This window comes from Asterias amurensis, chromosome 4 (genome assembly GCF_032118995.1).
Source record: "Asterias amurensis chromosome 4, ASM3211899v1".
Lineage (NCBI taxonomy): Eukaryota > Metazoa > Echinodermata > Asteroidea > Forcipulatida > Asteriidae > Asterias > Asterias amurensis.
Genome location: NC_092651.1, coordinates 1,627,807 through 1,771,311, shown reverse-complemented (window position 1 = coordinate 1,771,311; position 143,505 = coordinate 1,627,807). Strand labels below are relative to the sequence as shown.

Below are 143,505 nucleotides of genomic sequence, written 5' to 3'. Positions count from 1 at the left end.
ATGCAGTGACATCCATTGATAACTCAGGTACAAACCGCGTCTCTCTAGCATTTTTAGTTCTAGAATGATTCAAAAGCATAGCTGACAATTTTTATAAGTCCGGGCTTTTTTTTTCAATGAATATATTTTTTCCCATTTATCACCACGCGCCGTGTAAATCATGCACTAAATTCCCCGACATTTGGGGAGTGTGTCGGGACCACTCCCTGACTTCTAGCCTCGCTTTGAAAATCCCCATAGCACTAAGTTTGATACGAGAGGAAAGCCCTTGATCGTGTCTATCGAATGGTGCTAAACTTGTTTAGATTGAGTAAGTATTTGGGGTCGAGTAGACCAGTTGTAACTTGTGAATTTTTCTGTGCTCAAAAATCCCCTAGGGAGGCTTGTTGAAATAGCTTCGGAGCACAGCCGCCTACTTGTCTATTTCGTTATCAAGAAGTACGGAAACCGCCCTAAAACTTTAAAATTCGGATGCAGTGACATCCAAGGATGACTCAGGTACAAACCGCGTCTCTCTAGCATTTTTAGTTCTAGAATGATTCAAAAGCATAGCTGACAGTTTTTATAAGTCCGGGCTTTTTTTTTCGATGAATATATTTTTTCCCATTTATCACCACGCGCCGTGTAAATCATGCACTAAACTCCCCGACATTTGGGGTGTGTGTCGGGTCCCCCTCCCTGACTTCTAGCCTCGCTTTGAAAATCCCCACAATACTAAGTTTGATACGAGAGGAAAGCCCTTGATCATGTCTATCGAATGGTGCTAAACTTGTTTAGATTGAGTAAGTATTTGGGGTCGAATTGACCAGTTGTAACTTGTGATTTTTTCTGTGCACAAAAATCCCATAGGGAGGCTTGTTGAGTTAGCTTCGGAGCACAGCCGCCTACTTGTCTTTTTCGTTATCAAGAAGTATGGAAACTGCCCTAAAACTTTGAAATTCGTATGCAGTGACATCCAAGGATGACTCAGGTACAACCCGCGTCTCTCTAGCATTTTTAGTTCTAGAATGATTCAAAAGCATAGCTGACAATTTTTATAAGTCCGGGCTTTTTTTTCAATGAACATATTTTTTCCCATTTATCACCACGCGCCGTGTAAATCATGCACTAAATTCCCCGACATTTGGTGTGTGTGTCGGGTCCACTCCCTGACTTCTAGCCTCGCTTTGATAATCCCCACAGCACTAAGTTTGATACGAGAGGAAAGCCCTTGATCGTGTCTATTAAATGGTGCTAAACGTGTTTAGATTGAATAAGTATTTGGGGTTGAGTTGACCAGTTGTAACTTGTGATTTTTCTGTGCACAAAAATCCCGTATGGAGGCTTGTTGAGTTAGCTTCGGAGCACAGCCGCCAACTTGTCATTTTCGTTATCAAGAAGTATGGAAACCGCCCTAAAACTTTAAAATTCGGATGCAGTGACATCCAAGGATAACTCAGGTACAAACCGCGTCTCTCTAGCATTTTTAGTTCTAGAATGATTCAAAAGCATAGCTGACAGTTTTTATAAGTCCGGGCTTTTTTTTCAATGAATATATTTTTTCCCATTTATCACCACGCGCCGTGTAAATCATGCACTAAATTCCCCGACATTTGGGGTGTGTGTCGGGTCCACTCCCTGACTTCTAGCCTCGCTTTGAAAATCCCCACAGCACTAAGTTTGATACGAGAGGAAAGCCCTTGATCGTGTCTATCGAATGGTGCTAAACGTGTTTAGATTGAATAAGTATTTGGGGTTGAGTTGACCAGTTGTAACTTGTGATTTTTCTGTGCACAAAAATCCCGTATGGAGGCTTGTTGAGTTAGCTTCGGAGCACAGCCGCCTACTTGTCATTTTCGTTATCAAGAAGTATGGAAACCGCCCTAAAACTTTAAAATTCGGATGCAGTGACATCCAAGGATGACTCAGGTACAAACCGCGTCTCTCTAGCATTTTTAGTTCTAGAATGATTCAAAAGCATAGCTGACAGTTTTTATAAGTCCGGGCTTTTTTTTCAATGAACATATTTTTTCCCATTTATCACCACGCGCCGTGTAAATCATGCACTAAATTCCCCGACATTTGGGGTGTGTGTCGGGACCACTCCCTGACTTCTAGCCTCGCTTTGAAAATCCCCACAGCACTAAGTTTGATACGAGAGGAAAGCCCTTGATCGTGTCTATCGAATGGTGCTCAACTTGTTTAGATTGAGTAAGTATTTGGGGTCGAGTTGACCAGTTGTAACTTGTGATTTTTTCTGTGCACAAAAATCCCATAGGGAGGCTTGTTAAGTTAGCTTCGGAGCACAGCCGCCTACTTGTCATTTTCGTTATCAAGAAGTACGGAAACCGCCCTAAAATTTTGAAATGCGGATGCAGTGACATCCAAGGATGACTCAGGTACAAACCGCGTCTCTCTAGCATTTTTAGTTCTAGAATGATTCAAAAGCATAGCTGACAGTTTTTATAAGTCCGGGCTTTTTTTTCGATGAATATATTTTTTCCCATTTATCACCACGCGCCGTGTAAATCATGCACTAAATTCCCCGACATTTGGGGTGTGTGTCGGGTCCACTCCCTGACTTCTAGCCTCGCTTTGAAAATCCCCACAGCACTAAGTTTGATACGAGAGGAAAGCCCTTGATCGTGTCTATCGAATGGTGCTAAATTTGTTTAGATTGAGTAAGTATTTGGGGTCGAGTTGACCAGTTGTAACTTGTGATTTTTTCTGTGCACAAAAAACCAATAGGGAGGCTTGTTGAGTTAACTTCGGAGCACAGCCGCCTACTTGTCATTTTCGTTATCAAGAAGTATGGAAACCGCCCTAAAACTTTGAAATTCGTATGCAGTGACATCCAAGAATGACTCAGGTACAAACCGCGTCTCTCTAGCATTTTTAGTTCTAGAATGATTCAAAAGCATAGCTGACAGTTTTTATAAGTCCGGGCTTTTTTTTTTCAATGAATATATTTTTTCCCATTTATCACCACGCGCCGTGTAAATCATGCACTAAATTCCCCGACATTTGGGGTGTGTGTCGCGTCCCCCTCCCTGACTTCTAGCCTCGCTTTGAAAATCCCCACAGCACTAAGTTTGATACGAGAGGAAAGCCCTTGATCGTGTCTATCGAATGGTGCTCAACTTGTTTAGATTGAGTAAGTATTTGGGGTCGAGTTGACCAGTTGTAACTTGTGATTTTTTCTGTGCACAAAAATCCCATAGGGAGGCTTGTTGAGTTAACTTCGGAACACACCCGCCTACTTGTCATTTTCGTTATCAAGAAGTATGGAAACCGCCCTAAAACTTTGAATTTCGGATTCAGTGACATCCAAGGATGACTCAGGTACACACCGCGTCTCTCTAGCAGTTTTAGTTCTAGAATGATTCAAAACCTTAGCTGACAGTTTTTATAAGTCCGGGCTTTTTTTTTTCAATGAATATATTTTTTCCCATTTATCACCACGCGCCGTGTAAATCATGCACTAAATTCCCCGACATTTGGTGTGTGTGTCGGGTCCACTCCCTGACTTCTAGCCTCGCTTTGATAATCCCCACAGCACTAAGTTTGATACGAGAGGAAAGCCCTTGATCGTGTCTATTAAATGGTGCTAAACGTGTTTAGATTGAATAAGTATTTGGGGTTGAGTTGACCAGTTGTAACTTGTGATTTTTCTGTGCACAAAAATCCCGTATGGAGGCTTGTTGAGTTAGCTTCGGAGCACAGCCGCCAACTTGTCATTTTCGTTATCAAGAAGTATGGAAACTGCCCTAAAACTTTAAAATTCGGATGCAGTGACATCCAAGGATAACTCAGGTACAAACCGCGTCTCTCTAGCATTTTTAGTTCTAGAATGATTCAAAAGCATAGCTGACAGTTTTTATAAGTCCGGGCTTTTTTTTCAATGAATATATTTTTTCCCATTTATCACCACGCGCCGTGTAAATCATGCACTAAATTCCCCGACATTTGGGGTGTGTGTCGGGTCCACTCCCTGACTTCTAGCCTCGCTTTGAAAATCCCCACAGCACTAAGTTTGATACGAGAGGAAAGCCCTTGATCGTGTCTATCGAATGGTGCTAAACGTGTTTAGATTAAGTAAGTATTTGGGGTTGAGTTGACCAGTTGTAACTTGTGATTTTTCTGTGCACAAAAATCCCGTATGGAGGCTTGTTGAGTTAGCTTCGGAGCACAGCCGCCTACTTGTCATTTTCGTTATCAAGAAGTATGGAAACCGCCCTAAAACTTTAAAATTCGGATGCAGTGACATCCAAGGATGACTCAGGTACAAACCGCGTCTCTCTAGCATTTTTAGTTCTAGAATGATTCAAAAGCATAGCTGACAGTTTTTATAAGTCCGGGCTTTTTTTTCAATGAACATATTTTTTCCCATTTATCACCACGCGCCGTGTAAATCATGCACTAAATTCCCCGACATTTGGGGTGTGTGTCGGGACCACTCCCTGACTTCTAGCCTCGCTTTGAAAATCCCCACAGCACTAAGTTTGATACGAGAGGAAAGCCCTTGATCGTGTCTATCGAATGGTGCTCAACTTGTTTAGATTGAGTAAGTATTTGGGGTCGAGTTGACCAGTTGTAACTTGTGATTTTTTCTGTGCACAAAAATCCCATAGGGACGCTTGTTAAGTTAGCTTCGGAGCACAGCCGCCTACTTGTCATTTTCGTTATCAAGAAGTACGGAAACCGCCCTAAAATTTTGAAATTCGGATGCAGTGACATCCAAGGATGACTCAGGTACAAACCGCGTCTCTCTAGCATTTTTAGTTCTAGAATGATTCAAAAGCATAGCTGACAGTTTTTATAAGTCCGGGCTTTTTTTTCGATGAATATATTTTTTCCCATTTATCACCACGCGCCGTGTAAATCATGCACTAAATTCCCCGACATTTGGGGTGTGTGTCGGGACCACTCCCTGACTTCTAGCCTCGCTTTGAAAATCCCCACAGCACTAAGTTTGATACGAGAGGAAAGCCCTTGATCGTGTCTATCGAATGGTGCTCAACTTGTTTAGATTGAGTAAGTATTTGGGGTCGAGTTGACCAGTTGTAACTTGTGATTTTTTCTGTGCACAAAAATCCCATAGGGAGGCTTGTTAAGTTAGCTTCGGAGCACAGCCGCCTACTTGTCATTTTCGTTATCAAGAAGTACGGAAACCGCCCTAAAATTTTGAAATGCGGATGCAGTGACATCCAAGGATGACTCAGGTACAAACCGCGTCTCTCTAGCATTTTTAGTTCTAGAATGATTCAAAAGCATAGCTGACAGTTTTTATAAGTCCGGGCTTTTTTTTCGATGAATATATTTTTTCCCATTTATCACCACGCGCCGTGTAAATCATGCACTAAATTCCCCGACATTTGGGGTGTGTGTCGGGTCCACTCCCTGACTTCTAGCCTCGCTTTGAAAATCCCCACAGCACTAAGTTTGATACGAGAGGAAAGCCCTTGATCGTGTCTATCGAATGGTGCTAAATTTGTTTAGATTGAGTAAGTATTTGGGGTCGAGTTGACCAGTTGTAACTTGTGATTTTTTCTGTGCACAAAAAACCAATAGGGAGGCTTGTTGAGTTAACTTCGGAGCACAGCCGCCTACTTGTCATTTTCGTTATCAAGAAGTATGGAAACCGCCCTAAAACTTTGAAATTCGTATGCAGTGACATCCAAGAATGACTCAGGTACAAACCGCGTCTCTCTAGCATTTTTAGTTCTAGAATGATTCAAAAGCATAGCTGACAGTTTTTATAAGTCCGGGCTTTTTTTTTTCAATGAATATATTTTTTCCCATTTATCACCACGCGCCGTGTAAATCATGCACTAAATTCCCCGACATTTGGGGTGTGTGTCGCGTCCCCCTCCCTGACTTCTAGCCTCGCTTTGAAAATCCCCACAGCACTAAGTTTGATACGAGAGGAAAGCCCTTGATCGTGTCTATCGAATGGTGCTAAATTTGTTTAGATTGAGTAAGTATTTGGGGTCGAGTTGACCAGTTGTAACTTGTGATTTTTTCTGTGCACAAAAATCCCATAGGGAGGCTTGTTGAGTTAACTTCGGAACACACCCGCCTACTTGTCATTTTCGTTATCAAGAAGTATGGAAACCGCCCTAAAACTTTGAATTTCGGATTCAGTGACATCCAAGGATGACTCAGGTACACACCGCGTCTCTCTAGCAGTTTTAGTTCTAGAATGATTCAAAACCTTAGCTGACAGTTTTTATAAGTCCGGGCTTTTTTTTTTCAATGAATATATTTTTTCCCATTTATCACCACGCGCCGTGTAAATCATGCACTAAATTCCCCGACATTTGGGGTGTGTGTCGGGTCCACTCCCTGACTTCTAGCCTCGCTTTGAAAATCCCCACAGCACTAAGTTTGATACGAGAGGAAAGCCCTTGATCGTGTCTATCGAATGGTGCTAAATTTGTTTAGATTGAGTAAGTATTTGGGGTCGAGTTGACCAGTTGTAACTTGTGATTTTTTCTGTGCACAAAAAACCAATAGGGAGGCTTGTTGAGTTAACTTCGGAGCACAGCCGCCTACTTGTCATTTTCGTTATCAAGAAGTATGGAAACCGCCCTAAAACTTTGAAATTCGTATGCAGTGACATCCAAGAATGACTCAGGTACAAACCGCGTCTCTCTAGCATTTTTAGTTCTAGAATGATTCAAAAGCATAGCTGACAGTTTTTATAAGTCCGGGCTTTTTTTTTTCAATGAATATATTTTTTCCCATTTATCACCACGCGCCTTGTAAATCATGCACTAAATTCCCCGACATTTGGGGTGTGTGTCGGGTCCACTCCCTGACTTCTAGCCTCGCTTTGAAAATCCCCACAGCACTAAGTTTGATACGAGAGGAAAGCCCTTGATCGTGTCTATCGAATGGTGCTAAATTTGTTTAGATTGAGTAAGTATTTGGGGTCGAGTTGACCAGTTGTAACTTGTGATTTTTTCTGTGCACAAAAAACCAATAGGGAGGCTTGTTGAGTTAACTTCGGAGCACAGCCGCCTACTTGTCATTTTCGTTATCAAGAAGTATGGAAACCGCCCTAAAACTTTGAAATTCGTATGCAGTGACATCCAAGAATGACTCAGGTACAAATCGCGTCTCTCTAGCATTTTTAGTTCTAGAATGATTCAAAAGCATAGCTGACAGTTTTTATAAGTCCGGGCTTTTTTTTTTCAATGAATATATTTTTTCCCATTTATCACCACGCGCCGTGTAAATCATGCACTAAATTCCCCGACATTTGGGGTGTGTGTCGCGTCCCCCTCCCTGACTTCTAGCCTCGCTTTGAAAATCCCCACAGCACTAAGTTTGATACGAGAGGAAAGCCCTTGATCGTGTCTATCGAATGGTGCTAAATTTGTTTAGATTGAGTAAGTATTTGGGGTCGAGTTGACCAGTTGTAACTTGTGATTTTTTCTGTGCACAAAAATCCCATAGGGAGGCTTGTTGAGTTAACTTCGGAGCACACCCGCCTACTTGTCATTTTCGTTATCAAGAAGTATGGAAACCGCCCTAAAACTTTGAATTTCGGATTCAGTGACATCCAAGGATGACTCAGGTACACACCGCGTCTCTCTAGCAGTTTTAGTTCTAGAATGATTCAAAACCTTAGCTGACAGTTTTTATAAGTCCGGGCTTTTTTTTTTCAATGAATATATTTTTTCCCATTTATCACCACGCGCCGTGTAAATCATGCACTAAATTCCCCGACATTTGGGGTGTGTGTCGCGTCCCCCTCCCTGACTTCTAGCCTCGCTTTGAAAATCCCCACAGCACTAAGTTTGATACGAGAGGAAAGCCCTTGATCGTGTCTATCGAATGGTGCTAAATTTGTTTAGATTGAGTAAGTATTGTGGGTTGAGTTGACCAGTCGTAACTTGTGATTTTTCTGTGCACAAAAAATCCCGTAGGGAGGCTTGTTGAGTTAGCTTCGGAGCACAGCCGCCAACTTGTCATTTTCGTTATCAAGAAGTATGGAAACCGCCCTAAAACTTTGAAATTCGGATGCAGTGACAACCAAGGATGACTCAGGTACAAACCGCGTCTCTCTAGCATTTTTAGTTCTAGAATGATTCAAAAGCATAGCTGACAATTTTTATAAGTCCGGAATTTTTTTTTTTAATGAATATATTTTTTCCCATTTATCACCACGCGCCGTGTAAATCATGCACTAAATTCCCCGACATTTGGGGTGTGTGTCGGGACCACTCCCTGACTTCTAGCCTCGCTTTGAAAAACCCCACAGCACTAAGTTTGATACGAGAGGAAAGCCCTTGATCATGTCTATCGAATGGTGCTAAATTTGTTTAGATTGAGTAAGTATTTGGGGTCGAGTTGACCAGTTGTAACTTGTGATTTTTTCTGTGCACAAAAATCCCATAGGGAGGCTTGTTGAGTTAACTTCGGAGCACACCCGCCTACTTGTCATTTTCGTTATCAAGAAGTATGGAAACCGCCCTAAAACTTTGAATTTCGGATTCAGTGACATCCAAGGATGACTCAGGTACACACCGCGTCTCTCTAGCAGTTTTAGTTCTAGAATGATTCAAAACCTTAGCTGACAGTTTTTATAAGTCCGGGCTTTTTTTTTTCAATGAATATATTTTTTCCCATTTATCACCACGCGCCGTGTAAATCATGCACTAAATTCCCCGACATTTGGGGTGTGTGTCGGGACCACTCCCTGACTTCTAGCCTCGCTTTGAAAAACCCCACAGCACTAAGTTTGATACGAGAGGAAAGCCCTTGATCATGTCTATCGAATGGTGCTAAATTTGTTTAGATTGAGTAAGTATTTGGGGTCGAGTTGACCAGTTGTAACTTGTGATTTTTTCTGTGCACAAAAATCCCATAGGGAGGCTTGTTGAGTTAACTTCGGAGCACACCCGCCTACTTGTCATTTTCGTTATCAAGAAGTATGGAAACCGCCCTAAAACTTTGAATTTCGGATTCAGTGACATCCAAGGATGACTCAGGTACACACCGCGTCTCTCTAGCAGTTTTAGTTCTAGAATGATTCAAAACCTTAGCTGACAGTTTTTATAAGTCCGGGCTTTTTTTTTTCAATGAATATATTTTTTCCCATTTATCACCACGCGCCGTGTAAATCATGCACTAAATTCCCCGACATTTGGGGTGTGTGTCGCGTCCCCCTCCCTGACTTCTAGCCTCGCTTTGAAAATCCCCACAGCACTAAGTTTGATACGAGAGGAAAGCCCTTGATCGTGTCTATCGAATGGTGCTAAATTTGTTTAGATTGAGTAAGTATTGTGGGTTGAGTTGACCAGTCGTAACTTGTGATTTTTCTGTGCACAAAAAATCCCGTAGGGAGGCTTGTTGAGTTAGCTTCGGAGCACAGCCGCCAACTTGTCATTTTCGTTATCAAGAAGTATGGAAACCGCCCTAAAACTTTGAAATTCGGATGCAGTGACAACCAAGGATGACTCAGGTACAAACCGCGTCTCTCTAGCATTTTTAGTTCTAGAATGATTCAAAAGCATAGCTGACAATTTTTATAAGTCCGGAATTTTTTTTTTTAATGAATATATTTTTTCCCATTTATCACCACGCGCCGTGTAAATCATGCACTAAATTCCCCGACATTTGGGGTGTGTGTCGGGACCACTCCCTGACTTCTAGCCTCGCTTTGAAAAACCCCACAGCACTAAGTTTGATACGAGAGGAAAGCCCTTGATCATGTCTATCGAATGGTGCTAAACTTGTTTAGATTGAGTAAGTATTTGGGATCGAGTTGACCAGTTGTAACTTGTGATTTTTTCTGTGCACAAAAATCCCATAGGGAGGCTTGTTGAGTTAGCTTTGGAGCACAGCCGCCTACTTGTAATTTTCGTTATCAAGAAGTACGGAAACCGCCCTAAAACTTTGAAATTCAGATGCAGTGACACCCAAGAATATCTCAGGTACAAACCGCGTCTCTCTAGCATTTTTAGTTCTAGAATGATTCAAAAGCATAGCTGACAGTTTTTATAAGTCCGGAATTCTTTTTTTCAATGAATATATTTTTTCCCATTTATCACCACGCGCCGTGTAAATCATGCACTAAATTCCCCGACATTTGGGGTGTGTGTCGGGTCCACTCCCTGACTTCTAGCCTCGCTTTGAAAATCCCCACAGCACTAAGTTTGATACGAGAGGAAAGCCCTTGATCGTGTCTATCGAATGGTGCTAAACTTGTTTAGATTGAGTAAGTATTTGGGGTCGAGTTGACCAGTTGTAACTTGTGATTTTTTCTGTGCACAAAAATCCCATAGGGAGGCTTGTTGAGTTAACTTCGGAGCACACCCGCCTACTTGTTATTTCCGTTATCAAGAAGTATGGAAACCGCCCTAAAACTTTGAATTTCGGATTCAGTGACATCCAAGAATGACTCAAGTACACACCGCGTCTCTCTAGCAGTTTTAGTTCTAGAATGATTCAAAACCTTAGCTGACAGTTTTTATAAGTCCGGGTTTTTTTTTTTCAATGAATATATTTTTTCCCATTTATCACCACGCGCCGTGTAAATCATGCACTAAATTCCCCGACATTTGGGGTGTGTGTCGGGTCCACTCCCTGACTTCTAGCCTCGCTTTGAAAATCCCCACAGCACTAAGTTTGATACGAGAGGAAAGCCCTTGATCGTGTCTATCGAATGGTGCTAAATTTGTTTAGATTGAGTAAGTATTTGGGGTCGAGTTGACCAGTTGTAACTTGTGATTTTTTCTGTGCACAAAAAACCAATAGGGAGGCTTGTTGAGTTAACTTCGGAGCACAGCCGCCTACTTGTCATTTTCGTTATCAAGGAGTATGGAAACCGCCCTAAAACTTTGAATTTCGGATTCAGTGACATCCAAGAATGACTCAGGTACAAACCGCGTCTCTCTAGCAGTTTTAGTTCTAGAATGATTCAAAACCTTAGCTGACAGTTTTTATAAGTCCGGGCTTTTTTTTTTCAATGAATATATTTTTTCCCATTTATCACCACGCGCCGTGTAAATCATGCACTAAATTCCCCGACATTTGGGGTGTGTGTCGGGTCCACTCCCTGACTTCTAGCCTCGCTTTGAAAATCCCCACAGCACTAAGTTTGATACGAGAGGAAAGCCCTTGATCGTGTCTATCGAATGGTGCTAAATTTGTTTAGATTGAGTAAGTATTTGGGGTCGAGTTGACCAGTTGTAACTTGTGATTTTTTCTGTGCACAAAAAACCAATAGGGAGGCTTGTTGAGTTAACTTCGGAGCACAGCCGCCTACTTGTCATTTTCGTTATCAAGAAGTACGGAAACCGCCATAAAACTTTGAAATTCGTATGCAGTGACATCCAAGAATGACTCAGTTACAAACCGCGTCTCTCTAGCATTTTTAGTTCTAGAATGATTCAAAAGCATAGCTGACAGTTTTTATAAGTCCGGGCTTTTTTTTTTCAATGAATATATTTTTTCCCATTTATCACCACGCGCCGTGTAAATCATGCACTAAATTCCCCGACATTTGAGGTGTGTGTCGGGTCCACTCCCTGACTTCTAGCCTCGCTTTGAAAATCCCCACAGCACTAAGTTTGATACGAGAGGAAAGCCCTTGATCGTGTCTATCGAATGGTGCTAAATTTGTTTAGACTGAGTAAGTATTTGGGGTCGAGTTGACCAGTTGTAACTTGTGATTTTTTCTGTGCACAAAAAACCAATAGGGAGGCTTGTTGAGTTAACTTCGGAGCACAGCCGCCTACTTGTCATTTTCGTTATCAAGAAGTATGGAAACCGCCCTAAAACTTTGAAATTCGTATGCAGTGACATCCAAGAATGACTCAGGTACAAACCGCGTCTCTCTAGCATTTTTAGTTCTAGAATGATTCAAAAGCATAGCTGACAGTATTTATAAGTCCGGGCTTTTTTTTTTCAATGAATATATTTTTTCCCATTTATCACCACGCGCCGTGTAAATCATGCACTAAATTCCCCGACATTTGGGGTGTGTGTCGCGTCCCCCTCCCTGACTTCTAGCCTCGCTTTGAAAATCCCCACAGCACTAAGTTTGATACGAGAGGAAAGCCCTTGATCGTGTCTATTGAATGGTGCTAAATTTGTTTAGATTGAGTAAGTATTTGGGGTCGAGTTGACCAGTTGTAACTTGTGATTTTTTCTGTGCACAAAAATCCCATAGGGAGGCTTGATGAGTTAACTTCGGAGCACAGCCGCCTACTTGTCATTTTCGTTATCAAGAAGTATGGAAACCGCCCTAAAACTTTGAAATTCGTATGCAGTGACATCCAAGAATGACTCAGGTACAAACCGCGTCTCTCTAGCATTTTTAGTTCTAGAATGATTCAAAAGCATAGCTGACAGTTTTTATAAGTCCGGGCTTTTTTTTTTCAATGAATATATTTTTTCCCATTTATCACCACGCGCCGTGTAAATCATGCACTAAATTCCCCGACATTTGGGGTGTGTGTCGCGTCCCCCTCCCTGACTTCTAGCCTCGCTTTGAAAATCCCCACAGCACTAAGTTTGATACGAGAGGAAAGCCCTTGATCGTGTCTATCGAATGGTGCTAAATTTGTTTAGATTGAGTAAGTATTTGGGGTCGAGTTGACCAGTTGTAACTTGTGATTTTTTCTGTGCACAAAAATCCCATAGGGAGGCTTGTTGAGTTAACTTCGGAGCACACCCGCCTACTTGTCATTTTCGTTATCAAGAAGTATGGAAACCGCCCTAAAACTTTGAATTTCGGATTCAGTGACATCCAAGGATGACTCAGGTACACACCGCGTCTCTCTAGCAGTTTTAGTTCTAGAATGATTCAAAACCTTAGCTGACAGTTTTTATAAGTCCGGGCTTTTTTTTTTCAATGAATATATTTTTTCCCATTTATCACCACGCGCCGTGTAAATCATGCACTAAATTCCCCGACATTTGGGGTGTGTGTCGCGTCCCCCTCCCTGACTTCTAGCCTCGCTTTGAAAATCCCCACAGCACTAAGTTTGATACGAGAGGAAAGCCCTTGATCGTGTCTATCGAATGGTGCTAAATTTGTTTAGATTGAGTAAGTATTTGGGGTCGAGTTGACCAGTTGTAACTTGTGATTTTTTCTGTGCACAAAAAACCAATAGGGAGGCTTGTTGAGTTAACTTCGGAGCACAGCCGCCTACTTGTCATTTTCGTTATCAAGAAGTATGGAAACCGCCCTAAAACTTTGAAATTCGTATGCAGTGACATCCAAGAATGACTCAGGTACAAACCGCGTCTCTCTAGCATTTTTAGTTCTAGAATGATTCAAAAGCATAGCTGACAGTTTTTATAAGTCCGGGCTTTTTTTTTTCAATGAATATATTTTTTCCCATTTATCACCACGCGCCGTGTAAATCATGCACTAAATTCCCCGACATTTGGGGTGTGTGTCGCGTCCCCCTCCCTGACTTCTAGCCTCGCTTTGAAAATCCCCACAGCACTAAGTTTGATACGAGAGGAAAGCCCTTGATCGTGTCTATCGAATGGTGCTAAATTTGTTTAGATTGAGTAAGTATTTGGGGTCGAGTTGACCAGTTGTAACTTGTGATTTTTTCTGTGCACAAAAATCCCATAGGGAGGCTTGTTGAGTTAACTTCGGAGCACACCCGCCTACTTGTCATTTTCGTTATCAAGAAGTATGGAAACCGCCCTAAAACTTTGAATTTCGGATTCAGTGACATCCAAGGATGACTCAGGTACACACCGCGTCTCTCTAGCAGTTTTAGTTCTAGAATGATTCAAAACCTTAGCTGACAGTTTTTATAAGTCCGGGCTTTTTTTTTTCAATGAATATATTTTTTCCCATTTATCACCACGCGCCGTGTAAATCATGCACTAAATTCCCCGACATTTGGGGTGTGTGTCGGGTCCACTCCCTGACTTCTAGCCTCGCTTTGAAAATCCCCACAGCACTAAGTTTGATACGAGAGGAAAGCCCTTGATCGTGTCTATCGAATGGTGCTAAATTTGTTTAGATTGAGTAAGTATTTGGGGTCGAGTTGACCAGTTGTAACTTGTGATTTTTTCTGTGCACAAAAAACCAATAGGGAGGCTTGTTGAGTTAACTTCGGAGCACAGCCGCCTACTTGTCATTTTCGTTATCAAGAAGTACGGAAACCGCCATAAAACTTTGAAATTCGTATGCAATGACATCCAAGAATGACTCAGTTACAAACCGCGTCTCTCTAGCATTTTTAGTTCTAGAATGATTCAAAAGCATAGCTGACAGTTTTTATAAGTCCGGGCTTTTTTTTTTCAATGAATATATTTTTTCCCATTTATCACCACGCGCCGTGTAAATCATGCACTAAATTCCCCGACATTTGAGGTGTGTGTCGGGTCCACTCCCTGACTTCTAGCCTCGCTTTGAAAATCCCCACAGCACTAAGTTTGATACGAGAGGAAAGCCCTTGATCGTGTCTATCGAATGGTGCTAAATTTGTTTAGACTGAGTAAGTATTTGGGGTCGAGTTGACCAGTTGTAACTTGTGATTTTTTCTGTGCACAAAAAACCAATAGGGAGGCTTGTTGAGTTAACTTCGGAGCACAGCCGCCTACTTGTCATTTTCGTTATCAAGAAGTATGGAAACCGCCCTAAAACTTTGAAATTCGTATGCAGTGACATCCAAGAATGACTCAGGTACAAACCGCGTCTCTCTAGCATTTTTAGTTCTAGAATGATTCAAAAGCATAGCTGACAGTTTTTATAAGTCCGGGCTTTTTTTTTTCAATGAATATATTTTTTCCCATTTATCACCACGCGCCGTGTAAATCATGCACTAAATTCCCCGACATTTGGGGTGTGTGTCGCGTCCCCCTCCCTGACTTCTAGCCTCGCTTTGAAAATCCCCACAGCACTAAGTTTGATACGAGAGGAAAGCCCTTGATCGTGTCTATCGAATGGTGCTAAATTTGTTTAGATTGAGTAAGTATTTGGGGTCGAGTTGACCAGTTGTAACTTGTGATTTTTTCTGTGCACAAAAATCCCATAGGGAGGCTTGTTGAGTTAACTTCGGAGCACACCCGCCTACTTGTCATTTTCGTTATCAAGAAGTATGGAAACCGCCCTAAAACTTTGAATTTCGGATTCAGTGACATCCAAGGATGACTCAGGTACACACCGCGTCTCTCTAGCAGTTTTAGTTCTAGAATGATTCAAAACCTTAGCTGACAGTTTTTATAAGTCCGGGCTTTTTTTTTTCAATGAATATATTTTTTCCCATTTATCACCACGCGCCGTGTAAATCATGCACTAAATTCCCCGACATTTGGGGTGTGTGTCGGGTCCACTCCCTGACTTCTAGCCTCGCTTTGAAAATCCCCACAGCACTAAGTTTGATACGAGAGGAAAGCCCTTGATCGTGTCTATCGAATGGTGCTAAATTTGTTTAGATTGAGTAAGTATTTGGGGTCGAGTTGACCAGTTGTAACTTGTGATTTTTTCTGTGCACAAAAAACCAATAGGGAGGCTTGTTGAGTTAACTTCGGAGCACAGCCGCCTACTTGTCATTTTCGTTATCAAGAAGTACGGAAACCGCCATAAAACTTTGAAATTCGTATGCAATGACATCCAAGAATGACTCAGTTACAAACCGCGTCTCTCTAGCATTTTTAGTTCTAGAATGATTCAAAAGCATAGCTGACAGTTTTTATAAGTCCGGGCTTTTTTTTTTCAATGAATATATTTTTTCCCATTTATCACCACGCGCCGTGTAAATCATGCACTAAATTCCCCGACATTTGAGGTGTGTGTCGGGTCCACTCCCTGACTTCTAGCCTCGCTTTGAAAATCCCCACAGCACTAAGTTTGATACGAGAGGAAAGCCCTTGATCGTGTCTATCGAATGGTGCTAAATTTGTTTAGACTGAGTAAGTATTTGGGGTCGAGTTGACCAGTTGTAACTTGTGATTTTTTCTGTGCACAAAAAACCAATAGGGAGGCTTGTTGAGTTAACTTCGGAGCACAGCCGCCTACTTGTCATTTTCGTTATCAAGAAGTATGGAAACCGCCCTAAAACTTTGAAATTCGTATGCAGTGACATCCAAGAATGACTCAGGTACAAACCGCGTCTCTCTAGCATTTTTAGTTCTAGAATGATTCAAAAGCATAGCTGACAGTTTTTATAAGTCCGGGCTTTTTTTTTTCAATGAATATATTTTTTCCCATTTATCACCACGCGCCGTGTAAATCATGCACTAAATTCCCCGACATTTGGGGTGTGTGTCGCGTCCCCCTCCCTGACTTCTAGCCTCGCTTTGAAAATCCCCACAGCACTAAGTTTGATACGAGAGGAAAGCCCTTGATCGTGTCTATCGAATGGTGCTAAATTTGTTTAGATTGAGTAAGTATTTGGGGTCGAGTTGACCAGTTGTAACTTGTGATTTTTTCTGTGCACAAAAATCCCATAGGGAGGCTTGTTGAGTTAACTTCGGAGCACACCCGCCTACTTGTCATTTTCGTTATCAAGAAGTATGGAAACCGCCCTAAAACTTTGAATTTCGGATTCAGTGACATCCAAGGATGACTCAGGTACACACCGCGTCTCTCTAGCAGTTTTAGTTCTAGAATGATTCAAAACCTTAGCTGACAGTTTTTATAAGTCCGGGCTTTTTTTTTTCAATGAATATATTTTTTCCCATTTATCACCACGCGCCGTGTAAATCATGCACTAAATTCCCCGACATTTGGGGTGTGTGTCGGGTCCACTCCCTGACTTCTAGCCTCGCTTTGAAAATCCCCACAGCACTAAGTTTGATACGAGAGGAAAGCCCTTGATCGTGTCTATCGAATGGTGCTAAATTTGTTTAGATTGAGTAAGTATTTGGGGTCGAGTTGACCAGTTGTAACTTGTGATTTTTTCTGTGCACAAAAATCCCATAGGGAGGCTTGTTGAGTTAACTTCGGAGCACACCCGCCTACTTGTCATTTTCGTTATCAAGAAGTATGGAAACCGCCCTAAAACTTTGAATTTCGGATTCAGTGACATCCAAGGATGACTCAGGTACACACCGCGTCTCTCTAGCAGTTTTAGTTCTAGAATGATTCAAAACCTTAGCTGACAGTTTTTATAAGTCCGGGCTTTTTTTTTTCAATGAATATATTTTTTCCCATTTATCACCACGCGCCGTGTAAATCATGCACTAAATTCCCCGACATTTGAGGTGTGTGTCGGGTCCACTCCCTGACTTCTAGCCTCGCTTTGAAAATCCCCACAGCACTAAGTTTGATACGAGAGGAAAGCCCTTGATCGTGTCTATCGAATGGTGCTAAATTTGTTTAGACTGAGTAAGTATTTGGGGTCGAGTTGACCAGTTGTAACTTGTGATTTTTTCTGTGCACAAAAAACCAATAGGGAGGCTTGTTGAGTTAACTTCGGAGCACAGCCGCCTACTTGTCATTTTCGTTATCAAGAAGTATGGAAACCGCCCTAAAACTTTGAAATTCGTATGCAGTGACATCCAAGAATGACTCAGGTACAAACCGCGTCTCTCTAGCATTTTTAGTTCTAGAATGATTCAAAAGCATAGCTGACAGTTTTTATAAGTCCGGGCTTTTTTTTTTCAATGAATATATTTTTTCCCATTTATCACCACGCGCCGTGTAAATCATGCACTAAATTCCCCGACATTTGGGGTGTGTGTCGCGTCCCCCTCCCTGACTTCTAGCCTCGCTTTGAAAATCCCCACAGCACTAAGTTTGATACGAGAGGAAAGCCCTTGATCGTGTCTATCGAATGGTGCTAAATTTGTTTAGATTGAGTAAGTATTTGGGGTCGAGTTGACCAGTTGTAACTTGTGATTTTTTCTGTGCACAAAAATCCCATAGGGAGGCTTGTTGAGTTAACTTCGGAGCACACCCGCCTACTTGTCATTTTCGTTATCAAGAAGTATGGAAACCGCCCTAAAACTTTGAATTTCGGATTCAGTGACATCCAAGGATGACTCAGGTACACACCGCGTCTCTCTAGCAGTTTTAGTTCTAGAATGATTCAAAACCTTAGCTGACAGTTTTTATAAGTCCGGGCTTTTTTTTTTCAATGAATATATTTTTTCCCATTTATCACCACGCGCCGTGTAAATCATGCACTAAATTCCCCGACATTTGGGGTGTGTGTCGGGTCCACTCCCTGACTTCTAGCCTCGCTTTGAAAATCCCCACAGCACTAAGTTTGATACGAGAGGAAAGCCCTTGATCGTGTCTATCGAATGGTGCTAAATTTGTTTAGATTGAGTAAGTATTTGGGGTCGAGTTGACCAGTTGTAACTTGTGATTTTTTCTGTGCACAAAAATCCCATAGGGAGGCTTGTTGAGTTAACTTCGGAGCACACCCGCCTACTTGTCATTTTCGTTATCAAGAAGTATGGAAACCGCCCTAAAACTTTGAATTTCGGATTCAGTGACATCCAAGGATGACTCAGGTACACACCGCGTCTCTCTAGCAGTTTTAGTTCTAGAATGATTCAAAACCTTAGCTGACAGTTTTTATAAGTCCGGGCTTTTTTTTTTCAATGAATATATTTTTTCCCATTTATCACCACGCGCCGTGTAAATCATGCACTAAATTCCCCGACATTTGGGGTGTGTGTCGGGTCCACTCCCTGACTTCTAGCCTCGCTTTGAAAATCCCCACAGCACTAAGTTTGATACGAGAGGAAAGCCCTTGATCGTGTCTATCGAATGGTGCTAAATTTGTTTAGATTGAGTAAGTATTTGGGGTCGAGTTGACCAGTTGTAACCTGTGATTTTTTCTGTGCACAAAAATCCCATAGGGAGGCTTGTTGAGTTAACTTCGGAGCACAGCCGCCTACTTGTCATTTTCGTTAACAAGAAGTATGGAAACCGCCCTAAAACTTTACAATTCGGATGCAGTGACATCCAAGGATGACTCAGGTACAAACCGCGTCTCTCTAGCATTTTTAGTTCTAGAATGATTCAAAACCTTAGCTGACCGTTTTATAAGTCCGGGTTTTTTTTTTCAATGAATATATTTTTTCCCATTTATCACCACGCGCCGTGTAAATCATGCAATAACTTCCCCGACATTTTGGGTGTGTGTCGGGTCCACTCCCTGACTTCTAGCCTCGCTTTGAAAATCCTCACAGCACTAAGTTTGATACGAGAGGAAAGCCCTTGATCGTGTCTATCGAATGGTGCTAAACTTGTTTAAATTGAGTAAGTATTTGGGGTTGAGTTGACCAGTTGTAACTTGTGATTTTTTCTGTGCACAAAAATCCCATAGGGAGGCTTGTTGAGTTAGCTTCGGAGCACAGCCGCCTACTTGTCTTTTTCGTTATCAAGAAGTATGGAAACCGCCCTAAAACTTTGAAATTCGGATGCAGTGACATCCAAGGATGACTCAGGTACAAACCGCGTCTCTCTAGCATTTTTAGTTCTAGATTGATTCAAAAGCATAGCTGACAGTTTTTATAAGTCCGGGCTTTTTTTTTCAATGAATATATTTTTTCCCATTTATCACCACGCGCCGTGTAAATCATGCACTAATTTCCCCGACCTTTGGGGTGTGTGTCGGGTCCACTCCCTGACTTCTAGCCTCGCTTTGAAAATCCCCACAGCACTAAGTTTGATACGAGAGGAAAGCCCTTGATCGTGTCTATCGAATGGTGCTAAACTTGTTTAGATTGAGTAAGTATTTGGGGTCGAATTGACCAGTTGTAACTTGTGATTTTTTCTGTGCACAAAAATCCCATAGGGAGGCTTGTTGAGTTAGCTTCGGAGCACAGCCGCCTACTTGTCATTTTCGTTATCGAGAAGTATGGAAACCGCCCTAAAACTTTGAAATTCGGATGCAGTGACATGAAAGGATGACTCAGGTACAAACCGCGTCTCACTAGCAATTTTAGTTCCAGAATGATTCAAGAGCATAGCTACAGTATTTATAAATCCGGGCTTTTTTTGTAATGAATATATTTTTTTTCCCATTTATCACCACGCGCCGTGTAAATTATGTCACATACACGGTACAACTTGGAGACGGTGGAGACCTTTAGATGAGCTTTCCCATTTATTTGCACTCAGTGTTAAACATTACGCAGGTGAAACTATAACTAACAAATACATAAATAGCTAATAAATGACAAGAAAATGCAAATTACTAAGACAATTAAGGGAAGGGAGACAAAGGCGAGCCATATCAGTCTAACAAAAACAACTTTAAACGCAGAACGAGATACAGCATAAACCAAGCAATAACCGAGGGCTGATAAAAAGTGAAACTTGAAATATAAGACACTACAAAGAGGAATCCGGTGTTAAATTACAATGGTGATAGAACCAATACATTTAATAAACTTACATCATTGCCGGGAGAAACTCAGAAACTAGGTCCGACCACATGGTAAATGTTCTGCGGTATTCTGGGGCGTTCACCGGTATTCTGGTATAAACATTACATAAACCGACAATAAATATACAGGCAACAATGGGGGCATTCTGGGGTTATATGACTGATACAAACGTTGCATAAATCAACAATAAATACACATGAAACAACGGGGGACTTAGGGACCTTGTCAAAACTCATCCAGGACAGCCAACGGGCGGGCACCCGCCCAGGACCAGGTGTATGTCCCATGTACAATTCCTTGTAGTGATTCCTTTATCAGACGGGCTATAGGATGAGCTCGCAGTGACTGGCCTAGTCTTGGTGCAAGACGTTTCTCGTTTCCTTTTCACACACACCGCGGCCAATTCACCGACAGCGCGCGCAACGACTTACCTGACTTATAGTCCACTCACCGCCGGAGAAACGTCTTGGTCCGTGTACAGATCGCTCGGGAAATTCCGAGCACATTCCAATCATGCCATGCTGCTCTAGGCCTGCATAACTCTGACGTAGCAGTATCAGCACAATTTCCCACAGTCTGGTATCTGTAGTCTTCGGTGCAACGCAACCAGAAACAGCCAGGCTTCCTCGTATGTTGGTGTGTAGGGCTTTTAAATTTACGTTCGTCTTTTAATTTTTGTAAACATGATTGCTGCTGAACGATGTGCGAATTTTAGTTTGCCCTAAAATTTGTTTTTAGGAGAGATTTTGTGAATTTTTGTAAGTGCAATTAATTAAGGTGAATGGAATCTTAAAATGTTATGAACGAGGATGTTTATTAGCAACAGAGCTAACAAAATTAGATCGATGTACACGAACATGGGATTTTCTGGCATTTTTAGTCTTAGTCCAAATGGTAACTTTATAGGTACAACTAATTATAGGGTCACAGTGCCTGAAAGTACTTTTTATGCAGAAAAGAATAAACACTACACCCGAAACTTCCGTATCATACTCAAACAGCTTGATCAAAATCAACCGGTGGTCGACCACCATTATATCTAAGCCTACGAGTAATTTGACACGTCTTCGCGCGAAGATAAGAAGCCCAGCCACAACACCACGTTGGCATTAGGTTGTGTACCGTGTGCATGTGTACAAGAAGGTACATGTACATGTCAGACATATCCTTTGCCAACACAATTGGCCACAATTAGACGTGACGTGAAATGAACAACAATTGTCGCCCGAAACTGTGCCTTATAGTAAAGTGCAGATAGCCATTTCTTTATTTTCGAAATAATGTGCAAATATACCCATACAAGTTACAAGTTCTCTCATCCGCAAATAAAACACTCAACTCCTCGAGTATTGCCGATGCGGTCAGCAATATTGTTATAGTATTTTTTCATTGACGGACAATTTCTTCCCTCTAACAATCGATCGCAACTGCTGATCTTTAATTAATAATAACATCAAAATCAGTGATCGCCTAGCTTTGCATGCACAACAAAACGCACACGGTGAATATTCCCGGGTTCCCGCCGTAGCATGATAGAGCGAGGCTTTCACTCGACACGTCGGGTGCATGCAAGTTACCAGGCTGGCCCGCTTGTCTGTTTCCAGTTGTGCGCGTGCGTAGTATTTTGTTGACCCACACGTTGAATATGTATGTGAGGTCACATAACTCAAACATGTACACGGACCAAGACGTTTCTCTGGCGGTGAGTGGACTTATAAGTCAGGTGAGTCGTTGCACGCGGTGTCGGCTAATTGGCCGCGGTGTGCGTGATATAAGAAAACGAGAAACGTCTTGCACCAAGACTATGACTGGCCTTCACCAGGGATCATTTGTTTACAAACCGCAGAGTGTTTAGATTGCTATCTACTGTATTTACGACAGACATATCTTAAGCTCTCTGTGCATTTCAATTTGTAACTTTTTAACAGGATGGGCTTCAACGTTTTAATTTCAGTCTGTGGACAAAATTGCAATTGTCTGTATTGTCTATGTTGTTCTTCTGCGTCAATAAAAGCTTATTTAATTATCTAGTGGGACAACCCCTTTAAAAATCGTTAGATTAAAATCTAATTATTTGAGAAATCCATGTTATTAAACAGCACCTTTACAATGATGTACCCCTTTCGATGTATCGTGATCGAATAGAAATTATCCTGAAAGTAATTTAGACAATAAATAACCTTAGAAACATCACCCCACGATCCAGTAAGTTTAGAGTGTTATGGTCCATTTTTGAAGGGTACAAATCTTTGAAGGGAATTTCCTGTTTATGAACGGGTGGCCATGATTATCATCCATGTTTTTTTTTCAAGATGGTGGATAATTTCACCAATATTGCAAAAAGTTTTCTTTTGATATTTATATTTATAATTAGTTTAATTTTCATAAACCTATACAATTTAGGAATGGAGAACAAAACGCTGTTAACGGTTTACATGAGCTACGCTAGTATAATCTTTCCTACAGTGACCTCCAAACAGTCAGTCCAGACTTGCCCCAAACCGCAAACCCCAGGTTTGTTTATCTAGTGTTTAATGAGCCAGTGAAACCGCAGAGCGCTCAGTGGGGTGCCTTGGGCACTGTGTATCGGTTGGGAATACACATTTCGTCGTGTGGAACCTTGTTCCATATGAACTCCCATCCTGTGGCCCGTCCGATAAAAATGTAACATCGGACGAGCCTCGTCCTGTGGTCTGTCCAGGATGAGTTTTGACGAGACCCCTTATGAGAAATAATTCCAAGCAATATAATAAATACAGGCTGAAGCAGCAAGAAAACGAATTACACGTCAAATTAACTCCAGAGACTATATTTAGCCGTAAAAAGGGGGACCGATTTAGTTGGCTCAAACGGCGATAAATAACTATTAGGAAAATGAGAAAACGGCAACTTGCTAAATATGCCGAAACAGGAAAATGCTTACATAAGGGAAGTTTGACTGCAAAGGTTAAAAATAAAGATATTTATACATAAGGGAAATAAATGCTAGAAATAACAGTTGTAAACAGAATAAGGTTACTTACGGGAGATGGCTACGGAAAATTACATGTCTGAGAAGAACTAAAATAAACTCGAACAGAACACAACGGAATCAGGAACAGAATTGACTTGTAAATACAGGCACCCAGGTATATGTATACAAAAATAGGGGCTGCCACACCTTAAACGAAATTCCTTAAACGAAATTCCTTGGCTGCCCGCAGGCGAATAGCCGTGGCCACTGAACTTTGACTTTATGCAAACAAGGACAAACTGATAATCGTAAGAGAAATGTATAAATTACAAACAACAATATAAACACATCACCGGTGGATTAAATCATGCATTAAATTCCCCGACATTTCGGGCGTGTGTCGGGTCCACTCCTTGCCCTCTAGCCTCACTTTGAAATCCCCATAACACTCAATTTGATACGAGAGGAAAGGCCTCCCTTGATCATGTCTATCCAATGGTGCTAAACTGGAACAAAGGTAATTTAGTTTTGCTTAACCGTGACAACCGACGCCATGTATTGTGAATATACAGTATAATGGCTCACCGCATAGACTAGTAGGTGTAGGCCTGACAATGTGATGTGAGAATCAGGAAAAGATATGTATACATGTAGTGAATAAGTTTCAGCAATCTTTAAAGTTGTTGCTTACGGTCACTACGTGAACACGGTCCCTCACAGCAATAGCGTGACGTCACATGAGTAGTTTAATGTCCGGTTATTTCCCTTACAGCCACAAATTGGATATGGTTCATTCCACGGGGAAAAATACTGTATTTAAGACTGTAGAAACTATATTTTAAGCTCTCAGATTTTCTTTAAATGTTACTTTCCTTTTTAATAAGATGTTCACAAGTAAGTACTTGAGTTAACACATGAATTACCAATCCAATTTAATTTCTTCTTTTTTTAAACATGCGAATTTTTCACAGCGCAAAAGTCAAGTTTATAGTTTGAATTCGTAGATTCAGTGGGCAAAAGTTTTATCGACCAACATTTTAGATCGGATAAAACAAAAAGCTTATGTTACAAGCGTTAATTTCTTTATTAAAAGACCCTAGACTGCCAACGTGCCTTTTATGAAGGCTCTACTGGCAATGGTTAACATAGATGGGCAGTATCGACTGGTTGACAGGGACATTATGTGATATCTTTCTACAACTGGCAAAGCACACCATTGTTATTAACAATGAACCAAAGCATAGTGGACAGACCATCTAACACACAGGTCGACCTGTTGAAGGATAGGACGCGGTTTTTGAACAATGAGGATTAAGTTTTGCTGAACCATGACGACCGAAGCCATGTATTGTGATTATATAACGGCCCACCGCATAGACTAGTAGGTGTAGGCCTGACAATGTGATGTGAGAATCAGGAAAAGATATGTATACATGTAGTGAATAAGTTTCAGCAATCTTTAAAGTTGTTGCGTACGGTCCCTACGTGAACACGGTCCCTCACAGCAATAGCGTGACGTCACATGGATAGTTTAATGTCCGGTTGTTTCCCTTACAGCCACAAATTGGATATGGTTCATTCCACGGGGAAAAATACTGTACTAAAGACTGTAAAAACTATATTTTAAGCTCTGAGATTTTCTTTAAATGTTACCTTCCTTTTTAATAAGATGTTCATTAGTAAGTACTTGAGTTAACACGGAAATTATCAATCCAATTTAATTTCTTCTTTTTTTAAACATACGAATTTTTCACAGCGCAAAAGTCAAGTTGATAGTTTGAATTCGTAGACTCAGTGTGCACAAGTTTTATCGACCAACATTTTATATCGGATAAAACAAAAAACTTATGTTACAAGCGTTAATTTCTTTATTAAAAGACCCTAGACTGCCAACGTGCCTTTTATGAAGGCTCTACTGGCAATGGTTAACATAGATGGGCAGTATCGACTGGTTGACAGGGACATTATGTGGTATCTTTCTACAACTGGCAAAGCACACCATTGTTATTAACAATGAACCAAAGCATAGTGGACAGACCATCTAACATACATGTCGACCTGTTGAAGGATAGGACGCGGTTTTTGAACAATGAGGATTAAGTTTTGCTTAACCATGACGACCGAAGCCGTGTATTGTGATTATATAACGGCCCACCGCATAGACTAGTAGGTGTAGGCCTGACAATGTGATGTGAGAATCAGGAAAAGATATGTATTCATGTAGTGAATAAGTTTCAGCAATCTTTAAAGTTGTTGCGTACGGTCCCTACGTGAACACGGCCCCTCACAGCAATAGCGTGACGTCACATGGATAATTTAATGTCCGGTTATTTCTCTTACAGCCACAAGTTGGATATGGTTCATTTCACGGGGAAAAATACTGTACTAAAGAATGTAACACCTATTTTTTAAGCTCTGAGGTTTTCTTTTAATGTGACTTTTCTTTTTAATAAGATGTTCATAAGTAAGCACTTGAGTTAACACATGAATTAACAATCCAATTTAAATTCCTTTCTTTTTAAACATGCGAATTTTTCAAAGCGCAAAAGTGAAGTTTATAGTTTGAATTCGTATATAGAGTCAGTGGGCAAAAACAATTTCAACCAACATTTTATATCGGATAAAACAAAAAACTTATGTTACAAGAGTTCATTTCTTTATTAAAAGACCCTAGACTGCCAACGTGCCTTTTATATGAAGGCTCTACTGGCAATGGTTAACATAGATGGGCAGTATCGACTGGTTGACCGGGACATGTTGTGGTATCTTTCCACAACTGGCAAAGCACACCATTGTTATTAACAAAGAACCAAAGCATAGTGGACAGACCATCTAACATACAGGTCGACCTGTTGAAGGATAGGACGCGGTTTTTGAACAATGAGGATTAAGTTTTGCTTAACCATGACGACCGAAGCCATGTATTGTGATTATATAATGGCCCACCGCATAGACTATTAGGTGTAGGCCTGACAATGTGATGTGAGAATCAGGAAAAGATATGTATACATGTAGTGAATAAGTTTCAGCAATCTTTAAAGTTGTTGCGTACGATCCCTACGTGAACACGGTCCCTCGCAGCAATAGCGTGACGTCACATGGATAGTTTAATGTCCGGTTATTTCCCTTACAGCCACAAATTGGATATGGTTCATTCCACCGGGAAAAATACTGTACTAAAGACTGTAAAAACTATATTTTAAGCTCTGAGATTTTCTTTAAATGTTACCTTCCTTTTTAATAAGATGTTCATAAGTAAGTACTTGAGTTAACACGGAAATTATCAATCCAATTTAATTTCTTCTTTTTTTAAACATGCGAATTTTTCAAAGCGCAAAACTGAAGTTTATAGTTTGGATTCGTATATAGAGTCAGTGGGCAAAAAAAAATTCAACCAACATTTTATATCGGATAAAACAAAAAACTTATGTTACAAGAGTTCATTTCTTTATTAAAAGACCCTAGACTGCCAACGTGCCTTTTATATGAAGGCTCTACTGGCAATGGTTAACATAGATGGGCAGTATCGACTGGTTGACCGGGACATGTTGTGGTATCTTTCCACAACTGGCAAAGCACACCATTGTTATTAACAAAGAACCAAAGCATAGTGGACAGACCATCTAACATACAGGTCGACCTGTTGAAGGATAGGACGCGGTTTTTGAACAATGAGGATTAAGTTTTGCTTAACCATGACGACCGAAGCCATGTATTGTGATTATATAATGGCCCACCGCATAGACTATTAGGTGTAGGCCTGACAATGTGATGTGAGAATCAGGAAAAGATATGTATACATGTAGTAAATAAGTTTCAGCAATCTTTAAAGTTGTTGCGTACGATCCCTACGTGAACACGGTCCCTCGCAGCAATAGCGTGACGTCACATGGATAGTTTAATGTCCGGTTATTTCCCTTACAGCCACAAATTGGATATGGTTCATTCCACGGGGAAAAATACTGTACTAAAGACTGTAAAAACTATATTTTAAGCTCTGAGATTTTCTTTAAATGTTACCTTCCTTTTTAATAAGATGTTCATAAGTAAGTACTTGAGTTAACACGGAAATTATCAATCCAATTTAATTTCTTCTTTTTTTAAACATGCGAATTTTTCAAAGCGCAAAACTGAAGTTTATAGTTTGGATTCGTATATAGAGTCAGTGGGCAAAAAAAAATTCAACCAACATTTTATATCGGATAAAACAAAAAACTTATGTTACAAGAGTTCATTTCTTTATTAAAAGACCCTAGACTGCCAACGTGCCTTTTATATGAAGGCTCTACTGGCAATGGTTAACATAGATGGGCAGTATCGACTGGGTGACCGGGACATGTTGTGGTATCTTTCCACAACTGGCAAAGCACACCATTGTTATTAACAATGAACCAAAGCATAGTGGACAGACCATCTAACATACAGGTCGACCTGTTGAAGGATAGGACGCGGTTTTTGAACAATGAGGATTAAGTTTTGCTTAACCATGACGACCGAAGCCATGTATTGTGATTATATAATGACCCACCGCATAGACTAGTAGGTGTAGGCCTGACAATGTGATGTGAGAATCAGGAAAAGATATGTATACAGGTAGTGAATAAGTTTCAACAATCTTTAAAGTTGTTGCGTACGGTCCCTACGTGAACACGGTCCCTCGCAGCAATAGCGTGACGTCACATGGATAGTTTAATGTCCGGTTATTTCCCTTACAGCCACAAATTGGATATGATTCATTCCACGGGGGAAAACACTGTACTAAAGACTGTAAAAACTATATTTTAAGCTCTGAGATTTTCTTTAAATGTTACCTTCCTTTTTAATAAGATGTTCATAAGTAAGTACTTGAGTTAACACGGAAATTATCAATCCAATTTAATTTCTTCTTTTTTTAAACATGCGAATTTTTCACAGCGCAAAAGTCAAGTTTATAGTTTGAATTCGTAGACTCAGTGGGCAAAAGTTTTATCGACCAACATTTTATATCGGATAAAACAAAAAACTTATGTTACAAGCGTTAATTTCCTTATTAAAAGACCCTAGACTGCCAACGTGCCTTTTATGAAGGCTCTACTGGCAATGGTTAACGTAGATTGGCAGTATCGACTAGTTGACCGGGACAATATGTGGTATCTTTCTACAACTGGCAAAGCACACCATTGTTATTAACAATGCACCAAAGCATAGTGGGCAGACCATCTAACACACAGGTCGACCTGTTAAAGGATAGGATACGGTTTTTGAACAATGAGGATTAAGTTCTGCTTAACCATGACAACCGAAGCCGTGTGTTGTGATTATATAATGACCCACCGCATAGACTAGTAGGTGTAGGCCTGACAATGTGATGTGAGAATCAGGAAAAGATATGTGTACATGTAGTGAATAAGTTTCAGCAATCTTTAAAGTTGTTGCGTACGGTCCCTCACAGCAATAGCGTGACGTCACATGGATAGTTTAACGTCCGGTTATTTCCCTTACACCCACAAGTTGGATATGGTTCATTTCACGGGGAAAAATACTGTACTAAAGAATGTAAAACCTATTTTTTTAGTACAGAGGTTTTCTTTTAATGTTACCTTCCTTTTTAATAAGATGTTCATAAGTAAGTACTTGAGTTAACACATGAGTTAACAATCCAATTTAATTTCTTTTCTTTTTAAACATGCGAATTTTTCAAAGCGCAAAAGTGAAGTTTATAGTTTGAATTCGTATATAGAGTCATTTCAACCAACATTTTATATCGGATAAAACAAAAAACATATGTTACAAGCGTTAATTTCTTTATTAAAAGACCCTAGACTGCCAACGTGCCTTTTATGAAGGCTCTACTGGCAATGGTTAACATAGATGGGCAGTATCGACTGGTTGACAGGGACATTATGTGGTATCTTTCTACAACTGGCAAAGCACACCATTGTTTAAACAATGAACCAAAGCATACTGGACAGACCATCTAACACACAGGTCGACTTATTGAAGGATAGGACACGGTTTTTGAACAATGAGGATTAAGTTTTGCTTAACCATGACAACCGAAGCCGTGTCTTGTGATTATATAACGGCCCACTGCATAGACTAGTAGGTGTAGGCCTGACAATGTGATGTGAGAATCAGGAAAAGATATGTATACATGTAGTGAATAAGTTTCAGCAATCTTTAAAGTTGTTGCGTACGGTCCCTACGTAAACACGGTCCCTCACAGCAATAGCGTGACGTCACATGGATAGTTTAATGTCCGGTTGTTTCCCTTACAGCCACAAATTGGATATGGTTCATTCCACGGGGAAAAGTACTGTACTAAAGACTGTAGAAACTATATTTTAAGCTCTGAGATTTTCTTTAAATGTTACTTTCCTTTTTAATAAGATGTTCATAAGTAAGCACTTGAGTTAACACATGAGTTAACAATCCAATTTAATTTCTTTTCTTTTTAAACATGCGAATTTTTCAAAGCGCAAAATTGAAGTTTATAGTTTGAATTCGTATATAGAGTCAGTGGGCAAAAAAAAATTCAACCAACATTTTATATCGGATAAAACAAAAAACATATGTTACAAGCGTTAATTTCTTGATTAAAAGACCCTAGACTGCCAACGTGCCTTTTATGAAGGCTCTACTGGCAATGGTTAACATAGATGGGCAGTATCGACTGGTTGACAGGGACATTATGTGGTATCTTTCTACAACTGGCAAAGCACACCATTGTTATTAACAATGCACCAAAGCATAGTGGACAGACCATCTAACACACAGGTCGACTTGTTAAAGGATAGGATACGGTTTTGAACAATGAGGATAAGTTTTGCTTAACCATGACAACCGAAGCCGTGTGTTGTGATTATATAACGGCCGACCGCATAGACTAGTAGGTGTAGGCCTGACAATGTGATGTGAGAATCAGGAAAAGATATGTATACATGTAGTGAATAAGTTTCAGCAATCTTTAAAGTTGTTGCGTACGGTCCCTCACAGCAATAGCGTGACGTCACATGGATAGTTTAACGTCCGGTTATTTCCCTTACAGCCACAAGTTGGATATGGTTCATTTCACGGGGAAAAATACTGTACTAAAGAATGTAACACCTACTTTTTAAGCTCTGAGGTTTTCTTTTAATGTGACTTTCCTTTTTAATAAGATGTTCATAAGTAAGCACTTGAGTTAACATATGAATTAACAATCCAATTTAATTTCTTTTCTTTTTAAACATGCGAATTTTTCAAAGCGCAAAACTGAAGTTTATAGTTTGGATTCGTATATAGAGTCAGTGGGCAAAAAAAAATTCAACCAACATTTTATATCGGATAAAACAAAAAACTTATGTTACAAGAGTTCATTTCTTTATTAAAAGACCCTAGACTGCCAACGTGCCTTTTATATGAAGGCTCTACTGGCAATGGTTAACATAGATGGGCAGTATCGACTGGTTGACCGGGACATGTTGTGGTATCTTTCCACAACTGGCAATGAACCAAAGCATAGTGGACAGACCATCTAACATACAGGTCGACCTGTTGAAGGATAGGACGCGGTTTTTGAACAATGAGGATTAAGTTTTGCTTAACCATGACGACCGAAGCCATGTATTGTGATTATATAATGACCCACCGCATAGACTAGTAGGTGTAGGCCTGACAATGTGATGTGAGAATCAGGAAAAGATATGTATACAGGTAGTGAATAAGTTTCAGCAATCTTTAAAGTTGTTGCGTACGGTCCCTAAGTGAACACGGTCCCTCGCAGCAATAGCGTGACGTCTCATGGATAGTTTAATGTCCGGTTATTTCCCTTACAGCCACAAATTGGATATGGTTCATTCCACGGGGGAAAATACTGTACTAAAGACTGTAAAAACTATATTTTAAGCTCTGAGATTTTCTTTAAATGTAACCTTCTTTTTTAATAAGATGTTCATAAGTAAGTACTTGAGTTAACACGGAAATTATCAATCCAATTTAATTTCTTCTCTTTTTAAACATGCGAATTTTTCACAGCGCAAAAGTCAAGTTTATAGTTTGAATTCGTAGACTCAGTGGGCAAAAGTTTTATCGACCAACATTTTATATCGGATAAAACAAAAAACTTATGTTACAAGCGTTAATTTCCTTATTAAAAGACCCTAGACTGCCAACGTGCCTTTTATGAAGGCTCTACTGGCAATGGTTAACGTAGATGGGCAGTATCGACTAGTTGACCGGGACAATATGTGGTATCTTTCTACAACTGGCAAAGCACACCATTGTTATTAACAATGCACCAAAGCATAGTGGGCAGACCATCTAACACACAGGTCGACTTGTTAAAGGATAGGATACGGTTTTTGAACAATGAGGATTAAGTTTTGCTTAACCATGACAACCGAAGCCGTGTGTTGTGATTATATAATGACCCACCGCATAGACTAGTAGGTGTAGGCCTGACAATGTGATGTGAGAATCAGGAAAAGATATGTGTACATGTAGTGAATAAGTTTCAGCAATCTTTAAAGTTGTTGCGTACAGTCCCTCACAGCAATAGCGTGACGTCACATGGATAGTTTAACGTCCGGTTATTTCCCTTACAGCCACAAGTTGGATATGGTTCATTTCACGGGGAAAAATACTGTACTAAAGAATGTAAAACCTAATTTTTTAGCTCTGAGGTTTTCTTTTAATGTTACCTTCCTTTTTAATAAGATGTTCATAAGTAAGTACTTGAGTTAACACATGAGTTAACAATCCAATTTAATTTCTTTTCTTTTTAAACATGCGAATTTTTCAAAGCGCAAAAGTGAAGTTTATAGTTTGAATTCGTATATAGAGTCAGTGGGCAAAAAAAATTTCAACCAACATTTTATATCGGATAAAACAAAAAACACATGTTACAAGCGTTAATTTCTTTATTAAAAGACCCTAGACTGCCAACATGCCTTTTATGAAGGCTCTACTGGCAATGGTTAACATAGATGGGCAGTATCGACTGGTTGACAGGGACATGTTGTGGTATCTTTCCACAACTGGCAAAGCACACCATTGTTATTAACAAAGAACCAAAGCATAGTGGACAGACCATCTAACATACAGGTCGACCTGTTGAAGGATAGGACGCGGTTTTTGAACAATGAGGATTAAGTTTTGCTTAACCATAACAACGGAAGCCGTGTCTTGTGATTATATAACGGCCCACTGCATAGACTAGTAGGTGTAGGCCTGACAATGTGATGTGAGAATCAGGAAAAGATATGTATACATGTAGTGAATAAGTTTCAGCAATCTTTAAAGTTGTTGCGTACGGTCCCTACGTAAACACGGTCCCTCACAGCAATAGCGTGACGTCACATGGATAGTTTAATGTCCGGTTGTTTCCCTTACAGCCACAAATTGGATATGGTTCATTCCACGGGGAAAAGTACTGTACTAAAGACTGTAGAAATTATATTTTAAGCTCTGAGATTTTCTTTAAATGTTACTTTCCTTTTTAATAAGATGTTCATAAGTAAGTACTTGAGATAACACGGAAATTATCAATCCAATTTAATTTCTTCATTTTTTAAACATGCGAATTTTTCATAGCGCAAAAGTGAAGTTTAAAGTTTGAATTCGTATATAGAGTCAGTGGGCAAAAAAAAAATTCAACCAACATTTTATATCGGATAAAACAAAAAACTTATGTTACAAGAGTTAATTTCTTTATTAAAAGACCCTAGACTGCCAACGTGCCTTTTATATGAAGGCTCTACTGGCAATGGTTAACATAGATGGGCAGTATCGACTGGTTGACCGGGACCTGTTGTGGTATCTTTCCACAACTGGCAAAGCACACCATTGTTATTAATAATGAACCAAAGCATAGTGGACAGACCATCTAACATACAGGTCGACCTGTTGAAGGATAGGACGCGGTTTTTGAACAATGAGGATTAAGTTTTGCTTAACCGTGACAACCGAAGCCATGTATTGTGATTATATAATGGCCAACCGCTTAGACTAGTAGGTGTAGGCCTGACAATGTGATGTGAGAATCAGGAAATATATATACATGTAGTGACTAAGTTTTAGCAATCTTTGAAGTTGTTGCTTACGGTCCCTACGTGAACACGGTCCCTCAGTCACAGCAATAGCGTGAGGTCACATGAATAGTTTAATGTCCGGTTATTTCCCCTACAACCACAAGTTGGATATTGTTCATTCCACGTGTAAAGTAATTTAAAAAGTAACTATATTTAAAGCTTTTGGGGTAACATTTCGATGTGGCATCCCAATGGCTAGAGACAGAACCAGTTTAAGAAGTCTCGTTGCAGTCTTCAATTATGCGCCTACAGTATTGTCCCTAATAGCATAATAAGCTGAGACAATGGCGTCAGGCTAGAGTTGTTTCTATGCCTCGGTTTTGATGCTGGTCCCAAGTTCATAGTGTTGCTTACCCGCATAATTTTATGAAAACACCATAGAAATAGTTATATTTTTCTATAGACCTTATCGCAAATACGTGGGCGCGCACGTAAAGCTTGAAATTAGGTGCATTGTGGTCTCGCTGGTATCCAAATTTGATCCATATATATCCCACAATGCACCTCATTCTACAGTCTGCGCTTACGCATTGGCATTTGCAATGCGCAAGCGCAGACTGTTGAATGAGGTGCATTGTGGGATAGATATGAATCAAATTTTGCTACCAGCTAGACCACAATGCACCTAATTCCAACATTTACGCGCGCGCCCCATACCCAGTATTTGCGAAAACACATTTATACGCCCTCATGCGGTCAAAAAAGTACAACGCGACTTAGACAAGTTTAAGTCCTCTATCTCTACTACTAAAGTTCGTTACCCTGAACAACCAAGATGGCGACTTAAACATCTTCCGTGTCTATAGACTTTTTGTGGCGCTTCATCCTGCTGAATGACTTTAAGACTGAGGTGTTTTCTTATCCATAGTTACTCATACGCAATCTCGAAGATTTGTTTTGTTAACCGAATTCGTCAATTCAAGTTACAACAACTTAAACAAGGTCACGGTGGCGGTCAGGGAGGAGGGTAGGTCAATAAATGGTCGTAAAATTAACTACAAAAATTGTTTTTAGTAGGCCTACCATGGGCCTACGAACTATAAAAATAAAAAATAAAGGTAAATTGTAATAACTGGAACGTAAACGATCTAATTTTGTAGTGTACCTAAAATTCTTATGTAAAATTGTAGTGTACCTCGCCTTATCTCCACCCGTGTATCCGCGCGTTTCGCCGTGGCATGACATGTGTTTAAAATAAATCCGTAATAATTCTCGCTAATTCGTACTGTTTTCTCAAAAAGTAAAGCATTTCATTGAATAACATTTCAAGGGAAGTCTTTCACCACTACCTGCTGTAAACCCTGTAAGTTATTTGTAAATCTGTGAACTTGTGGGTTTTTTTCTGTACCGAAAGGTTCCAATGCAATGGCTTTAATCCAAAAATAAAATTGTCATTTTCAGTTCACTTACAATATGGAAAAGTTTCCGTATGGCGCCACCACTTTTTCATTCGAAATGAAATAATATAGTATCTAATTTACCTCAATGAGATATCCCTTTTTGTAAAAATGAGTGACAAAGTTAACCTACAATATTTTCCTCATATTGGCACACCATAGAATCCCAATTACTTTAGTAACCACCTCACGTGATCCATCTAGTGAGTTGAACAGAATGAAACTCAATCTTGCAGATAGTAATTTTGTTTTGAACTTTGGAGATTGGATAATGTTTCTTTGACCCAATTGAATGTTGGCATAATAATAATGTTTTAGTGATTTGTACCAAAAATCAATCATTTTATAATTGTTTGAGCATAACCAACATAAAGAAAATGTATTCTCAGCATGATTAAGCCTGATAAAAATACAGACCGTGAGTAAACTGCATAGCTTCTGCAACCGGTGCAGCTTGCACAATCTCGCGGTAAACGGGAATCAAAGTTGGGGTTTGAAAACATATAAGGGTCGATAACGTATGACGCTAGGATATAGCCTTATAGTTTCTAGAAGTAGGGTCTAGTATCATTTTGGGCCTCGTCGGATAAGAGATTACTAATCTCTGATCTTTTGAAAAATAATAGGTTGTGAATAGTTTAGGAGCGTTTACCATCAATAACGTCGGTTTCCCCACTATTCATCATAATGCTTGCAATTTGCATTGCCTTTTTGTTGAGTTAACAAATTGCCAAAGTTGTGTTGCAGCGCATGTTCTTTACTTCCCTCAACATGTTCACCACTTTCATTTTTGTTCACAGGTAATACAAAATGCAAGATGATTAAACCCTTTTATGTGCCTCAGCTCTCATTGAATTTCAATAACAACATATTATATTTAAATCTCCCCTCGTAACTTCAAATTCCAGAGTGGTGGCTTAGTTATTTACGAGAAGAATAGAATGCAACTCAGTCCATAGAAATAATCCCTGCAGTAGAATGGTACCTCGAAAGACAATATGGCGGTTAATAGCGTTGGTTACTAATTTGGGGTGAAAAATCTTTCTTATTACAGTTAAAAAAAAATAAAATAAACAATTTGAAAGTGATTTGGATGCATGACACTTCTACATTTAACGGTTGAGTTATGTGTGCGCTTTAATGAATGAACGGCGAGCATCGTTAACGAGCAGAGCACTGCCTGGTTGGGCTTGTAATTGGGATGGGTTGAGGGCCTGGGGTGGTTGAAATGAGAGGATCTACAAAACACAAGCTTGCAATATAAACGAACAAACGTTACTTCCCAAAGGCATAAGAAACATGGTTTAAATTCACTCATTAGTTTTTAGTAACACTACCGCAATAGTGTGCTGTTTTAGTTTAAATAAAATATACGATAATATATCTGTTTCATGTCATCTCCAACTCCTAGGTAACCTACATCATACATGTACATGTGTAAGCTGGAAGTAGATGCAATGACTGAGTTAAGCCCAAGAGGTGGCATTGATGCCAAGAATGACAACTGCAACCATCCAACTTTGGATTATTCATTCAAGGGAATGCTATTAGTGGAAGGTGAAGCAACTTGTTGAAATTGTTACAATCTAGAGTATCTTGTCTTGAACTTTCTGTTAATGGCTCCCTTAAAAACAATTGGAAATGCTTTCCTTTTTGTGGCAGCTGATATATACCTAGCACATGTACTGGGTATCTTTGATAAGCAGTCGTTTCGTTTAATGGTTTTGGTGAACGTGACATATTCTGCAGTCATGAGATGGTAATCAGCTAATTATTTAATATAATTCACACTTTATTTCCTAACAAGTGGGGGTGTTGTTATAAACAAATCAAATTGAGAATCAATACACATGTACCTGTATTACCATAAAGAGGACTCTTAATTTCGGGGATAAAACCAAAGTTATAAAAGTGGGACTCGATCCTTGCACCTCCTTTTCTGAAGAAATCAGCCCAATGTAATTATATCATACACCCTTAGACAATCAGGATTGCAAAGTATTGTAAACTGTATCAAATTTTGGCTACTGGAGTTCACATTTAAAGAGGGCACTAGTATTGTATGACGTAATAGTGTTTTAGGAAAAAGAGTTTAGGATCTTCACCAAAAGAAAAATCTACACGTAATTCACAGCATTTCTCATGCCTTTATTTTTTAATTATGGGAGTCTTGTACTTGAATAATTATTGAGAAAACTTTGTATGTTTTTTTTTTTTTGCAGATGTACTGGATGAAGATCCGAGAGTGAAAATCAACAAAAATGACAAGAATTCTGAAGGGAAGGTCAACACCCAAACAGTTAAGCTTAATAACAATCAGATGTCGGAGATGACAGGCCTTGACACCACCCTGATCAAGATCGTTGAATTCCCAGAAGATTTGACCTGGATTGACCTCTCCTTTAACGACTTCTCTAAAATTGATCCAGTAAGTAGCTCTCACAAACTGCTAATACGGAAATCAAAAATTTGCCTATCAAGATTTCTTACCAAGCTTAACAAGTTTGTTCATGATAGCACTTTTGTGTCCAATCTGCACCCCACCAACAATCAAGCACCCTACCAACAGTCAAGCACCCTTGGCTTTATGTCCTCACTTTAGGATCCTGCCGAGTTTACCAAAGTAAACACAAACGTAATCATGGCATGGAAACTGATCAGAGAATGAGTTATGAAGGTTTGTACTTTGCAGGCCTAATACTTCATGGAGGTAATGGAAGCAATTGCCTACATGCTCCTAGTATTGGTGCCCCTCGAAATGTTACGGTAGAAATTTAACTTGCCACCATACATGCCATTTTATAAGGAGAAACTGCATTGCCCTTTCAACAGCGAAGTATAAGGCCAGTCTATTAAGACAATAGTGGCTTCTTGTAGCGCTAATACCCGTAATTCAGTTACGCTTAAGGCGCTTGTGTGATAAAATAGGCATCCTTTGCTTTTCAGTGCAACCAATACAACAATGACTTGTAATGAGCACATATCCACCGTTCAAGGTGCAATCAAACCAAAAACAAAACAAAAGAAAAACAGACACAACCAAATAAGTCAAATTAGTCCTTGAATTCATGTGACATAAGATAAGTTTTGAGAAGAGATTTGAATTTTGTTGGGTACTAGACAAGATCAAAGAGCAAGTGGTCGAGATTTCCAGATACCTGGAGGCGCAGCATAAGAAAAAGACCAACTGTAGACACGATAGAATCCATATTCTCAAAGCAAAAAACAGCTTGGGAAAATTGAGTTAAACCTAATTTTTAATTGTGTACGTGTCCAGGGGCCCCAGAGAGAAAAGTAAATTGAAAACTGATGAGGCTAAATAAAACAGACATATCCTTTCTCCTACTTTTCAGATACTTCTGAAATACACCAAGCTGAAAGTGTTGTATCTCCATGGCAACAACATCACCAACATCAGTGAGATGGAGAAGCTTGCTGGCCTACCCAATCTGATCGCTCTGACCCTTCATGGGAATCCCATTGAGGATCAGAAGGGTTACAGACAAAGCATCGTAGCTAAACTTCCACAACTGAAGAAGATTGACTTCAGCTGTGTCACTAAGTCCGATCGCCAGAATGCCGTTACATGGGAACGGACTTATGGGAAACGAAAGACACCGAAGAAAAAGGAAGAGTCATAAACTGTTTGGAGTTTAGGGGTGAATGGGTTCAAATAGGAGGAAGTGTATCATTTAGGATTTTTTTGCCAAGATTTCTTTGAGAACATTCACACAGTCACCCTCAGTTATATCAAATTTTAACATTGATATGGAAACATTAAAAACGAATGGTTTTGGTTTATTGTGAATAAGTTTATTAAAAAATTGCAATAGTCAACAAGTGGCATCATTTTGCTGTGCGATTAGTTGAATAGCAAATAACACTAGTCGTCCTTACTCACATTTCAACCACAGCATGCATCAAATTTCTTAAAGGCAAACTGAGTTTTTGTTTCAACTTTGGTTATGAGTTTGTAAAATGTTGGATTCCTTTCAACAATTATTTCTCACTGAATGTAGAACTTGTAGACTTGATGTTAATATGTTCAAAACTATCAGTAATTTCCGTCCATTTTTGTTGTTAGTCATTAGATCAATTTTTGTACACAGATTTTTAAACGGGGAAATGTATATTTTCATTTTGATTATAATTATTAAACATGTATGTAAATGTATGATCTGATGAACTTATTTTATGGGGTGGAAAATTAAATGTATACAAACAAATTGTATTTTTGTAATTTGTATTAAGTGAGATTGATAGTGCTAGTGGTAATATAAACATAACTGTATCGCTGTAATTTGCCATGTTAATGTCTGAACACTTTACTCTCTTTACTAATTTTGCAAAATGAAACCAACAGGAGGATCACTGTTGCATTCCAATTCAGAATCCATTCCGTATTAAAAAAAAAAAAAAAAAAAACATAATGTAACCCGGTTTCCAACCTTAAAAATGCCACTGCTATTAATTTTGATCGTGGGAGTACAACAACTTTTGTTGACAGTTAAAGAGTGTGTTGTATTGCTTATTTTTCATGTCAGCCAGGCAAGAGAATAAGATCACACTATAACAAAATGTTATCCGACATCAAGATCAAAGCAGAGAAATATGTTCTGATAGATTGGTGTCATTACTAGATTTGTGAACAAATCGTTAAGGTTGTGAAAGCGTAATACGTTGAGTAGCTACATGTAGCTCTCATAGTGGTTGAAAACTGCTCGCGCATGCGGCTCTTGTATACCCGACTGCCCTCCGTTACATGAGAACAGAGTCGCAACAGCAGTAGTCTTGTGGGGAGCAGCAGTCTCGGGAGAACACTGACGGTATTGCCAGAATTGCAAAGTCGGAATGATACAACTGTGACAAACATTTAACTAAACAAGTACCAGTGTTGCTTCCACAAGTGAAATAAGTTTAACTTAACAATTTTGCCATAACAAATGTGTAGCAGTACTTCAATTAAACGTGTCTAATTTGATGTTATTTTGTGTATTGGTAAAACTGATGACTAAAACAAATGTCAAACGACCTCTTTCTTGGACGAGTGTTATATCAGCCTTCTTCCGTCATCAATAGACTTTTACATTCAACTTAACGTAGCAAGCAAGTGCAGCATGAAGGATAAAAACTGCAACGATTAGTTTTTCAATTAAGAAACTGATATTGTTTTATTACATAAAGTAGTAATACATAAAGCTTTACAAATGATAAATGCAATCCAGCCAAAACGGCATTACATTTACAAAATCAAGTCTGGGTCCAATGGCATGCCCATGCTTATCCTGGAATTCTGCACGTACGTCCTATAGAAATCACACACTTTACAGGGCATAGTAAAAACACAGAATTCTGCAAAGCAGTGCCATGAAATTGGGCCCTACATGTACAGCCAATTTCACAAAGTTGTACGACATGGCGCAATAACTCACTACTTTGGTGAAATCGGCTGCTGATCAAAATGGTCCTTTCAAAAAGACTTTTTCTTGGATTGTACAAAGATTGGAAGAAAGAAAACCCAAACCAAACATCATAAAACCCCTCCCAAACAATAACAACAAAGCAATTGAACTGAATAATACCTTTTTTTGCGACATCTTAACCGTCACTTTTTGCTTATCTTGATTGGTGAAATTATGGGCGCCCTTCACAGAAGAAAAATATCAAAGATGCTATAAAATTACCCATATATCACCCTTAATGTCAGTGGACACTATTGGTAATTGTCAACAACTAACCTTCACAGTTGGTGTATCTCAACATAATATACGCATAAAATAACAAACCCGTGATAATTTGAGCTCAATCAGTCATCGAAGGTGCGAGATAATAATGAAAGAAAAATAACTTTTGTCACACGAAGTTGTGTGTGTTTAGATGGTTGATATCGAGACCTCAAGTTCTAAATCTGATGTCTCAAAATCAAATTCGTGAAAACTACTTCTTTCTCGAAAACTATGGCACTTCAGAGGGAGCCATTTCTCGCAATGTTTTATACCATCAACCTTTCCCCATTAGTCGTCACCAAGAAAGGTTTTATGCCAATTATTATTTTGAATAATTACCAATAGTGTCCACTGCTTTTAAATCAATTGTACTACCCATAACAAAAAGTACATCATTTGTCATTTAAAAAAAAACTGTTTCAAATGATTTATTCAAAAGGGCAGTATTAGAATTACAACCATCGTTTGAGACCACAGGGATGGTATTACATGGTACAAAATAAAAGGGTTGACACCGACATGTAGGTATGCTTTTTAACCACATGATATCATGTTGCTGGCTGGCAAAGTTTGTCTCTCATTAAAAAGTAAAATTGACAGTGTTCAGGCAAAGAAATGTACCATACCTGAATTCCCACAACAGCAAAAAATGAATATTGACGGTGTCACTTTTTTTTACATAAAGAGTTACTTTGTACAGTACTGGGCATTTCAGGGTTAGCAAACTTAGGGGTAGTTCATAGGCATGTATTCTGTAATGCCACAAGGGTGCTAAGCATCTAACTTTTGAGCGAACTGTGTAAGTGAAGAATGCCTAGTAATGCCTAGGAAATGTAGTTATGTGGAGCACGCACAAAATTCCCTGCTTAACCCGCGCAATACCCTTGACGCAATCTCGGAATTCCATGCTTCCCTATAAGCACCCATTCTTTGCTTACAGTAAGCGTAACTACACCCTTATGGATCAGTGAATGCTTTGGGAGTTTAACTTCATGTAATTGCAAAAAAAACAGGTCAGACTGTAAACCCCTCAGTAAGGGACAACTCCTGGTTTCATGACACACAGGTAATGACTCATACTACACTGACAGATGCCACATCATCTGCCTTTATTTCACAAGACAATGTGTCCATGTGATTAGTTAACAGCCCCAGAGCAAACTGCAAAAAATAACAACCATAAGGGTTGACAGATTTGCAGCTAACCATACCAGAACACACTGTGGCCAAAGCCTTTCTCTGAACAATAGTTGTACATGGTTCTTTTACGTTCATTGCCCAGGACCTACGACATAACGCCCCATCCCAAGGACGAAGTATATATAGTAAAGTCTTTTGCACAAAGACACAAAGTGCCATGACCAGTGACCTGTCAACACTAGAACTTGAGCCAGGTGCAATAGACCACTTAGCATCGACACTCCACAAATCCTGCCCACTAGTCTTAAGATCTAGGCATAGGTTGGATCTATGGCCTGGCTGGACATGGGTATTTAAATTATTTATCTTTTTTGGGAGTTAGAAAACAAATCATTTCCACCATCAATGATACGTTTGTTCCATCGAACAACAAGAGCGTATTGACTGTACATCATACCAATTGATACAATAAGTCTTACATACGTAATGTATTTTTTTTTGTTCAAAATTGTATGTACAAATTACATTTGTATTACGGCATCTGTCAGACCATTGGAAACTGCACAACCAGATCCTCTCTGTGTTTTACTTTGACGCCACTGACTGCCTTGGAGGCATTTTCAGAAGCAACTGTGATCTGAAAAAATTTATAAGAGAAGGAAAAAGAATAAGAACACTAATAAAGATGATGTTGAATATGCATCAAGGATAAAGAATATTCATTTTGGTTTTACCCATATACATCAGTGTGTGTAAGCACCAATAACTTGGTACTTTCCACGAGTTCTGTGAAAAAATCACAGGCATAAAGTAATAATAAAGTGGAAACTTTATAGAAAGATATGGAAGTAACAATTGTACTGTAAAAATCAAGGCATTGAAGTTGGAGGGAAGAACAGCTTCTCTCAGTAAAATCCACAACTAATTACTATGGAAAGACAGTAATTTACTAAATGCTCAAATGATCTTTGCAAAGGGCCCAGCAGCTGATTTCACGAAACACTAGGATGAATCCTATCTCGAGTTAGGCCGAGTAGTCTGAAGGTTTGCATGCTACAGTGCAGGGCTGGGACTCATCCTAAGTCTTAAGATTAATCCTAAATTAGGAAGAGTTTGGTGAAATCGACGGATGAAACAAAAGTAGGGAGCAACAAAAGCAGGGAGCACCCACCACCCTTGCCTTATGAAACGGCAGCCATTTATAATAATACAAGAATGTGATAAAACAAATCTTTCCCAAATATGACTTGGGTTCCAAACATCTACTGAACATCTACTGTACATGCCAACATATTTGTCTCTATTGTATCCAGTGTTACATTCGGGTTACATGGATCTCTTGTTTCAACTCAAAATGCTGTGCATAATAAACAACATGTTTACGTATGCACTGCTTGCACACAGCTGGTGGAGCCACGTGCATAAAAGGTCCATCAGATCTTTCATTTTGGAATGTAATCTTCAAGTGCAGTACCTTTGGTACTTTAAACATTTGACCCTCATTTAAACCATTGATGATAATGGTTTGGTTCAAAAGCATGATGCAATGATACATTCCCATACAGTATTTGTACAAACGGTAATCCATTCATAACTATTATTATTGCCATTATTATTGAGTATTATATTACTCAGGTAATTATCAAACTACAAACAGTAGAAATACATAAAACATACAAACTCTAGCTTCTGGAAAAAGAACATCAAATTGAAGCTTTTAAATACGCAGCATGAGATTAGACAATGTTTCCAGCATGCAAAGTTTCATCTCCAACTTTGACTTTATAAGAAGTTTGTTTGCACATTTAATAATATAACTCAAACAGTTTTTAATCATAGTAGTTTTGTAGTGCACATCTATTTAAAACTATAGTAGATATATACAGTAAGTGTATGTATGAATACGGCAAATTGAGAATTATATGTTTACTGCTTGCAGGTTGATCTTGTTTGCATTATCAAAGGTCATCTGATGTCAATACCAGAATACAGTGCATGACTCAGACAATTGCACACCACATAACTATTTCATTATTAAAGTGTACATAAGACGACCAGCTCTTCTCAAAAGAAATTGTACAAAGTTTCAAACATTCAAAAATTTGTACAAGTTTCAAACATTCTGTTTTATACAATGACTTTCTGTCATTGGACATGCAACTTTGTAATAGACCATTTCATGATAAAATATCCCCAAACATGCCTTGGAGTGCTTCTGAAGCTAGTTATTTGATTGGCTACCAAATTCAACCAAAGATTTAACATGTTTAATGCAATATTTTTTGTTTTTATTTTTTATTTTTTTATGCAAGTCGCCTGACACACAAGGCCTGAAGGCCACTTCAAGGTGTGGGCTACAATTATTTTTTCCAGAGGCCGTTGCCACCTACTCCTAGGGCTGAAACAGGGTTAACCCCTTTACAGTCCATCATGTCCATACGGATGTAGGCTTGGGTATCATCAATTCGAAGCCTGGCCGGTAGAGCACTACCTCCCCAATTTTATGTAGCAAGTGTCACGCAATATGTAACAGGCAGTGGCTGTATGTCATCATGCAATTGTCACAAACTGCACGTTCACCAACTAAACCACCTACAACAGTTTCCTGAATAATAACATCTCTGCAAAATGTTTAGCTACAAAATCCATTATCTTTAAAAAACAATTCCAGAGATATTTGTTTGCAGGAATGGGATCCTACTTCATGGCTGAAGTCACTCATACTGGTTGAGTTCAACCAAAGAAGCTTAAATTCTGGTTTATAACTGAGTATATTTTACCCGACTCCAGTTTTTCTACCGTGCCGTGTAATGTGCACTTCATCAATATGCACATTTACCGAGTGCTGTGCATTATTTTTCTACATTATTTCAAAAGAGGAAGTGGTCAACCTCATACAGTGCAGCATTTTCCTGTTTTCTCTGGCACCATTATATACCTACGTGTAATACCCAGAAACCCATCAGCATCAAATAACATGTTTGTTTGATTCAGTTGAACTGAGGACAACACTAGTATTTTACACGGGATCATACATTTCACTATAATTAAAGAGTCCAACATTTTGTGTTCCGAGATGGTTTTGGACTTTATTAAAGTGAATCACATTACAAATTTTGGTTTTAGACAGGAGAACTTTACATTACATTTACATTGGCTCGGCTCATAACAAGATTCACGTCTGAAAGCTCCAGAGTTGTTCCGAACTACTGAAACAGTTGATCTTTCGACTTCTAGCCCGCCAGTCGCTCCTAACTATTTCAGATGTGAACTTTCATGACATTTCAAAAAGATGTATTATGTTTATAACTACACTTACCAAATTAATATCTGCAAGTGAGACTGGCTCATCAGCCAACACTGTGTATGGCACAGAGACACCATGTGGCAAGACCAGTAAACTAGAGGAGGACTTCTTAGTCCCAGTAACAACTACGGCTACTCGTGAGCTGTCAAAGATATAAATAAATAATAAATAATTTGGGGGGATAATCACCCTTACTTGCAGTTACGCGGCTACAACGTGTTCGAGAAGCAGGCATGCAAGGGCACAATTGGCAGCCAACCACATCAACTCATTATGACCATGGAGCACAGCGGAGATGGAAAGTGTTTGATTTTTCCCAAGGGAGGAAAACCGGTTGGTCTGGAAAACCCTCGTGGCACAGCAGAGAACCAACGCACAACTCAACTCACATATGGCCCTGGCTGGGAATCGAACCAGGGTCACCTTGGTGAGAGGCGAGCGCTTCACACACAATCCAACCATGCCAACCATGCAACAACAAAATCTTAATATTTTTCAACAATAGCAAAAAATTAAAAATTCTGCCGTCATATAAAAATGGTCAAAAGCAAGAGCCACCACAGGTAAAACAAACAATATTGAAGGGCAACAACAAACAAATTTCCGATGCACGATTCACAACATTTCAAATAAATTTTACCAATCAGTGAGTTATTGCTGACAAAAAGGTATGCAATTAGGTCTAAAGAGGGTGATTGGAACAGGCTGTTGTATCTAATAAAATACTCTATGCGTGACATACACATGTAAATGGTATCTGTGGGCAGAGATGGTTTTGTGATTGATTTAGCTCAGTAGCGCATTTAGTTGCACAAGGCTGTATACTCCCCAGGGAGCTGAGATGGTTCAAGGAATGATTTAAGGCCCAGTGACCAGGGGTAAAAATGTAAAGCGCTTTGGGACACCCTTCAGGCGCAAAAAGTGCTATTATACACTAACTGTTATTATTAAACAGACTTTAAAAAAAGAGAAACGGGCTAAGCACACACAACTTCCTGTTTTCTGAGGCACTAAAATGTTAGCAAAAATAACCTGGAGGAAACCTGTATGCCTTGAAACAAGGCGCTTGTGTGCAGCTTACAAAATAATACCAGCATTCTAAATCTCCAGATACACTGCACGTTGCATGGCCATTGTACGTACAATAAACGAGAAAATTTCAATACATGTACGTAATTACATATCTGAGTACTTATAAATTGAATTGGCAGGAGCCAAGTTAAAAACAAATACAGGAAACATTGAAAAAAGAAATGATGGAATTACCTGTATGTCCTGGCTCTGTCTAAGTATTCATGTTGCTCCATTGTATGTGAGTCGATTGCTGATACATCAATCACATCACTAAACAAATTAAAGATCGATCATCAAATTAATTTCATTCGTATCATTCCAAGGACACAAATATAATCTTGAAATTGTCAGCCATTGACAAACTATCATCTTAGAAAAAGACTGTAGAAAACAACTTCACATACATGTGCTACATTAGGAAGGATGTAAAAAATATAGTGCATGTAACATTAAAATATAAATTTTGTATTGGCAAAACGGAAAAATTCAACACGCAACACAAGTGATTAACATTTGTAATCATACACACACATGCTTGTCATTTGATTAACTTCATCATTTTTCATGCCATGTTTTGTATACTGTCGAGTCACTCGCTTATTTTAAACAGCAGTCCTACAGTAATTATGGAATACTTCACAGCGCATTTTCCAAAATAATCGTTCTTTTTGTCCAAACAAGACATGGTCGTATCAAACAAGGTTGGTGTTCACATGGAGTCATCAATTTTGTTTAGTTTTGTATTGAAGAATTTGACAACTGTGGGTTTGACAACTTTCCGTGACTATTTTCAAGTTTATTGTGCAAACAACTTCAAATGACATTTGAAGATCTATGTGTGGTTTATATAAAACAAATATTCAAAGCATTTGGTTTGTGCATTGTCGCAGAACTTTTCCATTTCAGAAAAGTTAGAAAAACACAATGAAGATTATGTGCTAAACATAGTTATCAAATAGACCGATCCAATAAGCTCCGCCCCATTGCGTAATTGACCAATCAATGCCCATGGTGCAACCAAAAGTCTGACGAATAAAGTCTGACATCAGTGTGGGTATGCTTGGGGGCCAGCGGCAGAGTAGTGCAGAATGGCATTGGAGAGGTTCACGTGTTCTTGCTCACACGCGCGCCGTGGGTGGAGCCTAATGGATTGGTCTATTGGGGTCCTTGGCTTTCAACTACGTTTTCATGGTACAATAATGACATTCCAAAAAATAAATGCAAAATACTACTGAGAATTACTTACTTTGCTGCCTTGTGCAGTATCCTGTTTAGCTCTGATTGTTCATCACCTATCTTTAGGGCATTAGGGCTCTGACTGCCATACTCACTGAAAATAATAAAAATGAGCCAAATGCAATAAAAAAATAACCGCAGTCTCTTGTTGACCTTGATACCCAAGCATCTATTATCTGCCAAAATATAGTGCTCTGGTAATTCAAAACCTGAATGTAGACAAAATTGGTACAGTCTGCATATTCCAATAGAAAGCAATTGTTATTTGGGACTGTCATGACTGTAGAACAAAGTCATACAACTTCCTGGTGTTTTCAGGATCCAATTTAAAGGCTCTGCTTACTTTAAGCAAAGAATCAGGGCTTACGGAGCCAGTGATTTCTGCGCTTACGTCATGTTAGCTACATGTAGGAATTTCTGCTTGTGCATAGTCCAAGTTACTAGGCGTTCTCGGCTAAAACAGCTAGAGCAGAAATCGATGAATGATGATCACAAGCGCAGAATTTGGTAGTAAGCAGAGCTTTGAAATTGGGCCCTGGTCACAACTGTAGGCATTTGCATGTCTCCAAACTGTCCTAAATTCTACTACATGGGAGAAGCTATCTTGATAACACTTAGCCTAGCATACAGAACTTAGTAAAAAGTGTTTCTATTTCTGGTATAATACAGAATTATCCAACTTGCGCGATGTCATAATAAGCTTCCCTTCTCATCATTGTATACAATGCCTTAGTACCTGTTTATTGGTCGACTAGAAGGATGTCGACCAGGATCTGCTAAGAGCCCACTTCTTTCATCCGCACTTTCATCCTGTACAAAGAAACAGTATGATAACAATAACAACAGCTTGTTCTTGTAATAGCGCATTTCACAATAACGTCTCAATGCGCTTTACATCAGTGCCCCATTCATTCGACCAACAACACAACATTCCTTTAATCTTTCACAGCTGCCATGGCGCTCCAGTGGCTTTTCATACACAATATCAATCTCTACCCTTGCAGGTACCCATTTATACAACTTGGCGAAGAGAAGCAATTACACAGTAAAGCATCTTGCTTAAAGGAAACACGTGTCATGACCAGGACACGAACACACATTTGGATGACTAAATCGCCAGAACTTGAATTTGATGCTCTTAACTACTCAGTCATGGCACCCTACAATACAATGTATAATGGAATATTGAAATTCTAAGTGAACATGACAGACACTAACCTGCAAGTGCTTATCCTCATCTCGTCCAAAGCAACAACCCATTGTTTTTACATGTGGTGTAACTTGCTCATCTAGACATGTATGGAGGTACGTATGTATAGTAGTAGACAATTCTGCCTGAATGTTCCTATACATATACTGTACCTAATAACAGAATTTAGAAGGAAAGCCATTAATTAAGTTATGTCAGTATGACAATGTATGCAATGGAGGTTAACATTTTTACCGTTGAATTTGCAAATGACAATCATTACCCTCCCTGATCTACCCCACGTTCATAATGTATTAACTGAGGTGCACTGGCACTGCATGCGTTAAATCAGAAATTATCAATAAATGATTGATACAGTCATATTTGATACATTTACAGTCAATCATGTCAATAACTGCAGCCATATTCCCTTTTTAAAAACAGTTTTGACCTTCAATGTTTGTACTACAAACCAATTAAAATGTAGAGCTGCAGTAAATCGTCAGCTAACCAATGCCAAAGGCAATGCTCATTGGACAGTCAAAGATTTGCTTGAAAGGGCAAGTCGGTTTTTTTCTTTTAAAAGAAGGATACTGAGAATTTCACTTTCTAAGAGAACATTTCAATGGGCACCAAGACAATGACGTGACGACCAGGGGCATCATTGAAGTATCGTTCTACAGCCCTGAGAAGGTCAGTGCCTCTACAAAATATTCCGCCACAAAGTGGCAATACTCATTTTGGCTGCTCTAAGTTTAAAAGTATGTCTAGCACCCATGGCACAGTCGCAAGGCCTAAAACACCTTTCAATGAAAGGTATTAAAAAAGTATATTAAAGTTAAAGAGGTTGGTAAACCAGTAGTTGCAATAATCTTAACCCTCCATCCTCCTGACGACGATTATCAGCAGGTCTACAATAAGCAATCAAAGTAAGGAAAGAAGATGCTGTATTCTATTCTACTCCTTGAAAAAAATTACCTCAAATTGTTCGTCAATATGACCACAAAAAAATGCTATGGGTTATACAAGCTTTTTTTGTTGCCAACTCGATATTGGCCACACAAGTGGGGCTATAATATCAGGGGTATGTTTGTTAGAAGTTGAGGTCAGACTAGGCATATTTATTTTCTAAAGTTTTGACAATGAAACACAAAAACAACCAGAAACTTATTGACGTGTGTAATGTTTAACTTTCAGGCTTTTAAAAATAAAGTAAAAGCTTTAAACATAAATCATTAAATTAAATGATACAAAAAATTAAAAGGTACAATAATGAGAAGGGGAGGTTTCTTTTCTAGTTTCATGACGTGAAAATAAAACATTCCTCCTAAATAATTATCAAACAAGCAAGGTTTTTTATAGAGGCTGACAGTTACTGAACTAGTTGGGAAAAGTTTCCGTATGGCGCCACCACTTTTTCATTCGATACAAAATGATATACTCGGTCGCACTAAATACCGACAACTCACGACCCCTCACGACAACCCGCGACAACAATTTTTAAACGCACTTTAGTAGAACATTAGAACACAAGTCAAACTGTTGAAAAAATTGTATTTTTAATTGTAAAAAAAGTGTTTTTTACCCCGATTTTAGAAAGGAACGGAAATATTCACCATGTTGTCTTTCGACGTATGTGTACCTGGACGATTCTATTTAACCACAGGGGTAATTTCTAAGGGAGAGTTATTTTTTTCTTTTTAGGATTAGCTGCTGGGTTTTTTTTCTCGTAAGTAACTAAGCCGCCACTCTGGAATTTGAAGTATACATGGGGAGATGTAAATTTTAAAATGATTTTTCCAACTCCATATGAGAGGCACATCAAAATAAAAATGGTAAATAATCATCTTGCATATTGTATCACCCCTGCGGTGTAATGGAATCGTCCAGGTATGTCGAAAGACAACATGGCAGATACTTTCGTTCTGTACTAAATTCGGGGAATAAAAGCACTTTTTTTACAATTTAAAATACAATTTTGTCAACAGTCATGACAGTTTGAACGTGATTTAGATGCATATGACTCTTGTGCATACGTTTCACGGTTGCAAAAAATAACAAAAATAAATAATTTAATAAAAAGTGTGAATGATCATTGGCTTTCAAATCTGATTTTTATTTATTTTTTTCCATTTTGTTTCTCTTAAAAATTTATAATAAAGCGTATAAATAAACAGTGACAATTGAATCAACAAGCTGATTAATATTAATAATAATATTGATCGGAGGGTTAAAAAAAAATCTCAAAAAATATTAGAAAAGTATATAAGGCACATGTAGGCTTCTTTAAGCCTCTGTATTTTTTTTTCCAGAATGCTCAGCAAAATATTCAGTCACATGATTTGATCATCATGAATTGTGAATTGAAATAGTGTTTGATGAAACTTTTTGGGTGGGCAAATATTTTTATATGGCCTCCACATTATGACATATTTTTGTACCTTGTAGAAATTATGCCTAAAATACCAAACTTTTTGCATTTACAATTGCAAATATCCAGTGGAGCCTTACGTGTTTCTAAGTTTTTGTCAAGGGAGAGGAGACTCTTTGCTTAGCAAATAAAACCACACAATATTTATCTAGGGACTGTTTCATCGCGCACAGAGAGGTAAAAGATTTGCCACGATTTTTGGGACACCTCAAAAACGGGACCTCCTACGACTTGTAATTTATCCAATTTACCTCAAAACAAAGGCTGTCCCTTTTTGTAAAAATGAGTGAAAAAGTGGTGGTGACATATGGAAAGTTATCCTCTAGTGGTATTATTGTCACATTCAACAGACATGACAAACGAAGTCAATTTTTTTAGAACTGTAACGTAAGTGTAACCCTACTTTACATTTATAGGTCTTGCTACATCCTTCCTTCCTTTGCAAAATATCATTGCAAATGAGTGGAATGAGTATGTATGGCCACTGCTGGCACTGTCGACTATAGCACAGTTAAGAACGCGAACTATGATGTGTGTGGGCTGTACAAATCAATGTAAAACACTACTAAAAAAAACATTAAATAAAGATTAAATTAAATATAAAATCGAAAATAAAACAAGTGTCAATGGCAATTAATTATTTACATTTTGACCATTTTATAAAAAAAATTAAAAGCTTGTTAATTTTTATACATTACCTTCCTTTAAGTTTAAAACATGAACAGTTCCCAGTTACGAAACAAAGTGTCTGGCAAGAAATAACATCGTAGATTTGTAGCAGATTATTGTTGGTAATTATATGTTTTTCACCCAGGAATACGACACTGTATTGGCGAAATGTGGAGTTAGTTGACGAGCAGACGAGAGGTCAAGTTGATAAACTCCCTATTCCTAGCATGCACGTGACCATTGACTGGCTCATTTTACACTAATGAGGGCGCTATTACAACTTAACGGTGAACAAAGTTAAAGGAGCACTCTCTGTGGATCTTTCTCCTCAAATGGTAGAAAGTGACACGCCTTCTAGTTTAAGATGATCTCTTTTAGCAGATATTATCAAAATAGTAGTTAAAAGCAAATTTTACATTGATATAAATGTTGTATTTGTATATTTTATTGTTAGGTTCGAGCATGGAGGTAGAAATAGACGAGTCAGAGTGTCTGATTTTGTTTGATTGATAGACAACTAGTCTTCACCCCAAAAATGAAGCAGTCTTGTTTGCAGTATTTATGTCCAGCATTACTTAAAATACAACTATTGTATGGTTCCCCACGAGACAACTGAAAAAACTGACAGCATAAACCATGCATTCGCATTGCCCATTGCGGTGTATACTTCATAAACAAAACACACAATTATACAAACTCAGAGTTGTACATGTACATGTGGTTTCATATTTTTCTCTCTTTATTCCATAACTGTGCGACTTATAAAATAAGTTGAAAAAGCAAATGCACAAAGTCAGTTGAATAATAATTGTCTTAAGAGACAAGTAAACAAAACCGTCATCGTAAATGTAAGTTTTGTCACTGAACTTCATGTTCAACTATATACATATTTTTTACAATATTAAAATGTCTTCACCAAGTGAAAGAAGTAGAACCAGTGAGAAGGTTTCCAAACAAACTGACATTAGAACTATTAATAAATACCCACACCTAAATTACAAATGGAAGCCTTCCTTCACCGGGGATGTGGTTCTTTTTGGGGTTTATTCCCATCCTCTTGTTTCAAATCAAATACCAAACAACAAACTCGTCAAATTTGATTTAGGTACTGTAGTCGTATTTCTAAGAAAATAACAAAACTGTTTTTATTTTGTCTGCTAACATTATTAAACAAATTAGTTGCAGTACCTGTTGCTAATTACAGGATTTGAATCGGCCCCCTGTCATCGGCCACACTCGGTGGTCTAGTGGTTAGACTGCTGCTCTACCAAGGCAAAGGTCATGGGTTCGAATTCTAACCAAGGTAGTATGCCTGTGGATCCTTTCCGCAAGTATACAGTATATATCAATTGTCGGCATAGGGCATGTAAGAAAGAAAAAAAGCTTACTTTGATTTGGCAAACTTCTATAAAAGTCAAGTACTGGGATGAATTTACGCAGGGACTGAATTGTTTTAGACAGAAACATTTCACAAGGCATACAAAAATTTATTGGTAATGATATCAGGTTTTTAGAAAAAAAGTATATCCTTAAAAAGGGAAAGTGCACATTTGGTAACTACTCAAAACAAATATTAACTTAAAAACTGATTTGGTAGCGAGCATTGGAGAGCTGATGATAGTATTAACCATTGACTGTGGAAAATGGCTCCCTCTGAAGTAACGTAGTTTTTGAGAAAGAGGTAATTTCTCACTAAAATATTATAAGACTTCTAGCTAGAAGTCTTTTATTCCTATCTGAAAGCACACAAATTCGTCGAACAAGGGTGTTTTTTCTTTCATCATTTTCTCGCAACTTCGATGACCAATTGAGCCCAAATTTAAACCAAGTGAGACCACTGGTCTTTGACAATTACCAAACGAGTACAGTGCTTTTAAGAGAATTGTCAATTTGTTTGTTTGAACGCTACAATGTAGTATATCATCATTCCTATGAGTAAAAAATATTTCTGAGTGCAGTAGTGAGAACATGTCATGAGTTTGAAACAAAGTGAAGCCGAGTCAAATAATAATAATAATAAAAATAATGCATTTATAATTCGCCATCTATCTAGTGTACAAGACCCTATTCCGAGGCGCAGAACAAAAAACAATACATACAACAAAAAATGCAAATGGTGTATGTAAAATCCAAGTAGAACTTTGTCATTTGATTGGAGGAAAGATGTTTCTGGCATCCAATCACAGTGAGAGCATTTTGGCGAGTGTTTTTTGTGTGGTCGGGGCATTTGGTCTAGCGCGCAAGAAAGTAACTAAAAAAGGATGGGACGAAATTTAATGATGAATACCAAAATGAAAAGCACACGACGTCTGCCATGTAGTGGATTAAATACCTCATGACAATCATCAAATCAAAAGACAAGGATCAGCTTTATAGAAAGTGCATCGTTACATACACAGTAAAGCTATTGGCATGATTGGTAACACATGTCATGATAAAGACTTTTACAGAATGCGGATTAAGACGATCTACCAACTCGCATGCCCATAACTGGTCCACTTAAATGACTGTAAAAAACTTTCTGAATGGTCCTTCTCTTCCTTGCCATGGTTACTAGCAGTGATTCAAGCACAACTATTGTCAGCTTTGATAAGCAATGAAGGATTAATAAATACATGTACATCCGATGGTTCATGTTCAAACTGGCAATCAGACGCCCTCTGTAAGCCACTACATCAGACGGCAGCATTTCTTATGGAATAAGGTAATCGCTTTAGCTGGTCTTCGATATTTCACTGCCCTCCTGGTGACAATTAAAACATCGCTCAATCCAAACCTAAAGACCCAGCTGTTCACTTCCTGGCAATTAAAAACAGAAATAATTGTTAATATTTTTGTAATAATGCCGTGGTTTGCGTTTTATCCGAGAACACAGACTCCTTATTTGTCAAAATATATATAGTTACACTACTCGGGTCGAACTGGGCTTGAGAAGTTGTAACCACAGGTTTTTGCAAAGTTAGAAAATCGTTTGTGCCACCCAGGCCAATCCTGGGCAGCATGAACAGCCTAATTGTGATGTAGGCCGATAGCGTTGAGGTCTTAACCTGGATGATATTATGTACATGTAGGTGCAGCTGAGGCTGCCACCCTGTCGCAAGGGTTTAGATGGTTGGTTTTGTGGGTATAAAAAGGCAGCAAGAGGCACCTAATGTAAGGTCTTTTCAGAGCGCGGTAGGTGCTAGGCATGTGCTACCATACAAGTCTGTGTTGGACAGCCATACTGGAAAGTGAACACCAAGGCAATAACGCATGATAGAGTAGTTCTGAGAATGTCTTGTAAAAATGTAATGATCATACTAAAACACATTTTGAATTTTCCACACACAAAACACATAGGTAAAATGTAAATCAGCTTGCCTTTAGGACAACACTGAACTCTAAACAATATGTATTCTTCGACAACAAACAAGACGATTGTACAAACTTCTTACTTTTTTGCACCACCAAATCCTGAGAATCCCATCATGGCTGCCATATCAGGATCAACACCTGAATCCAAATCATCATCGTCTGCCTTTCGTTTTCTATCTTGCCTCTGCTCTCTTTTGTAGGCCTTCTGTTTGGCTTCCTGGTAAATCAAACCATAATCAAACAAATTATTAGAATGAAGGTAATAATAATTGTAGCTTCTTATACAGCACACATGTCCCTCACTCACTGATGCTCCTGGCTCTGTAACAGTATTTCCTGCAATGAGACATAATCCTTTGATAGCACCATGTTATATTTTACAAGGTGCTGTGGTGCAATTTGCTTCCGTTCAGACCAGGAACACCAGGGCGAACCCCTTTCTCTTCGATAAGTGAACTGGGATCTTTTACATGCGTTACATAACACATGGGACCAACGGCTTACGTCCTATCCGAAGGATGAAGCAAGGGTGCAGTGTCTTGCTTAAGAACACAAGTGTCATGGCTGGGGATTCGAACCCCGACTCTGATCAGAAACACCAGAGTTTGAATTCGGTGCTCTTAACCGCTCGACCATGACACTTCCAAAATCAAGGAACTCATAACCTGTCAAAACTGAGGCATAATGCAACAATTGTACGTGACTCTTCTGGGGTTAAAAAAACAAAACAATTCTTGTGCAAATTTAATCATGTATGAAGAAAGAAAAAAAAGACCCCCCCCCCTCTACAAGTTTAAGAATGTTTCCTACCTCTTCTCTGAGTTCTTGCATTCTTGATTCAAAGTCGTAATCTTTCTTTTTCTCTTCACGCTTCCTCTTGTTCAGCTCAAAACGCTTTTTGACTTGGTCCAAGGTAGAGCGTTCAACTTTCATGGACATGCCAAGATTCCGTTGATCTGCAAACCAAAATGGAGGCAAGATTGGTTGATTTTGTATCGCATATAAAAAACAGTGTTCTTACGCATTGGGGATTCTCTTTGGTTATGTTTCCATTTACAAAAAAGGACGTGACTATTCGTCTAGCCTCAGTTTTATTACACTAATTTGAATGGGAGGGAAAGAAAGCAGTTGGAATGTCTTTTGTATTGTTGAATTTTAAAGAAGCTGTATTTGGTAGTGTTGTTGACTTTGGTCGGTGACTTGGACTCGAGTATGACTCGAGTCACCAATTTTGTTGACTTGCGACTTGACTTGATTTGGACAAAAAATTACATGTCACTTGACTTGACTTGACTTAGGCAAAAATCACTTGAGAGCTAAGAATTGACTTAAACTAATTCACGACATTGCAAATCTTAAAATGTTTCCATGAAAAATCAAATCAGTTCCGCCTGTGACAATATTTATAAACAAGCGCAGCCCCAGTGCAAAATAGGCACGAGATTGATTCCACCGGCTGGCCAAACTTTGGTCCATGTCTGGTGTTCACCTCCATAGGCAGATGTATTTCCAAGTACTTTACGGTTGGTAATCAGACTACTGTCACTAATTTTTCACAAACACACATTGACAATGTTTTTACTTTTTCACAACTTTACTGATGGTAGTGATGCCTCCCGTTGCAAGAAATTACTCTCATCTGTAATCTGCATACGCAAACAACAACTGCCGATTGTATCAACAAATCATAGTTTTTCGAAAGAAAAATATAAAAAAATGAAACAAAGATAGTCTACGAAAAGATTTGATTTAACTTAAGTTTGTCTGAAATATTTATGATTAATGAGTGTGAACATATTTTGGGACATTATGCAACTTGGTACTTACGTTTCTTGCCGTTGATGTGATCAAGGAAGTTGATGGAGTCTTTAACAACGCAGTCACACACATTGCAGTAGTACCCGCCCATCTGTGATGAGGGTGTCGTCTTAGTGATGACCTGTGACTTGCCGAGGCGGGACTCCAGGTCAACTTTGTACTCTCTTTGCTTGAGAAGTTCTCGTCTAACTGGTGGCTCATTTCGTTTTCTCTCTGTTAAAGGGAAGGTATACATTTGGTAATCCCTCTCTTAAATTTAAAGGCAATAAAAACTTTTTAAGAGAAGCCTATAGCAGCTTGTGCCCCTGAGCAAGACACATGCTTCTCACCACCCAGGGGTATATTCTGCATTCATGATCAACCTGGTACTTTGAAATTAGTTATTTGGGGGCAATTAAATTAAAATGATCACAAGTATCTTTGAAAAAGGGTTCCAAGCTTTTTTGGGTTTTGCAGAGTAAGAAAGAATGGCAAATGATTGAACAAATTTCTCCCCGCAGTTTATCACATAACAAATAAATTAAGAAAGTTTTTAGTAGAATGTTTGGCATTGTGAAGGAATGTATCTGAATGTTGAACTCACCATTTTCAGTACTGTCATCATCCTCCTTATCCAACCGCTCCTTAGCGATCTTCTCAAATTCATCCCTGTCCCACTTCCTCCTGTGGTCATCAGGTCTCTAAAAATACATAAAATAATAAATGAACAAGTTTCATATGAATTACACATTTTCGATTCAACTTAAGAACAAAGAAACAAACTAGGCTGCCTCGTTTGCCGTCAGCTGGCCACAGTTTGCTGACAGTTTTTGAGACATGCGAATCTTTGTGCATGACGGCCATCTTTGCGTGTCTCCCCCCATCCTCCCCCCCACCCAGCATAGCACGCAAATCTTCATGCAGGCTAGCCATCTTTGCGTTTGTCCCCCAGTGCCTATAGACCTTAATCGCAATTTCCGCCTGACTTATTGGGACTTTGCTGAATTGCAGAAAAGCACTGTGGGAAGGTCCTACAATTTTTTTAAAGGATTTCCTCTTCTTCTTTTTTATCGATTGAAAAAAATACCCCAATGAAAAGCACTCTGACAGTGGCAATATAGATGTTCATAAAATCAAATTGCGGTCGGGTCTCTGTTGCATTCTCTGCATGCACACGGAGGCCCTGTAAGCGAGAAAAGTAAGTTCCACACTTGCTAAAAAGTCTTCCAATCGATTGAAAATGGAATTGCTTAAAACATTATTTGAGTCATATGTAAAATGTATTTTGTATTTAGTTTTACTTCATGATTTCATGGGCACATGACACGCTCGGTACTTTACAATTTGCTTTACAAGTTTCTTTGTTAGATGTGTGTCCGTGACCTTCAATTTATAAAAACTACAACTGTAATTTCTTGCATTTGCCTACCCCCCCCCCCAAAAAAAATAATAATAATAATAATAAAAGTAATAATGATGTTAACAATTAATAATAACAAATAATCAAGTCCTACCCCCCCCCCCTCCCCATTTACTCAGCCCTTCTCACTAAAACCAAAGTTGCAGAATAACACTTTTCATATAAATTATACTTGCACCGTTTTTCTTGAAAAATTGCTAACACGTTGGTGCAGGTTGTCGGAACATAGGGGTGTCGGAACATAGGGGTGTTTTGGTTGTCGCAATAAATGGGTGTCGGAACATAGGGGTGTCGGAATATAGGGGTGTCGGAACATAGGGGTGTCGGAACATAGGGGTGTCGGATTATAGGTTGAGTTGTCGGAACATAGGGGTGTCGGAACATAGGGGTGTCGGAACATAGGGGTGTCGGAACATAGGGATGTCGGAATATAGAGCAGTCACCCTGCCAAGTGTGCATGTGTCCCTTGGCCTTCACCCCACCAAACCCTTGAGGAGACTCGCGACGTGTGCCAATTCAGTATAGTACGACTGTGCTAATGTCCCCGCATAGCTCAGCTGCTGCACACACGTACACCACCATGACCGCCACTGGTGTGACCCGAACACCGTGGCCATCCATCAACTTGTCGTGGCCATCTTTCGGCTTATCTGACATAAGTTTAATAGACAACCCACCGTCCGAGTTGTCCAACCGGTTGAGTTGTCTGATCAAAATTCAACATGAACGTGATCTTGACATGAACTATTTATTATTATTAACTTGAAATGAACTTGTCTTATGGTTGAATGCAACTTTTTAGGCCATCGAGTTGTTTGACCCGCGATGGACGAGTTTGTCTAAATGAGTGACATCCTTTTGTACACAAAAACATTGATTACTACGTCCAAACTTTTGGTTGATCCTGCTGAGTAAACCAACGTAAACGTTAAAGACACTTTGACACTATTGGTAATTGTCAAAGACCAGTCTTCTCACTTGATGTATCTCAACATGCATTAAATAACAAACCTGTGAAAATTTGAGCTCAATTGGTCGTCGTAGTTGCAAGATAATAATGAAAGAAAAAACACACTCTTGTCACACGAAGTTTAGAATAGATGGTTGGGATAACTTTCTGTATGGCGCCACCGCTTTTTCACTAATTTTTACAAAAGGGGATATCTCATTGAGGTAAATTAGATATTATATTATTTCATATCGATTGAAAAAGTGGTGGCGCCATACGGAAACTTTTCCAATTACTTCTTTCTAGAAAATTATGTATGTCACATCTAGACCCAGTGACTGGGGCGCTAGATTCCTTTTTTCAAAATTTTGACATTATTCGAAAAAAGGAATCTAGCGCCCCAGTCACTCACATTGTCACATCAGACTCCAGACAGAGACAGAGAGGGAGCTATTTCTCACAATGTTTTATACCATCAACCTCTCCCATTACTCGTCACGTCACCAAGTAAGGTTTTATGCTAATAATTATTTTGAGTAATTACCAATAAAAGCAATAGTGTCCACTGCCTTCTACATGTACCTCGGGCCAGACCATGCTTTAACCATATAGATACTAGCTCTATGCTTTACCGTACAATAATACAACAATACAAATAAATGCACTAAAAATCGCACTCACTTCACTCAATCAAATCTTGCTCATAAATAGTTGATAATGTTTATATTCATTGTAAAACTTATCCCCATGTTCCTGGCTGTTTGTCTTCCATTAGTAAAACTGTTACATATCTGAAAATACTCACGTTTGCGGAGCTGTTTGAAGCCATTTCATCAGCCAAAATGTCATACGCGTTGGACGATTTTCCTTATTATTCGCAGTTGGGAACTTGTCAGTATGCTAATGCAGGAGACCCGATTGAGGATAATATAGCGCCGCGTGGTATAGAGCACCGCCAGCTAGCTAACGGCGATGTACGATCTATGGTCCCGATTACGAACTGTTTACACTACGGTGTATTAAAGAGAACACCCTGAAGTTACAATATTATGTATCCAGAAACATTCGAGATGAACTAAGGGCACATCATTAAAATACTTTTGTTTTTATTTTGTATGAATGTCAAATATTAAACAGCTTGTCAATATCCAACCCCAACATATAGATCAAAGTCAAATAGCTTAGTTTATGATAGTTTGTATGACATTTATAAGCCTGCATACATTCACCCTTGCTATTGACTTGTAGGGTGAAAATCAATTATTTATAAGAACAATGATTCCGGGTCCAAACTTAGGGCTAACGTTAGGGCAATGAAAAAAAAGAACTTTTCAACACAATGACACTAAAAAAAAGACACACTTGAGATGTAAAGTATCATGATTTTCTTTTTTATTTACCCCTTGAGAATTCTTAATAAAATAATACTTTTAAACAACAGGCACAGCTGAAAGGTTTGTAAAAGCTTAAAATTTTGTCTTAATGTTTCACTTTGAAAAATAAACTGATTTATAACCAGGGTTTTATTAGCCAAGTGTCCTGTGCATTTGATACCATGCAATTTAAGCTGTACTGCTATTTAAAAGTTGCAGAGACAGTGACGTAGTCAAGAGATACACAAGCTAAAATCTGACTTTCCAAACCTTATTTTGGCCACAGCTGAATTTCCACAAAGATCATTTCAAGGTTTTTCTAGCCTGCAACCAGTAGAATTTCTCCATAAATAGGGCCGATTTAATCAACCCACCCAACAGTCAAAATATACAGTCAACTCTGCTTATAAACAAAACATAGTAAAGAGGTTTAATACCAATTCCAAAATTTCATAGACTTCTTTGTGTTTCTTTATTTTGAATTAATTGAATTGAACCTTGTTACAACAAGAGTAACTGTACTGGATCGAGACACTACTGTTGGGGTAAACCAATGACGCATTTCACGTAGGAAAATTTGTGATTATCAATAATTTAATTTTTAAAATGTTCCAATCAGTTTGATACTGTTGCAAAATTCTTAATAATGCAAATTGTACTAGGGGTAGCACACTTTTTACGGGCGACATGTATTATTTGCAGAAATTAATTTAGGGGCCTACGTGAAGTCTGATACCACCGATTAATTGACTAGATTTTCTGCTGGCTACAAAGTGACAACTGTCAGTACTTGTATATATTATTTCCATTATCTCTATTGGTATGGTGATAAATGCTGTTTTGTTTAATGAACAAAAAGCAGTAGTGTCTGGATAAATATGAAGCTTGCTATAAAACTATGCAATCAGCAGCTGATCCCACATGCCAGGAGTTATCTTCAGTTTGTAACGCCTTCATATGTGGTGGGCTTTCCAGTCTTTTTGATTATCGCCAACAGTTCATCGGAGCTCATGGCAGACTCAACGATAACCTTCTGTGTCTCCAGGCTGACATCAAACTTTGCTACTTTGTCTGTCAAATATAAAACCACATTGAGCTGTTATAACAAAAAAGTAACAAACTAAAGGTTACTTCTTCCTGAGGCCAAATTTCATGAAGCTGTTTTTACTTCCTAACAATTGCTCAGCACAGAAAAGAAACTGCTAAGCAGATACAGTTTCCAGCCCACACTAAAACACCATGTGAGTTTTGAGCTAGCCCCTGCTAATTCAAAACTCTGTAATCAACAGTATTGTAGGATACCATTGTAGGATGCCTGCCACACAACTTCCCTGAATAACAAATGATTCTTTAAGTCCCACATAAGAAATGTTGTGTCATAGAGCAGTTCCAACAAGTCTACTTCGTTCTGTAAATGCATTCATCCCAAGTTGTGGAATCGATTGTATGGGGGGATACATTTATTTCAAAACTAAAGGGCCAATGAATGCAGACATTACTACATTTATTAGTAAAAATGTGAAACGGATGTGGATTCTCTATCATTTTATAAAAAAGCTAACTATGAAAATCAAAATCAAATTTGGCTCTTAGCGGACCAGGTGTGGCTAAAATTTGTAATTCGAATTGAATATGCTGTATTTTTTAATGCTTGAGGGCGCTCTCAATAGTATTTTTATCACTTCCGGGGGTATACCCAATTCAACCTGCACAGTTTTAATAGGCATTCTGTCATTTTTGTTGCGCCGCAGTTTGAAGTTGCTTTAGAGGAGGATTATAATGGCTCCTTTAAAGCTCTTATTGTCCGTGATGGTTAAGATGTCTGTGGTGGTAATGTGTTCTAGTCTTTAATAACTGTTTTGGGTATGACTGAATATACCCCCAGAAGTGACTGAGTGCCCCCTTCATGCTGTCAAAATTATGGTGCATTGGCATCAAACCATAATTATGAGCACCACAGGTAACTATTGTTAAATCAGTATGGATCGTTACCTCCTTGCTTGGTGAGAACTCGAGTCACAGCCCCGGAGCAGCCCTCACAAGTCATTTCCACTTGGAAAACATGTTTCTGTTGAGATATTATGAGATAATTAATAATAATAGGTCATTGTCTGCACAGTCAGATCATTGTTACTGTATGATTGTTTTTGTACGTAGCATCCAAAAAGTTGCTTAAATAATTGCTTCCAATTCCGCTCTCCCGATCGCGCTGCGCTATAGACTGTGCAAGTCTCGCGCGCACCGGAGCGAGAAAACACGACAACTGAAGAACTTTATTTTTTTGTGAATCAAATCTTTGCTTTAATTTATTCTTAATGCCGAATCTGAACAACAAAAATACCCATTAGAGCTTGTTTAAATAAGTTTTAGCTTTTTAAACAAATACACAATTATCGGTTAAAGTCTATGTATTAAGCTTGGGCGGTTCCAGAAATTTGGGGCTCGGTTCCGGTTCCGAAAAAAAGCTCGGTTCTGAGACATACCCGGTTCCAATTCAATATAAAACACACACACACAATTGAGCCGATCTATTTTACCTGAAAATAACCAAGTTAATCAGACATCGGTTCCGAGCTCACACACACACAATTGGAGCCGATCTATTTTTAAAGAAAACACCAGAATACCCACCCCAATGATCAGACATCGTGCCACCGAGCACCTATTTTCCCTGCATTTAAACAAGTCTTTGATTTAGCCGGCAGTACGATCATTGTGTAGCAGTATGTCCGTAGTGTAGTACATCCGTAGTGCAGTACATCCGTAGTGCATGCAGTGTGTCGTCTCTGTACATACAAGTGTACTATGCCTGTACATGCCTGTACATACATACATACATACATACATACAGCACTGTGTGTTTTGTGCATGGGGCAAGCTTTTATGAATTATGGATATATCGGCAGCCAATCACAACGTGCTGTCTATACATGAACATGTATATGCATGACATGTACATGCATACATGTGGTGGTTGTAGAAGATGCCTATGTGTGTGCACTGTGTATGCAGCCACATGTGATAGTTGATACTCATGTCGGCTTGAAGCCTTTGCACACTGTATCTGCGGTCACCGCTTTCAACATCAAGCCTGAATTTCTAGAGCCGGTTCGTCGCAGGATCGGCTCCACAGAGCCTTTTATAATTGGGACTCGGTCTTTTAAAATCGGAACCGACAAAAGCGGGTACCCGGTTCCACAGAAGAGTGGAACCGCAAGTCCGGTTTTCAATTTGGAACCGGGTAGAACCGGGTAACCGAAGGGACCGCCCAAGCTTACTATGTATGGACACAAGTAAAACTCTGGGACAAGGATGTTTGTTTGATTTTAAATGTTTTGAAACCCCTTTTGTAAATCTACGCCCGAATGTGAAACTACTAAAAGCTGGTCTATACGCGGACGCACGATGGTCGCAAGGGCGTTAGATAAACGCGTGACGCATTTTAAAGAGGGAGCCGACGCCCAAGCGACCAATGAAAAGGCTTTCCACCCCGCGCGGCCAAAACAAGCGTCTGCGTAAGTTTCTTGATCGGAGATGGGCACAAATTCTTAATTTTTTACAACTAACCTGACCTGAGGTCAAGTTTAAATATTGGTTTTTCTTCGTTATTATGTTGACTTTATTTTTACTTTTATATATGTTGTTAATTAGTATTACATTTTTAAGTTAAAATTTAACAACATATGTCATTTTTATGGTCATAAACTACACTAGATTAAAGTAATGGACGAAACAAAATCTCCCCAACGTAAAACTCCATAAGGTTGGGACCACAATGGTCCCGGAAGTTCAAATCTGCGCGAGACTTGCACAGTCTATTGAAATATCTATTGGTCGCGGCTACTATGCACACATTTTTGTGCACACAAAAAACAAATTAAATTGTGCAAAGCATATAAATCAGGATGTTGCTTTACTCGAAATGATATCAAAATACTGACCTGTGTCGCCATGTTAAAGTAACGTATCTAATGAAGCTTCTTGCAAATCAAGTATGATGTATTTTAGAGATGAAAATTTCACAGTTTCTTTACAGTAAATACACACCATTCGCGTCCAGCAAAACAATAAAAGTCCCGTTGGATGACGTGTGCGTGGGTCACGTTGTCACACACGTGACACACCACCTGGTACAGGTCAGGTGGTCGCAGTGACAACAGTAAACAGTGAAATGTGGGCGGTGCACCTACTTCAACAAGACCATTGTAGTTGCACACGCATAAAATAACAAGCCTGTGAAAATTTGGGCTCAATCGGTCATCAAAGTTGCGAGAAAATGATGAAAGAAAAAACACCCTTGTTGGACGAATTTGTGTGCTTTCAGTCTGATGCTCGTTACCAAGTTTTTGAGATAATATTTGTTTTGAGTAATTACCAAACGTGTGCTAATAACCGAACTTTTTCAAACAAAGAAATTAAAACCAGAACAAAATTTACATAACTTTCAAAGTCAGATAGGAATAAAAGACTTCTACCTAGAAGTCTTTTATTATTTCAGTGAGAATTTACCTCTTTCTCAAAAACTACGTTACTCCAGAGGGAGTCGGTTTCCCACAATGTTTTATACATCAACAGCTCTCCAATGCTCGTTACCAAGTTTTTGAGATAATATTTGTTTTGAGTAATTACCAAACGTGTGCTAATAACCGAACTTTTTCAAACAAAGAAATTAAAACCAGAACAAAATTTACATAACTTTCAAAGAAAAATCAGTTTATTTCATCCAGGTAGGTAGCATTTCAAAATTTCAGTTAATTAAATTACAAAGTTCTTATGAAAATTTCACAATTCTATTATCATCCTGATTTCGTTTATAGAGTTAATCATTTTAATATTAAAATATATATTCTGAAATTAAATCAATCAATATATTACATTTTAAATACTAAAAATTGTAATTTAAATAACAATTAGGTAAGCATATAATTATAATATAATTCAAATTCTGGCAATATGCGCATTTATATATAATTAGAAAAAATTACAAGAACACCTTTTTCTAATTCAGCATTAAGTATACACAAATATAAAATAAAATTTATGCAATATAAATTTGGAGCTTTAACAACGAGTACTTGATGTGTGTTGCCCTTCACTATGATTTCAAAACGGAATGTAAATCTGTATCTTGGTTGGGTTGGTGGTATTAACAGTTGCCCTTTTCCAGATCATCTTTTTAAAATTATTAGACAGTCACATTTTTCCAGAGTGAATTTATAGATCTAAGTTATTTCTAGGTAAACCCAGTGGGCCACACTTGCTCTAAGCTATGACACCATTTTATTTATGCCCATTGATAAGTCCTGTACTAGTGGTTTTCACCGGCTGGGTCACATTTTGTTTGAGTATGTGTGAACATCATTAGTCAAAGATACCTTAGATGCAAAGAGGAAATGAGCACTGGTGTATTTGCATCACAGTAAAAGGAATAAAAGACTGGCGTAGGACAGCTGTGGATTGATGTACATGAATGTCAAAATTAGCAGCCATAATTGTGGAGTTTTAATTGTTTATTATCATACTATAAAAAGTACAAAATTAAAGACTTAAAAAAAAAAAATTGATTATTTTTTTTGCAGCGTAGCCATCGATTTTTCCTGTAAAATACTCTTAACCCTTATTTCATTTTTTGATAAGAAACAAGTTTATAATTTGCAGAGTTATACAAGGTTGGTCATGGAATGATATCGCTTAACAAAAAGTGTACTTAATTGTTGGTTCATACAATGATAAGATAAAAAGGCCACTGCAGTTTCATTGGAATAGATTGTTGTTACCATGGGAAGCAGGGTTGGGGGCAGTCCCTAATATAAGTCTCCATGTAACCTGTGTTGACTTGCATCATAGCGGTGTATGTTGTCAACTATTGTGTACAAAGAAAGAAAAAAAGAAAAATTAACACTATAACTTAACAAAGACTTATTTTCAACATTGGAATACTATGTTTGTTAGACAAGCTCCTCACATTTCTAGGTTCCACCCAAACTCCCCCCTCCTCCTCAGGGTTATTCTTTAACAGTGGTCTGCTGGCCAAATGCCAGTTGAAATACCCAAGGGCCAGTCACAAATATGGTCCAGCTAGCTTTCAGTGTTGAAAGGCATCCCTATTTTTTATGAAATACAGACTGAATTGGCAGACTAGTAAAGTTATATGCTTACTGGTCCTGCTGGGCTAGTCCATTTATTAACAAACTTAAGGGCAAACCCTGCATTTATAATTGAAACTCACCAAATTGAGAACTGGCTTTGTTGACAAAACATTGTACACAGAACTATAACCCAAAGCCTGAAAAAGAAGAGATACAATCATTAGTACAAACAGCATGGTTAAAACCAACCACCAATTACAGGACTCGTCTTCCAGTGTTGATTTAGGTTAAGAGTAGCATTCCTACCTTTTGAGTTGTGTTGGTCATACATTTGGTTGCTGGTGTTCTTCTATCATCAAAGAATGGTGGTTTCTCAATAGGATCATAGTTGGTCTGAACCAAGAACCACTTCCCATTCTTTGGATCCAATCTGGATGCAGCAAGATAAAAAAAGAAGCTCTGGTTATCAATTTCTTTTCTGAAACTCGGAAAGATATGAATTCAAGTGATAGTCAAGGGATTATGTGAAACATGACTATGTGTAAATTTGTTGCTGGTACAATCAAATTTCAGCCTTAAATACAAGCATTTGTGTTTGAACTGATTCAAACATAATAACATTTCCCACAGGTGTTTTCATTACATAATCTTTAAGACTTGAGGAATACAATAAAAGGCTCACATTCTGCTGTATAAGGACGGGTTCAATGAGTATTGGGTTCTTGGCCAGGGTCATATGAGCGAAGTGTAGGAAAAACCCAGATTAAGCAAAGACTGAGCAGGATACCAGTCACAGATGGAGCAGTTTTTGTGCTTGAATAGCTCTTTGAAAATGGGCCCACAGCATTAACACATAATGCCAGCATTAAAATACTTACTCTTCAACGTAAGCTTTCTCCTTGCGGTCAAGGACAATGATAGCGCCCTCTCCTGTCTTATTGCCTCCAATTATGACGTAGCCTGGGGACAAAAGCTTGGCATTGACAACCCTGTTCTTTGTACTGTTGTAACTGAAAGTGAAATTGAGAACATTTCATGACATTAACCATCTTCAAATCAACAGTATCTCTCTCCTAGGCAAATTATCACCAAAAGCCCAACCAAAGGACGACATAAAATACTGAAGTACCATGGAAGCAATACTTGTGGCGTGTCGTGGCCGAGCAAGTAGGAGCACTGAACTCAAGCTCTGGGGTTTCTGTTCAGCAGAGTGTGGTTTGGAGTCCCGGTTAGGACTCACGTGTCTTTAAGCCAGACACTTTATAAGTGCTTCGTTTTTAAGATGGGATGTAAAGCCGATGGAATCGTGTGTGGTGTAATGCACCTAAAAGAACCCAGTACTCTTATCGTAAAGAGAACGAGTTTGCCCCTGTGTTCCTGGTTTGATTGGCAGCACATTCTGCTACAGCACCTTAAACCCTAACATCGTCCTATGTAAAGGAATAGGTCTCATACTTCAAGCTATACAGTACCTAACAGCTTAGAAAATACTGAATGTTAAAGTTTTCCCGAGCAACTGAGGGCTACATGTACGTGTACTAGAAGCCACTATTACAATGCCACTATTACACTCTTCCATAAAAAAAAAAATGAACATGTTTTTGTGCAAAACTAGCTATACTCATCGTGGAACCACTTACTCTATTGCTCCTACGAGTGTATCGCGGAGGAAGAATCCCATCCATTGCTCTGACCTTTGACCCAGAAACCATTCTAGAACACCCAAGAAGCCTCCATTAATATTGAAACGCTCATTCATAGTCAGTGTCAGAATACCCTGGTAGATGAAGCCAAAAAAGACTATGTGTTTAAATGCATATTTAGGAAGATTTCAATCTCTACATCTTGTGAACAGGGAAAACACAATTCTGACAAATAAATTTCCTTCGGAGAGGGAATTTGTTCTGAAACAAAATTTGATGTTTGATACTTCTCAAACCTTGTTTGTTTGTTTGTTTATTTTTTTTAGATGATCTTCCCGTCGAGGGAAGTCTGCGAAAATCCCACAAGGGGATAAGAACACCTAGATGGCAACAGCCAATCTCTCTCATACGAACATTAGTTTAACATCTATGATTATGAGTAGCACAAATCAATCATTTCTGAGTCAGTTAATACATGTAGTTGACAATACTTATTACCGTCATAGTGAAATCAGCAGATAGCTTGGGGATTTGAACCAACAGCGTTTTTATTGCAAGTCCTGCTGCACTGTTGTGACATTCTCCCCAGTAGAAAAATATGTCACAAAGATGGTGAATACAGTGGGTAAATTTCAAGATCTGTGGTACACGCCGCAGATTGCATGAAGTATGGAAATAAATATAATTTTGAATTAAATTGAAAAATTATGTTTCATCAAAGGTTTCTCTACCTCTAACATTATTTTACTTACAGGTTTAATTCCTGTCAGAACACCGATGTAGCCGGCAAAGTGTACAGCTTTAGCGACAGTTTTCCCCTTTCTTTGGTAGTCAACATTCACAATTAATGGTCTCAGCTTCTCTGTCAGGGCCCACTTCTCAGTCTTGATGTCCCATCTAAAACAGTTGAAATTACAAAGGCACAAGGGAAATCATTTGAACAATTCAGTACAAACAAGTGTTGAATGGTTCTAAGGTTTGCGGTAGCACCATGTGTGAATCTCTTTTGAGTAGTGTGGCTCTGGAACACAATATCCTTCAACACATTTAAAGGCAGTGGACACTATTGGTAATTGTCAAAGACTAGCCTTCACAGTTACTGTATCTCAATATATGCATAAAATAACAAACCTGTGAAAATTTGAGCTCAATCGGTCATTGAAGTTGCGAGATAATAATGAAAGAAGAAAACACCCTTGTCACACGAAGTTGTGTGCGTTTAGATGGTTGATTTCGAGACCTCAAAATTCGTGGAAAATTACTTCTCTCTCGAAAAGTATGGCACTTCAGAGGGAGCCGTTTCTCACATTGTTATATACCATCAACCTCTCCCCATCACTCGTCACCAAGAAAGGTTTTATGCTAATAATTATTTTGAGTAATTACCAATAGTGTCCACTGCCTTTAAGACACTTCTAAAAGCCCACTTGCTTCAGAAGTCTACCATCAATGACGTATTCACCCTTCTGTGCCTCAGCGCCTTTTGAACAAACCTTTGATTTTAGGGCTTTATAAATTCTGTATGATTGATTGATTGCAAAAAGTGCACACTTCTAACCAGCTGTATTTACTTACCCAAGAAACAATCCAAAATCAAGATTACGTGAATGGAAAAGTGTTCCTGAAATGTAAGAAAATGGTTTAAAGATTTAAGTTTCTTGACTCTTCATTCAGTTTACCAGCACATTGAGATACCTGTTATGCTGCATGGTCCAACAAGCTAAAGTATAGGTTCTAGTCAGAGCCTTAAGCTCTTGGGGGGTGAACAGATAACAGTTTCATCCAGCAATTAAGCATAGCAATAACTAAACTAAGCTTGTAAATTTGGTTTGTACTGAATGTACAGGTGGTGTGTTTGTACGTGAACCTCGCCATGCAGTGCCTCAAATCACATTAACACTGTGATTGCGTTAGTTCAAATCCCCCTCTTGCCAAATTGTCTTTGTTCAAGTCATTTAAAATTACACTTGTGGAATGATGTTTTGTTTTTTTGCTAATAAGCAAAAAGTGAAATATTTCCCTTACCATTTGGGCTTTCAGCAACAATTGATGTGCACACTGTAAACACTTCATAGAAAATATTGTATAAAACAATATGACCTGTGGTATAAAATCCATAATGCAAAAAAAAGAAAATAAGGTCACTTGTGTTGAATTACATCTGCATAGAAAGTCAAGCCATTTTGCTATTTTACTAAAACATTGTGTGGAAAATGAGGATAGTCTACACTGCTGATAAAATGTTTTATTGTTGATTTTGAGTGCACCAAGACCATGTCCAGAAATGATTTTAACCTCAAATTTAATAACCACAAACAAAACCGGCTATTATTTTTTTCTTTTTTAAGTAGCTGTAGTTGCCAATTCAGATACGGCATTTTTGAATACTGTACCTAGAGGAAGTCCTGATGAAACAGCTATCCCAACAAGCTCCCCCTGGTAAGGCTGGGGAAAGGTGAAGACAAGAGGACCCTGAAAGAAAACACATTCATCATATCAAATGGTAGAATTTTTGTAACCAATACACAAAAAGAGTGCTGATGAGATCTGTCCTGCCAATATACCATCTATAAATCAGGCCAAATTCATTAGCTTTTGGACATTGCTGTGGGCTTACAATGAAAAGTATTATGACACTTTAAAAGGTCAAGATGGAAACAATGTTTTGGAAGGAGTGCTTTGGGCTATGAAAAGCATTTGAATATGCCTCAAAATTGTGTTTTAGCAGAAAATATTGCTTAGCAAATTTCGTTGCTTAGCAAAAAATGTTATTGACAATAACTTCATAATTTATATACAATGAGTGGGGTACCAGTTTAGCATTGTAAACTTGGTGGAATGTCGGCTGGTAAAATGTTTCTGCTCAGCAAGATTTGTGTGTGCTTAGCAAGTTTTTGTACCTGCAGGGTTTACAAAATTGGGCCATATATGCTAGATCCTAAGCCATTAAATGTTTGTTTGCTTACCAAGATGTCATCCACTATGCTAATCAGCTTGGTGTCATTCTTGATAAAGTAACCAATCAGATCAAGGACATCAGTGATCATTGCCTTCAACTAAACCAATCAAAACATATAATATGCTTAAACCACAATCACTTCAGAATGGTGCTGGTGGTCTATGATTTGAGTATCATAGGGGAAAACTATTTGATTGTCATTGATTTCTACAAATGTTAGTTTACTGTTTAAGTGTTAGTTTCTAAACCCCTTTGGATGTTGGTCGATCCTGCTGTGTTGGAACCATACAACAACAAATTGCTTAACAAATTTGCTGACAATAACTTTATAATTTATATACATGCCTGGCCACATGGGTCTTTTCGAAGCCATGTTAAAAATGGCATCAACAATCAGCAGATTAGCATGTACATGTTTATTAGTATGCTATGCTATATGAAATGCATTTTCAAAAGGGTTTTTAAAAAAAGGAAATCAACAATCAACTATTTTTGGTCTTATCAGTATAAGATTGAATATTTACTCAAGATTTACTTCAGAAGGTTGTTACTATTTTGTGGCCGACTTTAAGATCCATTGTGTAACCTGCGGAAATGTTTGATGTGGTATTGTTCTTCAGTTCCAGAGTTTTTTCTCTTCATTTCATTATTTATTTGTTGAAAAGAATCAATCCAACTACATGTATGGAATTTTTTAATCAGTCATATTGTTAAAACAATGATTTCCCCACATAATTTGGCAGTATATACGTATAATATACTAGCGAGTTTCCCATGCACTAATGGCACGGGTAAGCCCACTTCTTTTAGTCAGTTGTGGCTCTCTTTCAACATCAGTTATTAAGACCATGATAAAAGAGAGCTATAACAGCCCAACAAGGTAGGGGTGGGTCACAAGAACTTACAAATATACTTGTAATTGAGAGTCTTTACCTCTGCACTTTTGTTCTTCATAAGAGGTTTCCATCGTTCTTCAGGATCTAGATCAAGGTTCAAGACGAACGTTGGGACAGTTGTTTCAGAGTCGGTGCTCGGTGGAGGATATTTCACATCTGTCCGGCAGGCTTTATCGGTGAACTTCGTTTTAAAAACAAAAAGGAATATAAATGAAATGACTAGCTGTCACGTTTTTGTACAAGAGTTGCAATAATTGTAACCCTCTGATAGGCCATATGTGGTGTTACTAGCTCAGTAGCTGCTTCTGGCATTATACCGATCCATTAGGCTTCGCCCACAACACACGTGTGTGCAAGAACACGTGAGCCTCTCCAATGCCTTTCTGCACAACTCTGCTTCGTGCACCAAGCATACGCGCACGCATGTTGGACTCGATTTGTGGACCTTCGCTGCGTTGTGATTTGTAAATACGCAATGGGACGAGACTTACTAACTTATTGCCTACCCATGGCAACACTTTAAGATAGTCAAACTAAGGGCTCCAGAGGAAGACAAACGAGGATTGTTTTGTTTTTTCAATGCAAGTTTTTTTTAGTAAATGTCCAGGGCAATTTTAGATTTATTAGCAGTGAGTATGACTATGAGCATGATAATGTACTACAGCCAGTACCAGTACACCAGGGCTCAAGTTAGCCCTGGTAGGACGTCAGTCAGTGCCACCCTGCAACGGAGTAGTCCAACCTGGGCTAGGCTCAGGTTTAACAATGTTTAAAAGAAAAACACACACGACCTGAGACAGCAGGGCTTCCAATTAATAAACAGCAAAGTTTGTGGTAACACCATGACCACACCATGTGATGCTGGAATACCCGGAAAAATTTTACGACCTCGCCACCAACTTCCGGCCTGTTTTTTTTTTTTTTGCACCCGAGGATGTATATATGCGGTAACCCTTCTTCTCAGGTAAGAAAAAAATTCAGTGGTTTTGGAGTTAGGTAACGGCGGATAAGTTGGTGGCGACGACCGGAAGATTATCCGAATACCCTACCAAGTCATATTCAAAACTTTCGAAACACACCACCAACACACGAGTCCAGACATTCAAGAATAAATTAAAAAACACATCTATTCTAACAGTAAACACTAGACTAGTCACTAGTGTAGTAGTGCAACAGTACCAATGCAATCAATAGGCAATTCAATAACAGAGTTTGGTGTTTGTTTCCTCCTTTAGAAAGTTGTTTAAACTTTAATCAAGTACTCTTTACTCACCGGATACGCATCTTGGCAAAGCCCGGGAACCATGAAAATTGTCAGCATGGCTGCTAGAAGGAGTAATAGCCTCATCGTGAAGAATATTTAAAGAAATGTTAGACTTAAATCGTTATATTTAATATCTAAACCAGGGTCTCTGTTTATAGGCAACACCAAAATTTCTGACGCACTAATCTGTAACAACTTACACGCGTGGTTCCTATACTCTCGTACGTTAAAGTATAGTCCTCCACAGGTGGTGAAGCACCAGACTGCTCTTTATCGAATCACGTGACTGCGAACTCTGCTCCAATGTTGTGATGGGGGCGGGGCGGGGTAGGGAGGGGAAATACATCATCATGATTTGAATAACAACAATAACATAAAATAAACTAGGAGGGGTGAAGGGTTGAGATTGCCCAGAATAATTATTCATTTGAATACTGAAAATAAGATAGAGTCGATGTCCACTTCCAAATACACAGGAATCTGAAATTTTTACCGTACTTTTGTTCTGTCCCTCTTTCTTTGAGATTTGTATATACTTTTTGTGAGTAGCGTAAACAAACATATTTGGGAGATCAACAAAGTTAGTAAGTCTTATATCATGTCTTATTTGAATTCACATAGTAGTTGTTCTGCGTATACCGCCGCTGCGTTCAGCTAAATATTGTTTGTTTTAGAATTTATACCTCCACTTTGACCCGCCGACTGTTTACGCTACTGTGCTTAAAGGAACACGTTGCCTTGGATCGGACGAGTTTGTCTATGAAAAGCGTTTGAAACCATTTGTCATGAAATGCATATGGTTAGAAAGATCTTTTGAATGTAGAATATAATGATCCACACAAGTATCAGTCGAAATTGAACGCTTTTCATCTTACGTCGCGAACTAACACGGTCGGCCATTTATGGGAGTCAAATTTTTGACCCCCATAAATGGCCGACCATGTTTGTCGACGAAGTAAAACGAAAACCACGCAATTTCGAGGCATATCTGTGTAGATCATTGTATTCTATTTTAACATCTTTCTAACCATACCGATTTTATAACAAACGGTTCATAGCGCTTTACAAAGACCAACTCGACCGACCCCAGGCAACGTGTTCCTTTAATTGCTAATCAATTGCCGATCAAGGTTCACTTGGTTCAATAGTCCCATTCGTTAACTTGCACGATTTCTGGCTTCACCTGTTTTGAAACATTCTGACAAAGGTCACTCCTCGAAAAAGAAGCCATGAAAAGTTTTAGTTTGAAATGCCTATGTGTATCATCACTTCTTTTGACAAATATCCAATTTGTCATAATGAGTCAGTCACATACAGAGGCTACCAATAATATCCCACACTGGGACGGAGCACCTGCCTCACTTGCTGATTACCCTCTGCGTCAAAACCACACCATTATAGATCCTTGGAGGTACTTGGACCGTCTGGGTTTATACAAGATCCTCCTGAATGTCACCTCCTCTGATGCTACTCTTGGCAGAGCTAACAACACGGCCAATATTCTATGGGGTCTGCCCATGCAGCTTGGATGGCAATTCAGTACCGGTCGACTACAGGACTTCACAAATGAAACAGCATGTGGAAAGAATCAGACAGAAGTAGTCAGAGACAACGAATGGAACTGCATCTCTCCATGGAGCTGGTGGGGCAGCATGAACTATTTTTTGTCCGTGGTGCCGTTTCTAGGAGCACTGGAGGCAGGTTTGTTCCCACACTGGCCTCATGGTTTCACCTTCTTGGCATCGCTGTCCCAACCTGAGGACTATTGCACGAGTGTCTTAGAATGCAGACAACGGTATCCAGTTACGATGACGAACTGGGAAGACTTCTTTTTAAATCTGTACGATCCTAACATCACTGAGCCTCAATACTTAATAAGGGATTGTGATGACAAGACGTCAAACCTAAGCCCAAGAGAGCAAATCATCATCACCAAAATGTGGGTTGCACATACCAGGTCCGTCGAAACAGGCCTGGCGCTGTTTGATGGAACAAGGCTGATGTTTATGTCTAAACCTGAGCAGAGCTTTGACCTTGGTTGGGCACACCTCATTGGTTACATTGCCGCTGCTAATTTTGTGACCGATTTGAATACGACGGCCATTTTGCAGATGAGGTACCTACCAAAGCGCCTTCTGCACTCGGGGGACACTCCTCCTTTGATTCCAGACTTGACATGGGATGAAAACATGGTGATATATATCCTCCGTATGGCATATAACATTGATCAAAAAACAGGTACGAGTAATAATCTGAACCTTAATAGACTTGGTACAGTATTGTCCTGATACGAGAGACGACATTAACCATGCACCATGTTCAAATATATAATTTGATGATGTTGAAATAGGTTGCTCAAAGTTGATTTATTTTATTGTTTGACGGCGGAATTAATTTGTCTACAACAGACTCGAGCTCATAAACGCACATAAAAGACTTCCACAATTTGTACACCAACCTTATTAATATTGACAGCTAATCCTGCATTGAGTGTTTGCTTCCCGTATGATGTATCTCAACAAGTTTCTATAAAGCTGTCCAAAGTTTTAACATGGTATAATTTCGGGAGCAATGGGTTTTCTGTGAGAGAGTCAAAAGGTAACTATCATTAATTATCTTGTGTTTAATTATTTCCCAAGGTGACAGCCTGATACATGAGTGGCAGCGCTTGATGTGCTCACCAGAAAGCCGAGCTAAAGGACGTGCTATGATTCCAAATCTGCTAAACCCTTTCACGACTGCTTTGAACGTGATAGATCTCTTATGGATGTCCTTCACTGTATGTTAAACCAATACATAATAATAATAATAATAATAATAATAATAATAATAATAATAATAATAATAATAATAATAATAATAATAATAATAATAATAATAATAATAATAATAATAATAATAATAATAATAATAATAATAATAATAATAATAATAATAATAAAAATATATTTATAAAGCGCCAAATTGCCAAATAAGGCCTCAAAGCGCTAGATACAAAAGTAAAAAACAATTTAAAAAATACAACATTACAATACAGAGGGTTTCTGAAGAAAACGGTTTAAAAAGATTGCATTTGCTTGACCTACATTCGACCTCATGGCCACATACAAAAGATAATTTCTAGGAAACGGTAAAAATGATCAAGATTGTTTAAGCACCCCCCCCCCTCAAAAAAAGAAAACAACTATGAAAGTGTTTTCATCATTTTTATTTATTTATAACTAAAAGCTTGGCTATGGCCCTATTCGAAACCACGGCTTCGGCTTCAGGCTCCGCTTCTCGTCTGAAGCCCTGAGCGCGTACGCAAAACACGCAAAATTTTCGAAACAACCGCGGGACCAGCTAGCCAGAGCCGAATCCAATGCCGAGGTTTCGAAAAGGACCTTTTTAGACTTCCACCAGTCATTGCATATCTTGCTGACGCAAGATGAGAGGTACGTCTTCCCTAGTTGTGTTATTAGGGATATTACGCTTCTGCATGAGCTCCTTGACGAGTCTACGTTTGTATGCTCGCCACTTCTTGTCCAACAGAAAGTTAGCAAACGTCTCATCGTATGATGGATAAAGCTGAGAGACCATGGATTGCATTTGCTCTAAAGATATCCCCCTGTCGTGTCGCATAAAGGACACTCTAGACACTAGGATGCACTCTACTTTGCCAGTGGAAATGATGTGGGTACCATGGAGGTCCTCCCCTAGAAAACAAAAATAGAAAGTAAAAATAACTAGAAAGTGCGATAAGAGTCGTAAATTAAATGTATGCTTAACTTAACAGTGAAAAGGGTTACACTTGGCAGTAGATACCCCCCCCCTTAGTAGACCCCCGCCCCTTTACGATGAGTTGTGAATTTCGTCATAGCACTCTCTTTTGACACAACTTCCAAACACACTGTGATTGGGGACGAAATCCCTATGACACAGGCACCTATTGTACCCAAGCGAAAAGGTTTTCCTGCTGCCGCATATGGGCTATTTAGATTTACATGAAATTTTTCCATAAAAGTAATGTTTACAAAACCAAAGACTTGATTTTGGGTATACTGTCATCATGACAATAATTGACTCACCAACTCCAAAGAATTTTCCCCTTCCAATGTTAGCGACATGTAGGAGCTTACGGACAACACGTTGGTATCTCTCCGGTTTAAATGACTCCGGAACGTTGTGATTAGCATCCAATGGAGGCAAAGAGAGTTTGGTGTGCCCAAAGGGTAGACAACTCTGTAGCAGCGTGAACTCACGTACAACCTTGCAGACACCAGACTTAATGAAGTAGATGTCATCCGGTGATTGGGTGAGGTTGCTAATTATAGGCTGGTGATAAATAACAAGTTTGTCTTAATTTGTTAGATGTTGATGGTGTTTCTGATGTCCTATAACTGAGTGCAAAGTTGTTTGGGGTCGACATGCAAGTGGATCCGGCCGTCATTTTCACCAAACTCTTCCTAACTTGGGATTAATCTTATAGGACTTTAGAACGAGTTAAGTTCCGTCCAAAGACGCTACAGGACGCATTGAACCCATCATAAAATTAGGAGCGTGCTCTCCCGAGATAGGATTAATCCTATAGCGTTTCGTGAAATCGGCTGGTTCAGGCTGGTTCAGTCGGATGTGCCAGTTTAAAGTGTCTTTGTTTTTTCCAGAGATTTCAGTTTTTTGCGTTATCCTTTAATTGCAAACAATTTAAAACTTAATTGCAGATAAATAAACATTTGTTTGATATATTAATTAAGTTAGTTATTCATTTTGGTTTTTACCCATGGCAGTTAGTTGTAATAATTTCGAATGCAGTTAATTTTGTTTACTGTGTTTGGCAGGAATTCTTCTAGCTTTGCTCTGTCGTTAGTAGCGCTTAGTTCTTCCTCACTCCAATGTCCGAACGCTGCCAATGACCTGAGAGCACTCATGCGGGTATCCCACTCCTGCTGGTAACTCCGTCTAAGAACCAAGTCAAAGTCTGGCTTGTCAAGACGTAGAAATTCTGTATCACCTGTTGGGAAAACAAACTGTCGGATTCAATGTGCATTTATTGCGTACGTAACTATTTGACCCACAATTTTGGGTCGTTTGAATAATCATGTAAACAGGAGTTGGAATTATATTCATTATTTTGGAGTCATGCGAATACATTAACCTGACCAATAAGAATGTCTGGCATAGGGTGTGACTTTTTGTATGAGTGTGTAATGAAGTGTGAATGTGTGTGGAAGACAAGGCAATGTGTCTTATCCCACTCACTTGCTGCTGCCTGTACTGTATGTTCATCGATCGCCACTGTGGCTTTCTCTCTCTCTCTGCAAGTCAGGCTTGAATGGTTTTCAGTTAGAGCAATTGGCTCTTAAGATATCCCCTGAAGGATTTTGACCAACTTAGAAACAGCAGCATAAGATGAAGTGAAACTTGGGTGCATTGAGGCTACCCCATTATGTGACTTTGGACCGGTGATTGGAGGCAAAGACGAGCCACTGAACTGCAATCCCGTAAGTGAACTTAAAGGAACACGTTGCCTTGGATATGTCGAGTAGATCTTTGAAAAGCGTTTGTAATCGTTTGTTATAGAATCCATATGATTATAAAGATATTTTAAAAGTAGAATACAATGATCCACACAACAAGTATCACTCAAAACTGCGTGGTTTTCCTTTTACCTCGTCGACCAACACGGTCGGCCATTTATGGGAGTCAAATTTTTGACTCCCATAAATGGCCGACCGTGTTAGGTCGCAAAGTAAAATGAAAACCACGCAATTTCGAAGCAAATGTGTGTGGATGATTGTATTCTACTTTTTAAACATCTTTCTAACCATATGCATTTCATAACAAACGGTTACAAACGCTTTTCAAAGACCAACTCGACCGATCCAAGGCAACGTGTTCCTTTAATATTCTATAAGCTTCAAGCCACACATTAGAGGACATGAATTATACATTAATAAGATACATGTATTAATTATCCAGTTTGGATCCGATCAAAAGCAAGTTGATGAAATGTCTAAGCATTCTTGAGCTAGAACCCAATGTAAAGTTCTCACAAGTTTATAGTCGGATGTAATGTCTTAAATACAGTGGACACTCTTGGTAATTGTCAAAGACTAGTAGTCGCACTTGGTGTATCTCAACATATGCATAAAACAACAACCTGTGAAAATGTTAGCTTGATTGGTCGTCGGAGTTGCGAGATAACTATGAAAGAAGAAAAACACCCTTGTCACACGAAGTTGTGTGCTTTCAGATGCTTGATTCCGAGACCTCAAATTTATAACTTGAGGTCTCGAAATCAAATTCGTGGAAAATTACTTCTTTCTCGAAAACTACGTTACTTCAGAGGGGGCCGTTTCTCACAATGTTTTATACCATCAACCTCTCCCCATTACTTGTTACCAAATAAGGTTTTATGCTAATAATTAATTTGAGTAATAACCAATAGTGTCCACTGCCTTTAATAATCATTTTGTAATGTCAGTGTGCAAGTTTGAGCTCAAAACTAGTTTGTTTAGGAATCTTTTATAATTCATTTCAGACGCCCTTCGGGGATGTGTTTTTATTGTGTTCTGGAGTAAGACGACTCCACAGCTTCACACGCTTGAGTCCAACTAAACCATGAGGCCATGACGAGGATGAATGACACACGATAAATACCAAACCCACACTTGGGACCTTGATGAACACCAGCGGAGTCGAGAGAGAGGGGGAGAGAGAGACAGAGTCTACTGACAAGGCATGCATTGTTTTAATGGTGATGGGTAATTATAAGGACATTTTTAAAAGTAGGCCTACTTGAGAGTTGAGGGGGGTGTCAGACCCAGTAAAATGTTGAGAAAAGTACTCAAGAATTGAGAGGATTTAGACCAAGTAAAACAAAATGAGGAAAGTACTTAAGAGTTAAGGGGGTTTCAGACCCAGTAAACATTGAGATTGAGAAAAGTACTTAAAGACACTGGACACAATTGGTAATTGTCAAAGACTAGCCTTCACAGTTTGTGAATCTCAACATGCATAAAATAACAAACCTGTAAAAAAATTGAGCTCAATCGGTCGTCGAAGTTGCAAGATAATAATTCTAAACCTGAGGTCTCGAAATCAAATTCGTGTAAAATTACTTTTTTGAAAACTACATCTTCAGAGGGAGCCGTTTCTCACAATGTTTTATACTATCAACCTCTCCCGTTACTCGTTCCCAAGAAAGTTTTTATGCTAATAATTATTATAAGTAATTACCAGTAGTGTCCACTGCCTTTAAGAGTTTAGGGGGTTTCAGACCCAGTAAAAACGTTGAGAAAAGTACGTTAGAGTTAAGTATTGTTTGAAACTTTGCATGGTGCGGAGACATAAGAAGAAACTATAAATAAACAGTAAACTTGCGGGTACAACCATGTGTAAATCTCTTAGGGTGAGTGTTGGCTCTGAAAAGAGCCGGTTGGGTCTCGACGTTTCGAACAGTATACTCTGCTCGTCTTCAGGAGAAGAGTGAGGAAGTTTCAGACCGAGTAAAAATTGAGAAAAATACTTAATGGTTGAGGGGGTTTCAGACCCAGTAAAAAAAATGCTAGGCTGAGCACGAAGGAGTTAAGGGGTTTCAGACATAGTGAAAGAGTAGAAAGAATTGCTTTATTTTATTTTAAGAAGTTGACTGTACATGTTATTAATGCGTTTGGCCTGTGGACTTGTAAATAAATCTATGTGGAACTAAAGAAGGCGTCCAATCTCGAATTATTTCAAGACCGACGTTGGTTCGGCACACAAACGATTTCAGATTTTAGATTTCGTTTTCATAGATCGAAATCAATGTTACAATGTTCCGTGTACTTTTCTATTGTTTTACATCAAAGACGTTGGTCAATGACGTCATGTTCAATTTGTGCTATAACCACTTATACTCGCAGCGTACCTTTGCAAGAGATTGTGGCGGTTCGTCTAGAACCGTGAAGTAGAGACAATTCTCCAAATGAAGACCCAGCTGTATTCTCACCAATAATATGTGTGTTGCGTTCCCCTGAGAATAAAGAAACCCAGATTATTCGTAGAAATGTTGTTTGGTCCGTTGGGTAATTCCAGTTGACTTAATGTAAAAGGGTATGGTTTGGGGGGGAGATTTGTGTTTCCAGTGTCATCGGGAAATCTGACCCCTGGAGATTTTGGTTTTGTCCCCCCCCCCCATGTGCTATTTTGCTCGATGAAACCGTGGCTTCTGTAAACATTATAGACTAAAAATAAGCAAACAGAAACACTTAAAGGCCTTGGACTCGTTCATTTGTAAAAAAAAATGTTGGCTGAAGTAGTGTTATTCAAAAGAGGACGCTATCAGAAGAATGGTATACTTTTTGCAGAGACGGGTTGGGAATCATGACTAAATTTCATTCAAATAGAAGCAGCTTTCTGGGGGATGTATAATAAAGGGGCAGAAAAGTAGTCCAAAATGAATGGTTAACATTTTCTACCTGTTCTTTTATCTTCTTCCGTAACCTCCACAATGACCGTACCAGAAAGGATAAAATAGAAAGATAGTCCTGGATGTCCCTGTCTCACAATGACTCTACCGTCTTCGAAGGATTCGTAGTGCAATACACACGACAACTCTTGCCTGACTGTGCTGGAATACCGCTCGAAACACTTCAGCTTTATAATCAAATAGTATACATACCCCCAATTAATTCGATGAATTGTTTTGTATACCCAAAATCTCTTTGTAAAACAGTACAATATGATCACAATAAAATTAGTGAACTGTTTGTTATATTTTACCTAACGTCTGTATGTGTATACGTATATTTAAAATAAAATAAGAAATTCTGTGTTAACGGCTGTTTGAGTAAATACATAATATCTTTAAAGTTAAAATCATTGAATTGTGTGTTACCTAGCATCTTCACAATAAAATCAGTGATTTGTTTGTTGTATTGGCACTGTGGTTCTGTCATCTCTTTATTTGTATAGATTATATTCAAAGGGCCTGCCTTGTCGATGAAACTAAAGACGTAAGCCAAATCTGCCGTTGTCCTTTCCCAAGGGTTCTTCCTGAGTATAAGCTTGACGGCAGTGGGAAGTGTATTTACCGTCTGAACGTTCGCCTTAAAGGCATTCACGTTGAATGTCAGACTTGTATCGGGACCTGTATGTTTCAATCATAATTATTGTTTTTCACAAATTAAAATTAACAATCGGACCCCAAATTCTCAAAGCAAGTAAGCACAACTTTCTTAAAAGCTCTTTCTTGGCAAAATTAGGTTACCAGCCAAAATACCGTGCATTTACCATTGCCGTAAATGGTACCCCACTCATGTCTTGCTTAGCGAATGAATTTTCAAAGTAGAATTTTCTGCTCATAGATCAACAGCTTTATGAAGTTGGGCCCAGGCCGCATACAGACAGAATATAGCTTCAGATGACACATTTTAATACTGTGTTTCTTGGAAAGAACATTAAGTTACTACATTATTAAACTGGCCACAAAAAAAGTCACAAACGAAGAACTACAACTTTACAGTAAATGGGTATTATCAGAATTATTTAGTTTCATCGTTGCGGAAGCTCAATTATATAGTTAGTTGTTAAGTCTCGTACCGTCTTCGTGTTCGACGGTGAACTGAGATTTCTGTTGATCGTCTTGCTTCGGTAAAGAGAGCATCTTAGCCCATTTCAAGTTATGCTTGATGGTCTGAGCAATGGCTCGAAATCTTTCCAGTGGTGTCCTTGCCGACTATGTATAAAGACAAAAAAACACCGTCTAAACTTTAAATTGCAAAATGCATGAACAAACAACCCTCATTAAAAACAAGTTGATGATTTGTTAAGAAATCGTCTATGCATTTTGTTAAATAACCAAAAAGTGATCCGTATACGATTTCGGATCAGTAGGGCATGTAAAACATAACGGGCGTATTCAAGCTCAATAGAGGGCAGTATACAGTTTTAACGGTCTGGGTTGTGTGTAAGCGACTTGATTGTGGTTCTGCTCTGTCGATGGTAATGTGTGTTATTTACAAATACAGTAACTAATCATTTGAGGTGACGTCAACTTGATATTTATTTCTTAAAAACGGAGAACTGATAAACTGTTTAGCTGGTGAATAAATGCTTAATATTTATTCCCTGATGTATTATCGCATACGAGAAACTTGTTGCTATTCCTTCATGCTATTCGTGAAGCATACATTATTCTTCATATCAGAGAAAAGCATAACGAGCGTATTCAAGCTCAATAGAGGGCAGTATACAGTTTTAACGGTCTGGTTTGTGTGTACCCATGAGAGTCTAGGGGAGGGGTTTGAAGGGGGTAAACATTCAACTTTATAACTACACACAGACAACAAAATACAAACTAGGTTGTGTAAAGTTTAAAAACTAATTTGTTAAAATGTCGTATTATGAGTTTTACATAATGCAGTCTGCAAGTTCAGAACCCAGCAAGCTGTAATTTTTTTCCTTCAGAACCCACCCACTTAAGCGCGGTGTAGTTACGATTTCAAATCAGTAGGGCATCATTGGTAATAAGGTTTATGGTAACTACTTCAATTTGTTTTTCATCTTCCTTCTTGCATGTTCAATCCTTTGCGTCAGCTTGTGTGATGCGACACAATATTTACCCTGTTCTTGGGCAACACTTTTGGTTAAATATAAGTTCACAATCTGTATATTTTCTGTCAGTTTGACTCCAAAAGACATGGCACACTGACCCGGAAATAGGCCTGATGTTTGGCTGCCGATTAGTATCAATTCTTGTAACTTTCAAGAGTGCTTTCAACAAAACATCAAACAATAATTTGTTATACAAAACCCGTTGAATTGCTATTTCTGAGAAGGGTAGAACCAATAGAGATGCTTAAGCACACAAAACATAACAGCTAAGCAGCAAAACTACCATGTCACATGTCCTGCTCATCTCTGCAAGCAACATTCTTTCTTTCTTCTTCATTTTCTTTCTTAAGCAGCTCTATGAAATCGGGTTCTGATGAACAATACATAAAGTAACACAACTGTGTTCCAACTACCTGAAGTGCAGCTCTTTGCGCCCCAGTATATACCGTTGTGGCAGAAGCAGACAGGTTGAGATCATTAGAAGATGATTCTTTACTGGTTTCTCCGTTACCCAAGAGGTCGTTATCCTCGTTTTGTCCACTGTTCATACCCGTCGGCTCATCGTCACTTTCGTCTCCACCACTCAGGTTACTGTCGTCATTGATTGGAGACTGTTTGAGAAATTAACAAATGTAAAACCACAGTGACTATAAGACAACATCAAAACTTAGGGAAATGTCGGTCATACATAAGTAGTAAAAATGTAAAAAAAAAAAAGGAAAAAAAACCCGGATGGTAACACAGGCCTGATACTTCACTGAGAGGCAACAGATACGATTGACTTGGTGCCCTTCCCAAATACTCCAGTAGAAATTTACAATGTCCTCGGGTGCCCTTTACCAAGGAGAAAATGGCTTTGTGCTCATTCCCTTTCAAAAACAAAGCACACAGGCCTAGAGGATAGAGTAGAGTGCACAAAAAAAGTTAAAACTATAGTCCTCGTCCAACTAGGACTGGCCTTGTTAACATCCATAGGACTATTAAGTCAACCCAAACACAAACCAGGCAACAATATAAAATTCAAAATACAATAAACACCATCATGAGGAAAAGTTACAAATGAAGAAATACAAATGTACAGGTATTGTTGGTGGTGGAGTTTCGGGTGCGGGAGGTAGGGCATCAATAGCAGTGGCATCACGGCGCTTCTTCAAAGCAGGATTAGTGTAGTCCTGATCATCCTCGACCTCTTCCTCACCAGAGTATGATTCAGTCTCCATCTTTGTAAACTTTGTGAGGAAGTTTAAGTTATGTTGTATAGGTCTAGATGCTTATTAAACAATATTGTTTATAACACAAGACTTTCAAAAGATTGTTTTGACGCTGTCTAGTTACCAATACAAGGTGTAGTGCGTAACAAAGAAAATCACATTGTGACGACACAGACTTTAATCCGTTGAAAACGACGCAAACAAAATTTTACGCGATAGAACACAACGCGTACACATGGTTGGCAAAAATGAACAGTATCGCGCCTGTGTGAGGGCATTTTCAGGAGCCAATCAGAAACAGGACGATTTAATATTGTGCTAATTGCTGTTTTGATTTACATTTCATTCATTTGGTATTTTAACAATGCAAATGGCAGACTTTGGTGCATTCTATTTTTCAGAAAAAAGGTAACTTGCCAAAAAAATCGTGGTTTTTGTTTTGCGTTTTTGTTTTGTTTTTGCCACCTGCCGAAATTTGGCAAGGGGTATTTTGGGCACGAACGGGCGTTAAGTAAACGTTTTAGAAGAATGATTCGCTTTAGGCCTATGCAAATTTTTAGTCACGAGAATTTTGCACATTTTAAATTGGCAGTGTCACTAAACTTGTTGACAATAACTATAGCAAAACACTAACAAGTCAATTTGCGCCAACATTATACAGATTGATGATGATGTTGTGGATGAATTTTAGGTACGTGTAATATCGAAGGTAATGCATGTTGTTTAATTACAAATACAATAATTAATCATTTGAGGTGACGTCAACTTGATATTTATTTCGTAAAAACACTCTGTAAATGTAAAAGAGTGAAAACACCACTTTTTACATTTCGAGTTGTCCCGCATTCACAAATTATGGCTCTTTCAAAAGAGTGGTGGTTATTTCACTCTTTTAGAGGGGTTTCACTCCGGGACAGAGTGAAAAATCACTCAAAAAGATGCAAACTTCAATCTAAAAAAGAGTGGAAGACCACTCGAAAAAGAGTTGACCTTCATATGGCTCTTCAAAGAGTGCATTTTCACTCTTTTGCATTTAGAGAGCAGAGAACTGATAAAATGTTTAGCTGGTGAATAAATGCTTAATATTCATTCACTGATACGAGAAACTTGTTGCTCGATCTTGGGTACCAGAGAAAAACTATCACATGAAAAAAACATAACGGGCGTATTCAAGCTCAATAGAGGGCAGTATACAGTTTTAACGGTCTGGGTTGTGTGTAAGCGATTTGATTGTGGTTCTGCTCTGTCGATGGTATTGTGTGTTATTTACAAATACAATAATTAATCATTTGAGGTGACGTCAACTTGATATTTATTTCTTAAAAACGGAGAACTGATAAACTGTTTAGCTGGTGAAGAAATGCTTATATTTATTTCCTGATGTATTATCACATACGAGAAACTTGTTGCTATTCCTTCATGCTATACGTATATCTATACTAGTGGTGCGTTCGTTTAGCTTCCCTGGGTCGACCCCCGGCGGTCTGCCCCAGTACGTTCGAATAGCTTTGACGGGGCTCACCCGGGTCAGCCCCCGGTGCCCTGCTTGTGGAGTGGGTCACTTGGGGGTAACCTGAGGTACATGCCGTTACCACGAGAGGCGAGTGTGATCGTTCGATTGGCTCACCCGAGTGAGCACCCCCCGCGGGGGAGACCCAGGGAAGCTTATCGACGCATGCCGCACCCTATAATAGCACTTAAATCGCATGGGCGCCGCCATTGTTGTTTGGGCGCCGCCATTGTTGTTTTCACGTCAAGTGGTGCCCGCACTCTGCTAAAATGATGCGTCCTGGGGTATATTTCGGGGTACCCGTAGGTTGGGGGCATGTGTTGTTTGTGACGTCACAGTCAAAGCGCGAGCGTGTAGTAACTTTGGGATTGAGGGCAGGTGTCCTTTGTGGTGTCACATCACAGCGCGAGCGTCCAGTAACTTCGCGCATACATACAGTAAAGAGCACTGCATGGGGGGAGGCACGACGACAGGACGAAGACTGGTGGGGGTTAGAGCACGTTGTGGGACAGGGGGAAGGAAGGGGCATGCAGTGTGGTACGTCTGTTGCAATGGGGCGTGGGAACGGCAAAAAATAAAGGGAACAAATTAAAAGGACGGGGAAAATAATACGGTAAGGGGGAAAAAGAAAAAGGGACTAATGATGACATTGGACACGGAAAACATAAACTGGACAAAGAAGAAAAATACACGAAACGGAGAACCACCTGACTGGCGGGACCCGCGCGGAACGGGGAAAGTTATGGGCCGGCAAAAAAGTGCAAAGAACAATTCACGGGCGGGATGACGGGAAGGAGGCACAGGTTAGATTTGGGACGGGGACAGGAGGAGGAAGGGGCACATGGTGGTACGTCTTTGGAACCGGGGACGGGGGAACGGCAAACATAAAATGACGGGGAAAATGAACAGGGCTGGGGTATGGATTGAAAAAAGCAAAAGGGACTATCATGATATGGGATATGGGGTAGGAAAATACTAAACTGAATGGGGGGGTCAATCCCATGAAACGGGAAAGAACCACAAACGGGACACGCGCGAAACTGGATGAGTTATAGGTAAACAGTGGCAAGCAAAGAACAATGCCAATGCATGGGATCGCGGGTACGGGAGGCACGGAGGCGTGGGTTAGACATGGGACGGGATAAGGAAGGGGCACACGGTTGGACAGGGAGTTGGAAAACGATACAGGACAGGTAAATAATAAACTGAACGGGAACAAAATCAACGAAACGGGATATAAACGGGACTGGGAAAGCACCACTATCGGGACCCGCTGGAAACTGGAAAATATGGATGGGATCGGCAAATAATGCCGAAACGGAAAAAGACGGACAAGTATACGGTTTCACAAAGCACTAAGATTCGTCTTAACTTTGGATGTGTGGTTTGCCACAGTGATTTGTATTGTGACCCTGCCCAGCCACTTTAACCCTCCCCTGTACACAACGCTACACTTGCAGCATTTTATACGTAGAGCTTTCTAGCGGGGTTGCCGCGTGAAGCGTGGCATCCCGCTAGTCATACATTATTCTTCAAAGAAAACCATAACGGGCGTATTCAAGCTCAATAGAGGGCAGTATACAGTTTTAACGGTCTGGTTTGTGTGTACCCCATGAGAGTCTAGGGGGAGGGGTTTGAAGGGGGTAAACATTCAACTTTAAAACTACACACAGACAACAAAATACACACTAGGTTGTGTAAAGTTTACAAACTAATTCGTTAAAATATCCTCGATCCCAGCATGTGTGTGTGAGTCAGTGTGAGTTATTCTCAGGTGTAGCCTACCAGTGGTGAATTTACGACCTAAAAGGATTTTTTATTCTGTGGGGGGGGGGGTATTATCATTAATTTCAACTTTCTCTTCCCCCTTTTATAGGTTGTGTTTTATTTCTACCAGGGGTCGGTCTCAAAAAAAAATTATTTTCATTATCTTTAAGTTTCCCTTTTTGATCTAGCAAGACAATTTTATTTTTGGATTTTCATTATAAATAAGTTCAGCTTTATCTTCCCCCTTTTAGGGTATATTTTTGGTCTACCTGGTGTAACTTTACGATTAGAATTAACAAAACAAGACAATTTTATTTTTGGATTTTCATTATTATTATGTTCAACCTTCTCTTCTCCCTTTTAGGGTATATTTTTGGTGTACCACGGGTCACTTTACGATTTAAAAAAAAGATTTACTTTCCTCGGGGGGGGGGGGAGTCATTATTATTAGCTATTATTCCCCTTTTTGATGATGTATTTTTGGTCTACATGGGGTCACTTTACGGTTAAAAAACAAGCTAATTATATTTTTTTATTTTCTGTTTCCTATTTTTTAGGGTACATTTTTGGTCTACCAGAGGTCACTTTACGATTAAAAAAATATACATTTGGGGGTTTTAATCATTATTATTAATTTCAATTTTCTCTTCCCCCTTTTTAAGGTGTATTTTTGGTCTACCCGGGGTAATTTTACAATTTAAAAAAATAAAAAATAAAAAAATGGGTGATTTTCAGTATTAATTATTTCAACTTTCTCTTCCCCTTTTTAAGGTGTTATTTTATTCTACCAGACGTCAATTTAATATTAAAAAGAAAACAGGTAAAAATTGGGGGATTTTCAATATTAATTATTTCAACTTTCTCTTTCCCCTTTGTAGGATATTGTTTTGGTCTACAAGGGGTCACTTCAAGATTTAAAAATAAATAAATAAAAATTGGGGGATGTTCAGTATTAATTATTTCAACATTCTCTTCTCTCTTTTTAAGATGTACTTTTGGTCTACCCGGGGTAAGTTTACGATTTAAAAAAAAAAAAAAGTTGGAGGATGTTCAGTATTAATTATTTCAACTTTCTATTCCCCCTTTTAAGGGTGTATTTATGGTCTACAAGGGGTCACTTTACGATAAATAAAAAAAATAATTGGGGTATTTTCAGTATTTATTATTTCAACTTTCTCTTCCCCTTTTTTAGGGTGTATTCTTGGTCTACCCGGGGTCAATTAAAAAAAATTAAAAATTGGTGATTTTCAGTATTAATTATTTCTTATTAAAACTTTCTCTTCTCCCTTTTAAGGGTGTATTTTTGGTCTACCCGGGGTCACTTTACGATTTAATAATTTAAAAAACTAAAAGTTGGGGGATTTTCAGTAGTAATTATTTGAACTTTCTCTTTTCCCTTTTTATGGGTGTATTTTTTGTCTACCCGGGTCACTTTACGAAATTTTTTTTAAAAAAACTAAAAAATTTGGGATTTTCACTAGTCATTATTTCAACGTTCTTTTCCCCTTTTCTAGGGTGTATTTTTGGTCTTCGAGTGGTCACTTTACGATTTAAAAAAATACAAAATTAAACATTGAGCGATTTTCAGTATTAATTATTTCAACTTTCTCTTCCCCCTTTTAAAGGCAGTGGAATTATTGGTAGTTACTCAAAATAATTATTATCATAAAACCTTTCTTGGTGGCGAGAAATGGGAAGAGTTTGATGGTAAAAAACATTGTGAGAAACGGCTCCCTCTGAAGTGCCATAGTTTACGAGAAAGAAGTGGTTTTCCACGAATTTGATTTCGAGACCTCAGATTTAGAACTTGAGGTCACGAAATCAACCATCTAAACGCACACAACTTCGTGTGACAAGGTTTATTTTTCTTTCATTATTATCTCGAAACTTCGATGACCGATTGAGCTCAAATTTTCACAGGTTTGTTATTTTATGCTTACGTTGAGATACACAAACTGTGAAGGCTAGTCTTTGACAATTACCAATAGTGTCCACTGCCTTTAAGGGTGTATTTTTAGTCTACCCGGGGTCACTTTACGATTTAAAAAAAAATAAAGGGGGAAATTCAGTATTAATTGTTTCAAATTTCTCTTTTCCCTTTTAAGGGTGTACATTTTATGGTCCACAAGGGGCCACTTTACGCTTTAAAAATAAATGGGGATTTAAAATATTAATTATTTGAACTTTCTCTTTCCCCTTTTTAGGTTGTATTTATGGTATACAAAGGGTCACTTTACGATTTAATGGTTTGTTTGTTTGTTTGTTTGTTTGTTTGTTTGTTTGTTTGTTTGTTTGTTTGTTTGTTTGTTTGTTTGTTTGTTTGTTTGTTTGTTTGTTTGTTTGTTTGTTTGTTTGTTTGTTTGTTTCTTTACGATTAAAAAAAAACGGGGGATTTTCAGTGTTATTTATTTCAATTTTCTTTTCCCCCTTTTTAAGGTGTATTTTTGGTCTACAAGTGGTCACTTTACGATTTAAAAACAAAAAAAAAGTAATTGGGGGATTCAGTATAATTATTTCAACTTTCTCTTCCCCCTTTTATGTGTGTATTTTTGGTCTACCCGGGGTCACTTCTAAATTTAAAAAATAAAAAAATTAAAAATGGGTGATTTTCAGTATTAATTATTGCAATTTTGTCTTCCCTTTTTAGGGTGTATTTATGGTCTACCAAGGGGTAATTTTACGATTTAAAAACCAAAAAAATAAAAAGGGGGATTTTCAGTATTTGTATTTCAATTTTGTCTTCCCCTTTTTTAGGGTGTATTTATGGTCTACAAGGGGTCACTTTACGATTGAAAAAAAAAATGGGGGATTTTCAGTGTTATTTATTTCAATTTTCATTTCCCCCTTTTAAAGGTGTATTTTTGGTCTACTAGTGGTCACTTCACGATTTAAAAACAAGAAACAATTAATTTGGGGTTTTTCAGTATAATTATTTCAACTTTCTCTTCCCCCTTTTTGTGTGTATTTTTGGTCTACCAGGGGTCACTTTTAAATTTAAAAAATAAAAAAATTAAAAATTGGGTGATTTTCAGTATTAATTATTTCAATTTTGTCTTCCTTTTTATGGTGTATTTGTGGTCTACAAGGGGTAATTTTACGATTTAAAAAATCAAAAATAAAAAAGGGGGATTTTCAGTATTATTTATTTCAATTTTGTCTTCCCCTTTTTAGGGTGTATTTATGGTCTACAAGGGGTCACTTTACGATAATAAAAAAAAATGGGGGATTTTCAGTGTTATTTATTTCAATTATTTTTTCCCCCTTTTTAAGGTGTGTTTTTGGTCTACTAGTGGTCACTTTACGATTAAAAAACAAACAAAAATAAATTGGGGGATTTTCAGTATAATTATTTCAACTTTCTCTTCCCCCTTTTATGTGTGTATTTATGGTCTACCCGGGGTCACTTTTAAATTTAAAAAATAAAAAAAATTAAAATTTGGTGATTTTCAGTATTAATTATTTCAATTTTGTCTTCCTTTTTATGGTGTATTTATGGTCTACAAGGGGTAAGTTTACGATTTAAAAAATCAAAAATAAAAAAGGGGGATTTTCAGTATTATTTATTTCAATTTTGTCTTCCCCTTTTTAGGGTGTATTTATGGTCTACAAGGGGTCACTTTACGATTGAAAAAAAAAATGGGGGATTTTCAGTGTTATTTATTTCAATTTTCTTTTCCCCCCTTTTTAAGGTGTATTTTTGGTCTACTAGTGGTCACTTTACGATTTAAAAACAAACAAAAAATAATTGGGGGATTTTCAGTATAATTATTTCAACTTTCTCTTCCCCCTTTTTTCGGGTATTTTTGGTCTACTCGGGGTCACTTCTAAATTAAAAAAAAATTAGAAATTACAAATTGGGTGATTTTCAGTATTAATTATTTCAACTTTCTCTTCCCCCTTTTTTGTGTGTATTTTTGGTCTACTCGGGGTCACTTCTAAATTAAAAAAAAATTAAAAATTACAAATTGGGTGATTTTCAGTATTAATTATTTCAATTTTGTCTTTCTTTTTAGGGTGTATTTATGGTCTACAAGGGGTAGTTTTACGATTTAAAAAATCAAAAATAAAAAAGGGGGATTTTCAGTATTATTTATTTCAATTTTGTCTTCCCCTTTTTAGGGTGTATTTATGGTCTACAAGGGGTCACTTTACGATAATAAAAAAAATTGGGGGATTTTCAGTGTTATTTATTTCAATTATTTTTTCCCCCTTTTTAAGGTGTATTTTTGGTCTACTAGTGGTCACTTTACGATTTAAAAACAAAAAATAACTAATTGGGGGATTTTCAGTATAATTATTTAAACTTTCTCTTCCCCCTTTTATGTGTGTATTTTTGGTCTACCCGGGGTCACTTCTAAATTTAAAAAATTTAAAAAATAAAAATTGGGGGGTTTTCAGTATTAATTATTTCAACCTTCTCTTTCCCCTTTTTAGGGTGTATTTATGGTCTACCAGGGGTCACTTTTAAGTTTACAAAATAAAAAAATAAAAAAGGGGGATTTTCAGTATTATTTATTTCAATTTTGTCTTCCCCTTTTTAGGGTGTACTTATGGTCTACAAGGGGTCACTTTACGATTATAAAAATGAAATGGGGGATTTTCAGTATTATTTATTTCGACTTTCTTTTCCCCCTTTTTAAGGTGTATTTTTGGTCTACTAGTGGTCACTTTACGATTTAAAAACAAAAAATAATTAATTGGGGGATTTTCACTATAATTATTTCAACTTTTTCTTCCCCCTTTTTGTGTATATTTTTGGTCTACCTGGGGTCACTTCTAAATTAAAAAAATTAAAAAATTAAAAATTGGGGGATTTTCAGTATTAATTATTACAACCTTCCCTTTCCTCTTTTTAGGGTGTATTTCTGGTCTACCAGTAGTCACATTACGATTAAAAAATAATAATAATAAATAGGGGATTTTCAGTATTAATTACTTCAACTTTCTCTTTCCCTTTTTTAGGGTGTGTTTTTGGTCTTCAAGTGGTCACTCTACGATTTAAAAAACAAAAAATAAAAATCAGTTGTAATGGTTTCAATTTTCTCTTCCCCTTTTTAAGGTGTATTTTTGGTCTACCAGGGGTAATTTCACGATTTAAAAAAATAACCAAATAAATATTGGGTGATTTTCAGTATTATTTATTCTAATTTTCTCTTCCTACTTCTAAGGGTGTATTTTTGGTCTACCAGGGGTCACTTAACGATTTTTAAAAAATAAATAAAAAAATGGGGGATGTTTAGTAATAATTATTTCAACTTTCTCTCCCCCCCCCCCCCCCCCTTTTAGGGTGTATTTTTGGTCTACCAGGGGTCGTCACTTTTAAATTTAAAAAATAAAAAAATAAACAATTGGGTGATTTTCAGTATTAATTATTTTAATTTTGTCTTCCCCTTTTTAGGGTGTATTTATGGTCTACAAGGGGTAATTTGACGATTTAAAAAATAAAAAATAAAAAGGGGGATTTTCAGTATTATTTATTTCAATTTTCTTTTTCCCCTATTTAAGGTGTATTTTTGCTGTACCAGGGGTCACTGGGAAATAAAAAAAATAAAAAAAATAAAAAAATTGGGGGATTTTCAGTATTAAATATGTCAACTGTCTGTTTCCCCTTTTTAGGGTTTATTTATGTCTACAAGGGGTCACTTTACGATTTAAAAAAAAAAAAAAAAAAAAATTGGGGATTTTAAGTATTAATTATTACAACATTCTCTTCACCCTTTTGTGGGTGTATTTTTGGTGTACCTGTGGTCACTTTGCGATTTAAAAACAAAAAATTACAAAATTGGGGGATTTTCAGTATTAAATATTTCAACTGTCTCTTTCCCCTTTTTAGGGTTCATTAATGTCTACAAGGGGTCACTTTACGATTTAAAAAAAAAAACTTGGGGGATTTTCAGTATTAATTATTTCAACTTTCATTTCCCCCTTTTTAGGGTCTATTTTTGGTCTACCAGGGGTCACTTTTAAATTAAAAGTAAAAAAATAAAAATTGGGGGACTTTCAGTATTAATTATTTCAACATTCTCTTCACCCTTTTTGGTGCGATTTTTGGTCTACCCGCTGTCACTTTACGATAATAAAAATAGAAATTTGTTTGGGGGATTTTCATTATTTCAACTTTCTTGTTGGTGTGATTTTGGTCTACCACGAGTCACTTTACGATTTAACAATAATTAATTTTAAAAAAAATTGAGGGATTTTCAGTATTAATTATTTCAACTTTCTCTTCCCCTTGTATTTTTTGTTTACCGGGGGTTATTTTACGATTTAAAAAAAAAACACAAGAATTTTTGGGGGGGAATTTTCATAATTTGGTTTCAACGATTAAAAAAAAGGGGACTATTGTTTTTATTTGGATTTTCATTATTATAACTTCAATAAGAAGTTTTCTTTTTGGATTTCCGTTTTGTTTTTTTTTGTTTTTTTTTTAGGGGGGGGGGATTTTCGGGGATTTACTTTATTATTAATTTCATATTTCTTTTCCCCTTTTTAACAAACTTCATTATTATTAAGTCTAAAAAAAAATGGGATTATATAATTATTCTTATTATTATTATTTCTTTTTTATTTTTATGGGGGGGTTCAAGGTTTTAGCCAGGATTTGGTAAAAGGGTGTCCAAATTTGCTGGAAATTTTAAAACTGGGTGTCCAAATTGTTCACTTACAATAAATTTACATGTAAATGACAGATGAAACAGGGTGTCCAAATTAAAAACAGGGTGTCCAAAAGACACCCAGACACCCCTCTGGCTAACACTATGGGGGGGTTGATTTTCATTACTATTATTTTCAACTTTCTTTTCCCACTTTTTGTGTTTTGTTTTTGTTTACCAGGGGCCATTTTATGATTTAAAAACAATAATTTTTTTAGGGGGGATTTTATTATTGTTCATTTAATTTTGTCTGTTCCCTTTTTTGTGTGTGTATTTTTGGTCTACAATGGGGTCAACTTAGGATTAAAAACAAACAAAAATCTTTTGATTTTCACTATTACTCATTTCAACTGTCTTATCCCACTTTGAGTGTTTTAGTTTTATTTATACAATGGGTCACTTAAAGATTTTTAACAAAAACATGTTCGTAAGCGCCGATTCTGTGCTTACGGCAAGCAGAGCCATGACATTTGGGCCCTGGTCAACAACGAGTCACGATTTAAAAAAAGAACAACTTTTTGGGTGATTTTAATTATTACTATTATTACTCCCCCCCCCCCCCCCCCTTTTTACGGTGTAGGCCTATTTTGGTCTATCAGTGGTCACTTTACGATTAAAAAAACAAGACGATTTTCTCGTCATTATTTTTAAGTTCAAATTTCTCTTCCCCTTTTGTGGGTGTTTTTTTTATATCTAGAGCAGAGGTAACTTTACGATTAAAAACAGGGACACTTTTGAGGGGATTTTCATTGTTGTTATCTTCAACTTCCTTTTCCGGCCCCCTTTTTAGGGTTGTATTTTGGTCTACGCAGGGGTCACTTTACGATTAAAAATATGGTATAACATGGGAGATGGTTGATCATACTAAATTTACTATTCAAAAGCACAATGGAAACAGATAAGCCACACATGCATCAAGAAATCAACCAGGATATATTGCTGGTTAAGAGGTTCGATTGTGTCAGATTTATCCTCCCTCCTAGTTAAGTGTTGAGTCATACTGCCTGCTGTGGTTTCCAGACTGATGTTTCTCGAATCTGCCATACCTACACAAAGCCCAAATTCTCTCTTGTAACTTTGAATACATCCATAATATTATCTTTGTTGAGAAATAATTGACACGTACATTACATTGTGATGGAAAGGCACATAATTTTTCCGTATAAATCTCTTGGATGGCTATATCTACGTTGAAGCGGCGAGAGTGCTCTTATTAAGAGGGAGATAACTTCTCATTCGTGTGTCAATATAAGAAGCGATTATTAACGTTATTTCACCTGTCTTGAGCTTTTTAGGGAGCCATAGTGCTTCGTAGCTCCCGTGGATGGATGATTCCATCAACAGTTTCATTTATATTAATTAAATGATGAGCCTACCGAAATTTGGCAAGGCGGTATTTTTGGGACGTGTTTAAAGTCATGGTGTGCAATAAGTTTGCAGAATAGGGCGTACGGAAAACGTTTTAGTATAATATTATTCGCTATGTATGCAAATCTTTAATCAGGAGATCTTGCACATACTAAATTAGCAATATAACTAAACGTATTGTATATTAATTGACAATTACTAGCAAAACATTATCAAATCAATTTGCGCCAACATAATACAGATTGATGATGATGATGTTTTGGATTAATTTTAGTTTAGTGTAATATCGAAGGTAATGTGTGTTGTTTACAATACAATAATTAATCATGTGAGTTGATGTCAACTATTTATTTCGTAAATATAGAGAACTGATAAAATGTTTTGCTAATGAACAAATGCTTACTATCTGTATTATTCCACGTCTTGTTGCTATTAGGTTCATTCATTATTCTTCAAACAAAAACTATCACCGGTTAAGACATTATAAGTGGCGTAGTCAAGCTCAATAGAGGGCAGTATACAGTTTTAACGGTCTTGGTTGTGTGTCAAAATTGTCGGGAAGGGAAATCCCGCCGAACCCCATAAGGGTCTAAAAGGTTGGGGTTGAAGGGGTAAACATTCAACTTTAAAACTACACACAGACAACAACTACACTGGGTTGTGTGAAGTTTACAAACTAATTTGCAAAATGTCGCATACAAGTTTTACAAGCGCAGGCTGCAGTTGCCAAGTTCAGAAACCAGCTTGGCGTGATATTTTTTTCTTCAGAACCCACACCCCTTAAAATACTTCATTTTGATTAGGCCATTTCACCGTGGTCCGGAAAAATCAGCGTCGACATTTATTTGTGGACAAAAAAGTGTTCCAAATGCATAAAAGGTCTCTTCAGTATACTTCAGTATACTTCAATTCACATGATGTACGTAAATGATGTACATGAGTGTATAAGTTATTTGTAAATCTTCTTTTTAGAAACTAATCACCGTAAAAGAACATTATAAGTTGCGTATTTAGGCTCAATAGAGGGCAGTATACAACTTTAACGGTCTGAGTTTGTGTGTACACGGCTTGATGAGATAATCAATAGGACGTCTGACTGGTCAAAGTAAAAGTTATATAGGAGTGTATACGTAGGAGTGTATAAGTTATTTGTAAATCTTAGCTTTTAATTTGTGTTCTGTTCAGAAAGTGGCTTTAAGATGCCATTTTTATTAATCAACCATTTTTATTAACCAACCGAAGCCAAACAATTTTATGCAGTGACGTTACACTAAAGATTTTCAAAAAGTGAATAATTATTTTAAAACGTTTACTTCACGTCCGATTTCTGCAAGCTACTTGCCCACCATGACTTGAACTACGTACCTAAACAAACACCTTGCCAATTTCGATAACAATAATTCATCTTACAATAAATACTATGCTGTAACTCAGCGCCTGGGAGCCACGAAGCACAAAGTGGCTCTTCAAAGGAAGAGCTTTTATCATAAAAAGATATGGGAGGGGCACCTGTCGCAATAGTGTGAACTTAGTGGCTGGTTGCACTGGCTATATATTTCACACTTGTCCGAGTAAGTCCACGCAGGAAATCCCTACAGAGGCTAGGAATATAATCTGAGTAGAGTTACCACGGTAATTTTGGGAATCAAAAGTGAAATCATTTTCCCATAACCACAGCACCTCGAATCTCAAAGTGCATTACACTATCCAAAGTTGATGTGCTCTTTACCACATTAGTTTGTATTGCCATTAATTTTCAGGCATTACAAATTAAATGTATGCAGACCCTTTAATCAGTGTGTGTTAAGAGGAAATAGTAATAAACATGCAAAATGTTCAGCAATTTTGCATTATGACTTCATTTTAAAGGGGACAAAAAGGCATTCTCAATGCATCAAAGATCTCTTCAGTATACTTCAGTATACTAGTCAATTCACATGAGGTATACGCAGGAGATGTTGCTTGTTAAGAGCCCCCCCCCCCCCCCCCCTCCCTCCCCAAAAAGAAGATTAACTTCCGGCTAAAATGCTGTCCATTATCCTCCGCTCACACGTCAGTGAATCATTTTGTTAAACGCATCGGGGGGGGGAATTAGCATTGTGAAACGTATTTGCACTAGATTATGCAATGTGACTTTTTAAACAAAGAATAAACTGAAATGGTTATTATCTACAAATACATAAGGAACGATATGATGGTGAAGCTAAAGTTGTGAATTTCCCGGGAAACCGATGCCAAACACGGACACTAAATTAAACATGTGTTGGGTTGTATTGAGTGAAATGGCACGGGTAGGTTGTTGTCAAAATTAATTTTAGCTGTCCTGAAATTTGGCAAGGGGTGTTTTGTTGGGTACGTAGTTAAAGGCACGGTGGGCAAGTAGCTTGTAGAAATCGGACGTGAAATAAACGTTATGAATAATCATCCACTTTGTAAAAATATTAAGCATAGATGATAATAATAGATGCCAAATTTATAAATCAACCATTAATTTTATCAACCAACCGAAGCCAACTAATTTCATGCAGCCAACTAATTTTTACTCAGCGCCTGGGAGCCATGAAGCACAAGGTGGCTTTTATGATACTAGGTGAAAAGAAACATTTTGAGCAAAGATTGGGTGCCTGGGTGGGGCACGCCGCGTCGCATAATAATGGTTACACTGCCGGTGTGGCGGTTTCAACTTTCCGCCGTGTTCAGTTTTCCGAATGACCAAATACGGTAACATTACGTCATGCGATGCCTGCGCACAGCAAGCGAAAGTAGTCCATTTTTAGTGCCGTATTGAGTCATCCGTGTTACTCTCCGGTAGCTGTCATGGCGGCGTCCACGAGTACAACGAGCGGCGAACGCGTGGATCGTATGAGAGAATTTGGTGTGAAGACCAAGCAATATTATCCTGTATTTATACCGAACGAGCGTCAGAGAATCAGAAGAATTTATTATTCTGGTTTAGTTTATTAAATTCATTTATTACCGTTTTTTATTTTATTTTATTTGTTTAGTTATTTTTTTATTTCACTGAACTACAATACTTGCCAGGGTACTCGCGGCGGTATTTTTGTCTGGCTACGTCACCCGGAAAACTGAACACGCCGGAAAGCTAAAACCGTTCGAACAACGTGTTGAAATGTCCGGCTACGTCACCCGGAAAACTGAACACGGCGGAAGACTGAAACCGCCACACCGGTAACTAGATTCGACTTGTCCATGTTCAGCATGTTTAAGTCCACGCAGGAAAACTTTACAGGGGCTAGGAATGTAATCTGAGTAGAGTTCAAGGGTAATTTTGGGAATGAAAAATGTGTCATTTTCTCATAACCACAGTACTTCGAATCTCAAAGTGCATTACACTATTCAAAGCTACTGTATTTCTAACCACATTAGTTTGTATTGCCATTAATTTTTAGGCATTGCAAATTAAATGTATATATGCAGATCCTTTAATCAGTGTGTTAAGAGGAAATTATTGATAAACATGCACAATGTTCAGCATGATGTCCTTAATTTTGCATTATGACTTCATTTTAGAGGAAAATATTCCCAGAAAAATAAAATGGTTTTAGTGTGGACTTCATAGAATCATAATCAGTAAAGGTTTTCAGACTTGAAGCCAACAATTAGATGTCATAAACTATAATTTTACCCAAAAGTGAAATGAATGTTCTCATACCACTCTAGATAGATAGATAGAAGTGTTGAAAATAGTGTATAATACAGAGTAATAGGTCAAAATTATTGTAAATATAAAAGACTGAGATTAAAAGGTGAAACTTTAAACAAAAGGCAACATCTAAGTCCGGGGGGGGGGGAGGAGCACACCCTTTGTTCCCCAGCCTATGAACAGACTGACCCAAAACAACACGCACAAATTAAAAATACAGGACAAAACTACAGGTGTAAGACAGAAAATAGTAAAGCCGTTACTATTTCTACATACAAAAATAACATCATCCCCGGTTACTCAGTCAAGAGAACATGCAACATCACAAAATTAGTGCCAAATAATTATCTTCAATTTTGCATCCAGTGTCTCTAGCTTTTTCAGGGAGCTACTCTAAGATGTATCTTATCAAGATGCGATCACAAATATTAGTTCTGTTGTAGGATAAATAACCCGTCATAGTGCGCAAGTAGTTTGCAGAAATCGGGCGTAAAGAAAACGTTTCAGAAACTAATCACCGTAAAAGAACATTATAAGTTGCGTATTTAGGCTCAATAGAGGGCAGTATACAACTTTAACGGTCTGAGTTTGTGTGTACACGGCTTGATGAGGTAATCAATAGGACGTCTGACTGGTCAAAGTAAAAGTTATATAGGGGGAAGTGACGCTGCTCATGGGTAAAATATTATTAATTGGGGTTGAAAAGAAATTCAATTTTAGATGTTACAGATACGGACCTCCCCTTGTTAGATTTAAACATTATATTCATGGTGGAATGGCCGCGTAGGCCTCCAAGTAAACCTACGTGTTCATCACAGTTCACACAAAATGATGTTTCCACTCAAACTGCAGAAATTGGTTTGCATTTCAATCAGCATTAGAGACCATTCTCTTCCAACCAACATGTGTAAAACGCACATTCACTTGCGCAACAACACTACTTTGGTCGGCAAAAAAAATTATTAGGGACCTCTTGCCTTTTTTGTATAATTGTATAGGCCTATTACTGGGCTGATGCCTTGTGGGCTGTCATGCCATCCATGGGTTGGGGGTGTGACTATGCTTTGCGTCTACGGTGCTGCCGAGTGACTCTTGGACGTTTGCAATTGCATTAAAACGGGGAGTAGGTGCAGCTGCCAGTGGACACACAAACAATATTAAGCGCATGTTAATATCCATGTCCATTTTTAGTAAATACCAACAAATTGGCCCAATGGCGCATGGAGGAGAGGGACTATAGTCGAGCGCGAAAGACGAAGACGAAAAGGACGAACAGGTTCGGTATGAAACTCGACGTCTGCATTCATGACTTCAAGAGTTAAATTGTAAATGTCGTTTGTATTCCATTTTCTTTCATAAAATTATTGAATAATAATGAAATGGCTAAAGTAAAAAACGCGTGAAACCGTGCTCAGTCTGCTCAAAATAGTACAAAAAGACAAGTAATTCTCAAGGGTTTTGGAAAGTTTACTCTCAAACCTCCACGCTCATCTCAAGTAATTAATTGCAGGTCTGCATTCCTGCAGTTGTACTATACTTGCATATCCCGGGACCGGACTCGTCAACTTCATTTCGCTTTCAGAATTTGCGAAAAAGTGACACAAAATGAGCCTAGTGTTATTTGTTACAATAGCCTACTATTATAATGAGAGGAATAATTGTTTTCGAAACTTACCACAACAAGCTATTACCGTCGTCCATATCAAAGAAAAAGATGTGAGTGTGACTGTGTCTCTACTTTACTCCTTAGCGTGTATAAAAGCTCTCTCACATTCTGACACTTGTTTTTTTCACGGACGACATTCTGACACTTGTTTTCACGGACAACATTCTGGCACTTGTTTTTTTAACGGTCCCTTTATATAGCGCCCCCTCCGGCAGGTTAGATTAAAAGTTTCGTCTGACGTCAACAACCAAAGATACTATTTTTGCGTCAACGCTTAGTCAACGTCAAACTTGTGAATAAAGTCAGGAAACCACCCGGACCAGCACTGGGGGTACCAGTCTAACCATGAACCAATCATCCAAACAATACGTCCTCTTGGAGGCGCCCTTCAAGTTGTAATGTCAACAAACAAACGCATGTGGCCTGCAGATTCCAGCTGTCAAAGAAAGATTGCAAGAAGACAAGCTTAAACAGGTGCTTCAGAATCAAATCATTTCGTAACTACTTACTTTATGCAGGGCATAGGCTTCCCGTATGTAACCTGTAAAATTTGACGGAAAAGTTTCCGTATGGCGCCACCACTTTTTCATTCGAAATAAAATAATATAGTATCTAATTTACCTGATTGACATATCCCTTTTTGTAAAAATGAGTGAAAAAGTGGTGGCGCCATACGGAAAGTTATCCAATTTGACCACTCCAATATCCCAAAAAGACACAGGCAAAAACGTCAACTATAACCAAAAGAAGAAAAAAGAAGAACAAAATTGTCATTACATTACCAATGGAATGACGTGTGTCATGGCTGTTCCTTGCTCTGTGGCTGTAGTAAGTAGAATGCTTGCCCAATACAATATGCCATTATATTAGATTGCACTAACTATGCTATGACTCCTAACTAAGTAATAAGGTTCTACAGTAAAGTAGTGCTACGTGCTGGTACTACTACTACTCTAGTACGTAGTGTAGGGGCCTACTACTAGTTACTACTAGTCCCTAGACTGCTTAATAGAAGTTTAGTCCTATATCGTTAATATATAGGTACTAGGGGGAACTGGCGCGACGAAATGTAAGTGTGACAGTCTAATAATACTGATAGCACAGTGACTCAAATTTGTAGGTTTGGATATAAATTTCTTTATTGTTTACCTTAATTGATGAATCAGTGACACAAATACCTTCTTAAATTACCAATTTTAATATTTATCGTCAATGAACATAATAGTTATTACATAAGTAAAATACCTTACAAATCATCTTGACAAACAAAAACCCAGTAAAACTCAGGAAAAAATAAACCAAGACAAAATGCAGCGGTTAAAAAACAGTTTTAAAATACAGTGCGAAAGAAAGTTAAAGATAAAAAAAAAAACACATTAAAGGTAACATTTTCCTCAGTTATTTTCAGCTGTTCTTTTGTTTTAATAGAAATGTATACCCCAAAAAAACTAACCTATGAAAATTAAATTTCAAAGGTTGTCGGGGAAAGGTTGTCTCCTCACAGGAAGAAGAATCCCTCAGTGGAAAACACAATCTGAGAAAAGTTTCTGACAGTTATGCTTCTCAGATTCAAATTTTGGGGCATAATAACTTCAATAATTTTAAACACACTGGACACTATTGGTAATTGTCAAAGACCAGTCTTCACAGTTGGTGTATCTCAACATATGGATAAAATAACAAACCTCTGAAAGTTTGAGCTCAATCGGTCGTCGAAGTTGCAAGATATTAATGAAAGAAAAAAACACCCTTGTCACACAAAGTTGTGTGCTTTCAGATGCTTGATTTCGAGACCTCAAACTCTGAATCTGAGGTCTCGAAATCAAATTCAGGGAAAGTTAGTCCTCTCTTGAAAACTACGTTACTTCAGAGGGAATTGTTTCTCACAACATGCACAATGGTTTATACTATCAACCTCTCCCATTACTTTTAATCAATCCTTGTTTTATGATAATAATTATTTTGAGTAATTACCAAAAGTGTCCACTGCCTTTAAGAGTGATTACCAAACATTTACCTTCCCATAAACCAAGTTCACAGCAAGTAATATACACGAATGAAGCAGGCACAACTCAGAAAATTAAGATCAATCAATTAGGTTAGGCTTGTAAATACAATTGTTTTCTAAAAGTTTAACTAAGGGGTGATAGCTTAATAATTCAGGAGGAATTTAAACAGTTGAAGGTTAATACTGATTAATTCAAAACATACTCAAACATTTATAAGCACTAGCTATATCTACACCTGCCACCCTTAAGTTACTATACTCTACTCTAGTCCGAATAAATTAATAGCATAACTAGTCTATTTATTAATCATGACAAAACTACTGGTATTGATATAATTATTCAGAAATAACTAACACAAGAAAACAATTCACTACTTTCAAAAACACTCAAGTTTCAGTTTTAACACTACCAAGTTTTACACTTACAATTCCTGCTCTAGAATTGCAAGGGTCGTGGGTTCGAATCCCACCCGAGTAACATGCCTGTGATATTTTTTTCACAGGACTCGGGAAAGTACTGAGTATACAGTGCTAACACACATCGGTGTATGGGTAAAAACCAAAATTAATATTCTTTATCCCCGATGCAAATTTAACATCTATTAATTCCTGATAAGTTATACTGTTTCATTATGATCAGAATGATATAAATTGTTCCATCTTATTTTTCTTGTAAAACAAAATAAAAACTAATCAAATTGAATGGACTGACAAACATAAGAATAACATCATTGTTCTGTAGATGTTTTCTTGTTTTGTTAACTCAACTTCAATTCAAAGAATGATTGTATTTTAGAATAGTTTAGTCAAGAGTGGGGCCTTAAAATAAAACAGTTTTTTGTGTCTGTCGGAATTACACCCCCGTTTCAAATTCCTTAGGATGGTGAAAATCATAATCTTCTGTCCCAGCTCCTGGAGCTGAAATCATATTGGATTCATTGCCGGAACCAGCTTGCTCATGGCCTGGCATCGGTGCATAACCAGCCTGTAATCTGTTGACATTGAGTGCTGGACCCCACTGCGCATGCGGTTGGATAGCCATTTTTAAACGCTGCAAAAAAGAGGGAAAACATTGAGAATGATTTATAATGTAATATGCATCGTGTATTGCAGAAGTTAAAATTAAGTTTTCATAAAGGCTCCTAAGATTTATACAAACTTTTTTTTCAGTTGACAGTATTTTCTCTCCATAAAGGAAATTGGAAATATTAATGAATACCACAATTGATTACTTACTTCAATGAGTGTTCCCTTTTCACCAAGCAGGTGGTATATCCCGTATGTGAATATGAAAAAGATGGAAAAGCTAACAAGACACCATCCTACTCCGTCGGCCCAAGATGGAAAAGTATAATCCCCAACAACAGGGGAATGGTAATCAAAAAAGGCAAACACGATGATAAACTGTAGAAAGAAAGAAAAATCACATGCATTTATAGGACTGTGACATTATTCTCTTGAAAAGGCAAATTTTGAAAAATAGTCATTCACCAATCAATTTTTATTTATTCATTTGTCTGTGAATGGCCAGTGGGTTCGAATCCCACCCGAGTAATATGCCTAGTGGGTTTTTTTTTTCACAGAACTCGGGTAAGTACTGAGTATACAGTGCTACAGTGCAAATATGGGTTAACACCAAATTAATATTTAGATATAAGTTATTGAACTTCCAGTGTCCAGGACCTTTACCAAGGATCTTTGTACTAAGCTAATGACAAAAGAAATAGCAGAATGCCAGGAGGGATTTCTGTACGAGTAACATATCAAATAGTTTGGAACTTAAGCATCGTGCCTGTAAACTCATCTTGCATCTTGAGTTGTACTCTCCTACAAGCATTGCTGCTGTCCTGGAGAGGGTGTGTTGCAAATTCCTTTTGTACTCAGTGATTGTGTTTCACGATTAGTCTTATAAGAGTGTGATATCGTCCTAAGAGCTCAATCCCTCTTATAGCACATATATTACTTGTTTGTTATTCGCTTGTGGATGGCAAGTGATACTTACTGTGCAGAAATTAATCTAAATGAAAAATGTACACAATGTGGAAATGAGTTTTTTTATGAATATTTAAACATTATTTACCAGCAACACGAGTGGGCTAAAGAGCATCCAACAGAGTCTCCAATAGAGGGAGGGAGTGAAGTTTAGCATTGAGTGGATATCTCTGGAAATACGATTGACTCCTGTAAGCAAAGTATAGAGTATGTCAACTTATAATATTCATAACAACTGTTTGACTCTTTTTGAAGTTGAGAAAATATAATTAACTGTTGCAAACTACTTACCAACCAAAAGGACATAATGGTATAAATAGATTTTTAAAATATTTAATGGCCTGACATTTCAGCCCTATCGGAGTCTTTCTCAAAGTCTAAATAAAAAATAAAAAACAAGTGAACAGGTAAATAAGTGTAACACAATCAGTCAAGTAGAAATACATTGATGGAGAGAGTCAGAAAGCACACAGAACAAACAAGGGGTAAACAATAAAGAGGGAAACAAGGGGGCCAGGGGAGAGAGCTGAATTGAACACAAGAAGATGGAAACATAAAAGGACAATATCAAAGGGGGAGAACAAGTCATGAATTGGTGAATTGAAGATAACAAAAGTACACTTCTTTTAATACTCACCATAAATGTGGGACACAACCAAAGTCTCTGTAATTGTTGTCACCATCGGGGAAAAGCCAGACAGATACCAATCCAGAAGAGTCATTACGTAAATGCCACCCTATGCAGAAACAAATATTTACAAGAATAAGCTATTATCAAATTTGCAAGGGGTTGAGAAATGTCAAACTTTTAACTGAATTCAATATTTTAAAGTCATCCTGGTGAAGAAAATCAGTCATTTTTAAACATACAAGGAAATATTGTCTCTTGACGTACTTCTCTAGTGCTGGGGAAACTGTTCCTCAACCCATTGGGTTAACACAATTTTGGTAAACCCATCTTTTCAACATACCTCCTTAAATTTGGATTTTTTTTAGTCAGCAATGACTCTGACCCCTGAACTAGTTTAAGGGATATAAATAACATAGGTCTAGACCTTATCAATCAATCAAAGCATTTTTGTTTAATATGAGCAGTTGTGATGGCATTCTGTCTGTATTCTTCTTAACAAAGAATCTGCACACAAGTTAAACACAGCTCAGCCAAAGCCAAACCCTTTGCTCAATAGCATTGTCATTACAAATTGTGAGGTCTTCAGATGAACAGAAATGAACGCGAGTCAGTGGTTACTAAAATAACTTCAACAGGCCAAGCTTACTTGAGTAACAAGAGGTAAACCAACGACAAACATTGTACAGCATGTTCCAAGGGTTATCAACCATTTCCAACGTCTTGTTTTGGGCCATATTGCTGCTAACTCATCTGTTAGTGCCGTGATCAAAGTCTCCAAGCAAACAAACTGAAAAGGGAGCATACTTGTTATCAACATTGAGTTATTGATTCTGTTAAGACATATTTTTAAAGCTTTCAAAAGGAAAATTCAAACTTAGGGTTATTGGGTTAATAACATTTGTAATCTTTCTCAGCTTCCTTGGGAGTATACAGCCACGGGCTGCTGTGGTGCTCCAAAGGTTTTTTTCATACACAATATGAACTTCTACCCTCGCAAGTATCCATGTATATTCCTGGGTGAAGAGAAGCATTATAGTTAGGCATTTTGCTTAAAGACACAAATGTCATGACTGCGATTTGAACCCACACTTCGATGACTTTACCAGCAGAACTTGACTTTGATGCTCTAAACCACTCGAGCATTACACCCTATCGTTTATTTTTAATAATTCGTCCATGGCCATTTACTCATGAATTTAAGAGAGATGGATTTACTGGATAAAGTTGAGGTCTATTCTTTTATAGTTACCTGGCTGTCAAGTCCAAGGATAATGAGCATGAAGAAAAATAGGAAAGACCACAACTGGGGGAGCCACATGCGACTCACTGCCTCAGGAAACACCACAAACGCCAAACCGTAACCTTCAAATCATAAAAAACAGTAATGGCACTGCTGGGATGAATTTCACAAAGAGTTAAAACTAGTCTTATCTCAAGTTAGGAAGAGTAACTTGTCCTAACTGAAGACTAGCCTTAAGTTTTTAATATCTCCTAGGACTAGGTCCAAGTTAGGAATAACTCAAATCAACCCCTACAGTGTTATTTCTTTGGGGGAATTACCCCCCCCCCCCCCCTTCCCCAATGTTAGAGATAATATTGGCGTGTTGTTTATACAAATAATTCACAAAAGTTCCAGTTAAAACAGAAGCTTAAAGAGACAATCTACATTTCCTCCTTTCCAAGCTACATTTTCAGAGAAACGCATTGAAAAACAGACAGACATCTCATTCTGAAAGATTTAATTTGGTATTCTTATGTTATACACCAATTGAGATTTTACAATTATTACCAAAAGTGTTCAGTACCTTTTAAGCTTGCAGAATTTTCATTTCCCAGTGTTTCCGTTATCTACAATGCACACCAGTTCATCAGGATAATACTTACCAGCATCAACTACCTTTTCAACAGATGTGTTAGAATCATGTGCCATGAAACCAACAATTGAGAACATGACAAAACCAGAGAATATACTGGTAAAGGCACATGACATGCAGAACATAAAGGCATCCCTGAAGCATACATAAAGAAAGAATTATTGAATACAAAATTAATGAAGCAAAACTTCTTGTGTTTTTCCCTGGAACCATGGACAACGCTAAAACATTTTGAGCAAATACATCACAAATGTAGGGATCAGAAGGGTGAACTTTTACTTTTCTTTTTGTTTCAGTGCGCTTGTACATACTTTAAGTAAGTTTTGAACAGACACGAACAGACACAAAATTGATCATCATTCTCCTGTTCGCCACAATTTGTTAAGCATAGACAATTGATCATTTTCTATATACAGAATCAGAATCAGGAACACTCGACCTTTAGAAGACATTAGAGACCTCACCGCATACATTCAAGACAATCCTGAAAGCGCACCTGTTTCAGGAGGCATACCATCTTCTACATTAGTGCTTTAGAGCAAACTTTTGATTTTGGCCCTTTCCAAATTTTTTATGATTGATTGAATGATGACTTATGATGCAAGATCATTATTTGATGTTTTTCTTTGGATGCACTTACCTGTAACAGTTATTGTTGAATTTATTATAGCTGGCTAGTGTGTGCATACCTCCCCATCCTGGGCTGAAGGAGAGAAACACCTGATTGGCTGCTGCCTGCCATACCTGAGAGAAATAATAGAGATGGTGTTTGGACAAAAAAAAAGTGAATGGGTTGGGACTTGAACCAAGGACCTCTGGATTAACGTACTGGCACTGAACCAACTGAGCTATCTATAGCCATAATGTTAGCAGTCTCCTCAATTAGGCTTTACAACTTTAAAGTCCTTAAGATGCTCTCATAACTCTGCTACTTGTTGTTGATTTGTTCCTACCTTTGCTCTACCAAGAGATTTAAAGTCCGGTCTGATGAAGAACAAAATTCCTTGAAGAGACCCTTCCAGCGTCACTCCGCGAATTAAGAGAACGATGAGCAAAACATAAGGAAAGGTGGCTGTAAAGTAGACTGCCTGTATGGAGAAATCACAGAAATATTTCAGATCACATTGATGTCAAACATCATCAAAGTATCTCTTGATCCCAAAACACAGCCTTTCAGATGTGTCCGCGGGAGGTTGGTGAGCATGCGAAACCTAAGCTGTTGTGTCAATACCTTATCATTGATGTCATTCTGACAGGGTTGTCACCATAATTATAATAATAATCTATCTTTATACCATGCTTTTCACATTCAAAGCGCTTCTCAAAGTGCTTCAACATAATAACCCCTCACTGAGCTAATAAATTCACTGGGCCATCTCTGCCCTCACAGGTACCCTATAACCCCTGTGTGGAGAGAAGCAATTATAGTCAAGTGTCTCGACCAGGACTAGAACCCACACTCTGCTGAACAGAAACACCAGAGCTTGAGTTTGTTGCTCTTATCCGCTTGGTCTCGACACCTCATGAATCATGGAAGCCTTACTGGAACTTTCTTTGTTCTGTTAACATTGGTGCGTTACTTACTTTACCAGATGATTTGACTCCTCTAGAGACACATACGTAGACAATAACCCAAGCAGCTGTAAAGGCCAAGAAGAGTTGCCAACGAATAGATCCAAGAGAATGCAAACCATCAGATATGTCTAAGACATGGAGCCTGTAGAATGTCAATTGATAAAGTTTGGATTACCAGTACATACAGAAGCAGTATATTTTGGTTTGAATATTTGATGGTTTCCTAATAGTACCTTAAAATGGTAAACATTCAATGAAGTGAAGAATATGATTACAAGATGCATAATTTTTTATCTTCAAGTATGCGCTAATCCTCCAATCAGATTCGCAGAATGGAGTGGTAATAAAAACCTATATTTCACTGCTAATATCACTACCATGCGTCTTGTGTGTTCTACGTCACGCGCCAAGTATGCTTGAAGATAAATACATTATCACACCAGCGCTCGTGGAAATACAGAAAATAATTAGCACATATGTGTCCCATATATAACTCGGCCTTCGGCCTTGTTGGATATGGGACGCAGACGCGCTATATTTTTCAGTATTCCACACGCGCTGGTGTGATAACTTATAGCGTCTTAATTGCACAAGTAATTAAACAAATAAAAAATAATGTTTTACTTCCAATATTCTTCTGTGGCTCGTACATGCTTTCCTGTATAATTCCCAGCTGTTGTGAAGTTTGCCACAGTAGATAGTAATGTCGAAGTAAATGTTTCAGTCGTTGAGTATAAAGAGCTATTTGCAGTGTCATTAAAGTCTAAATGTCCAAAAGACTTCCCATCATAGCAGTTGTCTGTGTTCCACTCATGGTCACAACCAACCCAGGGTTGAGGATTGAAGAAGGATATCACCATGTAATAAATGCAATATGCAAGAACCAGGTTGTAGTAAAGACAAAAGCCTGCCGACAAAAAAGCCATGGCAAATCCAGCTCCTGCATAAAAACCACAAGTATATTTGAACAATAAAAGATCAAATAAAATGGCAGAAACTGGAAATGGACCAAGGGGTAGGTTTTGGTCAGATAGATGGAGGGGGAAAATAAATTTGTAAGTTTATGGAAAATTTCAAGTATTTGTGTCTTATTGCTCTTTCTTGAGAAAATCCAACTCTTGAATACTCTTGAACATTTCTTTGTACTGTTTTCATGAAAGATGGAAATAAATTTAAGTTTAAATTGTATGAATGAACCAGCAAGCTATAAGACATTTTCATTTGGCAGAAGTGGGGCATGGCATGTGGGGAAAAACATAATAATAATAGACCGTTTTTATATAGCGCTTTTCACACCCGAGGGGTGTCTCAAAGCGATTCCGACATTATTACTCCTGGTCACTGGGCCTTAAATCATTCCTTAAACCATCTCAGCTTCCTGGGGAGTATACAGCCTGTGCGCAATATATGCGCTACTCGGCTTAATCAATCACAAGAACCATCTCTGCCCAAACAGGTACTCATTTACCCCTGGGTGGAGAGAAGCAATTATAGTCAAGTGTCTTGCTCAGGGACACAAGTGTCACGACCAGGATTCGAACCCACACTGCTGAACAGAAGCATCAGAGCTTGAGTTCGGTGCTCTTATCCACTCGGCCACGACTCCCCCGCATTAATGTTGAGAGGGGTCATTTAATGTCATTTAATGTATCAAACTTCATTCATTTGTGCAGGGGTTTTTAGGGGGGGGGGGTTCAATTGAATTTTTGGAGCAAGAGTAAAGGGGGCAAGGGCCCTGAGTAAGGGGAACTGCCCCCCTCCCCACCCCTACCTCCTTGGTTAGTTCACTGTTAACTTTTCACTAATCTGTTAAAGACAATTCAAGAAAATGAGCAAGTAATGATTTCTAGTTCTACTAGACTGACATACCTTTGAATAGTTTGCTGTATTTCCAAACACTGATGCATCCAAGACTGGAAAACTGACCAAGACATAGCTCCAGGAATATGATTGGTAATGCCACCAGTCCGATCATGATGAAATATGGAATCAGAAATGCACCTTGTATGTAGAACAATGAAAATAATAACATTAAGTGATTGTAAAAATGCCTGGATCACTGTCAACTGTTTAGTTGGACAGAAAATCACAACAGATGAGTTACCGATTCAGGTTTCTTACATTCCCTTTCACCCATCAATTTGGGTCATTGATCTGACCCTGGATAAATACTATCAATGCTTCAATTAGAGCCAAAGAAATTTAAGTTTTAGATGTGGGCGGAAAACCCCAGAGAATTATACCAGAGAATTATACCAGAGAAAACCCACTTGGTCAAGTAGGGACTAAAAACCCAATCCACATAGTGGCCCGTTGGGTTTCGAACCAGGGTTCCATAGGTGGAAGGTGACGTAAGACATCACAACCTGAAGCCTAGCTGTGTGTGATAAAGAACTTCCCAAGGTTAAAATGTTTGTTTTACAGTCAGTTGAAGAAATTGTTTTTTTAACAAAATGGACAAAATAACAGCATTAGGATTTTTCTTTTGTATATCTCACCTCCACCATTTTCGTAGCATAAATAAGGAAATCTCCAAACATTACCAAGCCCAATGGAATAACCCATAACAGACAGGATAAACTCAAAGCGTCCTCCCCATGTTTCTCTCTCCGGAATCGCATCATCGGCTGAGCCAGCATCGTGCCTCCTTAAGTCCTTGTCGTTTTGAGCAATGGCAGGGGTCGTCTCTGTGACACTGTTCAGGTTAGAGTCATGGTGAACGTTTGCGCCATCTTCCTGAATTCGTGGCAATGAAGTGTACATCTTGAAGCACAAGGCCTGCTGGTAGGGTAGGAGTCTGTGGTATTCTAGACCTAAAAGTTAATCTAAAGAGTTTGCCCACAGTGAGCAGTTAACAACAGTGTTTACACCAAAGTATTCTCTTTCGCTTCCAGTTGATTCAAAGAAGTTGTCCCGCTTTGATTGAGTACTAACTCAGCAGTAAAGTTGAACCCTTACATGTAACTTCATTCTTGGTTACTTTTCAAGGACTAACGGTGCAATCATCATTTTTTGTAGCCGTTATGGAACCAGAACTAATCTTTCATTCATCAAGAATAAAGGATTTGAGGTAAAAGGTGAACTTTATCCCTCCTCTTCCCTACTTGATAGTTATAATCTGACCCACTGATATTACTAGATTGTGCCTATAAGTGTATTATTCCTAAACTTAAAGTAACTCAAAGTCTTGTTAACACAAACAATTTGATTGTTGAAGTCAAGCCAAATAATTAATCAGTTTTGGATGAGATTAATGGGAAAGTCAACACAACATTGGTGTATTTTGCGAAGGGCAAGCAAGACCTGAAAGTCATATGAAAACAAATATTATCCACTATTAGTTACAGTATAAAATGAAACCATGATGTCAACAATTTGATATATATTGGGAGGAGGTTGTCTTCAAAAGTGTATTTTGCAAAACAAGAATTTGGGTTTTTTGGTCCTCTATTTACTGAATCTACTGTTATCACCCTTTATTTGCTGATTATCTGGGCATCTAGGGCCAAACAATGTCATATACCCACATTGCAAGAATAATGTAAATAAGGGGTCACTAACGGTTACCTTATAGTTCAGATAGATTTTTAAACTGACTTGTAAGGCAGGCAACCACGCACATTCAATCTTGTTTGCTTCAAACTTTGAATTGGCCAAGAGGGCCAGGTAAAATGTTATTGAAAAGATCGGGATGGATCGGGTAAACTGTACACCCCTTGCACAACACGGATTGCACCTCAAAATGCGCTGCTACCATTTCCACCTTTTAGGGAGTCAATTCCTTTGTGCGTATTTTGACTCGCAAAATGGCAGACAGGATAGGCACGTGTAGGTGCATTGCGCGTTACGCAAGGGGTCTAAACAATGGATACGAAATTGTTGAACATAAACAGTAGAAGAGTTCTATAAGCACCATGATTGACATGTTTCTTAAGAAGTTTATCTAACACACAAAAATGTAAGAACAAAGACTGTGTAAGGTATTTGAAAATTATTTCATAATTCAGTCCAACAGCTTTTTTGTTTTGTTCACACACAATCTTTTATTTAAATAACAAAAGATATACACATAATACAACACATTGCACCCTATTTTGACTCACACATAATCAAAACTGATCTTAAAAGGCGACCACTTTTCTAAAACAAACAATCAACCAATGGAATATTCTGAGACAATAGCGGGCATCCCTTTTAACAAAAAAATGTCCACTGTTGTTCTCAGCGACGATATAAGTGAAAAAGGCCCATTCAGTAGGGTGCCTGCTATCATCTCTTAAGTGTCCCGTTAATTGTCATGTTACTCTAAGTAGTGCTTATTAAACTTTAAAAACTATGGAAATATATCTTTATACCGTAAAAAAACACACCATACATTGGAGGTATGAATGTGTTAAGTATATTAATGTGATGATTATCTGCATACAAAAACAGAAGATGGAATGAGACTTTGGTTACTATTTTTCAAAGCAGAAGTGGAACTTATGCCTACCCCCCCCCCTTCCACCCCTCCCCAACAAACAGCAATGTACAGCAAGTCAACAATGCTGAAATTGTCTCACAACCTAAACAATTCCATAAATTAGTTTTCAAACAAAATGTATGCTTTGTACCACAATTGTACAGGAGTTACAGGTTGTATGGCTTCTGACTTCTGATTGCTGGCACCCCCGTACAATGATATTGACAGAATAGAGAGACTACCAACAAAAGGGGTAGATAGATATATAGCTCAATTGATAGAGCGCCGGTGCGGCAGGAGATTCTGTCCCCCCGGAGATTCTGAGTGCCCCCCCCCCCATGCGGAGAGCTGTGTCCAAACTTCTTCTGATAGCACCCTCTTTAGATCATCCTTCCTCAGCCCATGTTTATTTCTCATTATGGGGGACCATACAGAGTCTCTGTGATACGTATTTTCCCATGACGTCGACACATTAATCCCGAGGTAGCAAGTTCAAATCCCACTGTGACTCTAGTAAATTTTCTTTGTTTAACCCACAAGTAAAAGATTGGTCATAATGAACTAAGAGGTAATTGTTAATTGCTTCGTCCATGCCAACTGCTTAGACACAAGTATTCTGCTAAGTGCGTAGTTCGCTAAACATCCATACAAAATGTGGCTATGTAAATAATGTACGACATAAATAATATTTACACAACAAATGAGTTGGGTTATTTCATTTCTGGAATAAATGAACAAAGTACAGTCCATTATTTGGATGTCAAATTATTTAAGTTATATCCACAGCACCATATCATCTTATAAACTACAAATAATACTTAAAATGTAATAACTACACCATAAAACTACATCTTACTTTGGTATAAAATATTGCCACAAATATAAAGTACCAATTACTTTAGGGATACAGAAAAACTGCTACTTTAGGGGGAAAATTACATACACTTTACAGGAATATAAACAATGCCAGCAAATCTACTTAGGTTTAAGAAAATGCTTGTACAAATTTCTTGCTTCAGCTTGTCTAATAAAACAAAACAACTATTGCAAAGACAGCCAGATATACTAAAAATTTGATTTAAAGGTTAGTAATGTTAATATAAAACTACAAAGGCAACTCATGTAGCATCAGATCATTATGGTGGATGATTGATACTAAAGAACAAGTCACTCAAAAATAAACATTTTCATTTCTTCTGTAAGTATTTTTTTTTAGGCCTATATGATCAATTTCATGTGTCATGGGGCGGGGTGAACATATTGTTTTGCATTTATCATGGGGGAATGTTTGATATTAGAACCTCTTTAAAATGAATACAAATGCTATAATGACTTTCACTTTGACTTTAAGGTTCAAGATAATGTTGGCAGTGTTGAGAATCTTTGTAATTCAAACAGTCAAAAGTTGGGCTTGTTGACGTTAAGAAATCATCCTTCAGTCTTACAATATGGCCTTAAGATTGATCTTACAGTGTAGCTCTTTTATGAAATCAGCCCCTAGGGCCACATTTAAGTACAATTTACAATACGAAATATGAGGTCATGTCAGACTAAGCATCGGGTAAACAAGATTACTGTCTCTCAAAAATATTAAACAAGAACCAGCTGAGTTACTGCACTATACAAGCTCTGAGCCCAATTTCATAAAGCTGCTTAATGGTAAGCAGATTTTCATCCTAACCAAGCTAACTGTAGCAGAAAAATTTGCTTAAGCGTAAGAGTTTTTCACAGATTAGCAAGAAAATTAGGTAGCCTTGCGAACTCACCATGGATTTAGATTGATACGTCGGATTCATTTTCAAGCAGTAAGCGCAGGAAGGTTTGCATACCTTTTCATGCTTATGGTTAGCAGTGCTATGAAATGAGAATCGTAAAGTAAGCACAAAATCAGCCGTAAAGCAGCACTATGAAATTGGGCCCTGGCTTTACTCTTCTATTTTTGGGTTGCAATCATTGAAAAAACAACAAAGCGTATAGTTTGTTACTTCTCCCAAGAGACAGTGATTTCAGGGCATTGTAGACTCGGCATATGCGACTCGGTCGCACTGATGTTAAACTCAATTAAACAGACTACCTTCAATCAGTAGGCAAACCTATTGGGTAATTAACAGATTGCATTTAGATTGCACTTTTGTAAATGTATAAATAATACAGTACAGCCAAGCAAACATGGTTGACACATAAAAGCGTCAAGTGTGTTTTGCAAGCTGCCTGCTTCACACAAATAACACATGGTTTAAAAATTGATATAAATCATTGTTTGCAATAATGCGCATTTTAACATTCTTCAAAATTAAAATATGCTCCAGGAAATACTACCTGCAAAAACTTGTAAAGAATGACAGAACATCACAAAAGTTATTTAAAAACATTTTGAATATTGAGTTATATCTGCACTGAATTAATGGTAAAGATAGCAGACACATTCATGTTGTTATTTGTAAGCTTTGAATAGCAGTGATCCAATATGTTTCTATTCTTAGAATAATGTATGAACAATAGAAATATGAATCTGAATGGTAACATTATATGGAATGATAGAATGAAAACAATATTGAACAGCACCTTGATAGAATATCAGTTTCCTAATAACTGATAGAAAGTATTGCCCAAAATAGCCCTCACACTACAGTGGTGAAAACATTAATTTTCAAAAACCCTACCAATATATTAAGTATACAAAATACTCACAACATATTTGCATAAACACTGCGCAACAAAATTTTTGTTTAGTTTGCGCAAACAGTACATCTTTATTAAAGATAACATAATCGCTTGTAACCATTGCCTGAAAATGAATTCACGATAATATTTTCCAGCACCTACAAACCAATACTTGTGGACTCTGCTTAAAATGGAATACCCTGTAATATGTCAAAAAAAGAAGTAATAGGGAGGTTGAACAAAATTCAGCAAATAGTAATGAAATTGAGTACAGCAATTATGGTATTTCCGGGCTCAAAATTTTACCTAAGACCACAGGCCTGAGACATATTTCGCCGGGCAAAAAGACAGATTCTTCACAAAGTTTTTGGGAAAAAATATTTTAAACCTTGAATTTTCAATTGTCAAACTTTCCATAAATGTATTTTGTTTATCGTTTAAGGGCATTTATGATTGGGAATAAAAAAAAGTAGTGACTCGTTCTTAAACGTCTGTTTAAAACCTTGCAGGGTTCACACGACAACGACCCTGCCGGTTTTAAATGGCCGTTTAAGAACTCGTCGCTACCCTTTTATTCCCTTATTAAAAAAATCAAACAGTTCCAAAAACCAAAGGCTTAATTTGCCATTATTCAGATAAAGCTAAACATTACTCTTTGCTCATATGGTCCAAACCTGTACCTTTTCAGCAATGACACACCAGTTTGCATGGTCGTAGTAGTTACGTATAATATGAAGACTATCAACATGTTGTTCAATAAGGTCAGCTAACTCCCCTTCACGGAAAACATGGTAGTAACGTAGATAAAGTGAGGGGTCATTCTTCTTGAATGGAATACTAGGTTTAGGGGAAGTCTGAAGAACTTGTTTATCTTCAGGTGAAGCGCCATTTTGAGTTGGAGTACATGTATCTTTGGTTGGAGTAAGGTCATCCGCTTGGCTGTTGGAGTTAAGCTTAGTATCCGGCAGTGATTTCAATTCCAGTTGTTTAGTGACCTCTGATTTTACAGTGTTTGGCTCTTGATTACTTGGTACTTGCACTAAGGTACAAGTTGCAACACTGCCATTGCATTGAGAAGAATTTTGAGTTGATGTGGGAAGTACAGTTGATGCTGTGTCATTGCAATTAGCATCCCCTTCACTTGAAACTGATCCCTGACCTTCCCCATTTGTAATATGTACAAATGAATCACAATCTGAATCACTACTAAGTGTTCTGGTATGTTTCTTGGACGGAATATTAGGATAGGTACAAATTGGGTTATTTTCAGTTTGTTCGGCAGTCTTGAAATGATAACTTTGGTCAGAGATTTTCATCTCAACGGGGTAAGCAGTGAGGCTATCATCAGAGGAGGAGACGGACTCCACCGAGGAATCTCTCTCTCTGCCGACGCCCATGCGTGGTAAATGTCGTAAGGGGCGGGATTTATGGTAAGCCTCACCCTGGGCCGTTACACAGTTCATCCCAATGATGGGCTGATTGGTCTGGAGTGGCTTGAGTGGTATTGAGGTACTTGAGTTGTAGATCTTAACATCATGAGAAGGTTGGGTCTGCTGAATACCTTCTTTACCTTCTTTGTCTGATGAGTACCCATTCTGCACTGGAGTAATGCCGTTAGTTACAGAAGCTGGGGTATCTACAGTTAATTTCTGAAAAATATCATCTATTGCACAATTACTTGAACTTCCCTGAGAGTAGCCATTGGGAACGCTCTTATGGCCATTACAATTTAAGTAAACCTCTTTATCTACATGTCCATTGATTTCTGGATCACAAAATATAATGCTTTTCCCAAAGGTGGACATCTCAAGTCCCTTACCTTTGACTTCTTTTGGAGACTGTTTCTCTATTTCAAGGCTACTTTGCCTGGATATTGCACGCAGTATCTGAGTTGCAGTTGATGTGAAACTTTCAAACAAAGAGGGCTCTTCCACTGTTTCCCTGTGTTCCTTTCCTTCAATGGATGACATTCTTGGAGGAGTCCCATTTGCTTTCTTTGGGCCAGTTTCTTTCGAAACCGAGTGGTGGGATTTGATATTTGTGATATCATTGGTAAACAGCTCTTTGCAAGTGATGCGATCTTCCTCAGTACTGATGTTGACAAAGACCTCATCAACAGAGTCCGAACGTGTTGGAATGAGCAACCTCTTAAAGTGACTCTTCTCTGCATAGGTAATTGGGTCATAACCCTGGTCAGAATTTGTTCTTAAGAGAGGACTTCTGGTATGCTTGGTGGCTGGCTTACTCAATCCATTCACAAGTTCGGTTGAGCTCTGGCTAGGTATAAATGGCTGCCTTCTGAGACTAGAATGAGAGATACTATAAGTGTTACCAGCAGCAGTTGGAAAGCTCTGCATCTTTAACTTATGCGATGAATTTTTCACAACATCGTTCTCAACAGAAGAGCCGTTGCTGGTCGAACCGTTTGGAAGAAATTTTCTCGATCTTTCTGAAAAGAGAAGAACATAATTCAAACTTTAGAAAAATAACTACAAGTTGAGCGTCTGCTTTGAACTAAAAAAAAATATGGGTTAGGTTAATGTGCAGCTCCAACATTCAAGTCTCATTTCATGGATTTGAACATGCTTTACAAATGTGATACTCAAGAAATTGCACACTTATGAAAAGCAGCTCGATTCCATCAATGCCAAGGGGCTCTCTTCAGCACAACAACAACAACTTTGGAATGATTTGCCACGATAACGACCATGACGTCTTGTGCCGACAAGAGACCCACAGAGGCCAGCAACAACACTGACCCAGAATCCCTAAAATGAAGCTTATTATTGGGAAGCCACATGAGAGATACTTTACTAAAAGTGACATCATCATCAATTAGTACACAACAAAACTGAACTTACCTTTGTTCTTGAGATTCCTTGGTTGCAAATGCCATGGAACCAAAACATCTTGAACATGAAACTGTGGGGAAGAAGAAACCTTTCAAATTAGATCAATGCAAACAATATACTAAGGATCACAAACAGAGTGCCTTTGTTTTAAATGACTTAAGCATTTGATATTTACCCATGTACATTACATCTTTACATTTTAAAAGTGGGTTTCAAGCTCCAAGGCAGGAAACTAGAAAGTAGTTCTAGCCCAAGACGTCAGTGTTTGATAGTGGACAGTGTACTGCGCTCAGCTATAAATCGTTATAGCACACCCTCTAATGACATACTTAAACCAGCTTGATTGGCTCTCTTGACTGGAAAGCCAAGTTGGTTGAATCATGGTGAAGAGGGCGCCCTAAAATGATTTTACAACCAAGCGCAGTACACTATCCACTATCAATAACTGATGTCTTTGGCCAAGACTAACCAGAAAGTTAATGCACCTTCACAAGAGGTACACAAAGCATAAAGGCACTCAAAGAAAATAACTGATGATAATGTCAAAACAAGACCAGCAAGACAAATCAAGTGAATTTGAGGGATTTGGAAAGAAGAAAATGAACAAACTACCATAACATGATTGATTTACAAAAGAAAAAAGTTGAAAGGTTAGGCTGGTAAAGTGGAAGCAATCTGGCTTTATTTGTTTGAATTTGCATATATACACTCACTTAGTGATATAAATACATGTAGGGTGATTCATCCCTCCTCTACTAGCCTGCTATTAGTTAACAGATTCTCGGCTGTCCAACAAACTAAATGGATTTGAAATTTGCATGGTGCAAGTAAAATCAGGTGAGGTTAGCGGTAACACGAAATGAAAACTCTCTCTTCTGTTCCTGTTTCCGCCTTTGCGCACAATTGAGCCACGCCCAACAACCAGTTAATCTACAAGGCAGTACTTAAGCAGCGATCCCCTAAAGACAATCAGAGCATACCGATCGAAATGTGAGTGGTCAACCACAGGTTCTTTTCCGAACCAACACTACTCATAAGAGAGTTTTCCACATGATGTTCACACAAACCTGATTAAACTAAATGGCTTGTAAAGTACACTGACCTTTCTCAGTTTCTGTTCCATTGCCCAAACATAGATCATGATCTGTCCACCAGGACGACATATCCTAGCCAGTTCATTTAATGCTTGAGCTCGTCGTTCTGTAGTCGCAAAGTGATGGATGACAGCAATGGAGATAACAGCATCAAAGCTGTTGTCTCGGTAAGGAAGACGGATGTTGTCACATACCATGGCCTCATGATCAGCACGGTGAGCAATGTTGACCAGGGTTGAACAACAATCGGAGCCAATCTTGTAAATGTGCTTATTGATTCCCAGGTACTTCCCATTGCCACAGCCTGAAAAAAAGAGAAAAACTTTACTTAAAAGAAGAGAGAAAATAGATTTAGCTGTTGCAAACAACTTACTAATCAAAAGGACCGATGGTTTACATGTAAATGCAAAAAATAGTTAATGGCCTTACGTTTCGACCCTAGCACGAGCTTTAAGAAAAGACTGAATTTTGCATGCAAACAATGGCAAATTGAGATTTTGTCCCAATGAGGCAAAATATTTAGTGGTCTTTATCTCTTGTCACATGATGTGCTTATAAATCCGCAAAATTTGTCTCGACTTTCGACAGGTGACCCTAGCACGAGCTTTAAGAAAAGACTGAATTTTGCATGCAAACAATGGCAAATTGAGATTTTGTCCCAATGAGGCAAAATATTTAGTGGTCTTTATCTCTTGTCACATGATGTGCTTATCCGCAAAATTTGTCTTGACTTTCGACAGGTGGTTTATTAGGACCGGCACAAGTTCAAGGCGCCCTCAATTTGTGCTCGCAGACAGACTTTTCAGTGTGTAGCGTGCACAGGCATGAACCTACCCTGCTACGATTTGTTTCACCAGTACAAAAAGGGACACCTAGGCTCGATTTAACAAAGCAATAAAATTCATCGTAAAGTCGTAAGACAAATTTTTAGTATTACCATAGTAATTTGTATTGTGACATCACACTTTACCTAGCAACTACAATTGATTTGCAGTTAAGATCAATCTTAGCTCTTAGTGGATTCGACCCAAGGTCCAGGAAACATGCCTTGTAATATCCCTTTTCCGGGGGTTACTGTGTAATTCCTGACTCTGGACCTTTGTCTTGTTCAATGTTGCTGTAAACATTTTGCATTTTCACTATTTCTGAGAACTATCCAATTTTAGTGTGGGGCGTCACATAACATGTTGTCTTTCCATCACTTTGAGATTGTCGTCTACTTCCTGCAAGAATCTTGTCTAGATCTATTCCTCAGTAGTTCGATAAAAATGTCCAAAAATAGCTTGCCATTTGATAAGATACAATCATGTAGAGCATAATAAATCATGTTCTACTTGGTTGTAACTTATCGTTCATCTAATCTCCCCCAATCATTCCCAGAAGAACTTTGTCAGGACTGTAAAAAGGGTTCAAGCATTTTAATATCAAGGAGAGTACACAATCAAATGAATTGGATTTTGTTAATGTCAGACAAGTGCATACGAGTGTGCGTTTATTTATGTAATGTATTGTTTTTCAAAACAGAATTTTTTGCAGGAGCCACTGAATGTTTTTCTTAATGTGTGAACAGTTTGAAAGATATGAAAGCAAACCCCATAATTATTTTTTAAATGCAGACAAAGTTAAAGTGTGATATCTGTCTATGAATGTAGAGTATAAAATTTGCCAGGTAGAGTTTGTTCTTTAGAGAACAGTCTTGCTATAGATATATTCTACTACCGTAAAGTACATTTTTTTTATTTTCCAGGAGACTTCTCAATTCTAACCGAGTAGTCTGAAAAATCTACTCCTCGCAAATAGATGGTGTTCCTACAAACCAAATATATTGATACCTCACTATGCAATGCCTCAAATCCCATAATATAGAGTGTCTTAGCAAATATGCATTTCACATGACAAGCTGCCACATCCAGCCCCCCCCCCCACCACTACTTTCCTAGACATGCGTCCCCCAAGGTGATTTCATCATGAGGACTTAGAATGAAGAGAACCTGCTTGACTAATCCACCTCAAGCTCTTAGAGAAGATGATGATTTGGTGATCAGGCAGGTCTATGCATGTTCCTTCAGACAGCAAATTACTCCTTTGGTAAGTGCATTATTGCACACACGACTAAACCTCTACTTTCAGGGACTGTGTTAAGATGAGTGAAGATTGTGAACCGCGCTGTTGTGAATCACCGCTGACCTTTTCTTAAAATCGATAGTTTTTTTCTGCTAGATTGCTTGAGATGAGATTGAGCAAATTTAACATCATTAGCATGTACTTCCCAGAGGTTTGCTGATTCCGGTATCAGACTTCTGTCAATACATTTGAAATAACCTCTCCATTACCATGGTTGGCACTTTCCCTGTTTGTTTTATTTTCTCAATTTTCTAAAATGAATTCCTATATTATCAAGAGCAGCAACAGAAATCAATAAATATGTTTTGTATTTTTTATTAAGGTATGGTCTACTTGAGCATAATTAATCAAAATTTCCTGTAATTGGTTTTTGAAATAAAAGGGTTTTGTGTTGTATTGTTATGGTAATTGTATTTTATGGCAGTTTCAGTAACTTCGTATTTCTGGATTTGTACACTGAAAATATCAAGACCGCCGGACTTGTCCTGTCGTGGATCAGTTTTCATTTTGACCCCTGTAATACCTTGGGCTATATTTTGTCCCATAGTGAAAACATTTTTTGTCAGTTATTTTTCTCTTTTCATATCAAGTCAAGCAAAACATTTTGAGCCTGGTCTTCCAACATGAACACACAAAAAAAGGAAGCAAAATCAGAAAATGTTCATTCAATATAAATCTGTACACAAGTGGACTATCTGAGCAATAACTCAGGCAAGAATTAACAAAGATCTATTCAATCAGCATCAGTAAATGGAGCACTACAACACCTAAGAGTATCAGTGGAAATATTATGTTCCCTACACGATTTACTTGCAAGCCGTTTTTATTGATGTAATCCATACATGTTAAAGTTGTGCAACCCAGCCCTGTCAGGAGGCCATCCTTCTACAAAAAATGGGGTGACAAATTGATCAGACGCAACTGAATTATGTATAGTTAATGGGAGGAAGGGTACAACAATCAGACATACAGTAAGATTGAGTTTCAGTTGCTATGACGAGACCTCATTATCCTATCTAAGACGACTTACATCTAGCAGTGGAAACCCTACTGCCAATCCCTGGTCTCATGGCGCAGGTCAATTTGTTGTTTCTGTGCACTCTCTATTAAGTACAAGAATTGATTTGGTTGAAGCGTTTCAAGGGTGGCTCTGTTTAAAGTGTGTACTCATCTACTGTAAGATTTAATTAGATTGTGGCCTCTGGTGAATGTTTTCCAAGAAAGACCTTGCGCGATAATGTTATATGGCATCATCCTCCAAACCTAATTAAAAAAATTGTGCCTTGCTTGTTTAGATTTGTGTAGCTGTTTGACTTTCCTGAGGGGAAACTGCCCCACGCAGTCCACATAAATGATGCAGACTCATTTATTCTGAGAATTGAATTTAATAAATTTAATATCATCTTTAATGACTTCAGAAGAAATCAGCCAAATGAAAAGTTCAGTTGCTGACTGATGTGTCACAAACTTAAGTGTCTTTGTTTGCATCACAAACAATGATTATGATCTTTTTAAAATGAGGTTTAATGTTTTGCAAGAGAAAATACATAAAAATGGAAGCGACACCGAAATGATGATAACGGACACTCTCTGCAATTCCCACTGGACTAAGCCAACAATCAAATACAACAGTAGAGTGTATCAGTTACATGTGGATATTATGGACACAAACGGAAACATGACAAAGTAACTTCCCAAAGCAAGCCATACAAACCATTTCTGAGAAAGGCAGGACAATACCTTTGAAGCCAGATTTATAATGATGAAGAAAACCCTGTTCAACTAAAGCAGGGATCATATGACTGACATGACGTTTATGCTGAGATGGATAGAATGGAGGACTTTATTACAAGTATGCATTTAATTCACTTCAAAATGAATATTTGACAAAATGGTGATAGAATTCCTGAATTTTAATCTTTAAAAAATCAAATTCATACAAATATAAATTTGAAGTGATAGTTAATGGAAGGATTTCCATAGACTTTGAATCAATATTTTTCAGGGTCATCTAATGTCGATTTCCACTCTGCTGCTGCTGTAAATATAATTTCTTTCCAGACAATACGGAGGCAAGCATTAATGAAGACTAAGTGGTATACTGAGTATGTGTGGATTGAGTAATGAAATAGTCACTTGTCTGTATTGCACCAAGGTGAATATGAACAAGAACTATCTGAAAGGAAACAAACCATTATTAATGCACATATTTTAAAAATTGCGAATAATGCATTAAAATCAAGCAAAATTCTCATTGGACCAATGCAAGAGTGGAGAAATTTATCACAAGTACGCGTTTTAATTCACTTCATTATTATTCAATGCATGATTCAAGATGCATGACAAGTTTATTTTTGCATTTTTGGACTGTTTGAAAAAAAGTGATGTTTATGATGAGATTTCTTGAAATTCATCAATAAAAAACTCAGTGTCCTGGAAAACCTTTTAAAGGCGTAAAGTCATACATGTAGCACTAATGTTGCAGAGTGTAGTACAAACTGTACAAATACAAGCGTCAATGTTATAGTTATTCCTCTCTGTCCGATTCTTTCAAAAACACTTTAAATACAGAAATATAATAAATCAAGAGTAAATAACTCTGTGCCAACTCATCCATTATGGGTGTCAATACATTCAGTCTAATGCACACTCTCTGTTTGTAACAAAAATGTATTTGAGATGGAGCCTGTGTCACACTGAAAGTAAATGCTTAGCAATGTAAACAAGCGTAAGTTGTTGATGTTTATTAAGCCGGATTGTTTATTCAAGTTATTGATTTACTTTGGAATCATAATTATTGTAATATTAATGACATTGAGCCATTTCCGGTTGCCTGATATTCAGGGAATAAAAAGAGTGGGACGAGGTAGTGAACGTTTGTTCTGGCAGGGTTGTGGCCAGTACTGGTCAAGGCTGGCGTTTGAGGACAGAACCAACTCTTGTACATGTACATGTATTCCATTCATAAATGACCTTTTTTGTTAAAAAGTGTAATGATGTTGGAAAATCTGTAAACTTTTATCAGTGTGCATTTTATCTCCTGTCAAAGCCGCAGGCTTTGTTTCGCATAGTGTCAAAATGCGAGAATTGCTCTTACAATCCCCAAGAAAAATATATGAACATTGAAATGTGACTGCCTTTTGTTCTTGGAGATTGCCAAGTGACAAACATTTATAGCCAGGGCCTCAGCTATTGCCAGGCATGCAACTGCCCGTTGAAAAAAAAGAGGAAACATTTCAAAGGCACAATGCAAGTGCGGAGCGAGGCAGCCGAAACGCCACGGGACATGATACCCACAATGGTACCCTAGAAAATGTTGAGGTTTATTATGCTCTTAGGTGCACTGTTAGCACGTACTAGGCTTATTTTACATGATTGTAGTTGTACACTGTTGTTGCCAGGCAAATATTAGGCTTTAAAAAAAACGTTTTACACGTAAAAAAAACAAAAAACAGAATTCCGCGGAAACGCGGAAGAGTTGCATTCCTGTATTGCCCTATGCTTTGTTTTCACCTACCTACATCTGCTACAATGCTTCCCGGCTCTAAGCCCAATAGGAACTCCTTGACTCTGGGCCATGCTTTGTAGCGTGCATCACTGAAGTGAGGAGCAATCCGTTCGTACACATCATGGACATGTTGTTTCTCTAATGCGATAGATTGGCTCCTACGATCCATGAGGGTACCCTGGGCTAGTCAGCCGATACCTCAACAACTCTTAACGTTCACTCATCCAACCACTGCAGTACCCTGTAGACATCGATGATGGAAACTTGTTACCTGCACAATCATAATGTCAGTAGGTCTTTGATCAGCAGTTTTTGACAAAAATTTGCAGTCAATACCCTTATGTTGGCAATGAAGTTGTCAAACGTACACACTGACAAGCAATGCATCAACAAAATCCAGTACACTGGGACTTGGCTTTACAATTAAGTAGATTGCCTCATTAGGCAAGCTGCCTTTCTTACTTTAAAAGGTTTCTTGGAAATTGTTTAATTAATATTAAATCCCTTCTTTAGTTCTCTTCGATGAGACGAAATTGCCTTGATTGATAGTAACAGTACAAACGCCAACAGTTAGTAGAGAGCAGGCCCTATACAATTACAGAACGAAAATAAGAAAAAATGTTGTTTGCAAAAAAGGAATCAAGCCTTTGTAGTCTCTTTAGTTTCTGTCTAAAAAAGCTGTTTCAACAAACATCAATTTTGTCTACATTTGAGCAGGGTTTGAATTTTCGGGGAAAATCAACAAGACTGCAGCCAGGTAAGCTTGTTGCAGGGCTTGTTGCTCAGTATTTCACCAACAAACTGACAACAAGATGAGGAGAGGAAGATATCATTGATGGATGCATCTAAACTTGACTTTGTCGTCCGCGACAGCTGTCTGCCAACTACACTGCTCAAAATGTTTTCTGGACCAGAATTTTACAAGATCAGAACCACGAGTGAAAAAACTTCCTGACTTTGACAAACATGTATCAAACATTTGATTGTTTTATTGTTTCGTTTTGTTTTTACTGGGTTTTTTTTAACAAGCACTATTTTAAAGGTATAAATTGTAAGTGATGTTTTATCTCTGTGCTTTCATACAAAAAGTACTCAACACAATTAAATGTCATTTATCAGGCTCCAAAGTCAACATTTGCAAATAATTTGTGTCTAATCAAGATATTACTCATTGAGCATGGTGAGGTACTGTTGAATAGAATTGAAAAACACACAGACTGCCAGACTTGTCCGGTCATGATTTTACTAATCCAACACTAAAATCACTGCCCTCTGGCTTGGCCCTGAACTGAGGATAGAATTCCACTGATAAAAACTAGAGTAATGGCTTTGTATGAGATGGGTTACACTCTAATTTAAAGGGTTTCAACGCGATAGATATAAAATAATCTACACTACATTAAGTTCCATTAAACTCTATCATACAATATTTAGACAGTAATAATTCAATAAATGCTTGAACAGTTGCAGGTAGTGTAACACAGAGATCCTCTGTCTAGCTAAAGGCTGTTATTGTCTAGGCAGATGTTCCTTTGTCGCCACATACAGCTGTTACACTACACGCCGTTGAGCGCCTCTGATTTATAATCAAATAATAATGTAACCGACTGCTGTGGTAGACTGAGCTAGTCAAATCGTGTACAAAACTTGATCAATATTTAAAATCAAGTATGTATACACACGTGTACATTTTATGTATGAACAATCTGACAATATGAATATTTTGCAACTGTAACCTGTCATCATTCCTACTTGTTTGTTTGTTTTGGGTTTTTTATTTTATTGTTCCAGATGGGGCTGGATTTTTGGCTTTGCTAGACTAAAAATCAGAAATTGTGATGGAAATCCTTTGAAGCAAAGGGCTAAGACAAGTCCATGTTTATATAAGATGTTATTCTACCACAAACAACCCTTTGGTGACTATGAGTTTTGCATGATGGGTCAAGGTAGGGGTTTTGACAGTGTCCAAAAGTCAGTTCACCTGGTTTTGGTTGGTGGCACAATGTCAATTCTATTAGTTTCCTATAGAGGAAAACAACTCAAACATTAACCCTATTTAGTTGAAGACCAATCAATTTTCCATAGTTAACTGGTCGTTTCCCAATTCAATAATACAAATAGGTTTGACAATGGCATTACGGACCAGTGCCAGCTTGAATAATGAATTGAAATGCCTTCACGCTTTGCAATTTTGTCTGGCTTTTTGAGAAGCCAACTCGTCCATATTTCCACTACTTTTCATAAACACAAATAATATGTATGTGGGTGTGTGGAACTTTCAGTCAGGGCTTATTTTTCAATGTCACCATTGAACTGTTCATCATGTTCATGTTGATTGTTCTAGCCAAGGATACATTACCACTAAAACCAAAACAGAAGCCAAGGCTGTGCATAGTGACTGGATTGACATAGTACTGTTCACTACCCAACCACCTCAATGTTGTAAAAGTGGGCCAAAGTTTTGTATACATTGAATATCAATTATACAAAGATGAGTTACTGTCTCAGTAAACCACATATCATTGGCAATTGTATTGAAATGTTGATGTACAAAAGTTTTGTATTAACAACAACAGGCTCTAGCAAGATGTGTAGAAAAGATCCTTTATGATAACATCATTTAATAGCAGACTTATCGGCAGGGTCATAAATTGGTTTTTGTCAACATAATATATCAATCAAGTCAAATGTCAGCAAAATGCGATGATTTTTTAAACAAAATTACAATGACCTCAAACCTCATTTAAAATTAAATACAAGGTGACGCCACATCAAATGGCAAAACGTACTCCTGCCGCAGCATTCACAAAAATGGACACTGCTAAAATTTGAATCTCTAAAACTCCTCTTGAGTTGAGGTGAGTTTTGGACATTAAACAGGGGCATTTCAGACAAAATAGTTTCAGTGACAAACATTTTAAAGTTAGTTAGATTTGTATTTATCCCCCCAAAATTAACATTTTTACCGCAGACATTATTTTTTTATATAAGACTTTATCGCTAATCCACCTGGCTGATTTTGTTGAATGGCCAAAAGCCACAATTGTGGAAAAACAGGCAAATGTAAGCCCCCTACCTACAGTGTATTCCAGCAACTCAGCAAATACAGTCAGGCGGGAATACTTGTTTTGTTGAAAAAACGGCTGGAAGGGGCATGCGAGATGACAAGGGCCCCATTTCATGGTTCTGCTAACTAACCCCCAAATTCTGCGCTTACGATCACAAGATTACCCACTTACGATTATGTGCTAGCGCCAAATTTCTGCGCTAGCCAAAGCGTAGAATGCCTAGTACTAGTATAGAAGTAGTTGCGTGGAATATGCACGCACTGAAGCTAAATTCGTCGATAACCCATGCCATATGAAATACACTTGCTGTACTTCTATTCTAGAAACTATAGCCTTATAGTTTCTAGAAGCACACTTGTCGTAAGCACACAATTCCCTGCTTCCGTAAGTGTATGCCTTCACGGTAAGCAGAGCCATATAGGGCCCAGCAGCAAGGAAAGACATGTAAATAGGACCTATGTGATATGTATGATTAGTGTATGAGGCGATCAACACAACAACTCGAACTCAAAGACTCAAACCATACACTATACAGCGCAAATCATGGCATGTGTTTGATTGAGTTTATTTGTGTATAATTTAGTGTACCGCAGTACAGTAGTCCCACCATGGTCCCACCAAATCCTGTACTTTTTGTACAACTGTAAAATACAAATTGGTGCAATTAAAACTAAAAAAGTAAACTTGTTACTTACCTTTCTTTGTCTGCAATTGAACTGTGTGTACTGACTGAGATTGAGAAAGTAAAATCCTTGTTGTTCAGCGATGATGATCTGAGCATTGTCTGAGTCGGTAGTCACGATTGCATTGGCAATCATTCAGCCCCTCTCAAGTCTGATAGTTTGTTGTGGTCTTCTTCGGTCATTGCGATCGGCAAAATGTGATCTTGTCGTGGAATTTACTATGAATTCCCCGCAGCCACACAGCAGAAAGTGCTTGTGTACTACGTGGTGGCGGTAACCGGTCAGTGTTGATAAAATGCGGCGCGCGTTGCTGGTGCACTCACAGAGTGCAAGCAGTGCATGTCGAGTATAGAAAATAGACTTGTGTTGAAGCGTTTCTAGTGTTTTCCACGTTTTGATTTTAGTACAAAATAATTAACTCAAACTCATGTATGTATTTTTATGGGAGTGGGAGGATCGCATCGCCAAGAAGATTAGGAAAGACTTAAATTATTAAAGAAGACTTTGGATTGAAACAATGCCTCTTGACTATACGTGTATGTGTGCAAAGAAAGGTTGATCAATCGACTTGATACAAGTTTAATAGTAATAACAACCAAGCCCTTTAAATTAGAGGGCGCTATTTAAGATTAACGGAGTAGAAGTCGATGTGTTTTCTCTGTGGTTTTCTAAGTTCTAATTTTAATGTAAAATACGTAACGCAAACGCAAAAATTACATTTAATTGAAGGGGGAACTTACATTGCCAAGAAGAATAAGAAAGACTTAGAAAAATATCAATGAAAACCTTATTTCTTGACCATAAAGTGTGCTGAGAAGGTTGATCAATCGACTTGATACAAGTCTAATATTAATAATATATAAAAAAGTATTTAACAAAAGAGGGCGGTATTTAACATTAACGGTGCAAAAAACTCAACACCAAGATGGCAGCCAACAGAGCAATGTATACTTCATCACGACTGACGAGTTTTGTCTTCGTAAGTGCTCATTTAGTAAACCCTTTTCTTTAAATAAGTTTAGGTGAAATTCCACGGTATAATAACAGTGACGCTGAGCTCATCAAGAAATGTTGTTATTTTATATAATAATTAGGCCCTAATAATTAATTTATAAAAAAAGATATCAATCAAAAAAATATCAAATAGTCTTTATTTTTATTTTTTTATATTTATTTATAGTTTTTTTTTAGTCTGGTGTCATCATGTGTTGTGAATGAATGACATGAATGTAATCGAAAAATCATCATGTTGTCTGATCATCAATTGACAAGTTATTCACGATCGATAATGCAAGCAAGTCACTCAAAAAAAAAGAATAGATAATATCAATAATGTAGATCATAGATGAGATTGGGTGTCGAACAACTCGTCAATCGCATCGAACAACCTACAAATTCTAAAGCAAATTTTCAGTGGCACTAAATACCTACAACTAACGACCCCTCACGACAAATTGTTTTACTTTGAGTTAGCAAAGATCGGTAATATCTGCCACGTTGTCTTTGTGACGTACTTGGACGTTTCCATTATGCCCGATAATTTCTAAAGGCTGGGTTGTATTTTTTTCTTTTTCGGTATACTATAAGCTGCTGGGGTTTTTTTTCTTGTAAATAACTAAGCCACCCTCTGGAATTTGAAGTAACAATTTGAAGTTTCAATTCCATGAGAGGCACCTAAAATGGTAAATAATAATTTTGCATTTGTACATCCAGGAAAAAGGCAGAAGTGAAAACTTCAAAAGGAAAAAAAATGTGACAAAATCACAAAATTGGCAGAGGTGAACGAATATCCAGGCGGATGGGCCGGGCCTGTTCACATTAAAATCTCTGTCCGGGACAGGTCCTACTACTTGCAGTCAACTCGCTTGTGCCGTCAACTCGCCGTCAACTCAACCACTATGCAGATTGCAGTTATGGATTAGTCTTGACACAAGACGTCAGCGATCATTTAAAGCCATCGGACACTTTTGGTATTAACAGTATTGTCCAAAGGCCAACACTTCGTGTATCACAACTGATATATAAAAAATAACAAACCAGTGAAAATTTAGGCTCAATTGATCATCGTAGTCGGGAGAAAATAACTGGGAAACCCACCCTTGTTTTCGCACGTTTCGCCGTGTCATGACATGTGTTTAAAACAAATCGGTAATTCTCGACAGTGCGAATTGATAATTGTTTTAATGTTTTCTCAAAAAGTAAAGCATTTCATGGAAAAATATTTCAAGAGAAGTCTTTCACCATTACCTTCTGTAAACCCTGTAAGTTATTTGTAAATCTGTGAACTTTTTTTTTTTGTGCCGAAAGTATATAATGGCTTTAACACGAAGCGCAGTACATACTACTGACTACACTGGGCGGTACCAGTCATTGACATCTTGAGCCAAGACTAATCCATATGCAGGAAAGCGGTCTCTGTTGCTTTGTTGTGCAAGCTCTGTGAAAAAGCAAGATGGTGGTCGATGGTTTTGCAGCTTTGAGTTAATTTTTTCATGAGAAAAAAACTAAATTGTTTATACCAAAATGTAACCTAAAACTTATTAAAGTTCTCCTTTAGCTAATACTTAACAGTTCTATGCCTCTTTCATGGATTTTAAATGTATATTGGAGGAGTTGATGGCGAGTTGACAGCACAAGTAAGTTGACTGCGAGTTTACGGTAAGTAGTAGAACCCCTGGGGACAGAACAACTTTTTGATGGTATTTGTTGAATTTAAGCATCAAGCAAGAAAAAGAGTTGAGTGCACTACAACAGGAAACTTTGGTTTCATGTGGCTGTTCACTAGTTTAGGCGATGATGGCCCTCCAAACTTGTTGGTCTTCCAATGGTGTCTGCAGCTCCTCCTGTGTAGGCAAGAGTCCCAGCACAAGGTGTCCACGTAGGTGGTTTGTCATGTTTGTAGTCTGCCACAGGAACAGGCCCCCTAAGTAGGGGCCATAGCACCAGCTGTGGCTGTTAGCAAATAAATGTTTTGTCTTCCATAAGAGCTTGCTTTCAATATCCTAAGGATCTTTTGATAGTGTTATTTCTTTTGTTAAATCTCAACAGAGATGCAGCAATGTGAAACCATGTAGTCGTAGATTTGCTTCACTTAGTAATGAACAGAAAGAGCGTCTGGCTCAGGGGCCATCCCTTGGAGATTTCATCAGTGAGGACTTAAAGGCAACTGATACGGGAAGTGATGGCTATGATGGAAAACTGGTCAAAGAGAAGGGAATGAAAAGGTAACAGAGGTTGCTGTTAAAATCAACAACTTTGGGTTTGTGTTACTGTACTGATTCTTTTCATAAAAGTATCTTAAAGGCACTGGGGTCGATTTCACACAGAGTTAGGACTACTCCTAAACTTAGGACTAGTCCTAGGAGATATTAAACACTTAAGGCTAGTTTTAAGCTAGAATGAGTAACTCTTCCTTACTCAATATACTTAGACTACTGTATTTTATTATTTGAGTGAGAAACTACTTCTTTTTCAAAAACTATGTTACTATAGAGTAGTGCTGGGCGAATAGTGAAATTTTGTTATTTGGATACCGCTGGCCAACTATCCGAAATTAACCGGATATTCGAATAGTTTTTTCACCGCTAGAGGGCGCTGTTCGTTTGTGAATGAGATCTTATGGGTGGATTGATATTAGTTTTAGACAGTGTCACTCGGTTCATTCATAAAAATGACCGGATCTAATATAAAGATGGCGATTTGCTTTTTCTTTTGATCGTGATTCACTCTACGTGAAGGAAAACTTTTGTAATCTTTGAACAAATTACGTCAGAAATGTCATTGTTTTAACTCTTCACGGAGGTGAGCATAGTTTAATACTTAATTTATGCTGTTTTATGCTGTCTTAATAGAAGTTTCATAAGGATTCAGACAAATCATTCATATCAGTTGTCGCCCGACGTCCGCGGATATTCGGATATTAAAGAATATCCGGTTACTCGGTTGTAATTACATAACTATCCGGTTTATAAATAGCTATTCGCGCCCTATGCGGATATCCGGTTAAGAAAAAAAAGGCATTCGCGTTTACGGATAGGAAAACCTATTCGCCATTAACCGGATATTCGAATAATTCGCCCAGGCCTACTATAGAGGGAGCCGTTTCTCACAGTGTTTTATGTTACCAACAGCTCTTCATTGCTCTTACCAAGTAAGCTATTATACTAAAAATTATTTTGAGTTACTACAAATAGTGTCCAGTGCCTTTAATTTGTTCAGAACTTGTAAGATGTACATGTATTGGCGCAAATCATTTCAAAAGTGTCTAATTGTTTGATCAAACTTATATCAGAAAGTGGATACAGATACAATTTAGTGATGTGTGTGTACACTAACACTGTCTGGTTTATTTTTTAGATTGAGGCTACCACCATGGTTGAAGACAGAGATTCCAGTTGGGAAGAACTACAACAGAATCAAAGAAAGTTTGCGTGGACTAAATCTTAATACAGTGAGCACTAATTTAAGTCTTGTACATGTTGAGCAATCTTCACACAAAAGGAGTAATCTAGGACAACACATTGCAAAGTTTTCTGTGCAAGATACTGTTAAGTTTTTCTGAGAAGAGTTTGCATTTTATATGTAAAACTGTCCATCTTTAGTTTTATGAACAGTCTCCTTAAAGACACGTAACCATGATGCTTTGTCCTTCGGATGGCCTAACGCAAGTAAAAGAACCCAGTACTGTTATCAAAAAAATAGGGGGTTCCCCAAATGGCTTTTGATTGGTTTGATTGGCTGCATATTGCGACACAGCAACATGTAAAACATTACATGGTGCTGTGTACAAAGAGTAGGTCTCATAATAATGCAATCGTAGTCACACAAACCTTGCAGGGAAATACTAGGTATTAAAGTGCCGTGAGCGTGACTGACATGACTGAGTGACAGATATGAGCACTATATGAGAAGCCACTATTTTTATTGTTAAATTTAAATTAGGTAAATTTGACTTTAATACATTGTTTGAAATATCCCATAGGTTTGTGAAGAGGCAAGATGTCCTAACATAGGAGAGTGTTGGGGAGGAGGTGAACATCAAACAGCCACAGCAACTATCATGGTAAGGATATTTACCAAAATTATTACTGAACCACAGGCCAGTGGTTTTAATTTCAGACGAGTAAACTTACAACCGCACAAATAAGAGGGTCTGGTGTTTTGGGGTATGAACATCTCACTGCATTTCCAATTTAAACTGTGTATAAATATCTTTAAATTCGGTTGAGTGTTGAAGCATTATACAAATTTGTCTGGTCCAGTAAAACCTTTAGCTACTGTAAGCGCTGTACTGAAGTTTGCTGGATAGTCAATCAATCAATCAATTTATTTATTTCATCACAGATTACAAGTAAAAAGTGAAAATTGCTTTCCATGTGTGCACTAAAAAGATTCAAATTTGATACTTATAGAAAAACAAACAAACATTACATTTTAAAAACACCCAAATTAGATCCCTGCATTAGCCAAATAATATATTTGTGCCATCACAGCAACCTTTGTTTTTAAGGCACAATAATGCCAATGTAATTGATTCCTCGAAGTGCATTTAAGTGGAAAGTTATTTGAAATTTATAATTGTTGTTTACAGCTTCTTGGAGATACGTGCACAAGAGGGTGTAGGTTTTGCTCAGTGAAGACTGCTAGAAAGCCACCACCTCCTGATCCTAATGAACCAGTCAACACTGCCACAGCTATATCTGACTGGGGACTGGACTATGTTGTTCTTACATCTGTAGACAGAGATGGTAGGAATGTTTCTCGCTTCATTTATGTATTGATCATTTTGATATCATGTTGTATAATAGCTTGCATTGTTTGAGTGATATTCAGTTATAATAATAATAATAATAGTATAGTCAACATTTCTATGGCGCTCTACAAAGAACACAGCGCCTCACAAGAAAAACAAAATAACATAAGTAAAAAACATAGCAAAAGAAAACTACTGTTGCTCTCAGTGGGAAACAAAAACGTTTTGAGAGACTGCTTGAAGAACGAAGTAGACACTGCTTCTCTGACGTCACAGGGCAGTTGGTTCCAAAACTTATGAGCTGCATTGAAGAATAGATTGTCTTGAGCCTTTTTTTTGGAGCAGAGCCTTCTACGGTCTTCAGAATGACCAGTATTGTAGAGGATAACTAAAGTTTTCTGTGAGGTATTATGGTGCATGACCATGAAGACATTTGTGAACATGCAGAAGGATTTTTTTTTTGGTTCTTTTCGTACTGGCAGCCAGTGAAAAGATCTCAGCAGGTCAGAGGAATTTTGTTCTCTGCCACAGGCAAACACAAGACAAGCAGCCTTGTTCTGAAGTTATATGTAAAGAGTGTTTTTGTTCTTCAAAAGAGAAATGGAGAAAAAGTAAAAGGATGTTAAACCAGAGGATGTTGGTTCAAATCCTGCTCTAGGCATTTCCCCTTTGTGAATTCCAAGTCATCTCAAATTTGCCAAGTCAGTTTTCCGTTAAAATGAGATTATAAGTCATGCTCCTTTAAGGTGATACCTGGTTGCCTATTCCCAGGTTTGTTTGTAAACTTTGGAATGATGACTGGCTACACATCAGGTGGTAATTATGTGGCTGCTGACTTGCATCCACAAAGAAAGATGTTGACCAAATAGAGAGACTGCCAACATAGAGCTAGAGAGATCAGTTGGTAAAGTGCGGCCACATTAAACCAGAGGTCATTGATTCAAACTCAGCTAATTTTTTCTTTATTTAACCCCAAATCATCTTGACTTAACCTAGTCAGTTTCCTTTTGTGGTTTATAACCTCATAATAATAAACAAATTAGGATATATTCAGACAGTTACTTTTAATTTCCTGGTATTATTGATGTACATTTTTTGTTCCTAGATTTGCCAGATGGAGGCTCAGCCCATTTTGCTCAGACTGTCATAGAACTTAAAAAGAGGCAAGTGTTTAGAAGTAGTTATGATTTAAAAAGGCATACAGTTAGACATTGTTTCCAATGTTTGGTTATCTTATCCTACAATTTATAATGTCGAATTGCATGTTACACATCAATTATGCAGAAGTAAAATTGTTCCAATTTCATGGTCCCGATTTCATAGAGCTGCTTAAGCATAAAGCTGCCAAGCAAAAACAATTTGGGAACCAGTCACTAATGCTGAAAGACATAATATTTTGGCTGGTAACCTTTGGTTGTAAGCAAAGTTTTTTGTGCTAAGTTTAATTTTATGCTTAATCAGCTCTCTAGAATTGGTTTTGGTAATTCAATACAACTAAATGTTTAACTTTTGATCATCATCATCATCTAGTGTAAGACGTAGCCCTCTTCTTGTAAATGCCATTCATTTCTATTTCTTGTAGTTCTTGTCCATGCTGTTCCTGCATATACCCTGATTCCATCTCTCTATCTTCTTCTCTGTCCACTCTAACTCTTTTCCTTTTCCCTGTCTGCCAATCCATTATTCTTGTGATTAAATTATTGCCATTATTCTTAAACTCTTAATCACAGCACTGGAATTTGTTTTACTACTGTCTTCATTAGCAAGATGACCCAGTATATATATGTAACCTTGCCGACACGCGATCCTAACACCACAACTTAGACCATCCCTGAACCAGGACAGGGGTTGGCGCAAACTCCCAGGAGTCTATGATGCAGTGTTAGAATCACGTGTCTACAAGGTCACTTATTTTACTTCCAGGTCATCATGCTGGATCTAGATAATATTCTCATTACTTTAATTAGAGCCAATCGAGAAGAGAAGAAATTTTAGAAATTTATAAAATTTTAAATGTGGGAGGTAAACCCCAGAGAAATGTTCTAGGAAAAAACCCACTTGGTCAAGTAGGGACTGAAACCCCGATCCACGTTGTGCCCGGTGGGATTCAAACTAGGGTCCCAGATGTGAAAGGTGAGACAAGACACCACTACACCAACCTGACTGCCCTGATGAAAATTGTAGTATCGGTCGAAAATCACAGATCAGGAATGTTTCTAGTGTTAGGATCAAAAATTTAAAATTTAGTTGTCATGAACTTTTATGTTTATGTAAGGACCAATCGTGCAGAACAATTAATGTAAACAGATTAATGTAACTCATAAACTTTGTATGTTAAACAGGAGCTCCATGTTGGTCGAATGTTTAACACCAGACTTCCGTGGGGATATGGAAGCCGTAGCGAGGGTTGCTCTGTCTGGTCTGGATGTGTTTGCTCATAACATTGAAACTGTAGAGAACCTCCAAATGTAAGTTCAGCTTATACTATGAGCAAGTTCGAGTGTGCATTAAGGTTAACTGTAGGTTGACGGTAAACTAAAGGTTGACCATTTTAACTCGAAACCCAGGCTGGTCGACCAGTGGTTGACTACTTCCATCAACCATTTTTGAAACAGCCTCATGATCATGGTTTCTTCACTGGTACCAATAGCATGTTCCATGCCAATATGTGTAAAGAACGGAGGGAATCCAGGAACACTATAGCGGAAACATGGAAGGCAATAGAATGTTGAATTCTGTGGAACCGATGGTTGAATAGACTTCCAAAGGAGTCGTTCAAGTTGCTGGTCGTTAGTTGACTAAATGTGCGCGCAATATCACTCATCAGGCTGGTATTTATCTGGTTTCCTTGGCATTTATGGTTCTATTTCCCCTGGACAGGATGCCAGTCCATCAAAAGGTTACTCCCCAGCACTTGCCTGTACCCATTTGTACTCCCGGGTTGAGTAAAGCAATAATGATAAAGTACCTTGTGACTGACCGGGCTAGTGTTGCCACTGACCAGGCTAGGATTCTAACCCTCATCTTGTAGATTTTAAAACTTGAGTCCACTGCCCTAGACTGCTCAGCCGCGCACCTCACACATATTGTAAGAAAGCAATCACTAAAAATACATTTACTGATTTCTCATTATGGTAGTAGAATTAAGTATCCATTCAAATGACATCATTTTGAAGTATTCTGAGCAGTCCTTAAATTGTTTGCAAAATTTGAATGAGTAAAAGGAGGCATTCAAAGTTTTTTCAATTTGGTTTTTGTTCCAGTTTTGTGCGAGATCCCCGAGCAAACTACAAGCAGTCTATGTCCGTGCTTGCTCATGCCAAGAAGGTCCACCCTGATGTTATTACTAAATCCTCCATTATGTTAGGCATGGGGGAGAAAGATGAAGAGGTCTTCCAAACAATGAAAGGTAAATACACAAATCACCAGCAGCTGAAAATCAATTAAAAACAAAGGTTCAATGTAATCCTCTTTCAGGTGTTACATAATAACCCCCACACAAAGGCAGACTTCATTATTATTAGACATGTTAGAGGTCTTCCAACTCAGGCCTGTATGCTTGGTTTTTGAAAAAGCAAGAGCACCAAAGCATTTTTCTCCTTGGTAAAGGGCACCCTTATGAGGGAATTGTATATTTCTACGGGAGCATTTCAAGGGCACCAAGGCAATGACCAGGTCGCATGGAGGCAACCGCCTGCGTTGCCTCTGTGAAGTATCAGGCCTGTAACTACACTAAAGTTCACTCAAGCAGCCAGTGCCCTATTGCATGGCTCTGGTTACTTTTGAATTCTTCACTTACAATCACCATGCTCTGCTTATTGAGTAAGCATCAAGTTTCTGTGTAAGCTTAGTAGCGTTTCGTACACAGGCACAAAATTCCTTACTTCTGCAAGTGCTGATTCTTGCTTACAGTAAGTAGAGCCATGAAACTTGGCCCAGTTTAGTTTATGCGTATGTGTTAAACAAATACTCAAATTTGTAAAACATTGACAAGCTGGAGCATTACCATTCAGTAGATTATGTGATAAGGCTTTCACACACATGTTGTATGGAACTAGTTATTACCCTAGTTATAATGGGATGATTCCCAAAACTACATGTAATTAAATCATCTGTTATTGTGTGCTTTGCATTCTTCCGAGGTACTCAACTTTGTAAAACATTAACAAGCTGGAGCATTACCATTCAATAGATTATGTGATAAGGTTTTCACACACATATTGTATGGAACTAGTTATAACCCATGCTACTTCAATAATATTAGGTTGTGGAAGTCATACGGGGACGATTCCCAAAACTACATGCAATTAAATCCTCTGTCATTTTGAGCGGTGCATTTTTCCAAGGTACTCAAACATTGACTGGCAAGATTATTCAGTAGATTAAATGAAAAAGTTATTACACAAAAAGTGTAGGCCTACCCATGCCTTTGCTTTGCACTGCTATTTAGGATGGTGAAGTCATAACAGGATGATTCCCAAAACTACAAGCAAATGGATCCACTTTCATTTAGAGCTTTGTATTCCTCCATGCAGGACAATTCTTCCCTTTCACCTTGACAGGATTATTTTGTTTGCTCAGACTTAAGTTACCTCACTTTACCTGAAAATTCAATTGAAAACAAAGATTCAATGTACATTGTAATCCTCTTCTTTCAACAAAAAGCTGAGGTGTTGATTCCGATGTTACATAATTACCCCCACATAGAGGCAGGATTAATTATTATTAATGACCACCATCTGTCCTGCTTTTGTGGGTGAAACGCTAGCTATGCATGGAGATTGATTGGGTGGGCAGTAATTTAGTTGTGTGCCTGTATGGTATTCTTTGTGTGGTAGTGACTAGGGTGTATTGCAGTCCTAGTAACAAGTTGATGAATGTGTAGATTGTGATAATTTTGGTTTTCCCCTTCGTGTAAGCCCGGTATACTCGGTACTTTCACAAGTCCTTGCGAAAACAAATTACAGGCATATTACTCTGGTGGGATTTGAACCCACGACCTTTGCAATTCTAGAGCAGTGTCTTAACGACTAAACCACCGAGTTTGCCCATTAGCTTGAGGCAGTTTGAATTCTTTGGTTTGAAACATAGAACTCAGAGAAAGTATACAGTGCTAACACATTGGTTTAAGGGTAAAACCAATATTATTATTCTTTATCCCTAATGCTATTTCCATCTATATAGATTGTGTTGTGTTTATCATTGTGGTAATCTATGTTTCAGATTTAAGAGCAGTAGGTGTGGAATGTGTTACCCTAGGCCAATACATGCAACCCACAAGGAGGCATCTCAAAGTCTCTGAATACGTTACACCAGACAAGTTTGCCTACTGGGAGAAAGTTGGCAATAAACTGGGCTTTGCTTACACAGCCAGCGGTCCCCTGGTGAGATCATCGTACAAAGCAGGTCAGTAAAGGGTCAATGACAGGTCACATTGAAATGACCTTCAAAAGTATTTTTATTTTTATTTACAGGCACTGGACAAATTTGGTAATTACTCAAAACTTTATTAGCACAAAAATTTACTTGGCCATTTTGAGATATGGGTTATACTATGACACTGCTATGGTTTAGGTTCATTTGTCTTTATACGGCCAAACTAAACAGTGCACTCCTATAGTGTCCACCATATCTCAAAAAGGCTTAGATCTGTTGATAGTATTGAACAATGTGAAAAATGACTCCCTTTGAAGTAACATAGTTTTTTAGAAAAAAGTTATTTCTTACTTAAATGTCTGGATCTGAGAAAGACTTCTTGCCTGAAGCCTTTCTCATGGATCTGAAAGCACACATATTTATGTAATAAGGTTTATTTTCTTTCATTAGTTGTGTGAAGCTACGATGACCAATTGAGCCTAAATTTTCACAGATGGTAATTTGATGCATACATGTATGCTGGGATACACCAAGTGTGACTGTTGGTCTTTGACAATTATCAAATATGCCCAGTGCCTTTACTTCCTGTTTTTGCTTTGTAAACTCAAACTTATGAATCAGTAGCTCCTGCTATAAGTATGGTTGATACAGTATAATGCTCTTAGTAGGGTCGTTTTGGCCAACAGGATAAGAGCACCAAACTCGCTTTTCAGCAGAGTGTTGGTTTGAGACACTTTACTATAATTGCTTCTCTCCGCCCAGGGGTAAATGGATACCTGTGAAGGCAGAGATGGTTCTTGTGATTTAGCTTAGTAGCGCATTGTTGCACAGGCTGTAAACTCCCCCAGGGAGCTGAGATGGTTTAAGGAATGATTTTAGGCCCAGGTACCAGGGGTAATGTTGTTGGAAGTGCTTTGAGACACTCTTCAGGTGTGAAAAGCGTTATATAAAAACTAGTTACGGTACTTATTTTAGTGTAGTCCACTGATGTGTGAAGTAACTGTGTTTAACTATTGTTCATTGCAGGTGAATTCTTCTTGAAGAATCTATTGGAGAAGAGGAGAGAATCAAATGACAGCCCATCAACCAGTTAACCCTAAAGTTCATTCAAAGTAAGCACTTTAAATAATTTACAAATCCCAAAAAGCTTTTATTCTGAAAAATTACTGGAAACAATTCCTTGTGTTTTTCTTTGCCCAATGAAATAAAGCTATTAAAAGTTTTTATGGCACCCCCTGAACAAGGATATTGACAAAATAGGGAGACTGCCAACATAGGACTTGATAGCTCAGTTGGTAGAGCACCGGCACGTTAATCTGGAGGTCGTTGGTTCAAGTTTCTAGTTCAGTTAACATATTTTAGCAGACTCTCTTGTCAGTTGGCCTTTTCATTAAGCCCTGCCCATTTTACACTTTTTATCAGACTGTTAGTTAAAAAAACACAGAATATCTTAAGCAACGCTTATTTCAAACTAGCTCAACATTGTCAAAGACGTACGTAAATGGGCCAAGTATTGCCATACACGTGTCTGTACTTCAATTCAAGCAAAGTCACATATTTTGGGTAGTGAATTTGTTACAGCGGCTACTTCTGCCTTCAGTCAAAATGACAAGGATAGCAATCGAGATCTGCCCTATATAAAGATTACTATAGTTGCAGAGTATTACCATCAACATTATAATAGCTTGACCATGGAGTGTTGATGAGTCTCCTACTGCCTGGTTACAGATTGCGTTATAAATCATGATTATCCAGGGTTAGTGCTTATGACGCATGAACCTTTTATCATGACTACAACTTGCATTCAAGCTTTTTTTTTTAAACAACCTAGTGATTTATAATTCTTTAAGATTGGATGGATGGAATAATTAAGTTTTCCGACATTACAATAGTATATTGTTCTTGTTTATGAAGTGCTAACCCACATTGCATCACCGGCCTGATACTTCACTAAAGCGATTGCCTCCGTGCCCCTTAGTCATTGCCATGGTGCTCTTGAAATGCTCCAGTAGAAATTTACAATTACCTCGTAGGGTGCCCTTTATAAAGGAGAAAATGTCTTGGTGCCCTTGCCCTTTCAAAAACGAAGCATACCGGCCTGCATCACTGCTGTTGTATGTGTTGTTTTTGGTGGAGAACGAGTTAGCATAAACACGATGAAGCAGTTTTATACAACATGCATGCACACTGATCATTAAGA

General features: G+C 38.1%; 10 protein-coding genes across 13 annotated transcripts in view; 3 read left to right on the top strand and 7 right to left on the bottom strand.

Moving 5' to 3' along the window:
• The first annotated feature begins 34,059 nt into the window (after positions 1 to 34,059).
• On the top strand, positions 34,060 to 39,743 carry LOC139936161 (leucine-rich repeat-containing protein 51-like). The gene is made up of 4 exons (XM_071930915.1): positions 34,060 to 34,282; positions 36,124 to 36,269; positions 36,935 to 37,140; positions 38,066 to 39,743. Exons 2-4 carry the CDS (start codon positions 36,140 to 36,142, stop codon positions 38,351 to 38,353), a joined length of 624 nt encoding a protein of 207 aa, XP_071787016.1. The 5' UTR covers positions 34,060 to 34,282; positions 36,124 to 36,139; the 3' UTR covers positions 38,354 to 39,743.
• A 113-nt stretch (positions 39,744 to 39,856) lies between these two features.
• On the bottom strand, positions 39,857 to 51,714 carry LOC139936162 (ragulator complex protein LAMTOR1-like). 2 transcript variants are annotated; one of them, XM_071930917.1, is made up of 8 exons: positions 51,514 to 51,714; positions 48,414 to 48,557; positions 47,932 to 48,005; positions 47,206 to 47,289; positions 46,152 to 46,229; positions 44,898 to 45,027; positions 42,104 to 42,215; positions 39,857 to 40,357 (listed from the first exon to the last, which is right to left on the bottom strand). In XM_071930917.1, the coding sequence occupies exons 2-7, from the start codon at positions 48,546 to 48,548 to the stop codon at positions 42,123 to 42,125; spliced, it is 594 nt and encodes a 197-aa protein (XP_071787018.1). In that variant the 5' UTR covers positions 48,549 to 48,557; positions 51,514 to 51,714; the 3' UTR covers positions 39,857 to 40,357; positions 42,104 to 42,122. The 2 variants fall into 2 exon arrangements, with proteins under 2 accessions (XP_071787018.1, XP_071787017.1); XM_071930916.1 differs by having other exon boundaries at positions 39,857 to 42,215.
• Positions 51,715 to 52,200: 486 nt separating this feature from the next.
• On the bottom strand, positions 52,201 to 59,914 carry LOC139936583 (zinc finger matrin-type protein 2-like). Its single transcript, XM_071931424.1, has 6 exons — positions 59,810 to 59,914; positions 57,240 to 57,336; positions 56,666 to 56,869; positions 55,649 to 55,794; positions 54,919 to 55,055; positions 52,201 to 54,283 (listed from the first exon to the last, which is right to left on the bottom strand). The coding sequence occupies exons 1-6, from the start codon at positions 59,831 to 59,833 to the stop codon at positions 54,277 to 54,279; spliced, it is 615 nt and encodes a 204-aa protein (XP_071787525.1). The 5' UTR covers positions 59,834 to 59,914; the 3' UTR covers positions 52,201 to 54,276.
• A 460-nt stretch (positions 59,915 to 60,374) lies between these two features.
• Positions 60,375 to 64,468, bottom strand: LOC139936113 (copper transport protein ATOX1-like). The gene is made up of 3 exons (XM_071930844.1): positions 64,319 to 64,468; positions 62,370 to 62,445; positions 60,375 to 61,448 (listed from the first exon to the last, which is right to left on the bottom strand). The coding sequence occupies exons 1-3, from the start codon at positions 64,328 to 64,330 to the stop codon at positions 61,315 to 61,317; spliced, it is 222 nt and encodes a 73-aa protein (XP_071786945.1). The 5' UTR covers positions 64,331 to 64,468; the 3' UTR covers positions 60,375 to 61,314.
• A 638-nt stretch (positions 64,469 to 65,106) lies between these two features.
• On the bottom strand, positions 65,107 to 73,402 carry LOC139936547 (acid ceramidase-like). Its single transcript, XM_071931376.1, has 12 exons — positions 73,238 to 73,402; positions 72,002 to 72,145; positions 71,076 to 71,165; positions 70,503 to 70,581; positions 70,135 to 70,209; positions 69,685 to 69,730; positions 68,862 to 69,006; positions 68,107 to 68,243; positions 67,345 to 67,476; positions 66,773 to 66,896; positions 66,607 to 66,663; positions 65,107 to 66,240 (listed from the first exon to the last, which is right to left on the bottom strand). The coding sequence occupies exons 1-12, from the start codon at positions 73,310 to 73,312 to the stop codon at positions 66,151 to 66,153; spliced, it is 1,194 nt and encodes a 397-aa protein (XP_071787477.1). The 5' UTR covers positions 73,313 to 73,402; the 3' UTR covers positions 65,107 to 66,150.
• Positions 73,403 to 74,384: 982 nt separating this feature from the next.
• LOC139936237 (protein LEG1 homolog) lies at positions 74,385 to 76,409 on the top strand. The gene is made up of 2 exons (XM_071931020.1): positions 74,385 to 75,466; positions 75,868 to 76,409. The coding sequence occupies exons 1-2, from the start codon at positions 74,458 to 74,460 to the stop codon at positions 76,014 to 76,016; spliced, it is 1,158 nt and encodes a 385-aa protein (XP_071787121.1). The 5' UTR covers positions 74,385 to 74,457; the 3' UTR covers positions 76,017 to 76,409.
• LOC139936236 (uncharacterized) lies at positions 76,228 to 101,805 on the bottom strand. Of its 2 annotated transcripts, none has more exons than XM_071931018.1 (9): positions 101,652 to 101,805; positions 84,217 to 84,414; positions 82,790 to 82,925; positions 82,183 to 82,337; positions 81,667 to 81,844; positions 81,117 to 81,221; positions 78,034 to 78,218; positions 77,296 to 77,542; positions 76,228 to 76,923 (listed from the first exon to the last, which is right to left on the bottom strand). In XM_071931018.1, the coding sequence occupies exons 2-9, from the start codon at positions 84,349 to 84,351 to the stop codon at positions 76,631 to 76,633; spliced, it is 1,434 nt and encodes a 477-aa protein (XP_071787119.1). In that variant the 5' UTR covers positions 84,352 to 84,414; positions 101,652 to 101,805; the 3' UTR covers positions 76,228 to 76,630. The 2 variants fall into 2 exon arrangements, with proteins under 2 accessions (XP_071787119.1, XP_071787118.1); XM_071931017.1 differs by lacking the exon at positions 101,652 to 101,805 and adding an exon at positions 84,883 to 85,102 and having other exon boundaries at positions 76,232 to 76,923.
• A 1,125-nt stretch (positions 101,806 to 102,930) lies between these two features.
• LOC139936019 (sodium- and chloride-dependent glycine transporter 1-like) lies at positions 102,931 to 112,835 on the bottom strand. Its single transcript, XM_071930717.1, has 13 exons — positions 112,221 to 112,835; positions 111,592 to 111,723; positions 110,347 to 110,662; positions 109,732 to 109,864; positions 109,101 to 109,235; positions 108,788 to 108,891; positions 108,158 to 108,282; positions 107,523 to 107,635; positions 106,920 to 107,060; positions 106,280 to 106,379; positions 105,731 to 105,831; positions 104,887 to 105,054; positions 102,931 to 104,701 (listed from the first exon to the last, which is right to left on the bottom strand). Exons 1-13 carry the CDS (start codon positions 112,483 to 112,485, stop codon positions 104,504 to 104,506), a joined length of 2,031 nt encoding a protein of 676 aa, XP_071786818.1. The 5' UTR covers positions 112,486 to 112,835; the 3' UTR covers positions 102,931 to 104,503.
• Positions 112,836 to 113,758: 923 nt separating this feature from the next.
• LOC139935928 (uncharacterized) lies at positions 113,759 to 130,447 on the bottom strand. Of its 2 annotated transcripts, none has more exons than XM_071930567.1 (5): positions 130,190 to 130,447; positions 126,436 to 126,697; positions 120,803 to 121,098; positions 119,710 to 119,770; positions 113,759 to 119,297 (listed from the first exon to the last, which is right to left on the bottom strand). In XM_071930567.1, exons 2-5 carry the CDS (start codon positions 126,593 to 126,595, stop codon positions 117,508 to 117,510), a joined length of 2,307 nt encoding a protein of 768 aa, XP_071786668.1. In that variant the 5' UTR covers positions 126,596 to 126,697; positions 130,190 to 130,447; the 3' UTR covers positions 113,759 to 117,507. The 2 variants fall into 2 exon arrangements, with proteins under 2 accessions (XP_071786668.1, XP_071786669.1); XM_071930568.1 differs by having other exon boundaries at positions 126,436 to 126,667.
• A 643-nt stretch (positions 130,448 to 131,090) lies between these two features.
• The window catches only part of LOC139935929 (lipoyl synthase, mitochondrial-like), a 14,375-nt gene continuing 1,960 nt past the window's right edge, over positions 131,091 to 143,505 (top strand). Inside the window, exons 1-10 of the mRNA XM_071930569.1 lie at positions 131,091 to 131,156; positions 133,226 to 133,401; positions 134,534 to 134,627; positions 135,159 to 135,239; positions 135,768 to 135,924; positions 137,035 to 137,092; positions 138,272 to 138,397; positions 139,193 to 139,338; positions 141,153 to 141,335; positions 142,332 to 143,505. The exon at positions 142,332 to 143,505 is cut by the window's right edge and continues 1,960 nt beyond it. Of these exons, the coding sequence (XP_071786670.1) occupies positions 131,103 to 131,156; positions 133,226 to 133,401; positions 134,534 to 134,627; positions 135,159 to 135,239; positions 135,768 to 135,924; positions 137,035 to 137,092; positions 138,272 to 138,397; positions 139,193 to 139,338; positions 141,153 to 141,335; positions 142,332 to 142,399 (1,143 nt within the window). The 5' untranslated portion in view covers positions 131,091 to 131,102 and the 3' untranslated portion in view covers positions 142,400 to 143,505. The remainder of the gene's footprint in view (positions 131,157 to 133,225; positions 133,402 to 134,533; positions 134,628 to 135,158; positions 135,240 to 135,767; positions 135,925 to 137,034; positions 137,093 to 138,271; positions 138,398 to 139,192; positions 139,339 to 141,152; positions 141,336 to 142,331) is intronic.

Bases quoted from the DNA above. Each gene is read 5' to 3' on its own strand.
- LOC139936161 (XM_071930915.1), top strand. From the start codon at position 36,140: ATGTACATGTGTAAGCTGGAAGTAGATGCAATGACTGAGTTAAGCCCA. The intron at 36,270-36,934 runs GTGAAGCAACTT...TTTTTTTTGCAG, and splicing joins GGGAATGCTATTAGTGGAAG to ATGTACTGGATGAAGATCCG. The intron at 37,141-38,065 runs GTAAGTAGCTCT...CCTACTTTTCAG, and splicing joins ACTTCTCTAAAATTGATCCA to ATACTTCTGAAATACACCAA.
- LOC139936162 (XM_071930916.1), bottom strand. From the start codon at position 48,548: ATGTATAGGAACATTCAGGCAGAATTGTCTACTACTATACATACGTAC. The intron at 48,006-48,413 runs GTTAGTGTCTGT...TTCTTTGTACAG, and splicing joins ATGAGGATAAGCACTTGCAG to GATGAAAGTGCGGATGAAAG. The intron at 47,290-47,931 runs GTACTAAGGCAT...TATTATTTTCAG, and splicing joins TCTAGTCGACCAATAAACAG to TGAGTATGGCAGTCAGAGCC.
- LOC139936583 (XM_071931424.1), bottom strand. From the start codon at position 59,833: ATGGCTTCAAACAGCTCCGCAAAC. The intron at 57,337-59,809 runs GTGAGTATTTTC...ATGTATTTTTAG, and splicing joins CTTCAAACAGCTCCGCAAAC to AGACCTGATGACCACAGGAG. The intron at 56,870-57,239 runs GTGAGTTCAACA...TCCCTTTAACAG, and splicing joins TGATGACAGTACTGAAAATG to AGAGAAAACGAAATGAGCCA.
- LOC139936113 (XM_071930844.1), bottom strand. The intron at 61,449-62,369 runs GTAACGATCCAT...TATATTTGACAG, and splicing joins AGTTCTCACCAAGCAAGGAG to ACAAAGTAGCAAAGTTTGAT.
- LOC139936547 (XM_071931376.1), bottom strand. From the start codon at position 73,312: ATGAGGCTATTACTCCTTCTAGCAGCCATGCTGACAATTTTCATGGTT. The intron at 70,582-71,075 runs GTAAGCAAACAA...GTTTTCTTTCAG, and splicing joins GCATAGTGGATGACATCTTG to GGTCCTCTTGTCTTCACCTT. The intron at 66,241-66,606 runs GTGAGTTTCAAT...TGTACACAATAG, and splicing joins CAAAGCCAGTTCTCAATTTG to TTGACAACATACACCGCTAT.
- LOC139936237 (XM_071931020.1), top strand. From the start codon at position 74,458: ATGAAAAGTTTTAGTTTGAAATGCCTATGTGTATCATCACTTCTTTTG. The intron at 75,467-75,867 runs GTACGAGTAATA...TTATTTCCCAAG, and splicing joins TAACATTGATCAAAAAACAG to GTGACAGCCTGATACATGAG.
- LOC139936236 (XM_071931017.1), bottom strand. From the start codon at position 85,023: ATGGAGACTGAATCATACTCTGGTGAGGAAGAGGTCGAGGATGATCAG. The intron at 84,415-84,882 runs GTACATTTGTAT...TTTCTCAAACAG, and splicing joins CTCCACCACCAACAATACCT to TCTCCAATCAATGACGACAG. The intron at 82,926-84,216 runs GTAGTTGGAACA...CTTTATACATAG, and splicing joins CGCAAAGAGCTGCACTTCAG to TCGGCAAGGACACCACTGGA.
- LOC139936019 (XM_071930717.1), bottom strand. From the start codon at position 112,485: ATGTACACTTCATTGCCACGAATTCAGGAAGATGGCGCAAACGTTCAC. The intron at 108,283-108,787 runs GTAAGTGCATCC...TGTATGCTTCAG, and splicing joins TTCAACAATAACTGTTACAG to GGATGCCTTTATGTTCTGCA. The intron at 106,380-106,919 runs GTAAGCTTGGCC...GTTTCTGCATAG, and splicing joins GTTTACCTCTTGTTACTCAA to GGTGGCATTTACGTAATGAC.
- LOC139935928 (XM_071930567.1), bottom strand. From the start codon at position 126,595: ATGGATCGTAGGAGCCAATCTATCGCATTAGAGAAACAACATGTCCAT. The intron at 121,099-126,435 runs GTAGGTGAAAAC...TCTTTTTTTCAG, and splicing joins AAGCATTGTAGCAGATGTAG to GCTGTGGCAATGGGAAGTAC. The intron at 119,771-120,802 runs GTCAGTGTACTT...TCTTCCCCACAG, and splicing joins TGGAACAGAAACTGAGAAAG to TTTCATGTTCAAGATGTTTT.